The 130,268-nt window shown below is 32.2% G+C and overlaps 7 protein-coding genes and 1 long non-coding RNA gene across 34 annotated transcripts; 2 read left to right on the top strand and 6 right to left on the bottom strand.

Moving 5' to 3' along the window:
* The first annotated feature begins 8,106 nt into the window (after positions 1–8,106).
* On the top strand, positions 8,107–11,714 carry LOC112284934 (uncharacterized). 3 transcript variants are annotated; one of them, XM_090251971.1, is made up of 5 exons: positions 8,107–8,700; positions 8,842–10,165; positions 10,291–10,381; positions 10,507–11,076; positions 11,237–11,714. In XM_090251971.1, the coding sequence occupies exons 2-5, from the start codon at positions 9,288–9,290 to the stop codon at positions 11,339–11,341; spliced, it is 1,644 nt and encodes a 547-aa protein (XP_090108097.1). In that variant the 5' UTR covers positions 8,107–8,700; positions 8,842–9,287; the 3' UTR covers positions 11,342–11,714. The 3 variants fall into 3 exon arrangements, with proteins under 3 accessions (XP_090108097.1, XP_024381095.1, XP_090108098.1); XM_024525327.3 differs by having other exon boundaries at positions 8,124–8,726; XM_090251972.1 differs by having other exon boundaries at positions 8,133–8,331.
* An 11,084-nt stretch (positions 11,715–22,798) lies between these two features.
* On the top strand, positions 22,799–33,158 carry LOC112285076 (uncharacterized). Of its 10 annotated transcripts, none has more exons than XM_090251968.1 (29): positions 22,924–23,155; positions 23,770–23,796; positions 24,078–25,135; positions 25,235–25,300; positions 25,410–25,527; positions 25,679–25,738; positions 25,859–25,889; positions 26,140–26,182; positions 26,443–26,497; positions 26,666–26,719; positions 27,096–27,179; positions 27,355–27,447; positions 27,681–27,827; positions 27,945–28,046; positions 28,227–28,304; positions 28,441–28,503; positions 28,837–28,902; positions 29,218–29,313; positions 29,495–29,594; positions 29,723–29,898; positions 29,982–30,086; positions 30,720–30,786; positions 30,924–31,006; positions 31,190–31,303; positions 31,527–31,635; positions 31,881–31,942; positions 32,255–32,302; positions 32,460–32,549; positions 32,664–33,158. In XM_090251968.1, the coding sequence occupies exons 1-29, from the start codon at positions 23,075–23,077 to the stop codon at positions 32,991–32,993; spliced, it is 3,606 nt and encodes a 1,201-aa protein (XP_090108094.1). In that variant the 5' UTR covers positions 22,924–23,074; the 3' UTR covers positions 32,994–33,158. The 10 variants fall into 10 exon arrangements, 9 of the variants coding, with proteins under 9 accessions (XP_090108095.1, XP_090108094.1, XP_024381372.1 ...); XM_024525604.3 differs by having other exon boundaries at positions 28,185–28,304; XM_024525606.3 differs by having other exon boundaries at positions 27,678–27,827.
* A 15,073-nt stretch (positions 33,159–48,231) lies between these two features.
* On the bottom strand, positions 48,232–51,411 carry LOC112284311 (uncharacterized). 2 transcript variants are annotated; one of them, XM_024524011.3, is made up of 8 exons: positions 50,878–51,411; positions 50,605–50,659; positions 50,193–50,348; positions 49,745–49,899; positions 49,368–49,520; positions 49,156–49,261; positions 48,729–48,934; positions 48,232–48,549 (listed from the first exon to the last, which is right to left on the bottom strand). In XM_024524011.3, exons 1-8 carry the CDS (start codon positions 51,232–51,234, stop codon positions 48,475–48,477), a joined length of 1,263 nt encoding a protein of 420 aa, XP_024379779.1. In that variant the 5' UTR covers positions 51,235–51,411; the 3' UTR covers positions 48,232–48,474. The 2 variants fall into 2 exon arrangements, with proteins under 2 accessions (XP_024379779.1, XP_024379780.1); XM_024524012.3 differs by having other exon boundaries at positions 49,778–49,899.
* Positions 51,412–52,208: 797 nt separating this feature from the next.
* On the bottom strand, positions 52,209–55,475 carry LOC112285178 (uncharacterized). 8 transcript variants are annotated; one of them, XM_024525803.3, is made up of 7 exons: positions 54,855–55,475; positions 54,560–54,641; positions 54,169–54,324; positions 53,699–53,866; positions 53,246–53,482; positions 52,780–52,936; positions 52,209–52,559 (listed from the first exon to the last, which is right to left on the bottom strand). In XM_024525803.3, the coding sequence occupies exons 1-6, from the start codon at positions 55,257–55,259 to the stop codon at positions 52,821–52,823; spliced, it is 1,164 nt and encodes a 387-aa protein (XP_024381571.1). In that variant the 5' UTR covers positions 55,260–55,475; the 3' UTR covers positions 52,209–52,559; positions 52,780–52,820. The 8 variants fall into 8 exon arrangements, with proteins under 8 accessions (XP_024381571.1, XP_090108089.1, XP_024381575.1 ...); XM_090251963.1 differs by having other exon boundaries at positions 52,209–52,555; XM_024525807.3 differs by having other exon boundaries at positions 53,699–53,854.
* A 19,915-nt stretch (positions 55,476–75,390) lies between these two features.
* On the bottom strand, positions 75,391–78,937 carry LOC112285163 (uncharacterized). 8 transcript variants are annotated; one of them, XR_016504184.1, is made up of 7 exons: positions 78,308–78,937; positions 78,013–78,094; positions 77,622–77,777; positions 77,152–77,319; positions 76,646–76,810; positions 76,280–76,369; positions 75,391–76,103 (listed from the first exon to the last, which is right to left on the bottom strand). XR_016504184.1 is itself a non-coding variant. In XM_024525764.3 (7 exons), the coding sequence occupies exons 1-7, from the start codon at positions 78,710–78,712 to the stop codon at positions 76,017–76,019; spliced, it is 1,149 nt and encodes a 382-aa protein (XP_024381532.1). In that variant the 5' UTR covers positions 78,713–78,897; the 3' UTR covers positions 75,391–76,016. The 8 variants fall into 8 exon arrangements, 6 of the variants coding, with proteins under 6 accessions (XP_024381532.1, XP_090108087.1, XP_024381531.1 ...); XR_016504185.1 differs by having other exon boundaries at positions 78,013–78,088; positions 78,308–78,898; XM_024525764.3 differs by having other exon boundaries at positions 76,280–76,365; positions 78,308–78,897.
* Positions 78,938–82,061: 3,124 nt separating this feature from the next.
* Positions 82,062–86,033, bottom strand: LOC112284401 (uncharacterized). The gene is made up of 10 exons (XM_090252245.1): positions 85,629–86,033; positions 85,299–85,380; positions 84,908–85,063; positions 84,438–84,605; positions 83,932–84,096; positions 83,653–83,747; positions 83,275–83,399; positions 83,065–83,170; positions 82,689–82,847; positions 82,062–82,509 (listed from the first exon to the last, which is right to left on the bottom strand). Exons 1-10 carry the CDS (start codon positions 86,031–86,033, stop codon positions 82,447–82,449), a joined length of 1,524 nt encoding a protein of 507 aa, XP_090108371.1. The 3' UTR covers positions 82,062–82,446.
* A 5,823-nt stretch (positions 86,034–91,856) lies between these two features.
* LOC112284527 (uncharacterized) lies at positions 91,857–93,758 on the bottom strand. The gene is made up of 3 exons (XR_002970440.3): positions 93,425–93,758; positions 92,495–93,318; positions 91,857–92,245 (listed from the first exon to the last, which is right to left on the bottom strand). It is a non-coding gene; the product is annotated as an uncharacterized LOC112284527 (long non-coding RNA).
* A 5,397-nt stretch (positions 93,759–99,155) lies between these two features.
* LOC112284858 (lycopene epsilon cyclase, chloroplastic) lies at positions 99,156–104,214 on the bottom strand. Its single transcript, XM_024525175.3, has 11 exons — positions 103,666–104,214; positions 103,204–103,369; positions 102,566–102,701; positions 102,317–102,427; positions 101,822–101,924; positions 101,464–101,610; positions 101,233–101,340; positions 100,973–101,069; positions 100,695–100,814; positions 100,071–100,203; positions 99,156–99,970 (listed from the first exon to the last, which is right to left on the bottom strand). The coding sequence occupies exons 1-11, from the start codon at positions 104,077–104,079 to the stop codon at positions 99,763–99,765; spliced, it is 1,743 nt and encodes a 580-aa protein (XP_024380943.1). The 5' UTR covers positions 104,080–104,214; the 3' UTR covers positions 99,156–99,762.
* Between the last annotated feature and the right edge of the window lie 26,054 nt (positions 104,215–130,268).

Below are 130,268 nucleotides of genomic sequence, written 5' to 3'. Positions count from 1 at the left end.
GTGGGTGGATTTTTTTTATGGGGCCTTAGTTGTGATGGCTATGGCTATGGCTATGGGTCACAACCCCCTTTTACAGTGATGCCACCAGCAAGATGTTCATGGATAGAGAGGGAAGAGGGCATCAATTTCATGTGGTCTTTGTATTTGCATGTAGAGGTGAGGGGGATGTTGATGAGAAGCTACCCCCCTTTTCACTCCATGCATGAGACAAACATTCAGACCCATAAGTCAGTGCAATCTGTATATTTATTTTAGTTCTATTTCTTTTCTTTGGGATGAGGTGGACATGTATGTGTTACTCTTAGAATCATTTGTGAAGGTTATGGCACACAACTGTAGCAGAATTAGATATTAATCCAGCTTTGGATATAAGCACAAAGAGGACTCTGTAACAATCACAGTTATCAAGGCCCATTGTTTCAGCAAACACATTCTTTTGGGATGGCAAAGCCAACCCTAATTCCCAGTTTGATGGGACTCATTCAAGGGCAGGCACAAGCCCCAAGACTAGGGGAAAAAAATGGAGAAGAAGACAAAGAAGAAGGCTGACAAGAAGGCTGGTTAGGGGTTTGAATCAATGCCTGCTAATACTCTGGCACCAAATCAGGTCGTCCTCGAGTATTATTTCCAGAACAGGGGGTGGGGTGGGGTGCTTGTCAATGCTCTGACCACTCTTCTTCTCCTGGGAATGCAAGCCATCCATCCATCCACCCATATGGTCACATTATCATCCATCACGAGTGGACAGATTGTTGTTGACACAGTGGGAGCCTCCACTTGCCAGATTCCACGTGTCTCCATCTCCTGCTCTGATACAGGTGACAGTATGTAAGACAGACAGGCTCACACCACCCACTTTGCTGTATTAGATGTTGCTGCTCCTATGAGGCCATGTGGGGGGGCTGCACTCTCATCAAGCCCACCCCCACCCACTCTCAGCCCCAAGCACATGTGCAATTACACTCCGCAGCCTCCTATCATTCCCATGAAGGAGTCAATTCCTGAGTGAAGGGGGAGGGGCACTCATTGATTTGCCACCACAGTAACTCTTTCATTCCACCCCCCACCCTGGCTGACTGGCTGCTGCATGGCTGGAAGACTGTGCGTGAGAGAGAGCTTTTAGGTCATTTGCAGACAATATCCAACAAAAGATGCATAATGAGGAGGAGTGAGGGTTCAAAGGCCTGGACCCAGCTCAGATCTTGTGAAAATCATGAGCCAGGTGATGGCAACATTATGCAATGGAGGCTACAAAATTACTTTCTGGGAGTAACTACTGTTATTATTATTATTATTATTATTATCATTGGAGTGGTAAATGTCAGCAGAAGTATTGGCAATGGAGGCCTTGATGCTGTGTTTGAGGAAAGTCAAGGCTTCATTTGGGGCCCATGTGTTGTTTTGGTCCCAGTCTTTGGGTTTGACACCTTACCAATGGAGGACCCCCCCCATTTTATTTTATTTTTAATAATTTGATATACTCTTACTCTTAGTTCTTCTACCAATCCATCATTCAGCGGATTATATGTAATGATGGAACTGCTTATTTTTTATGGTCCAAATACCATCAAATTTGGCCTTAGATTGGATACACAATGGTTGAGATTTCATTTGCTTTAGTAAGATTGGGAATGTGGGGGCCAAATTTGTCACTTGATGTACATAAAACTGCTTGTATGCAAATGAAAGCATCATTTTAATGCTATTCAAATTTATGGTGGGCTACTGATAGGAAAAATTAAAAATTAAAAATTAATAGCTTATTTTTATAAAAATCATGTATTGTGTGCTCTGAAAAAAATTCCAGCCCAAAAAATTCCATTTCTAACAACTTTATTGGTTGTTGATGGATATGCACCACAATTATTTGGATGATTTTATAAGTCAAATCCTGGATCCTCACTGTTCAAGGTATTTGAAGGGAGCCCCCACAAAAACTTTGAAGGACGATGTTTTTATTGAATTGTAGATTAGATAGATACAAAATGCAAATAAGAAAATAAAAACAGTTACTCGTATTCCTTTGAAACGTGTCTAAATCTACAAAGGTAACATATAAAAACTCCATTAGATATACGAATATGGTTTATATTTGAAGATTACTAAAGATTGATTTTTTTTAAAATAAATAAATTTGTAGAAATGTCAGGTTAACATTTTATTTTTTACGAATGGTGTAGTAATATTCAAAATAATACTAATCTACAAGAGTGGATAGAGAAATCTATACATGTTTTCTATTTTAAAAGTAAAAAGACACAATTCAAGCATGGGTCATACAAAACCGTACAATTTATTAATTTTTAAATGACTTTTTGAGAAATTTCCACAATTGATTCATTTTGATGTACACTTGGTATGGTCTCTTAAAATTGATGGTATTTGATGAATGCTGATTGATATAAATGTAAGAATAACAAATTAATGAAATTACATAATTACTATCTTGATTTTCCTGTTGCGAAATTCAGGAGTAAATGCGTATAAGAAGGAATGAAGACGATCACAATCCATTGTTACTACACTTATTTAGTTTTTTATTTTTCTAAGTAAAAATAATTACACATGCGCTTTCTTCTTTATTTTTTAGAAGCAAGACAGATCACCATCCCTCATTGTGGAAAATGGATTTACAAGCAAATATTGGAACACATCACACAATGTTGTTAAAGATTAAAAACTTTGACCAGTAATTTCTCATTGTAGTCAATTGAATAAATTTTCCTCCAGATCCCATCCAATTATTGTTTATTTTCTCTTTTTATCACCTCCCCTTCTTTACTCTCTCTCTCTCTCTTTATACATATATATATATATATATATATATGTACATATATATATATATATATGTATTATATACGTATCTGTTTATGGTAATAGAAAGTGATTTTCAGTTACAAAACACTTAAGATGAAATTGACTTCAAACCCTAACCGTGGTGATTTGATGAATCGTCTTGTCATCAACAAATCACAATATATATATATATATATATATATATAGAAAAGGTAAAAAAGCATAGTAGGTAAAGATTGGATTTTAATATTGAGAATGAGGCTAATTCAAGAAGTACAAGAAGAAAGGATAGGAAAACAACGGAGAAGGGGATGACAAGGGTTTTTAGTTTTCCTACAGTGAATTGTTTGTGTGTAAAAACTATATTACTACTATTCAAAATATTTGTTTGGTAAAAGGAATTTTATGCAATCTTAGGAAGATACCACACAGTGCAAACCAAGGGAAATAAAATAAACATAATCGTATGGCAGTATTATGCAACAATAGAAGTTAGAAGATTGTCTCTTCTTTGTATACCTGAATAATTTTTAATAAGATGAAACACAGAACCAATATAATTAATTATTCGATGGACATGTGATTCACTTAGGAAGAGGGTTTGATTTAACCCAGAATTGAATGAGAGTAACAGCTTAAAAACTAACAAATAAATGTAGATACTGTATCATGTTATTGAGTTTTTTGAAAAGACAAAAAGTAAAAAGAAAAAATCTGTGTGATTGATAAAGGTGTTTGTGATATTTATTTTATATTCATATAAATGTGTTATCATCTTGTCTAAGAATTAAACAATGTGCATTGCATGTATTGTGAATTGAAAGAATTTGGAACATCATAAACGGTTAAATTCACACAAATCTATAATTGAAAATTATTCTGTGTGCAGTTTGAGGAATAACAATAAGGATAGCAATAAAGTATATCAAACAGAATATCTCCTTTTTTTTCAAACTAAAACACAGTGTAAGAGTTCAATACATTTTAGCTGAAATCTGGAAATTAACCAACTCACAACACTAACGAATTAACTTATTGTGGGAAAATATAAATGTTCAGAGTTGAACCCGCCAACATATAGCGCCGTGTGAACAGGGGCAAAATTAAACCCATAATGAGGTCATTTGGGGAGTGACTAGTAAAAAGTTGAATGAATGAGGACGAATGAAAAATACTTATAACGACTGGATCCGAGCATTCATCCGCGGTGTAGCAGGGCAGTGGCGCAGAAGTGAGGAATATCGGGAGGTCACCACGTGGCTGAGCTTCTTTTACTCTTTATCTCTTTCTATCTCCACCCACTGAGTGTGGGCGGTAATGGGGACCACCTCGGGTTTTGTGCTGATGTGGCTAAATCACGTAGTCTACGTGGCTAATGCATAATTAGAGCAAATGATGGTGTTAATTTTGGAAATCACTCTAAATATGGTGTTAGTTATCTGTTCATGTCCATTCTCGAAGTTAATAGCCAATAGCATATCCTGATGATGATGGATTATTTGTCTGTTTTGCAAGGGGGTATAAAGTGAGAGGAATATTCTTGGTTTAATAATAATACTGATAAATCCTCTCAGTTCAGTATAAAAAAGGTAAGAATAAATAATTTGCAAACCTGTCTCTCAACAAAATAATAGAAATATTGATTTTCACTTTCGAGCAAACAAGGTTCATGGTTTCTGAAAAAGATTAAAATTAAATGTATGAATGGTGATGTTTATTTATTTTATTTGATTTTATTGTTGAATATAATGGAGTACATACAGTGAAAATTCCCTTCAAATTTATTACATTGAGATTTTAAAGTTAAATTGCATACTACATTCAAATTGGGATTTGCAATTATTATCCTATCTACAACAATACTAACAGTGTGTTATGTTTATTTATTATATGTATATATATATATATATATATATATGTTTTTTTATAGAATCCAAGTGTATCAGGAGAGTATTTCTATACCGAATTATTAATAATCCTTTGTAAATAATTGTCTTATTTTGAGGCTCTTTTATCTTTGGAATATTTATCATTTTTAATACATTGGCAAAAAATTTAATTACTGAGAAATTTTTATACAAAGAGTGTTTAAATTATACTTAGTGCAACCATAAGATCATTGCTATTTTTATAAATGGAAAAAATCAGTAAATTCACATTACAATTTTGTTTAAACTTAGAGAGCTTTTAAAATAAATATTATTAATTTATACTGATCTAGCAAGGTATATATACATATATATATATATATATTGGATAAACATGCTTAGCTTTACTTTTAAATTCTCTTTTCTTGCCAATCTTTAATCACTACTTTCATGCAAACAACTGCAAGGCATGAACAAGAGCATTTCTTACTTTTTTTTAATTATGTATTTATTATCATTGTTATTAATTGGTGACTTTTTTTTTGTATTATCTTTTGACAACTAATTTTTTTTTTGTAATAACCTATTTCTTGGATGCTACCAACTTGATACTTGGATATTTACCATAGAAAAAGTATAATTTTATTTTGGTAATAAAGACAATCTATTATTGGTAATGTAAATACTTTAAATTACCTTAACATGACATGATTTAAAATGATGATTCTAAAAATAGAATATATTTTATGCCATGTCCTTACTACATTAAATCCAGTTCTTTTGCCTCACAATTTTAAAGCTTTTATGGTAGAAATAATTCAACACATTTTGTTGATTCCTATTCTTTTAATTTCGTCTAGATACATAAATATATGATTATATTATATATATATATATATATATATATATATATGCTTTTGATTATTTTCTTGCTAAATGTTACAACTTAACACTAAAAATAAACAGTATTTTCAAAATGTTTTTATCTATATTTTCAATTATTTTGTTGATGAAAAATATTTAGATTTCATTTTAAAAATATATAAATATTATTGACCATTATTTTATAAAAAATTCTCTACATTTTCTTTTATTAGTTTTATAGTACTTAAAATTTTTATTTTTCAAAAACTTGGTCATTGTACAATGCATGGTCTTGCTTTTGTTACAATATAAATTTGCATGTTCACATCTAGCAATTAATATTTTCTTGATATTATAAATATATATATTCTTGATAAAAATTTGGATGTATGTTTCACAAAGATGATAAATACTTATTTATCCTTAATTTTATGAATTAAGAAGTTGATAATATAACTATATATTAAATAAATTAGAATTAAAGTTATATTTCTTGTAATATCTTAAATTGAAAATGAATAGTAATATTAATACATTAATATAATATTAGTGTATTTAAATAGTTGTTGATGCCTTGTATATATAGTATAATAAGAATATTATTAATCATATTGCTTGACATTTAAAAATACAGAATAATAAAACGGTGATAGTGAAATACTTTAAATATAAACATCTTGATAATAAAAAATTGGAACTATTTGTTTAATCATTTAAATTAATAGTTTGTAGAACATCATTTCTTGATTGTAGTTGGATAATACATAGTTCAATTTTTTTATTTTTTTATTTCTTTATTTTAAGGATGTGATTAACTGTAAAGAGCATAATCTGACTCAAATAAATAATCTTATATAGTTTAATAAAAATAAAATTCTGTAGAACCAAATTTTAAATAAAGTACACCATGCTACTAGAATAATTATGATTAATTTTTTTAAAATAATAAAATATTGGTTTCTATGTTCAATAAATGTATTTGTACAGAAGTATAGATATTAATGTTGTTGCGATAGTTCTTGTTTCAATTTCCTATTACAATTTTTTTTGAAGATAATAAAATAAAATCAGGTACCAAATATATGTATATATATATATATATATATATATATATATAGTTTAATATAAAGTAAATAGTCAAATTGAGACTATTGATTAAATATAACCCATTCAATTCTTTTATATCGTTTAATAAATAGTAATCTTTCTGCATATTACAATAATATGATTTTAACTGTCTTATGTATAATTCCATGAACTATGGTTTTACAGATTGAAAAAAATATATATATTCAAATTACATAATATAAGCATTCTTACAATAATTAATTTAAATTTAAATTTAGTTATAATTTTACTGACAAAAAACAAAAGTATGATTTGATAAATACCAACAATGAAATCTAATGACAAATACTTTATTTATTATAGAAAAGGAGAATGATTCTGCATCATTTAGTTTCATCATTTAAGATATTTTGAACACTATCATTCTTTGTTATATACATATTTCTGAATAAAAATGTAAATTTTAAGATTGAATCAATTTTTAAAATCATAATTTCAAAGTAAAAGTGGAAATTACCAAATTTTCAAATCATATCCTTGATATTATTGAAATTCAAATAATTTACATGATAGTTAATATAACTTTACACAATAATGGATTAAGTGTGTATAATTTTATATAAAAAATAATTGCCTAATATTTGCAAAAAGTAATAATCAGTGTATCAGAACAATTAGTCAATACTTTGATCATTATTAAATAACCGTGCAAGTTTTGCAAAGTAATACAGACAATGTAGTGCACTTGTGAAGTTCAAAAGTTCAGAAACATCATGAATATGAAGTTTTTCTCATTACAAACAGACAAGGACCACAGGACACAACACTGCAATGCATGCTTTGCAGAAAGGGAACCACCCATTTCCACACTTCTGCTCAATTGTACTCATGTCTCACATTTTCAAGAGAAACTCTGCTCTCTACATTTAATACCAAAATCCATACGAAACAAAGAAGCATGCATCATTCCAGGTGGGGTGCTGTACTTTGCTATGAGGTTCGAAGCAAAATAATTTAGATCCAACATCTAGTCAGCGTGGGGTTGTCGTTGGTTTAGTTATTTTTGTTTCTCGACCAGAATCTCTCTTTCACAGTGTCAAAGGCTCCAATCTAAGCCACAGTTGCAATCACCTGAGGGAAATCTGCACCCTTGCAAAAATAGTGTAAGATTCAACCAGATGGGGGAGGTGAATAAGAACTGGCACTGGAGCTCAGCTGAACGGTGAGAGTTGCAGTGGTTTTTGCCAAGGCCCCACCTCATGTCACCGCAGGAAAAATTGAAGCTTTCTCGTCACGGGAGGCAACGCCATGCCTTGGACACAAGTGGTGGAGATGAGAGTGCTCTAAGGGTGATGTGAGGCAAGTGGGAGAGCAGTTTCGCGTGAATGGCTCGATCCCTTACGGAGCAATGCACCGAGTTAAGCTTTCGTAATGAACAGAAAAATATTTCTGCCTTTCACCACCATCTCTATCTGCCCCGCTAATTCAATGCCCTTGCATGTGGCTCCTCCGCCGTCTTTGTCGTCCCGTCTCTTCTCTTCTCTTCCCTACTCTGCCGCCGCTGCTGCTGCTGCTGAGCGAGTTCCTCCAGAACCCATCATCATGCGTCTTGCCCAAGCTCTCTGTCCTTAACCCTCTGTGTTCACACAACCGCATCCTGCTTCTGTGCCGGTTGGGAGTCTGCGCGTAGCCGCCAGCCTCACGGTTCGGTCTCTCGGGCTGTGATCGTGGAATGGTAACAGTCGGCCGCAGAGATGTGGTTGCTGTGGCTTTAGTTATGGTCGTTGTTGTTGCGACGGGATATGTGAGAACGCAGTTGTAGATTTCCTGTTTCTTCGCATTCTTCTGCTTTCTTTCGAGAGAAATAGAGAGAGACAGAGAGGTCAGTGAAGCTGTTCTCTCTCTCTCTCTCTCTCTATTTCTCTGCCCCCCCCCCCCTCGCGTCTTTTCTTCCGCTTGAGTACTCAAGTTGACCGGTGTAATCTTGTGGGGGACGTTAGATCCTTTGGCACTGGTGCCGGCTTGGCGACCGACGTTGTGCAGGAATGCAGATGCTCTTCCAGTGTTGGTTGCATTCTCTGTTCCTGTGAAGTCCCAGTGTTAGGTGCTGGCTCTCATGAGTGACTCAAAGTAGTGGCTTTTTTCCTTGTTCTCAATCTTTCCTGCCCTGCGTCCTTTCTCTTCTTATTTTGCAATGCTGTCCAGCGAGTTGGAGCTGAGAACTCGCTGCTTGTGTTGCTTGCAGAACCACCGTTCCGCTTCCTATGAAACATCTAATGGGAGCTTGTTATTCAGCGGTTGCAGTCCTTCAGGGCGTTGGCGATAATGCCTCGTAATCTCCAGTGATTACCTCCTCCAGCAATCTGTAATCAAGTTTTCTTTCCCTTCAACGATTATGCATTGTAACTGATCGTAATCAGATACCTCTTTCTCTTCAGATTGTTTCTCAATCACACCCCTAAATTGGTAGTCGACTCGACTTCGTGGCGTTAATTAGTGTCCAGGTACTCGAACTTCTCAGATTTGAAAACTCTTGAAGTGAAAGAGCTACTGGGAACGAACCGATGTAACATCGGTGATCTGTCGTACACCTTCAATCTAAATCCCTTCTGGCTCTGCTTTCTAGTATAGGAGACAACTTTAGCTGTAGGTGTTTCTTTAGCACTGTTGTGTTCGGAAATTGTGGACACAATGGCAGTCGGATCCGGTAATGGGAAGCAGTGGCTATCAGAGCCGCACTTGGGGCAGATGGGGTACACCAAGGTTCGTTTCGTGGTAGCCATGGCATGTGCTTGTGCTCTCGTATATATCTTGTCGTTTGCGGTTATGAGCGCGCGACCATGCTGGAACACTTGTATACCGACCTCCTGCAGTCCGGTTGGTTCCCCTCTAGCTTCAAATAGTCTCTCCCAGCCAGCTGCATCCGTCGAGGAGTCCGATATGGTGCCCAAAAGGCTACACGACCAGGTGTTTCATCCCCAGAAGCAATCCGAGTCTGCCCTGATGGCTGTGGGGGAACCCGAGCAGTTGGCTTTAAACACCCGGGCTGAGACTCACCGAAGAGGCACGGATATCTCCAGGATTGTTTTTGGCATTGCTGCAGCTGCTGATGTGTGGAAGGGCAGAAAGGAGTATATAAAATTGTGGTGGAAGCCTGAAATGAGAGGGTTCGTGTGGCTGGACAAAACTCCAGATGGCGAAGAATGGGACGACAGGTATCCTCCATTTAAAGTTTCCGAAAAAACCACAAATTTCGAGTATACCAATAAGAAAGGGTGGAGGTTCGCGATTCGAATATCACGCATTGTTTCCGAGACTTTCCGGCTTGGCTTGCCGGATGTAGACTGGTTTGTGTTAGGAGATGACGACACGCTGTTCTTCTCAGAAAATCTGGTGCAAGTGCTTTCAAAGTATGATCACAGAAAGATGTACTACATCGGAAGCAACTCGGAGAGTCATCTTCAAAATATTCTGTTTTCCTACAACATGGCCTTCGGCGGAGGCGGGTTTGCTATCAGCCACCCGGCAGCGAAAATTCTATCTAAAATGCAAGACAGTTGCCTCGCAAGGTCCTACTTCTCACCGACTCCTTTAACTTGTGATCGACTGTCTGGGGTGCCCATTCGCTTTGTGCTTGGGGTTGGGGAACTGCGATAGATTTGTTCACTTTTCTGAATGTTCTTTGGAATGACAGGTATCCACATTTATTCGGGAGTGATGATCGAATGCATGCGTGCATGGCGGAACTTGGAGTTCCTCTTACAAAAGAGCCAGGTTTCCATCAGGTTTGTGGTACTCTATTATTATATTCTATTCTGAACATGCGTGCAGAATTCTGGCATTCCCATAAATAATGGGTTAGTGACTTTACAAGAGGAGTTCTGATGGAACTTGTCCCTGAAACATGTAGTTCGACATCCATGGCGATGCTTCTGGAATACTAGCATCTCACCCTGTGGTGCCCCTTGTATCCATCCACCACCTCGACCTCATCGACCCCATCTTCCCCAACACAAAAGATAAGAACTACACTCGCGTTGGTGCATTGAAGCATCTGCTGGAGGCTTCCACTCTCGAGTCCGCGAGCACAATGCAACAGTCAATTTGCTATGACAAAAGCCGGCGGTGGTCCTTCACAGTCTCCTGGGGCTACGTCGTTCAAGTGTACAAAGGCTTCATTACCCCTCGTGAACTCGAGGTTCCACAGAAGACCTTCCTCTCTTGGCACAAGGAGACGAGCAAAGTTGAATTCCCGTTTAACACTCGGTCGAACCCTGACGATGTCTGCAAGAGGCCTACTCGTTTTTTCATGGAGTCTGTCAAAGGTCCAACCGAGTCAGGGTCCAAAAACTCCATGACCGGCTATTTTGTTCGTGAGTTTAGTGAAGAAAAGATGGCTTGCTCTGAGAAGTTGCAGCCCCTGAATGGCGTTCAGCGAATCAAGGTTGTACGAGAGCTAACCGATAGTTCTTGGTATCAGGTACTCTCTTTTTGCTCTATATCCAAGAGCCTTAAATCCCCAAAATCGCCATCTTCTTTCCATAGTTTGAAGCAAAGCATCATGCATTTTTAACAACGGGATGACTCGTGTGCATTTAGCACCTTTCGTTGACGATAGTTGCTTGCTGCTGTGTTCGTAGATCCCAAGGCGATCGTGCTGTCGGGTGAAGAGATGGAAGAATGAGGATATCGACATCCACGTTGGTGGATGCAAGGACGGCGAAACTCTAATCAGCAGCTATTGAGCGATCCACCACCCATCTTTCCGATTCAATCGTCCCCCATTTTTGACGCAAAAACTTCTATAAAAGTTGCTTGCGCAGGCGTAGGTCCAACTTTAGACCAGGTGCAGAGAAAGTCTTACAGAAACATCACTCATGAAGACACACTTGTATTACCACCTTTTGTACAGAGGAGGGTGGCGAATCTCCTACTTGTGACTCCGTCACACTAGTGCATCCAACAGATGCGGTACATTCATAGCTTCAATGCAGTCATGGCAGATTTCCCACAATTACAATTTATCTTAAAACGATCATTTCCTCATAAAAATTGTAAGCCAGGAAATGAGAGCTGAGTTCTGCCATTGAAACCCTAAACCCACATGACAATTCTTAACCCGTCTTCGTGATTGAGTAATGACGCGCTCCGGAATTGGCTGCAATCTCTGCACGTTATTGAATGTGGTATGTAACGACATTGAATGTGCGACAATCCATTCGTGGTGAAGGTCGTTGAGGATGGCGATGTCGTAAAGTGCGGTGTCGCTTCACGAATATTCTGTTCCTAATTCGGAGGAAGATAGGACAATTCAGGTGGGGTGTTGAGGATCTCCTGGCCAGATGAGCAATCCTGAGACTTACTCGAAGGGTCACGGTTGCGAATCTCGACTTATGGCAGATTTTGGAATATAATCCTTGTGTGTAGATCGTTCCTTCACCGAATGGATGGCCGCACTGTCAGCACTGTCAATGAAATCATTCTCTTCCACGTCAGCGTGTGTGTTCGAGTTGTGTGGGAATTCTCTCATGAGCAGGGAACTCGCTTCGTGCAAAATCATGTCATTCCATGGATGATTGAGATCCCAGAATTAGACTCAATTTTACTTCAAGTCCAGTTAGTGAGCTTTGTTGTGCTTGGAATGATTCATGTTCAAAACTTGAGACGATTAAATGCACTGTAAAAGAAAACGCTGGAGTTATGAGTTAGTTCTCCTTCTGTCACTATGATGTGTGAATTTTGACCTAAATTTGGTGGTGGTATTTTGTCTGATTTTGTATCTTGTTCTTTGACTTGATGAAAATGTATTTTGATTAATAATTATTATTTGAATGTTATTATGCATATTTCAAGTAATGATCTACTACAAATTTGGAACTTATTAAAGAAAAGGATACATGTCAGATGAAATGGAATTTTGCATTTTTAAGAATTGGTGTCCATCTTCAAAATTCCCTGATTTGTTGAATCCCGATTGGTTACTTTAGTCAACTCCCTGATATATTGAATTTCAACTCGTATTAGAAGTAGTTGAAATTTTTATTTAGCTATAATTTTTTTGAATATTTGACATATACCGTAAAATAAAAATATTTAATTTTTTTCAACCAATTATGCAACAAAGTTTTACAATATATGATGATAATATGATATTATAGTCTATTCATAATAGAAAATTCTAATAAGGCCATTGCTGTGGCAATAAACATTATTACTACAGTCACAAATGTTATTACTCAAACCATAAACAGACAATGTCTCTTATAGTCATGTCCATTGAAGCAAATTTCAATACCTAGCTACTTCCAAGTATTGATTGCCTGCATAACTCATCTACTTTGGGAGGAAATACTTAATAATCAATTTTTAGTACAAACATTGTTTAACCTCCATTGTTTTACCACCATAACATTGTTTTTAAAATTAATAACTATAAAAATATGAAGTTCTTTTTATTTGTTTCTTCTATTTATTAATCAAAATTTATAATTTTTTTAAAAAAAAATAATACATATAGATAGAAGATCAATATATACATTAGTTTGAATAATTAAATTATAATATTTATTAAAAATATACTAAACTAACTAAAATAATTGCTTCTTAGACTTGCTAAGATTCTTTTTTTATAGATGTTTTCTTAATAAGGGTTTTTAAATCTTTTTAAAATTTAATAAATATTTAAATATTCAATTAGGTTCATTAATATCAATATTTATATATTTTTAATCTAAAAACTTAAAAATTTACTATTAATAATTCTATAAATTAAAATTTATTGATAGAACTCTCTTAAAATTAGAATATTTATAGAAGGGAAAGAGTTTAAAAGGTCCTAGTTAACAATGCTTATTAGAGAATTTTTTTTTATAATTATTAGATAATACTTTGAGTTTTGACAATATCCAATGTATTTGCAAGTACTAAAAATCTTTTATTTCTTTTTATTTTGTACTAGTCCTACAAATTCAAATACAAATAAATTATGATAAGATGAAAACTTTACACATTTTAAATTTCTTACTTAAGTTCTTTCTTTTATTCTTCTAAATTTGAACTCTAATAACTTTTGAGATGTATATTGAGACATATGATGTTGTATTACACATTATCTTGCTTAAGCATGTACCAAGCACTTTATTGTGGAAAGTAAATTAGAAATTACAAAAAATAAAGATCTTCACAACTCTATTAGAATCTCAAATAAATTCCAATTAAGTCTTAATAATCTTAATCAAACCTTAATCAATTCTAAAAAAATCTTAAATAAATTCTACAATATTGAAGAATTTATAAATAATTTCTAAAAAAATTCATAAAGAACTTTAAAGTAACCTTAAAAAGTCATGATTAAAGCTTAAATAAATAGTTAAAAAATCCTAAAAGAAAACATAAAGAAACCCTGCAATGATATTAAAAAAATCAAAAATAAAAAAACACTTAGTTAAACTTACGTAAATCCTAACAAAATTCTAATGAAATACTAAAGAAATTTAAATTAAATTTTAATTAAATCCTAATCAAAACCTAAATAAATATGAACAAAATTGTGATAGCAATCTTAAAATCTTAATAACTATTAATTAAAATATTTATTTTAATTAAAAAATATTACACATTTTAATCTTTAAGCAAACAATAAGTATACAAACTTTGAAAAAAAATTAAACTTATCAATTGACAAAAATAGCTCCCAATTTGCTTACGAGATTGCCATCTTTCTTATCCGACCTTAATATTGATCTTTTAGTAGTAATAACTTCTTATTAATTTGTCACTTACTCTCTAAATTGATGTTTTTTTTTAAAAAAAATTAAAATATCTAAGATTCTAAATTAATCAAATTTCAATAATTTTAAATCTAATTGTTCTAATGATTTTAAATTTACAAAATATATTAAAGACAAGCATATTCACAACCCTATAAAAATTTTACTTATTCATCTATTATAATACTTTTTAATTTTTTAAAAATGTAAGCTTCATTTTATTTTTCAAAACTATCAAGGACAAGAATTTAAAGGAAATATATAAAAAAGTGGAATATTTATCAAAGAGAGATGATAAAAAAAGAAGTAAGAAAATATGTTTATTTAAGAATAAATTGGAATGATTATTTTCAAAGATTAAAAAACTAAAGATTCTTGAAATTAGAATAGAAGTACAAAAAGGATTTTTAAGAATAAAGAAGGTTTTACTCTTGACTCCATATATATTATTTAAATTGTGTCTATATGACAACGTTTTATAGGACCTTTGAAATATGTTTAATTACAATACAAGCTTTTTACATGTATGCCACTTGGCTAATTTTGTATCACAAGCCACCAACATCTATTATATGTGGCCAACTTATGGGCCAAAGTTTTTAATCTACGAATCAACTACAAATATGTCTAAAGAAAATTTTTCATTTATGAAGCTTCTAAAAAACTTTATTACAAAATATTAACAAATCCACCTTCATTTGTCTTCTATCTAGTACTTTTTATTTAGATAGAAATATATGTTTGTAATATTAAACCCCTCTTCTAAGAATAAGTTCCAAAAAGAATATAATCATATGTTGAAGAAATCCTAGATGCAATAAATTGTGTTTGCCACATACTTTGATTTGATTTTTAAAAAATATAATTGATAGGTCTTTCCAATCATTGATAATGTTATATACCAAGGTATAAAGATCATGATGATATTTGATCATTATTGAGGCCTTCATAATTTCTTTCAAACCAAAAATTTGAAACTTCATAAAAGGTGGTTATTTCCTCTAATAATATCATCAAACATCAGGAGTCTTTTCCAAGTTTGTGATAAAAAACACGTTGAAACTTGCCATGAATTCAAGAAAAAAACATGTCAATCTTGAAAGTCTTTTTTTATTATATTTTTAATTTTTGAAAGATTAAAATTATTAAAATTTGAATAATAAATATAATTAGTAAAAAAGATATTTAATAAAAAAGAATATATTTTATTTTTATATTTATTTTTGCTAATAAATAAAATATTTTCCAATGACTTTGATGGTAGTTAATGAAATATTTTAGGTATTTTTCTAAAACATAATTCATTCATTTTATTTGTCTATCAATTTGAAGAAAAAAAATAAAAGATAATTTTATATCAACTTTTAATATCTTAAAAAAATGTTCCAAAACCTTGATGCAAATTGAGTTCTTTTATTGGATATAATATCCTTTAACAATCGATAATAGTGATAAATGATTCTTCATTTGTAATAAATTTTGTATATCATATAAAATATGCTATCTTAGTAACACAATATACTATCACAAATATAGAATCATATGAACTTAAAATTGGAAGGTTCATAATAAAATCTATAGAAATAAAAGACTATGGTTTTTTTTCTTAAAATATAAATAGTAATTGAAAAAGACTATAAAGTTAATAATGAAGAGTTTTTAATCTTGAAGAAATTTTACATGATTGTACAATTTCTTTAATTGCTTACCATATTTGAAGCCACTAAAAATCTCTTGATTCTAATTCCAAAATCTTGTTGTATCTAAAATATATTGTAATTAGAAAGTTATGACAAACTTAGAGAGTATATAATTGTTCTTTACTTTTTAGAATATATGAATGTTCTTCAAAATACAATAATTTTTTTATATATTCAAAATTGGAAGTATCTTGAGATTTAAAATAAATATTTTTAATATCACAAACAAGTAGATTAAAAGACATTTTTGACTAAACTTGCTTAAAAACAGTTGAATCAATATTTAGTATTAATTTTATTGCTTAATGATGAAATTTTTTTTGCCTTCAAAAAATTATTTGTTGTTGATTAAAAGCTACATCTTTTTCTTTTGGCAAAAGATAAGAACATCTAAAAATGACATTTGACATACTTTGTAATGTTTTAAATTTATATATAATCTTAAATTTGAATCTTGACAAAAACATGCTTTATTAGATTTAGCAATGATTTAGAACACATATTGACATCTAATATTTAAGGTTCTTGTGATTTGTGTAAAAAATGACTAGACTTAAAACACCTTCTAGATAATGGCGCTATTCTTAAAATCAATCCACAATTGTAAGATGTTCTTTGTTGTGGACCTCATAATTAATCTTTGTTCTTAACATTTTTTTTGAATAAAAAGGAATAAAATAAATTTTATATTTTATTTTCATTTTTTATAATATTATATTTAGGATAAAGTTTGATGCATCTATTTCTATAAAAAATTCCTTGGAATAGTTGACATAATATATGATTGGTGCAAAAATGAAAGTTGTCTTAAATCTTCAATTGATTGTTGAATTTCTTTATTTTGCTTAATGTTATCTTTATACGTCAAACATATAAGTAGAATTTTAATTTAAAAGATATTTTAATAAAAATCAAAGAATAATTAGAAAATTTTAAAATATATTAAATATCTTATATTATTCTTTAAAGCTTTCAATCTATGATAGTTTGAATTTTCTTAAGATCCGTTATTAGAGCGTTATTTGAAATAATGTATTCTAAAAAATCAACTTAAGTAGTATAAAATACATATTTTTTTTACCTTAACATGTAGTCTTATATTTCTTATTTTTTGGAATACACAACAAACATGAAGTTTATAATATTTTATATTAAAGAAAAGAGTAAAATGTCACTGAAATGATAAAATAAAAAATCATCTAAAAACTCTCAAAAGATATTATTTGCTAGATGTTGAAAAGCTGTTAGCATATTTGTAAATTCAAATTGCATGAAATTATATTCAAAATATTTATATGTAATTTAAAAAGCTGTCAGCATATTTGTAAATTCAAATTGCATGAAATTATATTCAAAATATTTATATGTGATTTAAAAAGCTGTCCTGATGTAACATGATTAATGAATAATAGAGAAAAGAAAGCATTATATTATAAAAGATCTTATGTTAAAATATTATAAAATATTATCTTAGAAATATAAATAATAGTCGAAAAGATAGTAAAACTAAAGGATACAAATGCTATTTTTTTGCAAAATAAACTTCTACTTATTTTGTAGAACCACAAATAAGACAAAACAAAGTAGATTGAAAAATTAAATGATATAGGCATATTTAGGAAGAAATTTAAAGTAGACTAAAATAAATTATTTTTTCATGAAGCCAAGAATTGATATCTAGAGAGGATTGATTGTCAATTTGGATCAAAATCAGACCACAAGGCACAAAATCATGCATCTATGGTATTTTTGGATTTGTTTTGTAGAAAAAAGAGTGGGATTTGAGAGCAAATTTAAAGAAAGATTTTTAAAAATTATTTTTATGTCAATTGAGTGAGTATTAAGTTTTTGAGAGATTTCCAAAGTTAGTAATATTTTTGGTTGGTTTAGATTTTGAGAAATAAAAATATGTTTACAAATTTGAGGATTTCTTGAATTTTATGGTGTGTATACAAATGAATTTTTGGTAGTGTGTTGGTGTGCTAATTAAAAATGTGTATACAAATTTTGATGTCAATTGAATAATTAGATCAAAGCATGTGAAGATTTTTGTAGGTTGAGGTCTTAGAAATTGGAGTTTGAAAGTCAATGAGTATTTCTAAGATCTTCAATAATCTGTGAGTTAGATTAAAGTGATTTTTTTTGTGTAGATAATAAATTTGATTTCCAGTACTTTAGGTGAAATTTGAGAGTAATTCAATAGTCCAAAAAAGAGATATTAGAGCTAGCAGTTTAGCATTTAGATTGAAATAGGATGCTGTCTAATATCCAATTGGATTATCTTACATTTCTCTCAAATGGTAAGTGCAATTGATTTCTTCTTTCTTATGTTTGTTTTTAATTAAGGCATTAAAAAGATTATAAATTTTGACTTAATATGAATGGTTTGATTATTAATTATTGAGTTTCTATTTTGTTATAGGATTTGCTAAATTTTTTTTAAGATTTAAGATTTGATTAAGATTTAATTTAGGATTTATCTAGGATTTAGAGATTCATTAAGATTTCATTAGGATTTGAACTAAGATTTGATTAAGATCTAATTAGGGCTTTAATTAAGATTTGGCTTAAGATTTGACTTAAGATTTGATTAAAGTTTAATTGAGATTTCAATTAGGATTTGACATAGAATTTAACTTAGGATTTGGTGAAGATTTAATTTTAATTTTAATTAAGATTATATTAAGATTTCTATTTTAAATATTTTTTTAGGATTCTTTGTATATTTTTTGAGACTTCTTTTAAATTAATTTTAATAAATTAAAGATTGATTGGATTATTAAGAATTACTTTAAGTTTATTCAAGGCTTTATTAGACTTGGTTGAATTGTTGTTGCATTATTATCTATCTTCCACAATTAGGTGCCTAGTGCATTCTTAAGTAAGAATACACATAATTCGACAATGTAGTCTTTTATTCATTCATTTTTTTGGTGCATACTAGATTATATACTCCTCATTTAGCTATTTTTCTATAGATCTTGGCTTGGTTTAATTGATTAAGAAGACTCAATTTCAAAGATAGAGGATACCTATTTCTTACGATGATTTTTTGAGTCTTTTATAATTATCTTATGTTTGTAATGTTCCATCTTTTTTCTTGAAAAATAAGATAAGAGTTCTTGCTAGAGATATTGAATGGCATATAAATTTTTTAGGAAGCTTGTCATTGATATATTCCTTGAGTTAATTAATTTATATTAATGTTCTTAACTTATACTTGTAGCTTTTAACTTTATTTTTTTATTCTTTAATGATACATAAATATATTTTATATTGATTTTTATTTAGTATTATGGCTTTGATAATCTATCTATTGAATGAAATCAAATCATTATTCAATTAACTTAAAATGGTATTACAATTTTTACTTATTTGTCTTAATTTAAGTATATAGATTGCAACTACAAAAATGGATTTTTATTATAGTAGTATTACTATTACATACTTTTATATTTAAAAAATCAATTAGAATCACTTTGTACCTATAACTATTTTAACTTGGTAATCTTCATCTTTGTTTTTTTTTTTATATAATGTAAATATTGCAATCAATACTACCAACACAAAATACAATTATACTTCATTTTTTGCAACTATTTCTTTTTTTCAATTAATTGGTCGTGTGTGTGTATATATATATATATATATATATATATATATAGATATGCACCTTTGTATGTTTCTTTAGATATTGTAGTGCTATCATATTTTGGTTTGGATTTTGATGACTACTCTTATTTATTTGTTTACTTGTTCAATTTACAAAAGAATCTACATTTAAGAATAAACCTTACCAAAAACCTTCCACAAATATACATAATCCTATATTTACTTATAATTTATAATATTTACTTAAGAATTTATTTATTTTTCAAAAATAATCTTATTTGTATGAAAATTTTGTATTTTTTGAAAGATCTCTCAATCATTTCAAGTAAAGTATTTGTTTAGATGTAGCCATTGTCTTTAATATGGTTTTTGCCTCTTATTTTTTTTAAACCTTATTGTTATTATAAAAAATATTTTAGAATTTTTAGAATTTGATACCTTATTATTTTAAATTAATACCTTTTTAATACGTATAAGTTTTAATACAACTTTTGAAGTGTTTTATTTTATTTATATATATTTCTTCTATATTTAAAAGTATTTTAATAAAAATCCTTTTAAAGTTTTAAACTAATAATTTTTTATTTTATTTATTTTATTTATTTTTAACTTTATCATGTTGCAAATAAATTCTAATAATATTTTTGATGTTTCTTTTACACAATACTATTTATTAGCTTAAATTAATTACTATCTTTTTAAATTTTGTATAATTAGTAATTTGTACTATAACAGCATTTTAAATAGTATTTGCTAGATTTGTAAACTTTTAATAAGTATAAAGTGACTAATGGCTCTATTATATATTAATATTTTTTATTTTTTAATACTTGCTATCTTATTATTTGATTATTATTAAAGTTTACATTTTTACTTGGAAATACAATAATTAATATGTTATTTAATATACTGTCAAGCTCTAAAAACACTTTCAAATACCTAAAAGCATAAATCATATTCTTGACAAATCTATTATGTTCTTTTAAAAAAGGTAAAAAACATAATGAAATGTTATTGACTTTGACAATTGAAATAAATTTTTAATTAGATAACCTCATATTTGAAATATACTTACTAAGAATATTTAATAATTCAACTCGTAACAAATTAATTAGTCTTAATATTAACACATTGTGTCCACATTTTATCATTACTTTAGAGTAGAAGTTTTGATTTGTTTATTTTAACTTAAACTTCTATTAATCGTATCTCTATATACAAATCATTGTATATAATTTTATAAAACTATAGAGTATTAAGAACTAATAAACTAAAATTACAAATAATTATTATAATTATTATAATTATTTTATTAAAATGAAAAAGTGTCTTGTTATTATAATAAATTCATAATAATATATATTTTTTGAAAATATACATTTTTATGATTATTACATATATTTGATCGTTTTTTAAAATACAAAATTTATTAATTAAACTCTTTTTATCACTTGAAGAATAAGCAGTAAAAATTAATCAAACATTAATTTTAAATTGGATAGAATGTCCTTTAGAAGTACAACAAAAACTGATTTCTTAGTAAAAATACGATATCAATGGAAAGCAAACAATAACAGCAGAAATTTTGGAATGTTGATTTTTTTGTTTCCCTACATTAATTTATTATCTAGAAAGTGAATTTTTTTCCATTTATTCATAAAATAATTCATTGAAATAGAAACTAAATTATAAAAACATCGAAGTTGAATTATTTGCATTGAAGTCGATCGAAGCAGATCATCGAAAATAAATCTTTACTTAAGGTTAAAGAATACAAGATACTAAATTTGCTTTGACCAATAGTAACTTATAAAACTATCGATTGCTTTTGTGGAATCTAAACTATCCCATTATTATAAAATCGTGTAGCATATGAGATAAGGATAATCTTATTTCATATTCTAAAACATATAAATTATTTCAATGTTGAGTTTTATTTTATTTTATTTTATTTTTATACTGATGATTTTTTTTATTTTTTATTTTTTATGAATGGTATCTACAAAGCATTTTATTTTACTTGTATATTATATAACATGAGATTCAAATTTATAAAAAGAAGAAGTTATAATAAACTTGAAAAGAATTCAAAATACATGTAGAATAAGAAAAAAACCTATGATTTATACTAACACTAAGAACTGTAATTGTGTTAAATTAGTTTTTTTTAGATAATAATGTTAGTTTTAAAATATTTTTTTAATTGCAAAGATTTCTAAACGCTGATCAGTTTATAAATTTTCATAATTTTATTATTCTTAATTTTCCTACAATGTATAGTTGGTTTGCAATTATAAGCATTATTCAATTAAAAATAATAATAAACATATAAATCTACATTTTGTATTATTTAAAATTATAATAATTTGTTTTCTTTTAATTTTCTCAATAAAATGGCTCATAAAAATCATGAAAAATATCTATAAATATTGATGGATAACATGAAATGAGATATTTTTAGATATATGATTCTGTATGCTATTAGAAAAAACATGTCTCATTGAACATAATTGTGTCTTGGTCATTCATTTAAGCTCCGGTTAATTTCTAGTGTTAGAGACATTTTTTGCTTCTAAACCATCTCATGCCACCCTAATGTGAACTCCAAATGATACTCTCTTTTTGAAGAGCCACATCATGTGAATAGAAAATAGAAAATTATAAATTAATACGTCTGAGTGACAAAATAACAGCAAAATTTTGAGTTAGAAAAGAATTCATTTATGGCTTTTATTCATCTATTCATATTTTGTCTCTCACATTAAATCTCTCTCTCTCTCTCTCTCTCTCTCTTTAGCATTCATACATGACACATTCCTGTTACATTGAAAACACAATCTAAATTTAATGCAACTAACTTGAATGTTCGTTCATCTTGATATGAAATTCTTTAATTTCACCCATTATCAAAACTCTGACAGATGAATGTGTTTGGTTGTTAGCACATCATATACTGAACTACCATAATAGATTACGGGTTCGAATCCCTACTCTTCACCAGTAAGGGGATAACAATGTTTACACACTGAACTACTACGAGGAGGGGAGCCATCGAAGAAATTTCGACAATATTTTCAACATATGGTCGAGGTCTGTGGCGAAATTCTTGAATCTTTAGTGCTCCTGTCCGTTAGGGTTCAAATTATTTGGTGGGTTCAGTCGAATACAGAAGAGGTTTGTTGTGCGTCGTGTTTTGATTGCAAAGGAGGTGGTTATTTGGATTTCAGTGAGCCCTGACTTGCGAAATGCTGTGAAGTTTAGAAATCTGGACAGGGTTTTTGGGTTTAGGGTTTACCATCGGTAGTGAGCTGCAAAATGTGAGAAGTTTTTGTTGGGGAGGGGGGGGGGGGTTGTTGGTGATTTTTAGTTTTTGGTGGAAAGTAGGGCAGCTGTGATCATGTTGAAGGGAGGTGGAGTTGTGGAGGTTTCTGACGATGACGATGGGGACTTCGAACCGCTTCCTCTACGATTGTCTCAGGTTAGTGTCACACATACAATGTATAATGTGGATCAAATTCATGAAATTTCTGGTTCCCGCTACTTTTATTAAGGAAGCCAACGAGTCTCTGGGCTTTGATCCGAATGCAATTGACACGCAATTTTTATGAAAATTAACGAGTTGGTCTCAAATTATGGTTACCAATTTCTGCCTTTTCCAAGTGAACAAAGTGCCTGTTCGCCTGTTATGTGTGTCGCAAGAGAGAATGTGCGCAGTAGGCGTTGGTGTATTATACTTTCGGATCAAGGGGCTAGGCATTGCTGATTATTTTGATTTGCGTAGCGAATCACTGATTGTGTTTAGTATTTTCTGATATAATCTCGAGCTGCAATTGTAAAGGTTCTTTAGGGTTGATTTGTTCGATTCAAACAAGAGATAATCCATGTAAGTCGATTGAAATGCCAATCACTTGAGTTTTGCCTGTTAGACCGCTTAAATGCAAAGTAGAGAATGTTGTTTGCTATCAAGTGTAGTTTGCCATTGTCTCTTGCATTCGCTTCAGTCCAAATGTGGGTACTCTTTGATGGCTGAGGACATTGCAATGTCTTTAGTTGGGATTATTTCTTGTTTCCTCATCAGATCTAATACTGCAGTTTTGCAGTTGGATCAAGGTGGCTAAGGTCTATTCCCACACCTGGTGTTGTTACTGCCAACCTTGTACCGGACTTCATTTATTGCATTCTAAGGAATTCCACGTCATCTCAAACCATGCAGAATATATGCGTTACACACGCAGTTCTAATCTGTCCTTACTCCTCAACGATTCAGTTACAATTCCGTGCTTAGTTTAAAGTAGTCCTAGGCCGTTTCAAGATAGGACGTAGAATTTGATCATCTGACTTAGACAAGTTGCGTGGAAGGCCCGAAATGAAAAGCATCTAATTACTTCTCCGTCCAGCAGGTCAGACCTGGAAAGCGAAAAGCAGTGCAAGCAAGTAATATTCCTAACAAAACTACTCCAGTAGTCAAGGCATCCCCTTATTTTGTTGGTACTCAGAGTACCCCTTCCAAGTCGGCTCCATCTCTCAGGTTGCAGAGGGCGACATTTGAATCTACACGGAAGAAGTCCAACGACAATCTTGCCTCTTCATCTCTTCCCTCACAGTGCGATGATGCGGTACCAAATCCAATTAGTTCTGCCAGATCTGGGAAAGGTGCTCATGAACTTTCAAGTTTTAAAAGGAATGGAGGGTCGGCTGTTCAGATTGCTCAGAGCGATAACTTGCATGCACAAGCAGTTCCAGACGGGGTTGCATTATCAGGGAAGTTTCATGTTTCTGGACCATTTCCAGCTCACTCTGTGCACGCTGGTTCGCGTCTTCATAACGATAATAATACCATAGTAAAGTTAACAGCCAGATTTGAATTTGAGAAGCCATCAAGTGCAGAAGAAAAGACAGGTGATACATTTTCAGGTAATGATACTATTGAGGGTTCAGTAGGGATCTTAGGAGGGCCCTCTAAAAGCAGCCGAAAGCGGCAGCTTTGTAAAGCAGTGGACAGAGTCCTCGATGATAGCGGAACAGGTCAGATTGCCACAGTTAGAATTGAATCTTCCAATTCGGGGATGGGAGTCAATGGTGGACTCAAACGTGAAGGCTGCCATAATACTTTGGATGTGGATTCATCTATTCAAGGGATCAGGGGGGCATTGAATGGTAATACAAGTTCGAAAACACTCTTTGAGAAGACCGGAGGTTCTCGAGTGAAGAAGACTGGGAAGGTTGCTGTAAGGGAGGTAATAAACAGCACAGAGACAAGTGAGATCAAGAGTGCAACATATGATCATGATGATATTTGTAAGGAGGAAATGTGGGAAGAAGAGTTTGCATCGTTTGCAAGTAGGCAGTCTACCCAGTCATCATCTGCAGTGCAGTCTAATGTTACTAGTGCTTTGCATGCACTCGAAGAGGTTGCCTCCAAGGGACAAATATTGCACATCGAGAAAATCCCAGCGAGGTAGTGCAGATTCTTGTTTTGAGGATCTTCCATTCGTCTTTTCAGTATTGGCTCGTTGTCAGTGTGGAAAAGCAAATTCTGATTGGCGGCATTGTGCAGACCTGCTGCTTATACCAACCAGGACTTCAAGCTTCCAAAGAAGCTACAGAAGGCTCTTCAAGAAAGGTATTACTAAAACCACCGTGTATGACATCAACACATTATGACCCTGTTTTAAGCAAATTGGTAATTGGGCATGTAATACTAACTTGCAAGTACGTATATTTGACGACAGAGGAGTGAAGAAGTTTTATTCGCATCAGGCTGCGGCAATGGATGCAGTATTCAATGGGTCAAGCATAGTTGCAGCGACGCCAACAGCTTCTGGCAAAAGCATGACGTATATCATTCCAGTACGTTGTATCGATGAAGTAGTTCCGACCTGAAAAACGTTTCCTCATTTGACACTAATCTCTTTAAGGAGCAGAGCTGGCGCTGGATTTTCTGAAGGCTATATTGTCGTGATAGAAGGAAAGAGTTAACGTTCCGGTGTTTGCTTGTTAGGTGCTAGATTCTTTGTTGAAGGTGCCTAAATCAAGAGCTCTCTTCATTTTCCCAGTGAAGGTACTCAATTGTTCCACATCTTAGAAACCTGCATTCTTGCAACGCCTTTGTCAAAAAGTCCAGAGTTGCGCGTTGTCTTTATGAAGGTAGTGCAACTGAAGTGTTGTTCTCTGCATGCAGGCCCTGGCACGGGACCAATTGAAAATCTTATGTGAGTTGCTATTATATCAACCTCTGTTACGTTCACTTGTTCGTTCAGAAAAGCTTGATGTGTCCAATTATTTCTAATAGAAGAGCGATTCATTTCAGGTGGTGGTTGTTGGATTTCCAAGCACGATCGTTTTTGAATAATGTGGATTCTTTGTGATACTGTATTTAATTAGAGAGTGTAGATTTTTTTTGTTTGTCTTTTGCGATGAGGGTTCTGGTTTTAAATCGATTTGAGCTTTCTTTTTGTGCAGCTGACTTGGTGGCGGAAGTAAAAAAAGGCTCTCGTTGTTATTGGTACGACTTTTCAAATTACAAGCTCAGATCTATGATTGAATTTTTTCACCTATATAACAATAGAATAAGTATTGACTCATGTGAGGGTAGCCGTTATTAAATTTGTGAAGCATGTTACAGCGATCACATAGAATTTTTTGATAGGCTATTAAATGTGCTGAATGAACAGTTTGAACGACTTGAAGTGGCCAAATGGATTGTCCGTTTCGTTTCAACGAACTGCATTGTAATTTTAGAATATCCTGTCGGAATTCTGGCAGCTATGATGGAGATACTGACATGGATCAAAAGGCACACATACGGAAGACTGGAAAGGTTGGTTTTTGGGCTATTTTCAGTTTTCATTCAATTTCTATTATGCGAGTGTTGGACATCCAGTTGTGGTCGCTCTGAAATTTTTCGATTTGAGCTCCATCGTTGCAGGTAATTAGGGATCTGGGCTTGTGTATCAGGAAATTCTTGACTATTCTTGTTTTCTTGCAGATAGTCTTGACTAACCCGGATATGCTACATTTTGGGATTCTTCCCCATCACAAGGTAAAGTCTAGACTTATGAAGACACCTCTGACGAGAGTTCTATCTCAGTCAGATTTAGACTCATTACATTATCTGGTATTTTTGAATTGATATTTGGTGGAGGCATCTTTTGGTTCCTTTCTGTATTAATCATGCATTCTCAGTGTTGACTTTTTGTGGATGTCACAAAGATTCAGGTACACTGCTAATGTTGTCTCATTTTTAACGTATAAATCTATAGATTTCGTAATGTCTTGTTATTTCCACTACTTATGGATCTTTAGTTATTAGTTTTTTATGCATTATTTTACATTTTTTTTCAACTTAGAATCTAATCCTTTGATTATTGAGGGATGTAGTTTGATTCAATTTTACCATTATGTGGTGACTCTTGCAGTTATGGGAGCAGTTCTTCTCGAACTTGAAGTTTGTAGTTGTCGATGAAGCTCATACGTATCGAGGCATATTTGGGAGTCATGTTGTAAGCTGCCATCCTGCATTTATTTACTGAATCGGAAATTTATTCAATTGGAAGTGATGTATCTATTTTCTCTTGTCTGTTCCACGGTTGCTCCCTGCTGAAGTTATTAAATTCTGTCGAAGCATTCTTCAGCTTTGACGTCTAATATATATATGTATTTTGTGTGAGCTGTCAGGGCTGCATATTGCGCCGGCTCTTGAGAATTGCTCGTCATTATGGTTCGGAGCCCATGTTTATATGCTGTTCCGCCACAATTGCCAACCCAGAGGTATTTCACAAGTCCGATTACATGTGCACACATCTTAGCATCTGAATTTCGGGCCTGTAACAGTAGACGTCGGTGTATCTTTTTAAAATTTTAATAATAATAATAGTAATAATAATAATAATAAATAAAAGTAAAAATAAAAAATAAAACATAATTATTTTTTAAAAATGATGTTCCTAAGATTTTGATGGGTGCACAATTTTGATGCGATTTATTTTTCATATCTGCAGCAGCACGTGAAGAAGCTGACAACAATCGATATGGAAGTGATCCATGGGTCTGGTGCCCCAGCTGGCGAAAAATACGTCTTATGTTGGTTGCCACCAGAAACGAAGTATGGGGTTCGTCGCAGTGTATACAAAGAAGCTGTTAAAATTGTGGTATGTGAAAAGGAAAATTTAAGCAGCATATTGTAGACAAAGTAGAATAGCTCGATCTTTTGTACCACACTAATCAACTTATAACGTTGAGAGATTATGTGTCTTTGCTTTGAGCAGGTAGCATTGATCAAAGCAGACCTTCAGATTTTGGTCTTTGTGGAAGCTCGCAAATCCTCTGAGATTGTTTGCAAGCTAGTCCGTGAGAAACTTACTAAACAGGTATTTTAATTCTATCTGCTCTAAAATCCTAGTTTGGGACTTTGTTTTTGTTTTTGTTTTTTTTTTGTTTTGTTTTGTTTTGTTTTTTTTTTTTTTGTTTTTTAAATTCTTACTTGTGCAGAAGTTTCTTGTACACAGGAACCAACCATTGCTTACGAAAACATGATTCTGATCTTGCAGAGACGCATTGATCTTGTGGAAAAAGTGGACAGTTACAGAGCAGGTTATACACAAGAGGAAAGAATAGCACTGGAAAAGGTTCGACTTTATCGATGTTTGCATCGTTTCCTTCCTGGCTGGTTACATCAGTGTGTCGGCTGGTTTTAATTTCGATTCTCCAGGGTTGCACTTTTACCATTGTACCTTGATGATTAGGGTTGATTTTATGGTGCAGCGTTTACAGGATGGTGAGTTACGAGCGCTTGTAACCACTCGAGCCTTGGAACTTGGGATCGATGTGAGCCACATACGTTGTCTCATGCGTAGATTTGAGAGAAATTGCAAATCGAAAAGCTAAATAGAAACAAGTCACTTTATATCTACTTGGCTTATGAGAAGTTCAGGAAATATTTGACTTTCAGATTTTAGAAGTTGTACATTATTTCAAATCTTGCTGCATCATGAACTCCTAAATCAAGATATATACAGTAGAACCTGTCTAATTGCATTCAGAGAGGTTATGCATTTACACAGTATGCAATTGGACAGTTTCTACTGTATATTGCAGCTTGGCTCATACCTTGATAAAAATGCGCATAAAGGCCTGAAAAGGTACAATTTGTATGTGAAGGTGGGCAAATTGGATGCAACTGTCCATGTAGGACTACCAGATACTATGTGCAGCCTGTGGCAACAGGTAAAAACCTATTACAACAATTTGATTTCCTGAGCTCAGTACCCGAATGCTATGTATTTGATAGGAAGTACCCGGGTTTCTGAATTATCTGGACTTCGTGATCACTGAAGGATCTGTATTTGACATTCTAGTGTCAGTTCTACTCAGATCCCAATCCTCTGAAGCTGTAAAAAGCAGTGAGGGCCACGTATCTTCTTCATCTTCTTCTTCTTCTCTCTCTTTTTTGTTTTTTTTTTCCACAAAAAGCTAGTGTTCACCGTGTTTTGGTAGGCCTGAAATGAGGATCAGGTTTTAGTGAACGTGTTTTTGTTTCAGGCAGGTCGTGCCGGTAGAAGGCAGGGAGCATCCTTGGCAGTGATACTAGGACGAGAGAGATCACTTGATGTTTTCTACATGAAGAACCCTCAAAAGGCCCGTGTCCTTGCTCTTTTACCTGTCACCGAGAGAGTTGCTCTTCATTTTTGTATTGGAATTATTGAAATGGGCATCACTAATGGAATACTTGAGCTTCTGTTTTGCAATTCAAAACAATTTATGCTTACACCAGCTTGAGCTGTAGGTTAACATTTTTGAGTTGTGACGTGGTTTACAGCTCTTCAGTAGAGATGTGGAGCAGGCGGTTTGCAATCCCACCAATCCTCACGTACTGCGCTTGCAGCTTCCTTGTGCCGCCCAAGAACTTCCGCTGAGTGGTACGTGAAGCGCAGGGACAATAATCACCTGGATGTATTTACCATGAAAATGCGGTTTGATTAACTGAATTCTATACAACGTGCTGCATTATTATGTTCAAAGAGTTCTGGATCTCTTGGATATACAGGTAATGATGTGGAATACTTTGGAGAGAACTACAAGAAGACGAGGGACGAGCTTGTGTCTGAGGGAATTCTGCAATACAAGACAGGGCCAAGAGGGGAGAGTGTGTATGGATATCGGTATGATGACCACCCGGGGAGTGAAATATCTATACGGGGGCTATCCAGTAATCGGTTTCAGGTAATGTTAAGCATTCTTAAGATGAGGAGCTTGTTTTCTATTTTGGTGACCACACGTGAATCTGAATTTCGTAGAATGAATAGTTGCTGGCAGGGGATAACGAAGTTATAGAAGAAGTGGATGAAAAGATGGCCTTGAGGATGCTGTATGACGGAGCAATATATCCTCATGCAAGAGATACCTACAGAGTGAGTTATCATTGTTCCTTACTCCATTATTTGAGACGAGGCTGTAATGGGATTTCAGCACTTGAGTTGTCCAGAGTATGTGTGATGAATTACTGCACCTGTATATTTCCTTTGAAAGATGCACACACTTATAGTTTAGGTAGAGATGGTTTCCAAACAGATTGCTGCTTGTTTTTGTGTAGCACAGCATAGTTATCTAGATTTCAAATTGTTCGTAATATTTCATCTTATTTCACATGTTATGGCATGTTCACCACGTTCTATCATGAGTTCTGCGACCATTTGAGTTTTACAACTTCCCTTAATTGCTCTTGACGTACAACATCATCCTTGCAATTTGTGGTTGAGGGTTATTATAAGAGGGTGCAAAATCCACATGAGAGAAATGCCCATCTATTTACGGATTCATCAGTATGGGATTACAGATGAGTTGCAGGACAACAATTCCTATTATGTGAAACTTAACAGGCTTGCAACAATAGATTCTTCTCGACCAATTTCTCAAAGTTGTCAAGAAGAAATGATTGTATCTGCACATTTTATGCGGGGGTTTACACATGGGCACTTATGTCTGGTATTGATTTGACCTATTGAATTAACAGACGTACTTTTACTTGACTGCTATGCTCTCAGATAAAGCACTTGGATATCAAGAACAAGAAAGCTTTCGGGGAGTTGTGCGTAAAACCTCACATGACTGGTATGCCGTAACCGTTTCCTTTATTTCATTGTGAATATTAAATGCTAAAATTTTCGGATGCTAATTACCTGAAAGTAGTTACTCAATTCAATTTAGAATCTGGCTCTTTCCAACGCCGTCATGTGTTGTCAATTTAGAGGTGAGCGTGAAAACGAAAGTACAAATATTGGATAAGATGGCCTCTCGAGTGACTCTGGGAACACGCATACATCTGGGAAAGGTACTTACTGTTTCCGTTCTAATCACTTAGCCGTATATTTCACGAACGCAGTGCTTCTTTGTTCAAGAGTTATGTTTCCGGTTCAGGCAATATAGGTATTTGTATCTGATGACCGAGGGTGTTGTTGATAGCATTACAATACTCTCAAAGACCTTAAGGGTTTCTGTGATCGCGTGTGTGCAGCTTGAAGTCATTGAGCAAGTGATGGGATATAGTGAATATGATTTAACGCAAAACAAACACGTTGACACTGTCATGTTGAAGTACCCTCCCACCATTTTTAAAACTGTTGGACTGGTAGGTTTTAACAATGCTTCATCAACTTGAAGTCATAGAAACTGTAATCGTAGAAAACACATCTTTGTCGTTCACGATTATATCTGTGACGAGAGATTTGGAATCCCGCCTATGCGATCTCAGTGATCGTTTTGCATGAGCTTGATCCACTTACGATCTTTATTTGCATTGTTCGGATGTATCCGAGTTCGTGTACTTATAATGCAGAAACCATATACTGCAGTGGTGGGACCTGCCTGCAGAGGTCATGCAAAAGCTGAAGCACATGGCGTATGAGACTCTACTCGTTGTGAGGCGTGTAATCCTTCCTCTTCTTGCTTCTATGACCATGAGTACGTAAAACTAATCCAGATGTGGGCTCGTGAATGGGAATTTCCGATATAGTTTTGATCTTGGAATAAGAGATCGTGACTTTTCTAGTTTGTTTGCACCTCAGGATATCTCTATTCAAGAGTTTATGAGCTTCCGTAGTTCTTTCAAAACCTTGTTTTTAATAGTGAAGCATTTTGGGTCTCTGTTGTACTTGAGCTGCAAATAGAAACGATTGGGGGGTAATTCTAAACGTTCTCCATTCCAGGTGACCCGACTGACATGCTTGGGCTAGAAACTCTGGGTCACGAGCAAACTGAACAACCTCAGGTATTGTTTCTGTGCTTACGGTCAGAATGTAATGCATGTGCGTCATGTCAGTCGCGCCAACTTATTGGGTTGCTGAAGATCCTGATTATGTTTGATAGACATCTCATTACAAAAGAACCTAGACGAAGATTGGTATGCAACGATGCATTCATAAAGGAAGGGGATCGATCGTATGTGATGTGCCTAGTACTGTGACCACATATTTGTTTCTTTAATGTATCCCTCGAATTTCTAGAAAGAGATATTTCAATATTTGCATGGCCATATTTTACTACCCATGCCTACTTTCTGAGTACCAGTTTTACTGTGCAGATTTTTGTGTATGATGCATTTGCTGGGGGTATTGGCATAGCTGAACAGGTATAATCAGGTTATTCACTTTAGTTTTAGCTAAACTTCTCGAATTCGTCAATTCATTCTGACAATTCGTGAATCGTCCGTGTGACGTTTAATATGGCTCTGATCAACCTGACATTTTCTTGTGTTGTTATGTTTGGTTCATCGACATTTTGTGCAGGCGTACAAAGTTGTCGAACAGGCTTGGAGACATGCCTTGAGTGTGCTAAAAACATGTGACTGCAAATTCGGCTGTCCTGCCTGCACTATGGTAATCTTCCCTCCAAGTGCATCGCTTCTTTAGTGAACGGAATCAGGACGGTTTCGTTGTAATTGAATGTTTACGAACTTATCATTCTGAAAGTTGCTGCAATTCCCTTGACAGAGCGCAAACGAGACTGTTAACAACGAAGCGAACAGCAGCAAGCATGCAGCAATTGTGTTGCTGGAATACTTGCTGTGCGCGAGGCATTCAGCGTCCACGTCTGGTGTGAAAGAATACACCCTTGCAGTACCTAAGACATCAAAGGATCAAGTAGGAAAGTCCAGTTTTGAGGATCAGCTTCTTGTTAATGCGCCAGAGCAATGCTCCAAGCCAATGATGCTTAATTACGGCTCCAAACAAGGCCCGTATGTCTCAGCATTGAGAGCAGCTAGCAAAAGCCAAATTCTGTCAATGCAGTTCGGCGGTTCAAAAGGGAACAATTTGAGCTAATGGTGTCAGATCATGTGAAGGGAGGAGAGAATATCCGTGATAGTTTTTCAAAAAACATTCGTGGGAGGAGACCATAATGAAATCGTGGTTTTTATACCTTCCAATTCATTTTCTTCCTATTCTTTAAGTTCGACACTCATTAATTGACGCGTACTATTTCCTGGATTCTGACATTTTACTTCGCAATGTGGAATAAGTTTGTTACCACTCATTTGCTCCATTACCATCTCACTTTGACAAGATTTGTTTTCCAAGATTTCTCTTGGTTTCTTTGGAATTGGTGTCAATCCTTTCCATGCTTAGTGTTGTTCACTGGTGCTCAAATCTTTGGCTGTTGTTGCTGATACGCCATCGTCGTCTAGTCAATTCATTTCACTTGGTCTTGTTGGTTTTGTCTTTGAGTTTGAAGGTGTGAGGTTATTTGTTTGCGAGCAAGTTCTTGGATGCTGATAAATTGCAAGGTCCAGAATATGGAAATTGGAAGAGTTCAACCACCAAAGATGGAAATGAATTTTTCAGTGTCTTTGTGTTGGCAGGTTGGTGCAAGAGTAGATGACGTCAGTGGGAAAACTTAGAAGTAGTGGTCTTCCACATGTTCAACTTGAATGAAAACTTGTTTGGTTTTTGTTATTTGATACTTGGAAATACGAGAACACAAGATTTCTGTTTCAATGAAGCTTTTATGAAACATGGTTTTGTACAACAGCATCATTGTGTGCAAGAAATGTTTTTTTTTTGGAAATCTCTTTTAAGTTCAAAAAAATTGAATCATTTCAAAAAAAGTGATGGGTACAGGAACTGGGGATGAGGGACTTGGGATGTATTTCAAAAACATTGATGTATATATCCATGAATTTATTTATATGCACATTGGTGGTAGAATATTTAAATATAATTATATACAGGTTTCTATAATTGACATATTTATAAGTAAGCATCACTTCTCAGAGCTCCTATTGCATTTCAATTGTATATTCTCTCTTTTTTAACATTCTCATTATGTTACTCCTCCTAATAATAATAAAAATAAAATAATAACTAGATACAACTTAGCAACTCAAATTTAAAACTAGTGTTATATTGCCAATGCATATAGTTCCAAGCATCTTGGTATAACTTTTTGGCATCAATGGATTTGGAGTAGAATGTAGTCAGTTCTCATGGACCATTGCAATTTGTTCAATCCTAATTTAATCCAATATATATAGAGATAGACTTGTTAAAGTTACATTCCAACTTTGTTAAATCTACATCCCTTCTTCCCACTAAATGATTCATTTTGTATCCCATTCCATGTCTCCAAACTAGTTTCCATTCCAAGTTCCTTATTCTCTATTCCCATACCATATTCATGGCTACCATCCTTGTAATTGGAATGCATCATTTGCTATCATATTTTTGTAAGAAGGCAATTGTTGTTGTGTAAAGTGCATGTATGAAGATTGATGTGGCAGTGGAGGATTTTAAAAGCAAAGATGTAATTGAGGTTGCACTTAAAGCATGCAAGTTTGCAAATGTGTAGTTGTTGTACAAAACAAGTTAAAATTTGTCTATGTCTACTCTAAAGTATGTAATGATATTGGATAAAAAAATTACAACCAACAAGTGGCACTTTATGTAGGTATTTGATATAAATTTTTAGAAGTAAATATTTGAAATGAGAGTGTATTGTGATATTGTCATTGTTGGTGGAAATATTGTTTGTAGTGATAATCTAAATTTGATAATAAAAGAAGTAGAAGGACATTAATCAGACCACGTTATGATGCTTCATACTTTGAATTTGCCAAAAGATGCTAACTTATGAAATACTTTGAATGCTCATACAATAGTTATAACAAAAAAATGTGTTAATTTGGACTTTCAAAAGTACTTGGTATTGCAACACATGGAAAAGGTATAATTTGACTTTATTAGTCTTGGAGTAGTAATAGAGTGCTTCTATTCACTAGGATATCTTTTTATTTTGTAGAAGTGCAAGAACATGTTTTTAGCTTCTATCATTTAAGGGTGTGTAATTTTTAAGGTTTTGATATTGCCAATTTTGGAGACTAATATTGTCTTGGATATATAGATCTATGTTAAATCTAAGTAAATAATTCAAATCTTTAAAATAAAATAAAATATTTTTTCTAATATTATTTTTGGTCCTAACATTGTTTTTTATCTTGAATCTTTGAAATTCACATCTACAACCAAATTTGAATCATTCACTTAGATCTAATATAGATCTATATATGCAATTACTTAATCTACAATATCTACAAATTAGATTGACCAAAAATTGCCCATTCAACCTTAGATGTAATAAATAAGATACAATTTTATTCTTTTATCATTATAGGCTTTAATATTGGTTGTCTATTGTAAATATATATATATATATATCTATGTATATATATATTGATCCTAAAATAGCCTTTTAAGTCCTCTTCTTGGTCCTTGTCTTATTTCTGACTTCTTACATCCTCCTACTACTCTTCAACAACAACAATACACAAACAATACATAAGAAAGTGAATACAAAGAGGGTTGAAAGCCCTCATTATCCTTCAAATCCTAGCTGCTATCTTTTGCTCTAAAAGAAACTTTATCCATTTTGGTCTTCAACTATTCTACTTTTCATCTACTGGTTCTAAGTCTTTATCCATCATAATAGTCATTCAATCAATTAAATACAAATACTACAAACCAAACAATAATTGTACATGGTTTACCTAACAATCATGGAATTTACTAGCCTAAACTATTGATTCACTAAATATTTGGTTAACAATATGGTTTAAAAATAATTTCTTTTAAAAAATTTTATGTTCAAAGATGCCACAAAGGTGGTGCTTCTTGATCTTGTACATTTAATCAATCAATAAGACTACAAAAAGGAGGTACTATGCCATCTTATATCATGGATATATATTTTTATATAGATTTCAGGGATTAAATAGAAGTAAATAGAAGTAAATAGATTTGATAATATCTTTTAGAAAAGCTTCTTAGAAGTTTCATAGATGTATTTTTGATTAATTACGTATTTGTAGATATTTGGTAGGTTTAAATCTTAACCAACAAATTGGCTACATGTTTACATATTGGAGACATGTGATATATGTTGGCCATGCAATACACATGTAAGAAATTTACCTTACAAGTTAGACATATATCTTACAAGTTGAAGATGTATTATAGGTCCTTTGAAATATTGCCATATAACTTCTAATTAAATAGTATATATGGAGGTAAGAGTAAGACCATCTTCACTCTTGTCAACTCTATTCTTATTTTTAGTCTTATCTAAAGAGTCTTTAGTCTTCTTATCTTTAACAATAGCTATTCTAGTCTTAATATTATACTATCTTTAAGTGTGATTATTTACTCTCTTCTTGTGATATAAGAATACATTGGAATTTTTTTTGTTTCTGATTTGTATCTTTGACAGTTTGAAAAGAGTGCTAATTTACTATTTTTGTTTTGTTTAGAAGTGAATAGATTACACCAATTATTTTATTGTGCTTTAAAGATTGCAGACTATTTACCTTGAAACTAATTTTTTTTGTTTTCTAACATTGATTTTTTTCTTTAAAAAAATAGATGATTTTTTTTTTTTTTAGAATTTTTTTTATTTGGTATTAGAGGTTGTGGATTATCTTCTTTTTATTTAACTTGTCGATTTATGAAAGTCGTTTATTATAAAAATAATAGAAAGAATTATAGATGTTGCACTCAAAAAAAGTGACAATATATTTGCAAATATTGTAGATATTCATAAGATTTTCAATACTCTTAGGATAGAAATTTTACATATTACAAATGTCAACTATGGAGATATTATTCTTATGCTTATGGAAGTAATCAACAATAAAATTTAATGTATACACTAAGAAATTGTGTAATAGAGGAAAATAAGTAGATAAAATTTATAATTAATTTTTAGAAGTTTTACTATTATAAGTATGATTTTAAAATTATTATATCAAAGATTTAGAAAAAAATAATTAAAAAAAATAGTAGAGATCAAATTCCTATCTTTACAATAATGATCACATTCATCTATCAATTATATTGTAAAATTTTAAAACCTTACTTACAAAATGGATTAGAATGATAAAGCCCTTAAGAATCAATTTTGAAATAGAGTAAAAAATAATGTTAAAGTTTTAGTATTAACAATGTCAAAAAAAAAAAATTCATTAGAGAAAATTATTGCTTGAGCCATTACTTACTTTAATCAATTTTTAAAAAGATGCTAAGAGTAAAGATTTAGCTAAAAAAGAATAAATTACATTATGATAATAAGTATTAAGTTTTTAGAAACATATTTATCAAGCCCAAAGCCTATACAAATTAATACAATATATTTTATATTTTTTAGTGAGCAAAAAAAAGACTTAACATTGTTAAGAATGATTGTGCTTATATTGTATAAAATCTAAGAACATTGCTCAATATTATTCAAAGAAGCAACACAATCATAAAATAAAGTGCATAGTCGCCAAAAATGATAGTTTTTTAAAAAATATGTTTGTTCAATCGTAATAATAATTGTGCAGTTGAAATCTTATGCAATACCAATAATAAATCCTATTCTCTCTTTAGATCCTTTTGTTTTTTTTACAATAGATGTTTATTTAGGACCAAAAAATTATAAAGTCTCTACTTTATTAATTTTACAAGCCTCAACTTGTTTTATTGGCAAAGACTCTGTTAAAAAATAAAAATATTCTTAGAAAAAAAAAACTAAATTTCAAAATATAGAAGTCATAGATGGTTGTTTAAAATCTTCTAAAATTCTTATAAATGAAGTTATTTTTGAAAAAATAATAACTAATAGTTATACAAACTTTATAATATTTAATATTATTAGATCTCTTTTCAATCTAATTATTTTAGATTTTTTGTGACTAAAAAAGTATAATCCTTGAATAGACTAAGTATCTTGTAATCTTGATTTTTTTATAACATAATATATATATATATATATATATAGTAGAAAGTTAGAAGTCTATTAAGTAGAAAGTTATAAGTCTATTATTTCTAAATTTTTATATGTAGATGTAAGTAATTTTATGCATACTCTATAAGAAGAATTATCTTTTATTATTTATGCCATATCTATTTTTAATATTGAAAAAAATTTAAGTAGTATTTTTTACTAGTATACAAAAAATTAAGACATTTATAAGAAGAAAAATGTAAATATTCTTTTAAAGCATTTTTTTTATGATTGCTCAATTAATCTTCAAGAAAAAGCTCAACTACCGTTTAGACAAATTTATAGCTTATTATAAAGTCAATTGATTATATTTAATGAATATATTGGTAAGAATCATGTCAACAACTTCATACGCTATTAAAAATTTCTAAACTGAGCTTTAATCTTGTTTGTGAAGAAAAAAGATAGTTCAATGCATGTGTGTTGAGATTATTAAGGGCTTAAGAAGATCTTTATTAAGAATAGGTATCCTTTATTTTTGATATTCAAACTTCTTGATCAATTGAAAGAAATAAAGATCTATACAAAATAGATCTACAATGAGCATATGATCTAATACACAATAAATAAGGATATAAATAGAAGATTTTGTTTTAAACTTGAAGTTTATATTTGAATAAAATATCGTATCTTTTAGACTTACAAATGCACAAAAACTTATTTTTAATATGTAATGAACGTTATATGAGAATTTTTAGACAATTTTTTCATTTATTATCTAAAGAACATTTTGATCTTCTTTAAGAATATATAAAAGCATGAACTTGTCAAGGACATACACTAAAAAGTTGTAGAAGATTCGAGAAGGTTCTAGAGAAGCTTTGTAGTTTGTAGAAGCTACTTGAGAAGTTTTCAAGCTCATGGAAGCTGCTTGAGAAGCTTCCTAGCTTGTAGAAGTTGCTTTAGAAGCTTCGTAGTTTGAAGAAGTTGCTTAAGAAGCTTCCTAACTCGTAGAAGCTGCTTGAGAAGCTTTCTAGTTTATGGAAGCTACTTGAGAAGCTTCCTAGCTTGTAGTATATATAGGAGCCAAGACTAAGGAGATCCTTAGTCTCGACAACACATCTTGGAGCTCTAGCTCATCTCTCAAGTATTGTTCTTGTACTCATCTGATTAATCTACTTCTTGTCGATACTTCTTAAGCTTTTTATTTAGATTTCTAGTCAGTATTCTAAATTTGTGACAATTTGTCAAGACTACACTCATCTTTCATATCAGAGCTAGTTCGTTCTTGTTAGAGTGTGGATTATCCCTTTGCTTGAAGGTGCTAGTATTTTAGAGGTTGCAGATTACCCTCCTCTAAACTCATATTTCTTCTATTATAATATTGAAGTCTTATCTTTCTTGGAGAGAGTGGATTATCCCTCTTATTGAAGGTTTTAAGGCATTTTAGAGGTTGCAGAGTACCCTCTTCTAAACCAATACTGCCTTCTTGTAGAATCATTTCTTTTCTTCTCTTAGAATGGCCAGAGGTCAAGATATTAGTATGACTGAAAGTTTGGAGTCCAAGTTGGATGCCATTATGAATGCTCTTGCTATATCATTACAGAGAATTGCAGAGATTGAAGGAATCATTGCAAGACTTCATAATGATAGAGCATCTAGGATGGTACAATCAAGGATTCACCAGCCTCAAGCTTCAACACCAAAAGAAGCAGCTTTGCCTCTAGTTCAATAAGGACCATTGGTCTTACAACAAAAAGAGCCCCGAATTACCCTTCCAAATAAGTTCGATGGTACGCGTTCCAAGTTTCAAGGTTTTATTAATCAAATTAGATTGATAACAGCTTTACAACCCAAGCGCTATCCGACGGAGGAGTCATGTGTTGGACTGGTTGAAACTTTGTTTACGGGACAAGCTCTATCATAGTTTGCTCCTTTGTTTGAGAAATGATCGTCAATTTTGAATAACTTTGAAACTTTTTTGGAAGCGTTTGGCAAACATGACAAGGTGCGATGGACTACAACAAAGATTCGGTCACTACGACAAAAGGCATGCTCCGCATCAGTCTACGTATCAGATTTCAGATAATTATTGTGCAACATCAATTGGGACGATGAAGCATTTATGAGTCAATTTTATGAGGGCTTGAGGGACGACGTGAAGGATTTGTTATTATCTCTTTCCGATCCGTGAACGCTCAACAAAGCCATTAGCCAAGCTGTGAAGTACAATAATTACCTATTTCAACATCGCCAAGACCAATGCTCAAAACAACATACAGCTCACCATGCTCCAACTATATCAGCAAGCAGCCTGAATTCACATTTAGAGGTGGATGACATGCAAATTCACAAGGTACGTATCAAATTCCTAACTCTAGAAGAAAAAAAACAGTGTATAGAAGAAGGTCTATGCTTGTATTGTGGTGAAGAAGGCCACAGAGCTGAAAACTGCTCCAAGAAGCAAAATTGATGCATTTTCAAGACTAGAGGCACGTTTGTATAGGAAAACAAGGATGCCCAACCACAATAGGGACTGTGCGGTTGGACAATTCAATACCACAACAACAATCAAGTTCCTCTCTTTCTGCTCAGATTATCCATTGCTTTACTATTTGTATATCTTTTGGCCCTCAAAAACTAAAAACCTTAGTGTTATTAGATTCATGAACATCTGCTTATTTTTAAGATGAAGAATTTGCTAAGTGTCACGAGATTCTTCTAGTAAAAAAATCTAAACCCGTTCATGTAGAAGTAATAGATGCACGACCTTTATTATTTGGTAGTGTCACCCATGAATTAGAACCTATAGAGGTGACGTTTAAAGACCATAGTAATTATATTATTTTTAATATTATTAAAATCCCGTTAAACCCTGTTATTCTTGATCTTTCTTGGTTAAAAATGCATAACCCATCTATAGATTGGAGGTTACGAAGGATGACATTTCCTATAAAACATTCCAAGAGTAAGCTTATTAGAAGATCCCGAATCAATAAATCCTTATTTATTAGAGAAAGAGCGTTTGTAACATCATCAAAGGTAGGTACACCGTTTTTCATTTATGCGACTCCAACTAGCAGAGAAAAAATTTTGATAGTAAATATATTAGAGCAGTATAAGGATTTTGAAGACATGTTTTAAAAGAAGAATGCTGACATGCTAACAGAGCATCGACCGTACGATTGTGCCATAGACTTGTAGGAAAGAGTATAAGCACCTTTTGGCCAAATCTACAATTTATTGTAGACGGAGTTAGCGGAGTTGCAAAAGTACATTGACGAGAATTTAGCCAAGAACTTCATTCATCATTCAAAGTTGCCAGCTGGGGCACCAATCTTATTTGTGAAAAAGAAAGATAGCTTGCTGCGGATGTGCGGTGATTATCAAAGTCTCAATAAGGTGACAAAGAAGAATCGTTATCCATTATCCTTGATATCAGGTCTTTTAGAGCGACTTAGGTGTACAAGGATCTTTAGAAAGATTGATTTAAGGAGAGCTTACAACCTCGTGCCAATCAAGGAAGGAGAAAAATGGAAGACAGCTTTTCATACAAGGTATGACCATTTTGAATATAATATCATGCCTTTCGGTCTTATCAATACTTTGGCGATCTTTCAACATATTATGAATGACATCTTTCGAGAGCATCTTGACAATTTTGTTGTTATCTATATAGATGATATTTTGATATTTTCCAAGAATATAGAAGAACATGAGAAACATGTTCTTCTGGTCTTTGAAAAATTCTACGAGCGAGAACTTTATGCCAAATTAGAGAAGTGCTTGTTTAACCAAAGTGAGATGGAATTTTTGGGATTTATTACAACTACGGAAGGTTTGAAGATGGACCCTAAGAAGGTGGAAGCAATTGTATCATGAGAAGTTCCAAAGACGATTAGAGTTGTACAATGTTTTCTTGGCTTTACTAACTTCTATCCAATCTCATCAAAAATTATTCTCAAGTTGCTGCTCCGCTCACTCGATTGATATGTAAAGACAAGCTCGAATGAGGACCTCTAGTAAAAAAACATTTCAAGATCTTAAGATGGCATTTACTATGGCTATAATCTTGGTACATCTGAATTTTACAAAGGCCTTCTATTTGGAAATCAATTCTTCACATTTTGCTATGGAAGCTATACTTTTGCAGATAGGCGTAGACGAGAAGCTTCATCTGGTTGCGTTTTACTCTCAAAAGTTTTTTGCTGCCGAGATCAACTATGAAATCCATGATAAAGAACTTCTTACGATAGTGGATTCTTTCTAAGAGAGGCGTCACTTTCTCAAAGGAGCTGCGCATTCGGTGACCATATACACGGATCACAAGAATTTAGAGTATTTCATGTTGCCTCGAGTTTTGAATCGTCGTCAAGCTCGATGGAATATGTTAATATCCAAGGTTGACTTTGTTATTACTTATTGATGTGGAAAGTAATAATGACTATCCGATGCATTATCAAAGAGATCATATCTAGCGCCAAAGGCTAGAGAAGTAGTATTTGATCAACAATGTACAACATTATTGAAGTCAAAATAATTCAGGTTTTGCTCTACTAAAGTGCCAATTGATGCTGGCTTCCTCAATCAGGTATGTACTACAACTATTGGAGATTTTATAGCCCTTGATATTATACAATGTGTCAATAATGACAAGTTTAAGGTAGAAGAAGTTCTTTTATACTTTGACGAGCGATTGTATATTCCAAAGGAACCAGCACGACTCCAAGTTCTCCAATCTTGACACGACTTTCTAGTTGCGGGACATTTTGGATTCAATAAGACCTTGGAACTTATTTCTCGAGATTTTTGGTGGTGCCAAATGTCAAAAGGATGTCAAGGATTTTGTCCTCTCCTATGACATTTATTCAAGATCCAAGAACCCTTGGCATCGTCCTTATGGTCTTCTTCAACCATTGCCTATTCCATGTTGGCCATGGTCTTCAATTTCCATAGACTTCATTACAGACCTACTGCCATCAAATTCATTTGACAGCATCTTTGTTGTGGTAGATCGGTTTACAAAGATGGCACACTTTGCCATTTGGAAGAAAACATCATCAAGCAAAGACACATCAAGGCTCTTCCTTCATAGTGTGTATCGATATCATGGTTTATCAGATGATATCATGTCGGATCGAGCAACCCAATTTGTATCAAAGTTCTGGAGATCTCTCTTTGAGATATCGAAGGTGGATATTAAGCTTTCTTCGACTTTCTATCCTCAAACTGACGACCAAATGGAATAGATGAATCAAACTTTGGAGTAGTATTTACGATGCAATATCAACTATTAGTAAGATGATTGGACTGCATATCTATGCTTAGCCAAGTTTGCATATAATAACTCTGTTTATGCATTGACTCAACAAACACCATTCTTTTTTAATTATGGGTATCATCCGAAGTTTGATTTCTTGAGTCCATCAACTAATAATAACCTGACAATTGAAGGATTTGTGAAACAACTATCGAAGCTTCAATTACAAACCGCCTAAGAAGCTTACAAGGCGTCCGTAGATAAATTTTGAAATCAGGCACCTAGTTTCAAAATTGGAGATAAAGTATGGCTGCTTTGATGGAATATCAAAACCAAGCGACCATGTGATAAGTTGGACTACTAGAGATTGGAACCATTTGTCATCTAGAAGTAAAACAATTTAGTGGCGGTTATCGGTTGAGATTACCGGTTGCTATGAAGGTACACCCAATCTTTCATGTTTCTTTGTTGGAGCCTTATTGAGAGTCGTCTTTTCCTAGAAAAGTGGAATATCTACCACCTACTATTGTAATTGAGAACCATGAGGAATACGAGGTAAAAAAGGTACTAGATTTGCAATGTAAGTGGAAGAATTTGGAGTACCTAGTATATTGGAGCGGCTATGATATCAATGAATGCACATGGGAACCAGCGAAAAATCTTATGAATGCATTGCAAAAGATACAAGAGTTTCATCGATGCTATCCTCAGAAACCTAAGCCCTTTTGATGAAAGTTTTTCAGTGAAGTTCCTTCTCCTTGAAGTCTCTTAATCCTTGGCCTTACAAAGAAGGGAGAGAAAGAACCTCTAAAAAATATAGTTAGAGACTATAAATCTGTAACTTGAGCCCATTCTTCCATGTTTAGTACTTGTATTTTTCGGTCTGATATAGATAGCTAAGAGATAGATACCATATCTATCATTTCTTTTCAACTAAGTATCTCACAAAGACGACCCCGAGATGAAGAACTACATGTACCACAAAGATGACAAAGGATATCTAGTAACAAGTCCCTAGTGATTGTGTTTGAGGTAGAACCTACCTACGGTGAACTTCCCGAAAGAATGTTTGTAGGGCATTTTTACAATGAAGACACAGAAGTTCATGCTTAGTCAAAAATCGAAGGCGTAGGATACTATTGTTGGTTACAAGGACCAATGAACTACTTATCGCGTGAACAATAATTGGAGTATATTGTAGACACTATGCAACACATTTTCAGCTACTTACGTTGGTATTGACTCGCAATAGGAGTGCTTCTCAGAGATGTTGAAGCTAAAGGGGAGGTGATGTCAAGGACATACACTAGGAAGTTGTAGAAGATTCTAGAAGATTCTAGAGAAGCTTTGTAGTTTATAGAAGCTACTTGAGAAGTTTTCAAGCTCTTGGAAGCTGCTTGAGAAGCTTCCTAGCTTGTGGAAGTTGTTTGAGAAGCTTCATAACTCATAGAAGCTGCTTGAGAAGCTTCTTAGTTTTTGGAAGCTACTTGAGAAGCTTCCTAGCTTGTAGTATATATAGGAGCCGAGATTAAGGGGATCCTTTGTCTCGACAAGACACCTCTTGGAGCTCTAACTCACTTCTCTAGTATTGTTCTTGTACTCATTTGATTAATCTAGTTCTTGTCGATTCTTCTTGAACTTCTTGTTTAGATTTCTAGTCAATATTCTAAATTCGTGATAGAACTTCATGTTTGTTGTATATTACAAAAATTTAAAGATGTAGAATTATATGCTAAAATAGAAAAAATTATACTTCATACAATTAAAAATAAATTTTTAGAATATATCATTCAAATGATGGCCTCATAATGGATCCTAAAAAATTTAGATTATCATGGATGAAAAGATTTTAAGAATAATAAGAGATATTGAATACTTTTTGAAAATTTTCAATTACTATCATATCTTTATTAAGTAATTTTTTGAAATTGTATCTCCACTTATATATTTAACTTGAAATGACAACTTGAGTGGAATAAAGAAGTTGAGGCATCATTTGAAGTTTTGAAGATAATTTTTATAATACTTTCAATCTTACATTATATTGATTTTTTTAAGTATGTTTTAATAAAAAAGTATATCAAATTTTTTTTTTAGTGAAAAATTATCACAAATGAAAGTATATAACAAATTTCACCATGTAGCTTTTTATTTAAGAATTTTTTTAGTAATCGAGATGAATTACAAGATCCACAATAAAAAAAAAAATTGTAATTGTAGATTTATTTTAAAAATGGCACCCTTATCTAAAATGTGCTTCAAGTCCAATAATTATTTATACAAATTACAAGAATCTTAAATATTTTATATCAATCCATCTTTTAAATTGTCAAAAAATCCATTGGAGCATGTTTTTATTAAGATTTGAATTCAAAGTTACTTATTGATCAGAAAAATAACATGGTTTATTAGACATCTTTTCTAAACTTTCTTATCTTGCACCAAAAAAATGAAATCTAAATTTTAATCAATAAAAAAATAATTTTTATGAAGCCATAGAAATTTTATATTCAAGCAATGATATCAACATTGAGTATAAATTCAAACTTTTTTAATCATGTTCAATGAAGTATGTCTTCAATTTTTTTTGTTTAAGTATTAAAAAAAATCCTTTTAAATTACATAATATTTTTAAATTTGAATTCAAAAATAATTTATTCTATTTCAAAGGATGTTTATATGGTTTTGAAGATTAAGTTTAATTACATATTTTTTTAATTTATTAAAAAATTTTAGCTACAAAATATTTTAGATATTTAATAAAACTTTGGAATTAATAATTTTTAGTAGCTTTAAATGAGGAAGGAAATTAAGAAATTTATAAAATCTTTTGATATTTATCTAAGATCAAAAATTCCTTTTCATTGATCTTATGGACTTGTCTAGCCACTACTAGTATTAAAAAAAACCATGGTTTTTTTTTTTTTTTTTAATGTATTTTATAATAGATCTTCTAATCTTAAGTTTTTATGTATTTATAATTATGATAGTAGATAGTTTTATTAAGATAGAAAATTTTATATCATGTATAAAAACTATATCAAGTGAAGAAACAACTAATTTTCTTTTTGTCAGTATTTTTTGATATTATAGATTGCCAAGAAAAAATGATATCAAATAAAAAAACTCAATTTGTATAAAAATTTTGAAGAATCTTTTTTAAAATATTGAAGGTAGATGTAAAATTATCTTTAAATTTTTATTTTGGAACTAATAGATAAAAAATATAAATAAATCAAGTTTTAAAGTAATATTTGAGATGCATTATCAATTACCATTAAAATAATTAGACAACTCTTTTTCCATTAGTAGAGTTTGATTATAATAACACAATACATAATTCTATTCAATAAACACCTTTCTATGCTAATTATAATTATCTTGTATAATTTAATATTTTTAACTTTTTAAAAGTTGATAATTACGTGGTAAAAGATTTGGCAAATTATTTATCAATGCTACATGCAACAATGAATGCATGATTAAAAGAAACTCAAGAATGTCAAAAGATTAATACAAATACTTATTGCATGATAATTAGTTGAAATATCTCATATATTAATGCAAATATGATGTTATTAAATGCACATGGAAGCCAACCAAAAATCTTGCAAATACAATAAAGAATGTTCATACTTTTTATCAACAACATCTATCAAAACCAAAATGAAGAATTAAGCAATTTCTTGCTTTAAAAAAATAAGGTTTAGTAATGATTATATCCTATTATCTATTATTTGTTGTGGTTTTTGTATATTTGTAGTGCTAAAGCGATAGAAAATCAATAACTAGCAAATTCAACTCAAGAGCTATCGTTTACTATTTATAAGAAAATGCATTGAAATTATTACAACTTTCAAGATAATATAACAGAGGTGAAGATCCTCAAGGATAATATGTTCTTCATTGTATAGATAGTGATGTAGAATGTATTTGATATCATGACATTAGAAGAAACTTTTAATATTTGATAATATTATTGGAATTAAGAACTATCTCTAATGGTATTTTAAATGTTTTATTTGAAAAGATTTACAAAAGCCTCAACAATAATCAAATAACAAGGTGACCTTTTTACATTGGAGTAGGATACTATCAAGGTTAGAGAGGACCTATCTACTATCTTCAAAGAGAACAAAGATCAGAGTGTGTGACAAATATAATTTCACATCTTAGACTTCTTCAACATGTGATCACTATTCATTGTAGAGCTTATTTCTAGAAAAAAGAGAGGAGGGAGGAAGAAGGGAGGGGAGAAGAAGGGAAGAGGGAATAATACAATATATATATATATATATATATATATATATATATATATATCTTTACTTAGATTTAAAGAGTTAGATAGAAATAAGTAAAAGTAAATTTAATAATATCTTATAGAGAAGCTTCTTAAAAGCTTCATAGATGTATATTTGATTAAATACATATTTATAGGTGATTGATAGGTTGAAATCTTAATCAATAAGTTGGCCAAGTATCATACATGTTGATAGCTTGTAGTACAAGTTGGCTATCCATGTACATGTAAGAAAATTATCTTACAAGTCAGATATATGTTCTGCAAATTAGACATATGTTGGAGGTCCTATAAAAATCTTGTTAATACATTTCTTATTATTGGTCTTATTTTAAGAATCTATATCAATTAAGAATATAGTTTTAACAATTTTTTATATTTAATATATTGATGCTACTACAATTGTTGCTATTGCCTCGACTACTTATTGTTATAAAAATTTTTCTTATACTATTTATTAAAATTAAATTCATTTTATATGTAATTCTTTTAAAAGTCTAAAATACAAAATTTTAATTAAAATAATAATAACAACTAAAAAAAAATGTAAAGTGAGTAATAAGTTGTGATTACAATAGCAACTATGTGAAGTGGATGGCATGTGGTAGGTGGCAACAACAACACAATGCAACAATTATGTGAAGTGGATGTGGTGGGTGTCAACAACAACACAGTGCAACAATTATGATGACATTAGCAATATGCTAAACTTATACATATTGGATTCAAAATATTAAGTGCTGCACAATTCAACAACTGCATAATAGTTTCTTGTCCATATTAATTGTCGTTACATTTAAAATGATTTTTACAATCATCAAAATCATTTTGAAGTCAAACAAGCATCCATCTCCTCCACATTCAAAACTTATTCATTTTAAATTGTTCTACATACAGTTGGTGTCAGATAACTAATTACATATACACACATTTCAAGCACTAAAACACTGTATGCAGTTTACATGCTTTGTATCAATGTTCTCTCACACATCTACTCCACATCAGAATATATGAAAGTGCTCAAAAATTGTACCCAATAATCGCTTATGTGGTCATCTGGTAGACCCTGCACACGCAAAGGCCAACGTTAGCATCACCTCATCCATGGGAGACCAAAACTGGTGATTGTGTATTCCTTATGCTCATGCAAAGCATTGGCACAGCCCACTTACCACACTTTTCTCACAACAAACTCTTTGAAATCCAGGCCAACATGCCGGCAACTCATCACCGATGCTCACTCACCATTACTTTCTCCGTGCTTTGTCTAGTTTGCATTAATGCATCTCGGGTATTGTCGACGTTCATGGGATCTCCGAAACAAAGCATGTTTTGAAATGAGTCGTTAGCTTGGATGAAAGCACCATTACTCGTGATCCATGCTTGACAACCTCCAGCAGAACTCTCCTGTGACACTACTCCACTGTCCAATTCCTCACCGGAAGGGCCATCTGTTGAATAATAATCAACCGACGCATCTTTACAAACGCAAGAACTCCATGCTTCAACATTGCATCAACGAACAATTACCAGCCTTTCCATTCTAATTCAAAATCTTTCACTTGAATACCAACTAAGCCAACTGCAAGTCACTATCACTTCTTAATCACCTCTCCACTTTATCCCACTACCACAACTACATCATTCATAAAAGCACCCAACAAAGTCATACCTTGAAATTGGTCTTCAGTTTGCATGAGAGTATTAGGACTGGGATAGCACTCGGGTACCTCTGCCAGAACTTTGGGGGATTGGGAGTTCAAGCAACCTTCTGCAGGCTGCACATATCAAGGACAAAGATGGCATCAATTCGTGCATAGATGTCCATATATGGTTATTTTGTATTCCAAATGCTCATACAAAGCATAAACACAGCCCGCTTACCACACTGTCTTCCATGGCACCAAAGTCCGAGGAACGCGGCTGACAGGACCGCCTGTTGTTCCACGAATCATCCTCCGGGCCATTGCTAGCAGAAGGCTTCGGTAAAGGAGCAGGTGGTATCTCGTCTGCACAAGTCCCTCCCAAAAATCCTGCCTGGGCATTGACAACATGCAAAAGCTCTCAAAAACTGATTTCATCAAGCTCAATTTCATCTTTTATTCACAACTGAGCTCTCTATGAAAAATCTTTGCATACTCCACACATCACGCAAAGAAGCACATGTTTTACAAGTACAGGTCATTCCACACTTTTTACACTAAAAACTATTCAAATAGCCACGCACTGAAACCAGAAACAAATCACCAATGACCACTCACTATCGTAAGATTCCCGCTTGGTTCAGTTCGAACCTCTTCACCCGAATGTGGGTCCTGCAGTTGTGGGAAAATTAACTGCGCATCGAGTGTTCGTGTTCCGGTGTTCTTAGGAGCTGACTGCAAACCCTCAGTAACGCTTTGCATCTTCTTCAAATCTAAAACCAGCACCACAGCTGAGTCAAGCACCCTCAATTCCGCAGATCGGCACAAAATATTTGCTGTATAAATTGGCAACTCTCACAAACACTACCCTTCTTTTATGATCCCTACCTGATCGCCCCAACCTTCAAGTTTCCCAACGTGCTTCACAAGGCCTACACCTCCCAGCAAGCGCTGCGACTACAGATGTTGGATCGCGACCTCTCAAATCCACCACAACTAAGAAACACCGCCACACCTGCTAATGTAAAACTTTCTATGCTGAATCAAGTGCATCACTACTGTGTACCTTCCAGCTCGTGTGCTATTGCTTTGTGCTCTTCTTCCAATACCGCAAGTAGGTCGCAATGGGCGCATGCACCCAGCAACTTCTTCAGTTCATTCATGGTTTGTTGGAACTTATCAGGACCCTGACGAAGGCTTGGGGCTGGCATCGAGGAACATTCTGCAAGGATGACATAACATTACAATGTTAGGACGACACAGTTTCCGACATCACCTCGGAATGAATTCACCTAATAATCTCGCCGGATTAGAAACCACACAACACCAAGTCGTCTTCCAATAGAATTCTAGGTTCCTGATACAATCCGGGTTGCAGAGTGGCATCAACAGCCGTTTATGCGGCAGAAGCTGAGTTGTCGTCAAGCCACACACAGCGACTCCACTGAAAATAGACGCACGATGAGACGATGACTTACCAGCGGGACTCTTCGTGAGCGCCGAACCTTGGTGCGCGGCATCACCCTCCACAACCTGGTTAAAAGAAGCGACAGGAAATGTTATGCTTCAACTAGACAGTTGGGTAGCAACAGATGTGATGCACATCACTTGAATGAATTGAGAAATTCAAATCCCCAAGCAAGCAATCTACACGACATGGCATTCTGCCGATTATCCTGCGCAAGTATCTTGGCGTAATTCTACAATCGAAACAGAAACGCGACGAATTTGTAGAGCATCTTCAAACTCACGTGATATTTTCGATGGGACTCGGACACCCTTTCCACTTCTTTGTGTATATAATCCTTCAAAACCTGTCGTTTACCTGGTAGAAATTCCAGCTTCCCGTTCGATTTCGTGAAAAGACCAGGAGGCAATTCGATTGAGCTAGTGCAACGTTTACATATCGCAAGGCACTTGCCTTGAATTCCTACCATTTCTCTACACTTAGACTCGCACGCCTTGACGATATCATAGTGAACGCCTAACTCGTTTCCTGCATATCTTGGTGGCGCATAGCACTTAAACTCTGGGCCACCACGAACAGTGAATCGCACACACCCGAAATCACGTCCCCCCGAGCGCTTACTCCGTCCAGGAGTCTTCATATCTTGGTCTCAGCAACACCTAGCGACCTTGCCACCTCCGAAGAACCGCACACCCTAAACGCCCTGACCTCAGCAATTACCCTTCCAAACAGCATGTGGGTTGGTATTTCACCAACCCCTCGAAAACCATCCAAAAACTCATCTGTGCGACACGAGTTAAGTACATATGCGGAGTGGGTTTAAAGAACGCTCAAGTGCTTGCGCTCGGTAGGTTATATGGAGCCATTTGTCTGCATGTCTGCAGAAATTAGGCAGCTACAACACATCCATGTCTGCAGATATGCATGGATGACAGACAGATGAAGTTACAAAGTCCAAGTACGAGCAGGTCGGTGCTCAGCCTCACCGCAGTTTCTAAGTTGTTCGATACAAAAATATCAAAAATTGATTTGATCTTCATGATTTATGAGCTTGTGCAGTATCACTATTTCCCAATGATGCTCCAATGATTGTTTTACGTAATGGTTTGTTCCGAGTGTGAAGCAAGGCCAGTGCTCTAATACTGCCCCCTGATGTAGAGTCGGGACTCATTTTTTTGTCTCTGTTAAGACATTCTACTCCATATTTGTTTGCATGATATTCAGCCAAAATGTAAGGAACGTAAAAAGTTATCAAAACTCTCGATTGAGGTAAAAGTGTCTATTTGCAGCAGGATTAATTGTATTTGCAATTTTAAGTTTACATGAATTCATGGAGTTGCGAGTAGTTCATACTTCCAATCAGAAATTGTGACTACGTGTATTTGTAGGCGTCATTTTTATCTTTTCTAAAGCACACTGTGCACATCATGAGAGATAGACTAATTTCACAATTTTAAAATGTCTGATTTCATAAAAACAAGAATAAAAATTTTTTAGTTTCTTTGACTTGTTAAAACTTATGTTATAAATACTATTGAAATAATGATGACATTCTACATATAGATCGAACTACAATTTGGTAACTTCAAAAAATCATTAAAGATAACATGGAGATGAGAAAAAAGAAATGCTCTTCCTGATAAAGTAGATAAGAGCAGAGAAATTACATATAAGTCTTTTAAAGTTAAAAAGAAACTGTTTTCTGATAGTCTTTATGTTTTTCTCTATTTGTCATTCAACATAAATACTAGAAGTACAAAAGAACTCTGATCAGTGCATATTTTCGTGTCATAGTTTTGATAACACCTCTAATTATAATGCTTCATAACCGGGGTCATAAAAGACACATCCACAGATGACGTCTCGTAAGAACCAATCTCCAGCGGATATCTGTTAACATGTGACGTTGCTCGAAGTTTGGTACTTGAAAGCTTCGCTCGGCGTACGATTCACAGAAGATTCTGCCTGAGAATTCACATGTAAAAGCTCTTGAAAACTAATTTCAGTAGATTCCATACTTTTTTTTGTATACAACAAAGTTCTGAACGAGAAATCTTTGCATCCTCCACATATCAGGCAATGAAGCACATTCATTACGTGTACAAGTTATTCAATGACATTGTCACTGGAAATCATTCAAAAAGCGGTCAATTAAATCAAAACCAATTTAGGAACGATCACTCACCATCATATTAATCGTTCGTGTTGTGTCCAGCTTGCATCACTTCATCCGAGATTGACATGGACTTTTGGAAGAATTGACCCCTGATCCGTTTTTCGTTTTCCAAGAAGATTCGAAGCATTCATCAATACCGCCAGTACATGACGTTTGTTATAGTCATCTGGAATCAACACAATAACAGAATCAAGGACCCTCGATTCCGAGCACCGCCACAAAACATTGATGGGCAGACCGGCGAATCTCACAAAAACGAAATTTGAGAATAAAATTTGAGAATCATTTTCTAATGTTTGTTGCATGCCCCACACTTCAAGCTTACGAGTGTGACTCACAAGACCAGCGCCTCCCAGCACGCACAGGGACTAAAGACACTCAATCGCAAACAAAAAATCCATCACGCCTAAGGTACAACGCCAGCCCTTACAACATGAAATTAATTTGCTGAAACAAGTGCGTCAAAACTTCGTACCTTTCGCATGAAGTACAAATTTATCAAAGTGAGCTTCTATTGCAGCAAGTTCTCGAGCAATTTCAGGCGCATCCTCAGACGCCTTCAATGCATTCAGGGCCTTCTTAAATTTCTCAACATCATTGCGACTATCCGGTGATGGTGACGGAGCCGTCACCATTTTCTTCGGATCATGTACACTTCCTAACATCTTGTCACAATCCCCACAGGCGATAGAAGGCGATACCACGGAAGAATCTGCCATACTGAAAGAACATTAATATGCATTCACGACACAGTTCCCGACATCACCATGCACTGATTCTACACCAAAATCTCGCCGGATTAGAAAACACACAACCCCTAGCCGTCTACGCATCGAACTCCAGAGTTCTCATACTATTCGCCTTGCAGAGTGAAATTAACAAATGGAAATGGGTAATTTTCTGAAGCAAGTGCGTAACAACTGCGCACCTTCCATCTCGCGTGCTTTTGCATAATACACTTCTTCGCATTTATCGAGTACATAGCGATATACATTTCCACCAACCATATCCTTCAGTTCATTCATAGCTCCTCGAAACTTGTGATGATCCTGACTACAGCTTGGAGGCGGCTTCTCAAAACGCTCTGCAAGAATGACTGAACATCATAATGAAAGGACGAAATAGTTTCTTACATCACCTCTGAATGCTTTTAACATAAAAATCTCGCCAACTTAGACAAGATACAACCCCAAGACGTCTTCGAATATAATATTGTGTCTCTGATACAACTCGCACTGCAGAGTGGCGTCCCCTGATGTTTATACGGCAGAGGCTGAATCGTCGTCAAAAGCGGCGTCTATGCAGCGAAAGCGCTGCGACTACACACGTTGGATTGCTCTCAATCCCACCACAACCAAGAAATACCGCCACATCCCCAAATGTGTAATAAATGTGTACCTTCCAGCTTGCGTTCCATTGCATTGTACTCTTCTTCGCATACCGCAAGTTTGTTGCGAAATGCAGGTTCATCCGAATACTCCTTCAGATAAACCACAGCCTTTCGAAAATCGTCAGCACCCTTACCACGGCTAGGAGGCGACACCTCGGAACATTCTGCAAGGACGGCACAGTTATTGACATCACTTCGGAATGATTCCACCTAAAACTTTCACCGGGTTATAAAAAACACACAACCCCACATCGTCTCCGAGTAGATTTTTTGTTTTCTGACGCAACTCGCGTTGCAGAGTCGCATCGAGAGACGTTTTATGCGACACAACCCGATTTCTCGTCAAACAACAAACCACGATTCCACTAGAACAAGACGCACAATGAGATGATGACTTACCAGCGACCGGGCCCTTCTGCGAGGCATCATTCCTTGACGGAGTGGCGTCATGTGACGAACGCTTAGGCTCCGCAACCTGGTCCTAAGAAGCGACAAGACATGGTATGTTGTAGCTGAACAGTTGGGTAAGAATAGAAGTGATGAACATGACTTACTTTGATTGAGAAATTGGATTTTCTAAATGACCAACGTACGCAGCACTTCATTCCGCCGATCATCCTGAACGAGTAGCTAGGTCTGATTCCACGATTGAAACAGAAAACTCAACGTATTGAGAGAGCGTCCTGAAGCTCACCGGATGTTGTCGGTGGAATTCCAATGGCCGTTTCGATGCTGTGCGCACACATTTATTCCCCGGAAGTTGTCGGTGGGGTTCCATTGCCTTTTTCGTTTCTCGGTGTATATGTTCCAGCAACACTGATTCATCGAGTCCTATCTCCCCGTTGTTCTCCGCAAACAAAGTATCAGGTAATTCGCATTCAAGATAGCAACACGGATGATTCAGAGAGTAGTTCCTCCGACCTCCTACGAGTCGTCTGCACTGGTCTTCAACAATCTTCACATTGTCTTTAAACAACTCCAGGTCGACGTCTGTCTTACAGACTTTTCTGGAATACAACTTAGTCTCTATGAAATCAGGAACCTTGAAGCGCACACAACAGCGTTTGAGCGCACGCACATTCTGTTCAGGGTCATTCATATCTCAGACTCAACTGCACCTGGCCGCTCTGCACCTCGACACCGTCACCGCAACCTCCGAACAGCAGCACAGCTCGACGCCACTGAACTCTTGAAAGCATACGCTTCGAAATTGACGTGAGTTGGCGTTTGCACCTACCTTGAGGACCACAAATCGAACCTTGCGAGTGGCGTCGAAAAACCGCATGAACAAAGAGAAATGCAACCCTAGACACATGCCGACAAAAGTGAGGCTACGCCTTGTGCATGGGGTAATATTGGGATCTCCAGAACCCAGTCTCACTGGGAAATTCTTGTAAGGGAAATGTCTGCGGCCCCAGCCTTTACCCGATCCTGACAGCCAGCGCTACGCTACTTTTGCAGAGGTCCGTGATCCGTTAGGCCAAATTTTATTGCTCAAAGATTTTGATTTAATTAAACTTATACTTATTGAATTTTATTTAAATTTTAATTAAATAGCAAGAAAATGTTAACATGTTTAGATAGAATTTTGCAATGAAAAATTTATATGATGTCTTAAAATTATATAAAGATACTTTGGAACAGTGAAGAAGATATTTTAGATTTAAGAAACAAACATTTGAAATTTAAAATAAATAGTTAAAGTAGTTATATTTAAAAAAATATCAAAGTAATATTATAATCTAAGTTGGGATAAGATAAAAGATTAATATATAAGAATCAAATGGCAATGTGGTACGTCAATGTTTCTAATATAAAAATTATAACTATTTTTTTATTACATAAAGTAGTCAAGAATATAAGAAATAAACTTTGTAATTAAATTTTATTTTTAGAAAATAATTTATTACTATATATAAAAATTATTTTAAGTGAATCTTTTATTTTTGATTTTTTTAGAATAAAAGTTTATATAATTAATATTATAATTGAATGAAATATTTTTTTGAGTATATTGAAGTAAATAATAGATAAAATATAAATAAATAAATAGTACTATAAAGCCGAAAATACTTTATACTTTAACTAATTGTCACAAATGTGTTATAATATTTATTAAAAACTTAAAAATATATATTTTTAAAGATTTATTAAGCATATATAATATGCTAAGATATTACTTGCCTAAAATTTAATTTATAATCAAGTAGGTAAAATATTTAAAAGAAAAAGAAAAAGAAAAAGAAAAAGAAATTTATTAAATTATAAATATCTAAATTTAAAACTATAATAAACTAAAATTAAAGAAATTTATATTTTAGATTTTAAAAAATTATAATTTTTTTCTTGAAATATCATTTTTTGAAAGTTTTCATAAAAATCATACTATTAGGTGTATTAATAGTAATTCTTGTAAAAACAAGAATAATATTTTACATAGTTAAATTATTATTTTAAAATAAAAGACTTTTCAAAGATTTTGTGATCTAAATCAGGGTTTTTTTTTTCTTTGTAACCATTATTTTCAATAAATATTTGTATAAAAGAATAAAACCAAAGATGTTCCAAAAATAATCTTAAATCCATATATAAAGAGTTTTTAAAATAAGCATGTTATCCTTTTGGATCAATTTGGTTTGAATATACTTACTTTATTAGCATTGTTATAATGTGAACTTATTTATACTGGTGTCATAATATGTGTTGTTTTGTTTGGAAATGCATAAGGCACTTGGCTGTGGAAGGTGAAGTTGTGTTTTATAAATATCCAAGAAATCCTAATAGGTTTCAACCATCTAAATACAAAGTAATTTGAATTTTAATTCAAAAGTGCTTAAAGCTAATACAAGGTGCTCAAAAACACTCTTTTTAGTAACCTCAATCATACACAAATTCCAATGGCCTTATTATTTTTATAATTGGATAATTTTGATTTCTCATTGTAAGCCCTAATCTTAGTTAATAAATTTTAGCAAATTATAACTCCTAATCTAATTGTCTACTTGGTGCAAAATTTTGCAAAGAAATGCCATTAAAAATCTTCTACATAATCACAAAAATTTAGCCCAATCCAACTTACAAATTGTGAGAAAAAGCCCAAAAAACCAAACTATTGTCAATGAGCCACCAACTTGAAAGTTGATGCAGATGTTCTAGTAGTGATTTCTCCTTCTCTAATTATTAACTTTAATTCAAAATCAATATCTAGCTTGATCTTGAAGTCTTCTACTACCATGCCAAATTTCACCTTGATCTAATAAGTAAATCTTTAGATATCATAGAAATCTTATCCAACTCCAAACTACCAATTTCTAATACCCTCTTGTATTAAAACCCAAATATCTCTCAATTTTACCATTAGATTAATACAAAATTTTACACACACTTAGAAAACTTAATTAAACAAATACTATCAAATTTTGAATCATAGATGTGATACTAATTGCACAAATTAGCCAAGAGTACTAGCCCTAATTGTAATGCATAAATCCCAAATCACCAATACAAACCTTGACTTTGAACAATAATTTCAAAGTCAATCCAAATCCTTTGAAAAAAGCCTTACATCTTTGGAATCAACTTAAAGTTAGCTCACTAATTCTAATTACCAATCTTCAAATTTTTCCTATTTTATCCTAAGCCGTTGTTTCAGTGGCTGGAAATTTGATTTCAACCCTATCTTATAAATAGTCGACCTTTGGTTATCAATCTATAAAATTATATAAATGGTCCACCTTTGGTTATCAATCTATAAAATTATATAAATGGTCGACTTTTGATTATCAATTATATATTAAGCTATATGGCAATGTTCTATAGGATCTCCAAATATATGTTGACTTTGTAAGATATATAATTTAATTTATAAAGCAAGTTTTTTATATGTAGGCCATATAGTTAGCTTTTTCTATAAGCTACCAATACAAGTAATACGTGGTTAATTTGTTAGCTAAGTTTTTCACCTATCAATCAATTTTAAACATATATAAAGTCAAAGTCATATCTATAAAGCTTCTCTAAAAGATATTATAAAATTAATATTTTTTTATTTACTTCTATCTAATCATATAGGTTATTATTGAAGTAAATATGTATGTTCGTGACATAATCTTTTCTTTTAGGATTGAATTCCATAAGGAGCAATCATCATCTTTTATAGATCTTATAGTTCTTCATCTTAATTTTGATGGATGTCATCAATGAAAAGTTTCAACCTTCTTTGCTACATTTGCAAGGTTTTTTGTTGGCTCTTATATGTGTTCACTAATATCATATCCATTGTTATGATGTAATATAGCTAATAAGTAAAAGCGTGAAGAAAATATTATATTATAGAAGTTTCTATTTCAAAATATTACAATAAATTATCTTAGAAATATAGATAATAGTCAAAAGGTAGTAACACTAATAGTGCAAATGTTGCTTTTTTGCAACGTGGACTTCTTCTTACTTTGTAGGGCCATATATAAGGCAAAATAAGATAGATTAGAAAAATAAAGAATATACACATATGTATAAAGAAGTTAGAAGTTTATTTTTATAAAAATTAACTCAAGAAAACAAGAATTGATACTCGAAAAGGACCAATTGCCAATTAAGATTGAAATTAGACCCTCATGTACAAAACTACACACCTATGGCGACTTTGAGGTTTTTTTTACAAATTAAAGAGTGGAATTTGAAAAAAGACTTTATAGGATTTCTTTGAGTATTAAATTTGGAAAATTTGAGTTTATAATGACTTTATAAGAGCTTTGTAAATTCAAGTTTATTTTCAATGAATTTAATTTTGTGAAATAAAAAAAGAATTTATATTTGGAAGAATTTTGTGAATTTGGTAGTTGATCTACAAGTAATAATTTGTGGATTTATGATTAAAATTCTAATTGCATGTTGTAAATCTAAACATGATCAAACAGTTAGATTGAAGGTTATTGAAGTATAAGTAGGTTGGAATGTCAAAAATGAGATTTGACAGTTAATCAAGGTTTTTACGATCTTTAACAATCTACAAGCTAGATTGAGATAAAATTTGTGTAGGTATATAGTAGACTTAATTTTTAACATATGTATGAATATTGAAAGATATTTAATAGTAGAATTAAGAAATTTTGGCTTAAAAAAATTGGCATCAAGATTGAAGAAGGAAGCACTTGAGCGGATTATAAGATTTATCTTCTATTTGATAAATTTGATCTTCTTAAAATTATTTTTGCTTCTTGCTAACTTAAATGTTGAAAGATGTGCAAAATTTGTGTTGAAATCAATCATTTGGTTGTTAGTTACAGAAGTTTTAATCTACTATAGAATTTTCTAAGAATTTATTTAAGATTTAAGATTGGTTTAAAGTCTAAAATTTGATTAGGATTTGTTAAGAATTTACCTAAGATTTTATTAGGATTTTTCTAGAATTCTTTTAGAATTTGATTTGGATTTTTTTAGGATTTGATTAGGATTTGTTTAAGATTTGATTAAAAATTGTGTAGGATTTGTTTAGGATTTGTCTAGAGTTTGATTAGAATTCAATTAGGACTTATTTGGAATTTTTTCTGTATTTCTTTTATAATTTAATTGGACTTCATCAATCTTTGATTATATTTGTTAAGCTTTAATTGCAATTTATATATGATTCTATTAGAATTGTTAAGAAATGTTATTGTAATTTTGTTTTATCTTCCACAACCAAGTACCCAATTTTATATAGTAACACAACTATATGATAAAAAATAAAAAAATGGATGTTATTATAGAAGATTTTAGTGTGAAAATAAGATAGAAAAATAAGGATAAATAATAGGAAGATAATAAAAAGTTTAGTCTTAATGCTGCTTTTTAAAGAAGAGGCTTCTATTTGCTTTGTAGGAGCATAAATGCCTCAAATCAAAGTAAATGAGATAAATAATTGATATAGACATATTTACAAGAAAGTTAATAATAGGTTCAAGCAAAAATTACCTCAAATTACTTAATATTGATACCTAGAATGGGCGAATTGTCAACCTAGGTCGAAATCAGATCCCAATGCACAAAATTACATACCTTTGGCGATTTTAGGATTCTTTGATACATCAAAGAGTATAATTTGAGAGTAAATTAGCAATGAGATTTTTGAGCATTGGTTTTATGCTAATAAATTTAATATTCAAATTTTGGAAGATTTTCAAATTTAGTAATGTTCTTGGTTGGATTAGATTTTAAAAAATAAAATTATATTTACAAAATTAAAGGTTTCTTGAGTTTTGTGGTGTATATATAAGTGAATTTTGGACAATGTGTTGGAGTTTTAGTTATTAATGTGTGTGCAAATTTTGAGATCAATTAAACTATTAGATCAAAGTGTGTAAAGGTTTTTGTGGGTTGAGATTTCAAAAATTGGAATTTAAGGGTTAGTGAGTATTTTTAAGATCTTTAATAATCTATTAATTAGATTTAATTGATTTTTTTTTTTATTTTATTTATGGAGACTAGACTTAATTTTTCATAATTTAAGTATATTTTTGAGGCAATTCAATAGTTCAAGAAGGAGATATTGGCATTAGAAGTTTGACATTCACATTGAAATAGGAGGCCGGCCAATAATTGAGCAAAATTTAGGATTGATCTTCTATTTGGTGAGTTGATCTTCTTCAAATTTTGTATGCTTGTTGCCAACTTAATTGTGGAAAGACATGTAAAATCTCAAATAAGATCAATGGTATAATTGATAGATATTGAAGTGCTAAAATACCAAGGATTACGTTAATTTGATTAGGGTTTGGTTTAGGATTTAGAAATTGATTAATATTTAGTATTTAATTAGGATTTGACTAAAGATTTAAGTAAGAAATATTAGGATTTTAACTAGGATTAAGGTAAGGTTTGGTTGGAATTTATTTAAGATACATTTTGGATTTTATTTTAATGCTTCTATTGAATTTCTTTAGGATTTCTTCATACTTCTTTTGTAATTTTTTTGAGGTTCTTTGGATTTGATTAAAGCTTGATTAATATTTTTAAGGTCTAATTGGAGTTATTTAGGATTCTATTAAAATTAGAATCTTCTTGTTGCAATACTTCTTCTACCTTCCACAACTATGTGCCTAGTGTATTCTCAAATAAGGCTTCACGTAATATGATACCATTGTATTTTCAAGCAAGACTTTACATAATGCAACGCCATGCCAATAAATAAGGTATTCTAACCTATTTCAGTATTACTTCATATCTTATATTTTTTTGACCTTAAACTCTTGGTTATTATCCACTTTATAGAAAAAGTGGCATTTATCTTTTTTTTGAGATATTCATTGTTTTAAATGACTTAAGAAGAGACATGTGGAATCCAACATAGATCTTTAAAGACTTGTGTAGATATAATCAATAAGTAAGAAGATTGACTTGTTCACAAATAAGAAATAATTTAATATAACAATAATCACACTTGTTGTAAGAGCGGCTAGTGAAAATGACATATGAAATATATGGTGGAATTTCATAGATTTTGATAGATATAATTGATAAGCAATAAAATTGATTTGTTCACAAATAAGAAAAGGTCCCAGCCTACAATAGTCCAACTTATCACAAAGACAAGTAGTCTTTATATTGCGATGAAGTAACCATACTTTGTCATCCACATTGAATTTTGGTTGCTCCTTGCTATAGGCATCCACATTGATTTTTTGTCATTCTTAAGCTTCCTTTAATTGTGTCTTCATTTTTTGTATGTAGATTTGACAAAAAAATTGCTAAATCTTTTGTCACAATATTATCAACTTTTGAAAAGTCAAAAGTATCAAGTCATGGATGATAACCATAACTGGTAAAAAATGGTGTTTGTTGAATAGAAGAATGTACCAAATTATTGTATATAAACTCTTCCAATGGCAAAAGAATTATGCAAGCATCTTGATGGTGGTTGATAGTACACCTCAAATATTACTCTAGAACTTGATTCATCCGTTTTGCCTGCTAATCAATTTGAAGATGAAAATTTGAAAAAACATTTATATCTACCTTTAAAATCTTGAATAGGATTTTTCAAAATCTTGATATAAATTGAGTTCTTCTATCCAATATAATATCCTTTGGCAATCCATGATAGCAATAAATATTGTCAATAAAAAGCTTAGCTATTTTTTTACTTGAAATAGATTTTTTACATGATATAAAATATGCCATTTTAGTGAAGCGATCTATGATTATCAATATAAAGTCATATAAACTTGAAATTAGAAGATCTATAATAAAATCCATAGAAATAGAAGATCATGATTGTTCGGATATAAGCTATGGTTGAAGAAGTCCATAGGATTGATGATGAGGAGTTTTTGAACTTGAACTAATGTTGTCATAATATGTGAAGTCTTGCTTGAGAATGCTCTGAGCACTTGGCTGTGGAAGGTAGAATAGAAATTGCAACAAAAAAATCCTAACTCTAATAGAATATTAACTAAATTTTAATTAGACCATAATAATTCTAAGCAAGCTTTAATCAAATTCAAAGAAACCTCAAGAAATTTCAAAGAAATAATAAGAAATCTTAAAGAAATATTAGAATGATCACAAATACATCTCCAATACATCTCAATTCAATCTTAATTTAATCTTAGTTAAAATCCTATTGGACTTGATTCAAACTTTAGGCCAAAACTAATTAAATCTTAAACTTTAAATAAATCCTAGTAAAATCCTAAATCCTAAATCAAATCCTAAATCCTAAATCAAACCTTAACTAAATCTTAAACCCTAAATCAAATCCTAAACCTTAAATCAAACCCTAAATTCTAAACCAAATCCTAACCAAACCCAAAATCAAACCCTAACCAAATCCTAACCCTAAATCAAATTCTAACCGAACTCTAAACGCTAAACCAAACCCTAATAATTTCTAAAACAGATTTAAACTTCAATAATTAATGAATGAACCGTTGATTTTAACTCAAGTTTTATACACTTTTTTAAAATTAAGTTAAAAAAGCACAAAAAATTTGAAAAAGATCGGAATTACAAAATAGACGATAATCTCAATAATGTGCTCGAATATTAGTCAGCTTCCTTCTTCAACCTTGATGCCAATCTCCTAGAGTCAATATCTCTCCTTTTCACCATTCAATTGATTTCAAAATTCTCATAAACATAGAAAAATAAGTTTAATATCCTCTCACATAATTTTTTTCCAATCCAACTGGTAGATTGCAAGAAATCTTAAAAACCCTCATTAGACCTAAAATTCTACTTTCTGAGACCTTGACTCACTTAAACCTCAATAATCCTCAATTCAACTGTTAGATCAAGTTCAAATTCACAACACATATTGAACACAACTATAACCATTAATTCACAAAATTTCACCCATAGATCTATTATAAAACTCTTGAAATCATCCAAAACATAAATCCTATTTTATTTCACAAAATCCAAGTCATCCAAAACAAACCTTGACTTTGCAAAGCTCTTATAAAGTCAATACAAGTCCAAATCACCCAAAATAAATATTCATAGAAATCCTACCCAATCTTCTATCAAACCCTATTGTTCGATCTGTGGAAGAGTCCTAGAGTTGTCGTCGAAATTTGGTTTTAAGCCTCAGGGTTTGATTTCGACCGTGGTTCATAATAATCCCTCTTTGGGTATCAATATCTTATTTTTTAAAGTAAATTTTGTTAGAATTTACTCTTAACTTCCTTCTAAAGATGCTTATATTATTTATTTTTCTAATCTACTTTTTTTGCCTCATTTATGGTCCTATAAAGTAAATAGAAGTCACTTTTTTAAAAAGGCTGTATTACTACTAAAAGTTTTACTACCTCCCTATCTTTTATTCATATTTTTCTACTTTATCTTTTAAACTTGGCTCTTCTATAATAAGATCTATATTATCATCTTTCACCATATAGTCATGTTACAACACGACAACGTCACATAATTGAACAAAGTCTTTTAGTATCTTCTACATTTGCAACCACCAAAAATCTTAGGATATAAGCTCTAAAGTCTTGTTGTATCTAAAATGTCTTCCTTCTAAAAAGTAGTAATGTGCTTAAAAAATACATAAAAAATCTTTTCTTTCTAAAATATATAGGCGTCTTTTGAAATAGAGAAGATTGTTCTTGAGCTCAAACTTTGAAACATCATGAGACTTAGAAGAAAAATTCTTGATAACATGAACAAGAAAATCAGAGGACATACTTGATTGAATTTTTTTGAAAAAGAATAAATCAACAATCAATGTTAATTTTATTGGTCAAAGATGAAAATACTTTGGCTTTAAGATGATTGTTCTTTGTTGATCAAAAGATATATTCTCCTTCTTTTGGTACAAGATAAGAGCATCTAGAAAAAGCATCTGATAAACCTTGTTTTTTTCTAAGTTGATATGTAATCTTGAAATCAAATCTTGATAAAGACATGCTTCAACGGGCTTTGTGATGATTCAAAATACGTGCCAACATCAAATATTATAGGTTCTTGTGATCTATATATACTATGATTGGACTTGAAGTGCCTTCTAGATAATGATGCCATTCTTAAAATGAATCCACAATTGCAAGAAGTTTTTTGTCGTAGATCTCATAGTTAATCTCTACTCCTGAAAATTTTTTGGAATAAAAAGCTACTGGATGGATTTTATCATCTATTCTCATTTGTGACGATACTGCATATAAAGCAAAGTCTAATGCATATGTTTCAATAAAGAATAAGAAAAGTTGACATGATATAAAGTTGGTACAAAATTATTTTTTTCTTCAAAGCAATAAATGATGCTTTGGCTTATTTATTCCAATCAAGTTTGTCTTTACAAGTCAAACGTATAAGTGGAGTTAAAACTTTAAAAAAATCTTGATAAAGATTTGATAATAATTAGAAAAGCCCAAAAAACATTGCACATCTCTTATTGTTCTTGAGAACTTTCAATCTATAATAGTTTGGACTTTCATTGGATCTATCATAAGGCCTTCATTAAAAATAATATACTCTAAAAAATCAACTTGAGTAGTGTGGAATACACACTTTTTCATCTTTGCATATAATCCTCTATCTTTTAGTTTTTGTAACATATGAAAAATATGAACTTCATGTTCTTTTGTATTCTTAGAAAAGATTAAAATATCATCCAAATAATAGACAATAAAATCATCAAGAAACTCACAAAAGACATTATTCATTAGATGTTGAAAAATAACTGGTACACTTATGAGTCTAAAAGATATGATATTATATTCAAAATATCTATATGTAGTTCAAAAAACTTTTTTTTATTCATCTTTTTTTTTGATGTAGACTAGGTTATATGCTCTTTATAGATCTATTTTTGTATAGATCTTTACTTGATTTAGTTGATCAAAAAGTTCTGAAATCAAAGGTAGATGATACCTATTTTTAATGGTGATCTTGTTAAGTCCTCAATAATCCACACACATCCGTAGAGATCCATCTTTTTTTATCACAAATAAGATAGGAGTCCCGGCTAGAGATTTAGAATAGTGCATAAAGTTCTTAGTAAAGTTTTCATCAATGTACTCTTTGAATGCAACCCATTCATTTTGTGATAGGCTATAGATTGATCCAAATAGTGGTTGAGTTCCTTCTTGAAGATCGATGGAACAATCATAAGGACAATACTTTGAAAGAATATTTATATTTTTTTTTCAAAAATATCTTAGAAATCTAGGAATACTACTTGGTATCTTCTCACCATCAGCAATGGGTGTGTCATATATAGCAAAAGATGGCCCTTCATTTGCGACATGCATGAAAGCTCTTGTACTTACTAATAATGGTTTGAATGTACTACACTTATGAATTTTTACTTGCCTAATAGGACCTTGGGCTAAACTATGGAAAAAATTAAGATTTTAAGAAACATAGTCTATCTAAGGATATATCTTTTTAGCCACAATAATCCTAAAATAATTGAATTAGAAGGACATTTAATTACATTAAATATTACTAAACAATTGTGACTACTAATTGCTACTTCTACAGGAATAATTTTATATATAACATCCCTAGAAGATAATGAACATCCATCTATTACTTCTACTTGAATAGGTTTGATTTTCTTAAGTAAAAATATAACTTATTTTTTGACAAAGTTTACATCTATAAAAGAGGCTAAGGCTCCTAAATCTAATAAGGCTAAGACTTTGTGATTTTTTGATCCTAAACAGACTTCTATTGTAAAACAAGGTAGAAGATCTAAGGAGAGAATATGACCTTTACTAAATGTTGTACATGATTTCAGTGGCATGATTCTTATTGAAGCTGGAGCAACTCATTTTTGTGCTCATTGCCTTCTTTGGCAATCATGCTTTTCATTTTATAATTATGTTGTTTCTTTGGATAATGTTGAGAAGTATATTTAGCTTCTATACAATATAAGAACCTCTTAACATTGTCAATTCTTTTCTTACTCTGTGAGGAATTTAAAATATAACATATCAATTTGCATTAGTTCTGGCCTTGAGAAATAAGTTTTTGAAAATTTAGGAGCTGCCGTCATTATTTGATTTATTCTTGTCTAGCCAAATCTTTGTTTTTGATATCTTTCAAATAATTGATTGTCACATGCAATGGCTTGAGCAATAAATTATTCCCAAGATTTTGTTTATGGCATTATCAGTAACAATTCTTTGACACTATCCTTTCACCCATATCAAAATTGAGTGATAAAGGCTTTGTCATTCGAGCTCACGTTGTGAGCGTGGCTTTGGAATTCAGGAGCATATGTGGTGGCTGATCGTTGTCATGATGTAAAATGGCTAATAAGTGAAAGGGTGAAGAAAATATCATATTTTTGAAGATCTTATTTCAATTGTATTGTAACAAATTATCTTGAAAAAATAGATAATAATCAAGGGATAGAAAAATTAAAGGTGTTAATACTGCCTTTTTGCAAAATAGGCTTCTATTCATTTTGTAGGACCACAAATAGAGCAAAATAAGATAGATTAGAAAAATAAACAATATAAATATCTTTGGAAAGAAGTTAAAAGTAGTTTTCAACAAAAATTATCTAGAAAAATTAGATATTGGTACCTAAAGAGGGCTAGTTATGAACCAGGGTTGAAATCAGACCTTGAGGCACAAAATTGAGCTCTGATGATAATTTAGGAATTCTTTGGTAGATCAAAGAGTAGGATTAGAGAGAAAACTTGATAAGGTTTTAATGAGCATTGTTTTGGAGTGATTTGGATTTGGATTAACTTTTTAAGAGCTTTACAAAGTTAGGATTTATTTTGAGTGACTTTCGATTTGTGAAATAAAAAGGAAGATACTTTTTGGAGAATTTTGTAAGTTTGATAGTAGATCTAGAAGTGAAATTTTAGAAATTTGTGGATTTATATGTATTCAATATATGCTATGAGTTTGATCTTGATCTAAGGGTTGGATTGAGGATTATTGAGGTTTAAGTGGGTCCAGGTCTTGAGAAGTAGAGTTTTAGGTCTAGAAAGGATTTCTTAGATTTCTTGCAATCTATTTACTGGATTGGAGTAAAAATTATGTGTGTAGATAGTAGACTTATTTTTCTATATATTTGAGGAATTTCAAATCAATTGAATGGTTTGATAAGGAGATATTGACATTACAAATTCATAATTTAGATTGAAGAAAGAGGCCAGCCAATATCCGAGCAAATATTAGGATTGATCTTCTTTTTGATGACTTTGATCTTCTTCAAAAAATTTGTGCTTATTGTGAACTTAATTATTAAGAGGTGTGCAAATTTTAAGTTAAAATCAACCATTCATTCATTAATTATTGATGTTTAAATTTGCTATAGGAATTACTTGAGATTATTTAGGATTTGTTAGGGTTTGATTAGGATTTGATTAGGGTTTATTTTTGGATTTGGTTAGGATTTGATTAGGATTTGTTTAGAATTTATTTAGGATTTATTTAGGATTTGCTTAGGATATGGTAAGAAGTTGTTTAGGATTTGGTTAGGATTTGTTTAAGATTTGATTAGGATTTGATTAAGATTTGATTAGGATTTGTTTAAGATTTGATTAGGATTTGTTTTGAATTTGTTTAGGATTTGATTAGGATTTGATTAGGATTTGATTAAGATTTGTTTAGGATTTGGTTAAGATTTGTTTAGGATTTGTTTAAGATTTATTTAGGATTTGATTAAGATTTGATTAGGATTTGATTAGGATTTGTTTAGGATTTGGTTACGGTTTGTTTAGGATTTGTTTAGGATTTATTTAGGATTTGGTTATGGTTTGTTTAGGATTTGGTTAGGATTTATTTAGAATTTTTTAAAGATTTTTTAAAGATTTTTTGATGATTTGACTAGGGTTTGATTAAGATTTATCTAGGATTTCATTAAGATTTGGTTAAGGTTTGTTAAGATTTGACTAGGATTTATTTAGGATTTGATTAGGATTTGACTAGAATTTGATTAAATATTGATTGGGATTTAATTAAGATTTCTATTCTAATATTTTATTAAGATTTTATTTTAGAATATATATTTTTTGAATTTCTATGTTATTTCTTTATGATTCTTTAAAATGTCTCTATAAATACTATGAGTTTCTTACATAATTCCTTTAAAATTTTTGATTAAATTTGATTGATGTTTGATTATATTTGTTAATATTTAATTATAATTTATTTAAGAATCTATTAAAGTTGTTAAGGCTTGTTGCATTTTTTCTTTTATCTTCCACAACCAGATGCCTAGTGCATTCTCAAGCCAAATGCCATGCAATACAATACCGTGATCTTTGCCGTAAAGATAAGAACTTGGTCTCTGCTACTATTTCACGATCAATTTCTCCAGATGTGGCCGTAAATACTTCTAAGAATAAATTCAAATCATAAAAGAGTTGCAAATCTTTTTCAATTAAAGATGCAAACGAAGAGAAAACAATTCCTGATAGAAGTATGCTTATGAATGTGACTTGAGTAAATCCATCAAGGTATTAGAAAGAATGCAACTTTAGATAGAGCTTGACTTATTGCAAAAATCCTCAAAATTTTGATCTTATTCCATCAAAATTCTTAGGAATACTAATCCTTGTCCTTGCCATACTTGTAGAAGCAAAAATCTTTGGATTTGGTTATGAGTTCAATCTACTTGCTTCCTTCAACTGCATAACTTCTTGCCGCAAATTCTAAACTTCTTCTATAGGCATAGACATGGTACCTCTATGATTCATGTTAGAAATATGTGAGGTTTTCACTCTTAGAGTATTGACAAGCTCATGAAGATTTGTAATAGTTGTAATTCTATTCCCACTTCTGTTGAGAGTAGTATCCATAATCTTTCCTTTTATAGAAAATCCAAATAAATTCAAAAAATTAAATTAAAAGAGGGTAATGCACAACCTTTAATAAAAATTTCTACAAATGGGGATAATCCACTCTCTTTAAGAAAAAGATTAGTGTTAGAAAATAAGATTTTTTGTTTAAAGGTGGATAGTCTGCAATCTTCAAAATATAATAATAAAAGTAGAATAATCTATTCACTTCTAAAAAAAGCTTAAAATAATAAGTTAGTACTCTTATCAAATTTTCAAAAATATGAATCTTGAAGAAAGAAAATCCTCAATATACTTTTGTATCACTAAAAGGAATTAGAAAGTTCTTCAAAGATGATATAATATTGAATTAGAATGGCTATTGCCAAAACAAGAAGACTTGAAAGTCTTGAAATAAGACTAAGGACTAGAAAGGCATTGACAAGAGTGAAGAAGCCTTCACTTTTGTCTCTATATATACTCTCTAACTAAGAACTATGTGGCAATATTCTATAGGACCTCCAACATGTGTTGACTTTGTTAGCCACATGTCTTAATTTACAAGACAAGTTATCTATGTATGTGCCACATATTTAGCTTGTTTCACAAGCTACTATTTGGAGTTAACTTGTTCCACAAGCTACCAAGATATAGTTAACTTATTGACTAAGTTTCTAACCTACAAATACATCTAAAGTCAAGTTCATATCTATGAAGCTTCTAGAAAGCTTTTCTAGAAGACTTTATGAAATTAATCTATATTTACCTACTTCTACCTAATCATATAAGTAACTATTGGAGTAAATATATATGTTTGTGATAAAGTGTTGCTTATGACTACAATTGTACAGTCCTAATTTTAATCAATTTTTTTTTTTTTTTGATATATTATCTTTTCTAGCAATCGTGCTCTTCATTTTGTAATTATGTTGCTTCTTAAGAGAATATTGAGTAGTATGCTTAGCTTCTTTATAATATAAATACAAACCCTCTTACTGACGTCAAGTCTTTTCTTGCTTAGTAAAATGTTTAAAATGTATCATATTAATTTACATTGGTATGAGCTCTCAATTAAGCTCTAAAATTTAAATTTTTGTTATTTTATTATTTTATTATAATTGAGCATGTTAGATTAGGATTTATACAAGTAGAATTTAGTTTTATAGAATTTTTAGGATTGCAACCTTTGATGGTATAAATTATAATCTAATTTCTTCAGTTAGATTAATTAAGACCAAAGTGATAAGAGTTAGAAAATTAAAATAGCAACTTAGTTAATCTTAATAATTTAGAGGTTGTTAGTCACTACTATAAAGGTTGACTAAAAGCCCATGATTTCTCCTATAATAATTTCACATGATTTAGAGTGAATTAGAATTATAATTTTCTAAAAGTTTTAAAAAAGTTTAGCAATGACAGTTTTGAAATTTCCTCCAAATTCAACAAATTCAAGTGGCGTGGTGGTTCTTCTAATTAATGGAAGCCTTTTTAATGCAATGGTGGTACTAGATTCACTCCATGGAGTGAAGAAAATAAGATCAGCTCCCTCTCCTTTAAATAAACTAAAAATCATTCAATTTGGAGTTAATCACAAATTTTGGAAAATTTTGGAGTAGAAAAGGATTTGTTGCCTTTAATTCTAGGGCATTATCAAGGTATTTTTGCTTCTATTTTTCTTTAGTCCCACTTTTACTTTTATTTTAAAAATAATTCTTAAAGTTCATATTTCAAATTTTAAATTTTAATTTTTGACTTTTAACCTTTAATCTTTTTTAACTTTGACTTTTGACTTTTAACTTTTATTTTTTAATTTAACTTTTAAATTTAACTTTTAAATTTTATTTTAAATTTTAAATTTTAATTAAACCTTCAAGGTTTTTACTTTTTCCATGGATTAATGATAATAATTTGATCAATTAATTTCACCATTAGTTATTTGAGGAATAATAATTTATAAGTTTTTATTAATTAATTATTTATTTATTCTAATTAATTATACTTTTATAATCATATAAAAATTAGTGATTAAAGGTTATATAAATGCTCTTAAACAACCTATTGAGATTGAAGTAGGGATCATGCAAATAGCCTTCAAGATCATAGTAATCTTATTAAATCTTTTTTTTTTTTACTTATATTGGTAACCATTGCTTGGAAGGCTTAAAGTTAAGTGAATTATTAACACTAAGATTTAAATCAACTTAGCAATTACATAATTGAGAGTTCTTCTATGCTACCTCTTGAACTTGTTGTATAGCATCAATTTCAATGAGTGGTGAAATTTGGGCTCACAATTGGTTATGACCTTAGCAAATAAATGTCTGAAAACTTAGAAATTGCTGTCATTAGTTAACTTGTCCTACTTCAATCAAAACTTTATTCTTGATGCCCTTCAAATAATTGATTGTTACATGCAATGGCTTTAGCAATAAATTATTCTAAAGAATTTAATTTTGAGATTATAAATAATAAATCTTTGATATTATCTTTTAATCCATATCAAAATTAATTCATAATGGCTTTCTCATTCCAGCTTGTGTTGTAAGTGAGGTTTTGAAATTTAGTAGCATATAAGGTGGATGACCATATTCTTTGTCATAAAAATAAGAGCTTGAACTCTCTTATTCTTTTTTAATTACTTTCTTCAAATGTGACCTTAACACTCCTAGGAATGAATTCAAATAATAAAAGAATTGTAAATCCTTTTTTTTCAAAGGTGCAAATTAAGAAAGAGTGCTTCAAAATAAAAAAGTGCCTATAAATTCAATTTGAGTAAATCCATCAAAGTATTGGATAGGATATAACCTTAGATATATTGAACTTATTATATAAATCCTTGAAATTTTGATCTTGTTCCATTAATCTTCTAAGATATATTAATCTTTGTACCTATTATACTTGTAGAAACAAGACCTCTTAGATTTAGTTAAAATATTGATCTACTTTCTTTGCTCAACTAAACAAATTCTTGATACAAACTCTAGACTTCTTTCATAGGCATAGAAATAGTATTTCTGGAATTAGTATTGGTAACGCATAAAATTTCCAACCTAAAAATATTAACAAGTTTGTGAAGATTTGCAATAGTTATAAATCTATTCTCATATCTGCTAAATATAGTATTTATGATTTTTCCTTCTATTTCAAGTAACTTAAAAAACTCATAAGGTAAATTAAAAGAAGATAATCAACAACCTCTAATATCAAATAAAAATTTATTTAAATAAAGATAGTTTACTTTCTTTAAAGAAAAAAATAGTGTTAAAAAATTAAATTATTTGTTTAAAGGTGAATAGCCTACAATCCTCAAAACTCAACAATAGAAGTGAAATAATGCAATCATTTCTAAAATAATATAAAAATAATGAATTAATATTCTTTTCAAACTATCAAGGATATGAATCTTGAAGAAAGAAAATTTTAATACACTCTTGTATCATTTAAAAATACTAAAAAAATACTCAAAGATGGTGTTATGTTAAACTAGAATGGCTATTACCAAAGACAAAAAGACTAGAAAGTCTTGGAACAAGACTAAGGACTAGAAAGGCTTTGATAAGAATAAAGAAGCCTTGATTCTTCCCTCCATATATACTATCTGTTTAAAAGCTACATAATAATGTTCTATAGAACTTCCAAACATATGTTGACTTCATAAGATACATGATTTAACTTGCAAGGTAAGTTTTCTATATGTGGGCCATATAGTTAGCTTGTTCTATAAGCTACTAACACGTGTGACATGTGGCTAACTTATTGACCAAGTTTCTCACCTATTAATCAGCTCCAAATATTTATAAAGTCAAAGTTGTATCTATAAAGCTCTCTAGAGGATATTATAAAATTAATCTATTTTTATTTACCTTTATCTAATCATATAGGTAATTATTCAAGTAAAAAAGTGTGTTAATAATAGTTACTTTTGTAAGAAGATAGAAGGGTGGAGATATTTTTTAGTTGAAGTGGATTGAAGAGTTCTAGATGTATTATATGTAATTGAAGTAATAAGTCAGTTTTTGCTACATAAACATTAGTGAATTTTATTCTACAAGGCAAATAATATGAGAAATCTAAAATTTGATATTTAGACGATTAATGATTATATGTTTTCTAATCCAGAAAGATTTTGGTGTAGAATTAGTACATTGTGATATCAGGAACCGTATTATAAATGCATATTAATGTTCTTTAAGTATGACAAATTCTTCCATGGTATCACCTTCTATCACATGTGCGGATCATAGTAAGATCTTGAGATGCACACATGATTTGAAGAAAATGGTGATGGCTCCAACACCAACACCAAAAAATTGCGATAATGTTGAAATATTGAAGAAGGCCCTGAATACTTGAGTAGATATGCCTTCTATTCCTTGTAAAGATTGTTGCAAGATGTTGAGAAGTTTACATGATGTGAAGAAAATGGCAATGGCTCTAACATTGGATAGTTGCATAACAGTAGACATACTTGTCAAAGCATGCAATATAATAGTGAAAGGTGAGTAGTCATCAAGAACTTGCCTCAGCAAATATATTGGACAATTATAGATGTGGTGTCAAGGACAAGAACTCGATGAAAAAACAATTCAAACAAGTGAGCATTCACTCAAAGAAAGGTAACAAAATATATATAAACAAGTATATATATTGAAAGAGAAACTGGAATGGCTATTGCCAAAAGACAAGAAAACTAGAGACCCTTGAAACTAGACTAGAAGCAAGAAAGGAGTTGACAAGAATGAAGAAGCCTTCACTCTTGTCTCTATATATACTATCTAACTAAGAGCTACGTGGCGACATTCTATAGGACCTCCAATAGGTGTTGACTTTGTAAGGCACATGCCTTGACTTACAAGGCAAGTTTTTCTACGTGTCGGCCACATAGTTAGCTTGATCTTCAAGCTAACAACATGTGTCGCACATGGCCAACTTGTTGACCACGTTTTTAATCCAAAAAGTCAATTAAAGACACCTATGAAGTCAAAGCAGCATCTAGGAAGTTTCTAGGAAGCTTCCATATTAAATATTATAGAATTAATTTACTTTTACCTACTTTTACTTACTTCTACCTATTTCTATATATAATTATTAGCTTACATGATTATGTCCGAGACATGTGGTAGTATTTTTATTTTGTATTTTCTTTTATTATGGATTTGAAAATATGCCATCAAATGTTTGCACTTGGCCATAGGCTATAGAACCATTCAAATGATACATACAATATTCTAAATCATTGAATTGGTTGTTCTTCATTCAAAAATTCATGATGATTCATCTTTGTCTTAAGAAGATTCAAATGTGCATTGCTTCTAATTTTCATATAGGTATTTGAAACCAAGATTTATAATTTGCTCGATTATATACATGTAAGAATCATGTCTAATTTTTCATAATGTTTGTGATTATCATATATTCATCACTTAATTTCTATTTTGATATAAGTTCTTTTTATAAAAAATATAAAATTTGATATATACTTATCAATAGGAATTCTTTTTTATATAATGTTATACCTAATTATGATTCATGATAGCTTTCTTGACGAATAAATCATTCTTTTTCATGTTCTTAAGAAAAAAAATCAAATACAAAAAAATTAAATAATTCTTTTTAAATTTATTACTAAGTAATACAAGCTAAAACTATTTATAACTCCTTGCTTCAATATAACCTAGTTTTATACCAAGAATTGACAAACAAATTTAAAGATTCTAAGAACTTTTTTCTACTATTTTGCTAAATTTTGCAAAGTTATGTATTACAATGTTGAATTAAGACACCATCCAAAACCTAGTGGACAAAAAAATAATCTTCTAATTTTGCAATCAAATCTAAAATAAACTTGATGAAATAAAATGAAATGAAAAATTTATGAGGACATCTCATCAATAAGTACAGATATGAGCAAGAGTAAAAACTCAAATAAATAAATAAATGATTAATTCTAATTTTGCAAGAAACAAGAAAACCTTGAAGATTTTTTTAGTCACATTGAAATGGTCATGAAGCAATTGTAAAACTCTATTCCAAATTTGATATAAGAAACAATATATATCAATTAAAGTAGAACAATAAATAGAAAATAGAGTAAAAGGATATGCAAACCTTGTTTGGAGCTAAATTTAAGTATAACTGGTTTAAAGCAGTCTTATCATGTTAACCACAGGCTCTTTGTAAATATTAGGGTTTAGCACTTCATCCTTAAATGTCCTTGGTGTTGCACAGTTGTAGTTTATTTCCCTCCGTTCGTGTCTTTAATCTTCCACGACAGCACACTTGTTGCCAGCATCTTGTATCTCCTTTTAGTGAACATTCATCCGTGATCGCCGCTTCAATCTCACACCTTGCTTGCACATCTGATTCTTCCAGCGATAATGTTCCAGTTGATTTACAACTTATTCATTGATCTAAATCCAAGATTTGATCCCATGCAGACAATTACCCAGTGTCAACAGGAATAGCCCTTTTGACATTTTCCACAGTGAATGGGCAATGCATTTGTTTGCCCACATTCCACATCGTTCGCTTTTGCTTTGTTGTCTTCATCGCATACAACAAGTGGATATAGGAGTACAGTCTCAGCCAGCAAATAATCCAATTCATCCATGGCCTCTTTAACCTTGTCAGGATCCTGACCACGGCTTGGAGGCGGCTTCTCGGAACACTCCGCAAGAATGACAGGACATTACCGTCAAAGAACGACGCAGTTTCTGACATCACCACTAAATAATTCTACTTAAAAGTCTCGCCGGATCGGAAAACGTTACATGCAAAAACAAAATTTGAAACCCAATCATAACTCCAGTGCAGCAAATTTTGGTGACGCGTGCGTGTAAACATCTACTTGATGCAAGTTTGGACAGATCCGCGATTCGGATAAACTTACACTTGTTGCCGAGAAATGTCCAGATGCGTTGATTAGTTGATTATGTACAAATGCTTCCAAAATCCTAAAACCGTACCTCTTTATTCCTTTCTTCAACAGATTTGCAAAAGAAAAAAGTCAGCATGGAATGGGCAAAAGCTTTTCGATATCCTCAAGTTCATCATAAAATGAATCGTCGTCATCTGGTGAATGAAAAACAACCAACTCAACATTTCGGGTAGTAAAAGTATGAGTTGGATTTCAACAATGCGTCAGCGAATGCAGACATCTGATCGCGAACTTCCAAATCCATCACACCTAAGATATACCGCCACACCCGCACTCGTACATAACATTTGCTGAAGCAAGTTGGTAACAACTGCTCACCTTTCACCTTGCGTGATATTCCACTCACCGCTTCTTCCATTCTCTCAACATTTTCGCGACTTCCAGGTGTTATCGTCGGCGCCAATTCCTTCACTTTCTGTACTCCGCTTCCTAGTGACTTGAGAGCATCCTCAGTGTCGCTAGAAGGCGGCACCTTGAAACGATCTGCAGGAATGACACATCATTACAATGGAAGAACGGCACAGATTCCAACATCAACACGAAATGATTCTACACAAAATTCTTCCCAGATTAGAAACACACTACCCCTAGTCGTCATCACATTGAATTTTGGTTTTCTGATTCAACTCCCATAGCAGAGTGGCACCCCCAGACGTTTATGCGGCAGAAGCTGAATTTTCGTCAAAGGCGGTGTTTGCGCAGCGAAAGCGCTGCGACTACATACACTGGATCGCGAACTCTCAAGCCAACACAACTTAGAAATACCGCCACACCTCCACATGTATAACTTTATTTTCTAAAGCAAGTTCGTAACAACTGCTCACCTTCCACCTCGCGTGCTTTTGCATAATACGCTTTTTCGCATGCATCGAGTACATATCGATATACATTTCCACCAACCATATCCTTCAGTTCATTCATAGCTCCTCGAAACTTGTGATGATCCTGACTACAGCTTGGAGGCGGCTTCTCAAAACGCTCCGCAGGAATGACTGAACATCATAATGAAAGGACGAAATAGTTTCTTACATCACCTCTGAATGCTTTTAACATAAAAATCTCGCCAACTTAGACAAGATACAACCCCAAGACGTCTTCGAATATAATATTGTGTCTCTGATACAACTCGCACTGCAGAGTGGCGTCCCCTGATGTTTATACGGCAGAGGCTGAATCGTCGTCAAAAGCGGCGTCTATGCAGCGAAAGCGCTGCGACTACACACGTTGGATTGCTCTCAATCCCACCACAACCAAGAAATACCGCCACATCCCCAAATGCGTAATAAATGTGTACCTTCCAGCTTGCGTTCCATTGCATTGTACTCTTCTTCGCATACCGCAAGTTTGTTGCGAAATGCAGGTTCATCCGAATACTCCTTCAGATAAACCACAGCCTTTCGAAAATCGTCAGCACCCTTACCACGGCTAGGAGGCGACACCTCGGAACATTCTGCAAGGACGGCACAGTTATTGACATCACTTCGGAATGATTCCACCTAAAACTTTCACCGGGTTATAAAAAACACACAACCCCACATCGTCTCCGAGTAGATTTTTTGTTTTCTGACGCAACTCGCGTTGCAGAGTCGCATCGAGAGACGTTTTATGCGACACAACCCGATTTCTCGTCAAACAACAAACCACGATTCCACTAGAACAAGACGCACAATGAGATGATGACTTACCAGCGACCGGGCCCTTCTGCGAGGCATCATTCCTTGACGGAGTGGCGTCATGTGACGAACGCTTAGGCTCCGCAACCTGGTCCTAAGAAGCGACAAGACATGGTATGTTGTAGCTGAACAGTTGGGTAAGAATAGAAGTGATGAACATGACTTGCTCGGATTGAGAAATTGGATTATCTAAATGACCAACGTACGCAGCACTTCATTCCGCCGATCATCCTGAACGAGTAGCTAGGTCTGATTCCACGATTGAAACAGAAAACTCAACGTATTGAGAGAGCGTCCTGAAGCTCACCGGATGTTGTCGGTGGAATTCCAATGGCCGTGTCGATGCTGTGCGCACACATTTATTCCCCGGAAGTTTTCGGTGGGATTTTATTGCCTTTTTCGTTTCTCGGTGTATATGTTCCAGCAACACTGATTCATCGAGTCCTATCTCCCCGTTGTTCTCCGCAAACAAAGTATCAGGTAATTCGCATTCAAGATAGCAACACGGATGATTCAGAGAGTAGTTCCTCCGACCTCCTACGAGTCGTCTGCACTGGTCTTCAACAATCTTCACATTGTCTTTAAACAACTCCAGGTCGACGTCTGTCTTACAGACTTTTCTGGAATACAACTTAGTCTCTATGAAATCAGGAACCTTGAAGCGCACACAACAGCGTTTGAGCGCACGCACATTCTGTTCAGGGTTATTCATATCTCAGTCTCAACATTACCTAGCGACTCTGCACCTCGACACAGTCACCGCAACCTCCGAACAGCAGCACAGCTCGACGCTACTGAACTCTTGAAAGCATACGCTTCAAAATTGACATGAGTTGGCGTTAGCATCGACACGGAGCACCAAAAATCGAACCTTGCGAGTGTCGTCGAAAAATTGCAAAAACAAAGAGAAATGCAAACCTAGACACATGCCGACAAAAGTGAGGCTCCGCATTGTGCTTGGGGGAATATTGGAATCACCAATACTGAATCCACACTCACAGTAAAATTCTTGTAGGTTAATATCTGCTGCCCGAATGAAGACCCGTTCCTGGTCTGCAATGCTATCCTTCACTGCTGGGGCATAGAGCCAAGGATGGGTGGGGGTTCCTTGAGTATCTTTTCCTGAATTTTAAATAGACTGCATGTGCAAGAGAGTTTGGTATATTAGTTTTGTTTTGCATCAGGTCTCTGGTATATACCCAAAGTTTCAAAATGTGCTACTAAATTAATTTTGAATTTAATCAAATAAGGTAGCATGTGAAATGATATTAAACACTTACATTGTTTTGGTAATCAAGAATGTAAAATTGGATTGCGTGCAATAAATTGCTTTGAAAGTACCACAAAAAGGTCACAGAATTTGGAACTGTAAATAAAAATTGATAAGTATATGTTGAAATAGCAAGAAAATGTTAACATTTTTCGATTTTTTTTATAGAATGAATGATAAAAATTAACTCAATATTCGTAAATATTAAATATAAAAATAAATATTTAATTAGATGTAGTTAAAATTCAGTACATTATTTGGATGATTTAGAGCAATTTTTTCGGACATGCTGGACAGCTATTATAAAAATAGATGTTTTTGTAAATATTTATATAAAGGCTAAGGATTTGGATGCCTACTAAGCACTATGAAGAACTATTAAGAAAATTTGTATGACTACTATAATAAGGAAAAAGTATTTAATTTTTAGAAAGTTAAACAAATAAATAGAAAATATAAATAATAGAATCAAACGAATTAAAAATACTTTTAAGATTGTATCACAAACCCTATTGTATTATGGTAATAAACAATGATATTTCCTTTTATTTCTATAAAGTAATATCAAAAAATTCTAATTCTACTAAATGTTTCCAATAGCTAATCCTCAAAACACTTTAAATGTGCAAAATTTTCTTGGTTTATTATTGTGTATTCCTAAAATTTCATCTTCTTAGGATATATTAATCAAAGGATATTCTTGTTAGATTTGTAATATAATTTTGTACTATTCTACTATGTAATTAAAACACAATCTCAATATAAACTTGCAATGAAAATTTTCCATGATGTCTTAAAAGTATATAAAGATTCTTTGGAACACTATAGAAGATGTTTTAGATTTAAGAAACAAACATTTGAAGTTTAAAATAAATAATTAAAGTAGTTATTTTTTAAAAAATATCAAAAAAAAATATTAAAATCTAAGTTGGCATAAGATAAAAGATTAAAATATAAGAATCAAATATCAATGTGATAACTCAATGTCTCTAACATGCAAATAAGAATTAGTTTAATTTTATATAAACTAGTTAAGAATGTAAGTAAATGAATAGATTTCATAGTTAAATTTTGTTGTTAGTAAAAAAAAAATTGGTACTATATATAATATTTTTTTAGAAGAATCTTATAGTTTGAATTTTTTTTAGAATAAGAGTTTTATAAATAGCATTATAATCTAATTAAATATTTTTATGAGTATGTTAAATTAAATAATAGATAAAATAAAAATAAATAAATTAATTAATATCATTAAAGAGAAAAAAATACTTTAAATTTTGACAAATTTTCATTAATACCTTATAATAATTTTTAAAACACTTACAAATAATATTTTTTAAAGATTTCTTAAGAATTTATTTTAAAATAAGATACTACTTGACTAAAATATAATTTACATTCAGGTATGTAAAAAATCCAAAAGAAATGAAGAAAAAACTATTCAATTATAAATATCTAAATCTATAAACATAATAAGTTTAATTTTTGATTTAAATATTTTCGAAAAATGATTTTCTTAAAATATCATTTTAATTATTTTTTCATAAGAATCATACTATTATGTGTATTAATGATTATTGCAAAAGAAGAATAATTTTTTACACAGTTTAATTACTATTTTTAGATAAAAGACTTATCAAAGTTCTTGTGATCTAAATCAGGGTTTTGTTTTTTTTTTATAACCATGAATTTTAATAAATGTTTGTATAAAAAGATAAAACCAAAGATGGTGCAAAAATAATCTTAGACTCATATATGAAGAATTTTTAAAATAAGCCTACATTCAATTAGGAGAAGAAGATAAAATATATATATATATATATATATATATATATTAACAAACAAACAAACAAAAAATAAATATAAAAAAATAAATTATACATGATTATTTCACTTGAATTTGAGAGGTGTACAAATGCCGGTCTCTTCTACTGGCAAGACATGGATAGATGCTGATTGCATGGCCTGAGTCCCAGTGCCTCGAATTAAGGTAGCAAACACCTCGCGACTACGAGAAACATGCTTAGCAGCACCACTATCAACTATGCACTTGTCTGCTTGTTCTAGATCCATGCTACAAAGATCGACGTCAAATAAATTTGATTCAATCTGATTGTGTCGTTGGGGTAGAGTCACTGTATTTCTTGATCATCAGATTCAAGTCGAATTTCGATCAGTGATTTTGGAACCCCCTGCCACCTCATCTACCACGGTTACGATGATCCCGAGCACTTTTGGCTATTTCGCAGGCCAGCTCAGAACAGGTGCGCATGAGGTGGTTGCCTTCTTTGCAGAAGTTACATTGAAGATTTTTGTGACGTCTGCCTCCTGGATTGTTGGAACGTCGGTGGTTGGTGTTGGCATGGTGTTCTGCGTGATGTCCGTCGGCAGGAAGAGATAGATTTTGCATGTGGACGGCGAGTGCATCCTCCTTGGTGGTGGTCGTGCCACGAAGTTGTGCGCGGGTTTCAGCTTGCAGAAGATGAGCAACCAGATTAGCGAAGGATGGCATGGTATGCAGTCCAAGGATGTTTTGGTACACGCTATCCATATTGGGGGGGAGCGTATTGACAATACGATCTACTAGCTCAACATCAAGAACTGGGTCACCGAGTCCTCTGAGCTCAAACTGGATTTCTTGAATATGGCGAACAAACTCTCAAACTCATGCTCCCTCTGGTAAAAGCATGAAGCAAAGCTTATCTTTGAGTATCAATTTGCTTGCATTGCTATGCTGCTAGTTAAGCTGAGCAAGCAGAGTCCAGGCTACGATGGGATCAATGCACTTGGGAACACTAGAAAACACGTTTTCTTTTACTGAAATAAAGATGGAATGAAGACCCTTGACTCGTTCAACAGCTACATTAGGAGCTTCTCCAAGCTGGGGAGGATTCCCTCGGTGAGGATCCACATATCTCCATGTTTCCTCTTTCATTAAAAGTAATTTTATTCAGACCTTCCAAGTCTGATAGTTTGTTCCATCAAGCTTAAAAGTCTCTAAAAGAGAACCAGTTGCCATGGAAGATCACACTAACTATCGTTCAAAATAGACGTAAAGACTCAACTTGTCAGACGAACTGTGTCTCTTTCTGACTCTCCAATTTATGACGCACAGACGACTATCGCTAAAAGGTAATAGAAGACAGGACTGGATCCTATTCCCGCTTCCAACATAATCAGGTAAGCCAAGTGCTAAAATAATTCTCCCAAAGAGCGCTTAATTGGTCATCTTGTGGATGCTGCACACACCAAGGCCAACGTTGGCAACATCTCGTGCATAGGAGACCAAAACTGGTGATTATGTAATTCTTATGCTCATGCAAGGTATAAGCACAGCCCACTTGCCACACTTTTCTCACCACAAACTCTTTGAAATCCAGGCAAACAAGCAGGCAATTAATCGCCAATGACCATTTACCATCAGAGGATCTCCGAAACCAGGAATGTCTTGAAATGGGTCGTCCGCTTGAATAAAGGTACAAGTACTCGTGTTCCACGCCTGACAACCTCCAGCAGGGTTCTCCTGTGACACTACTATATTGTCCAATTCCTCACCGGACGGGCCACCTGTTGAATACTAACCAACCGACGCAATATTTCAAGTACCAAACGCATAAATTCCATGCTCAACAATGCATCAACGATCAAACACCAGCCTATCCATTCTAATTCAGAATCCTTCCCTTGAATACCAACTAAGCCATCTGCAAGTCACTATCACTTCATAATCACACCTCCACTTTATCCCACTACCACAACTGCATCATTCATAAAAGCACCAAACAAAGACATACCTTGAAATTGGTCTTCAGTTTGCATGAGAGTATTAGGACTGGGATAGCACTCGGGTACCTCTGCCAGATCTTTGGGGTATTGGGAGTCAAAGCAATCTTCTGCACGCTGCACATGTCAAGGACAAAGATGGCATCAATTCGTGCTTAGATGTCCATATGACTATTTTGTATTCAAAATCCTCATACAAAGCATAAACACAGCCCGCTTACCACACTGTATTCCATGGCACCAAAGTCCGAGGAACGCGGCTGACAGGACCGCCTGTTCTTCCACGAATCATCCTCTGGACCATTGCTTGCAGAGAGCTTCGGTAAAGGAGCAGGTGGTATCTCGTCTGCACATGTGCCATCCCGAAAATCCTGTCAGGGCATTGACAACGTGCAAAAGCTCTCAAAAACTGATTTCATCAAGCTCAATTTTATCTTTTATTCACAACTGAGCTCTCTATGAAAAATCATTGCATACTCCACACAGCACGATAAGAAGCACATGTTTTACGAGAACAGGTCATTCCACATTTTTTACACTAAAAACTATTCAAATAGCCACGCATTGAAACCAGAAACAAATCACCAATGACCACTCACTATCGTAAGATTCTCGCTGGGTTCAGTTCGAACCACTTCACCCGGCTTAAGAGTTTCCATATCCCCAACCTCATCATAAAATGAATCGTCGTCATCTGGTGAATGAAAAACAACCAACTCAACATTTCGGGTAGTAAAAGTATGAGTTGGATTTCAACAATGCGTCAGCGAATGCAGACATCTGATCGCGAACTTCCAAATCCATCACACCTAAGATATACCGCCACACCCGCACTCGTACATAACATTTGCTGAAGCAAGTTGGTAACAACTGCTCACCTTTCACCTTGCGTGATATTCCACTCACCGCTTCTTCCATTCTCTCAACATTTTCGCGACTTCCAGGTGTTATCGTCGGCGCCAATTCCTTCACTTTCTGTACTCCGCTTCCTAGTGACTTGAGAGCATCCTCAGTGTCGCTAGAAGGCGGCACCTTGAAACGATCTGCAGGAATGACACATCATTACAATGGAAGAACGGCACAGATTCCAACATCAACACGAAATGATTCTACACAAAATTCTTCCCAGATTAGAAACACACTACCCCTAGTCGTCATCACATTGAATTTTGGTTTTCTGATTCAACTCCCATAGCAGAGTGGCACCCCCAGACGTTTATGCGGCAGAAGCTGAATTTTCGTCAAAGGCGGTGTTTGCGCAGCGAAAGCGCTGCGACTACATACACTGGATCGCGAACTCTCAAGCCAACACAACTTAGAAATACCGCCACACCTCCACATGTATAACTTTATTTTCTAAAGCAAGTTCGTAACAACTGCTCACCTTCCACCTCGCGTGCTTTTGCATAATACGCTTTTTCGCATGCATCGAGTACATATCGATATACATTTCCACCAACCATATCCTTCAGTTCATTCATAGCTCCTCGAAACTTGTGATGATCCTGACTACAGCTTGGAGGCGGCTTCTCAAAACGCTCCGCAGGAATGACTGAACATCATAATGAAAGGACGAAATAGTTTCTTACATCACCTCTGAATGCTTTTAACATAAAAATCTCGCCAACTTAGACAAGATACAACCCCAAGACGTCTTCGAATATAATATTGTGTCTCTGATACAACTCGCACTGCAGAGTGGCGTCCCCTGATGTTTATACGGCAGAGGCTGAATCGTCGTCAAAAGCGGCGTCTATGCAGCGAAAGCGCTGCGACTACACACGTTGGATTGCTCTCAATCCCACCACAACCAAGAAATACCGCCACATCCCCAAATGCGTAATAAATGTGTACCTTCCAGCTTGCGTTCCATTGCATTGTACTCTTCTTCGCATACCGCAAGTTTGTTGCGAAATGCAGGTTCATCCGAATACTCCTTCAGATAAACCACAGCCTTTCGAAAATCGTCAGCACCCTTACCACGGCTAGGAGGCGACACCTCGGAACATTCTGCAAGGACGGCACAGTTATTGACATCACTTCGGAATGATTCCACCTAAAACTTTCACCGGGTTATAAAAAACACACAACCCCACATCGTCTCCGAGTAGATTTTTTGTTTTCTGACGCAACTCGCGTTGCAGAGTCGCATCGAGAGACGTTTTATGCGACACAACCCGATTTCTCGTCAAACAACAAACCACGATTCCACTAGAACAAGACGCACAATGAGATGATGACTTACCAGCGACCGGGCCCTTCTGCGAGGCATCATTCCTTGACGGAGTGGCGTCATGTGACGAACGCTTAGGCTCCGCAACCTGGTCCTAAGAAGCGACAAGACATGGTATGTTGTAGCTGAACAGTTGGGTAAGAATAGAAGTGATGAACATGACTTGCTCGGATTGAGAAATTGGATTATCTAAATGACCAACGTACGCAGCACTTCATTCCGCCGATCATCCTGAGCAGGTAGCTATGTCTAATGCGACCATCGAAACAGAAATGCATCGAATTCGTAGAGCATCATCTAACTTACGTGAATTTTTCGGTGGGTCTCGGATATTCTTTACACGTCATTGCGTAAGTAATCCTTCAAAATCTTTTGTTTATCAGGCAGAATTTCCAGCTTCCCGTTCGAATCCGTGAAAAGACCAGAAGGAAATTCGACTAATCTAGAGCATTCTTCACATCTCGCAATGCGCTTGCTCTGCATTCTTGCCATTTCTCTACACTTACACTCTATCGTCTTGACGACATCATAATGAACGCTTAGCTTGATTCCTGAATACGTTGCTGGCGCATAGGACTTGAACTGTAGGCCATCATCAACAGCAAAACGGACACACCCGAAATGACGTTCAGGAGCCTTCGAGCGCTTACTCCATCGAACAGTCTTCAATCGCTTTATTTGATCAGGAGTCTTCGTCTCAGTTACACTTAACGACCTTGACACCTCCGAGGAATCGCACACCACCATAATTGTAGTTTAATTCAAAATTCCTTTAACTTAGTTATTTCAGTAGTTGTAGTAAATAAAAATTATGTTTTTCAATTACATTACAGAAACATAAATGGTTCTATTGTAATGCACTAATTATTTTTTTTCTTCTTTTCTTTTCTTTTCTTTCTTTCTTGTCTTTTCTTAATCAACATTTCTTTAAGAATGATCAATTTTTGACTTAGCAACTACAAATTATACTTTTACAACTTTTTCATGGCCGATGGCACAAGTTTTCACTAGTTTTATATAAGCTAATTAAGAATATAAGTAAATGAATAGATTTTAAAGCTAAATTTAGTTTCTAGTAAAAATATTGGTCTTACATACAAAAATTGGATTGATTCAAGTAAAAATTTTATTTTAAACATTTTTAGAGCAAGAATTTTTCTAATTGGTATCATAGTACAATTAAAAAATTTTATGAGTGTGTCAAATGAAAAATAGACAAAATAAAATGAAAATAAATAGCATAGTACAGGAAAGACATTTTTAACTTTTAAAAATTTTGCATTAAAATTTTACAATTGTATTAAATCTTATTAAAAAAATATTTTAAAATAAGATATTTCTAAAATAATAATTATTTAATTTAAATATATATATATAAACATAATATACTCAAATTGGGAAAACAAATACTTTTGAGTGGAAAATTTTCAATTTATTTTCTTTTAATATCAATTTCTGAAAAAATATATATATATTACAAGACATATATTATGATGTATTTTAATGATTCTTGCAAAAATTAGAATAATATGTGTTTACACAGTTGAATTACTATTTTTAGACAAATGACTTAACAAAGATATATACATCTAAATCATGATTTTTATTTTTATTTTTACTTTTTTTTAATAACCATGGAATTCAAAAAGTGTGTAAAAAAGATAAAACCATAGATAGTGGAAAAACAGTCTCAGACTCATTGTAAGAAGAATTTTTAAAATAAGCATATATATAATTATTAGAAAGAAAAAAGAGATATATAGATATATATATATATATATATACATGTGAAAAAATAAAATAATAATTTTTTTGAATTAAATTACACATGCTTATTTTAACTTTGTATTAAAGGTTTTGATATTATTTAGTTAATTTTTATCTCTCATATAAATGTTGTTTCATTTTACCATACTTCATATCAACTTTAATTTTTTCATATAATTAATATTTTTATGTTTTTGTTTCTCTATCTTTTTGTGATACAAAGTGTTTTTGCATATCGCAATAGGATTTGTATGTTGTGGATGTTTTAAAGCATTACAAACAACAATTTTTAGGATAGCCATGTGTGATAAACATCTGAAATTGGAAAGCAGATAGTGTCGTACAATTTCATGGATTATTTAACACATCAGAAGGCAAATCATCACACCAAGCCCATCACACCAAGCCCTGATCACTCAAGGACTACCCATAAAAAATAAATTAATTAATAAATTAATAATCATCCCGCCCAAGGATTGGACCATCATGGGGCTCCAATAGCATGCTGCTATTTTGAGCGCATGCAATTGGGCCACCGCACCAAAATGACCATGCATCCCTAGCGTTGACATTGATTTTGAACAAGCTTCCTAAATGTGTACCATATGTTTAACTTGTGCCACAAGTGGTCAATATGTGCAATACATGGCCAACTTGTTAACTAAGTTTTCAACCTATCAATCACTTATAGACACGTATAAAGACAAAGTTGAGTCTATTATGCTTCTAAATAGCTTTTCCTCAAGATATTATTAAGTTATTTATTTTTACTTACTCTTCATACTATACAAGTAATTATTAGAATAAATATGTATATTTGTGACATTTTATAGTAAATTTTAACTTTACAATTCAAAATAATTCACATGTTGTTTAAAAATATCTTTTCAAAAATTTTGAATAATATTAGTAAGCTTATAATTATATTAAGTATTCCCTGTTGCTCTTAAAAAATCCTAAAAATATCATGCTATACTCTAATCAATTCTAAATAAATCTTAAATATCCTATTTAAATCCTAATAAAATCTTGACTAATATCAAATAAATCATAAAGAGATCCTAACTAAATCTTAGCTTTTTTTAATTAAATGTTAACTAAATTCTAATAAAATTTTGAGTAAATTGTAGCTAATCTTCATCAAATCTCAAGTATATTGTAACCAATATTAAATAAATATAAATAAAACCTTAAAAATATTAATAAATCCAAATTCAATTATATATAAATTCTATAAAAAATTTAAAACCTTAATAGTTATTAATTATATTATTTAATATTATTTATAAAATTATAATTTTTAATCTATTAATTGAAAAGTATCACACAAATTTTTTAAACAACTATATTTACAAATTTAAAGAAAATACTTCTAATTTACTTAAATATAGGCCATCTTCTTTTCCTAATCTTTATGTCAATCTTCTATTGTTAAAAATTATCTTTTGTACTATTTTCTTACTCTTAAAATTTGCATAAATATAAAAATTAAATCAACTATTACCACTAAAAAATTAATTTTAATCCAACTAACAATTTTTTTAAATTTGTAGAAACCTTCACTAACCTTTAAAAACTAATTTTTTACATTTTAACCTACTTGAATTTTTAATGATAAATTATATAATTTTCCAATTAAATTTAATTTTATAAAACCTATTTGAGACAATCATACTGATAATTCTATAAGTTTTTATCTATAGTTCTACTCTAAAATTAATATAGTATACAAAAAGATAAACTTTATTTCATTCTCTATAAAATGAAGTTATCCAAAACAACCTTGACTTTCAAAGCTCTCACAAAACTCATTACTAATTCAAACACTTTGAAACCAATACTCAAAAAATTTCTATCATGTTTTTTATTTTTTATTTTTATTTTATTTTTTCTTACTTCTCTTTCTAATCAATAAATAAAATCTCAAATTTTTCATGGATGCAAATTTTTTGTGCCTTAAAGTTTGGTTTCAACTCTTGTTAAAAATTAGTCTTCTTCAAGTATCAATCTAAGGTTTTTTGAGATAGTTTTTGTTATTAGATAATTTTTATTTTCACCTAAATATATCTATAATTTTTTTAATCTACTTTTTTTAATCTTATTTATAGTATTAAAAATTAAATAAAATCTATTTTACCAAAAATAGTACTATTTTCTTACCTTTACATATACTTTTAAAGTGATTTTCTACTATATTTTTTAAAAATCTCTTCTATAATATAATCCTTATATTTGTCTTTTATTAATTCTATTATTGAATATTATTTTATTTTCAATTTTCATTGCCAATGTATATAATATATACATATATTAGTTATATTACTATCCAAAAATGTTATATACAAAAGTATAAAATTATTTTTTTTCTAATCAAATATAAATTTTATCTATTAAATTTTTCATTCTTATCTACACTACTTTCATTCTCAATTGTCATTGTCAATATCATCTACTAGTGCTAGAATTTGGACACTAATATTATCAAATTTTTCATTCTTATCTACACTACTTTCATTCTCAATTGTCATTGTCAATATCATCTACTAGTGCTAGAATTTGGACACTAATATTATCAACTTGTTACAATCTCTATAGTTTTTGCACTTTAAGTTTCTATCGTTTTTGTCTAATTTGAATCTAAAAAGGTATTAACTTCTAGAAGATTGTTTGTAATTATAAATTTGTATTAAATCAATGCTTTTGTACATATTTTAGATATTATTATTAGTAAAAAAAGAAATTCTTTTGATTTCTTTATTTTTAATAAAAAAAAAAAAAAAATTGTGATTATGTTTATAATTATAATAAAAGGCTTGTAATGATAAAAAATATTATTTAAATGTTACAACCAATGTAAGAATAGATTATTTCTTTTCAGTTATTCTTTAGAGAAATTAAACCATATATTCTAGTTAGATTGATAATATTGTGAATGCTTATTAGTCTTGTAATTTAATTTGGCATATTGTAATCTATTTTTTAAAAAAAGAATGGATGCTAATCAAAAGCAGTTTACAACTATATTATTGAATGCTAGTGTTGCTTCCAATGTCATTGCATAACAATGTATTGAGACGTTTACAACTTAAGGCACAAATTAAAGGTGGAAACACTTGCAAATAGGTAATTGATTAAATTTGTTGTACATTATCATTAAGAAAGAGATAAACCATAATATTAAAATTGATGTTGATTGCAAGCTTTCATAATTCTTTTTTATATTAAAAATTGCTAAAGAGATTATTAAATAACATTCATCAAACTTTGCTGATCTTCTTAATTACACTTAGAAGACAAAAAAATATTCATCTTGACTCTAAAAGATAATAATATGCTACTTGTATCTATTATATTATTACTCACTTTTGATTATTATTATATTGAACAAGTATTAAATGTGATTGTTGTATGAGATTGGATTTTCTTTTATTAACTACTCATTTTTATTTTTTTATTGTTTTATTGGTGATTAGGATGAATTGTATTATAGAGGGGTCTTAGAGAAAATAAAGAAATAATATAGAAACCACATTCTTTGGAATTGCATGATTTTTTTTATAGAAGAGGAAGTAGCCTAAATAATTATTATTCCAAACATGTTTCTAAATGCCAAAGTTTATTTATTTATATTTTTTTTGGAAAATATAAATAAACATCCTTGAAAATATAAAATCTACCATGACAAAAAATGTACAATTTGTCAAGTCTAAAAAGATGTAGTAAGCATTATATTATAGTAGAAAAAAAGAAAAATATACAAATACTTGGACTAATATTAAAAAATTGGTGGTATTACTTCTACATGTATACCTCAAAAATATGTAGTTAATTTACAAGAAAAAATATGTAAGAAATTATATCAAGAACATTCTTTATTTGAGTGTGATTATAATATCTTTTGCCAAAAAAAAGCATGTAATAATCAAATTGTGGATGAAGGTCTTGACAAGGAATCATTTTGTTGTATCTAGAAAATTAGAACTTGCAAAGTCTCAAGATGAATATGCCATCACTATACATGTTTTTAGTGCTTTTTTAGCAAGAGAGCAAAATCTAGCAAACAATATTGGTATGCAAAATTGAGTATCAACAAATGATATTGGCAATATTAATATGTGAAATAAAAAAAAAAAAAAAAAAAAAAAAAAAAAAGTGATGTAGGTAGAAATGATGGATTTAGTATATAAAATTTTTAGTTCTAACTTCTTTTTCTTTTCTTTTTTTTTTTATTATCTTTTCTTACTTTTAGCATTTAGTTAATCCAATTGTGGCAACAATGATGCCATAAGTAATTTATAAGCAACTTAGTATAGTAATTTAGAAGTGATTTTATTTTATTCAAAATTTTTATACTTATGATATTCATAAATGTTACCATTTTAAATAGACCAAGTTAAATGAATAGTCAATTTTTATTGGAAAATGTGTGTTTAGAAGCATTTTTATATTGTCCTAAAAAGCATTTTTATGGCTCATTTGATGGTCATTAGCTTTGATCTTGGATTTTGATTCTTAAATATTTTAGAACAATTGAGTTAGGTTTAGGCTCTTTGGAATTTAATGGTGGAGATTAAGCTGCTACCTTCAAGTCTTAAAACACTAATATAAGAAGGTTCATGTGCTCGTAACCAGAAGGCCAAGGCGAGTCAGAGGCTCATATTTTATAAAAATATGTCATCATAAGTTAGATTTCTATCAAGCTCAAGATCATTAAGTGGAAATCAAGGACAATATTGTGGCGCATATTTTTGTAAAAGGGGGTCTGCTGTCTTGCCAAACTGTTAGAAAGTATGCAACCCGAAGTTGTCCCCGAATAAGATTTTTAGTTTTCATGTCCAATTCGCATTGCAGGATGGCATCTACAGCTGTTTATGTCGCAGGAGCTGAATCGTCGTCAAAAGCGGCGTCTTCGCGGCGGAAGCGCTGCGACTAGTCACTGGATCCAGAAATCTAGAATCCACCACAACAAAAAAATACTGCCACACCTGCACATGCATCACTTTATTTGCTGAAGCAAGTGCATGACAACTGTATACCTTCCACCTCGCGTGCTTTTGCTTTGCACTCTTCTTCGCTTGTCGCAAGTGGAGAACGCCGTCGCGATCCAGCCAGCACATGCTTCAGTTCATTCATGGCCTGTTCAAACTTTTTAGAATCCTTATTGAGGCCTCGAGGTCATCTCTTCGAAAAATCTGCAAGAATTGACAGAGCATTGCCATAAGAGCGACTGAGTTTTCGACATCACCATAGAATGATCCCACATGAAATTCTTGCCGGCTTAAAAAACACACAACCCCAAGTCGTCTTCGAATAAAATTTTAGTTTTCTGATACAAATCGCCTAATAGAGTTGCATCGACACACGTTTATGAGGCTAAGTTGTGGTCAAACCACAAACTACGATTCCACTACAACTAGACACACAATGAGATGATGACTTACCAGCAAACATCAAAACATCCAGCAAGCGTCGAAACAAAGTACAATCTATTGACCGATTGCCGTCATGAGATGGAGATTGAGCCTCAGCCTGGTTGAAAAAAGCGACAGGACATGACGTAATCTAGCTAAAAAGATGGATAGCAACAGCAACAATAAACATGACTTGCTATGCTAAAGAAATTTGACTTCTCAAGCGACCAATCTACACGCCACGTCATTCCGCCGATCATCCTGAACAAGTAGCTAAGACTAATTCTACAATTGAAGCACAAAACTCAACTAATTCGTAGAGCGACATGAAGCATACTTCATGATGTCGGTAAGTTGCGAATGCTAATTCCGGCACTTCCAGTATGATAGGCAGCCAATTTGGTTTTTCAATATCATTAAAATATTTGAATACCATTATGCTGTTAGAAAGACTAAAATGCAATTCGTGTTCACGAGCCCGAATCCCAGAGCAGATGCTCCCAATTCCGACCTGTTGGCTACAAGTCGCCCCAACAGGCTCTACAAGAGCATCATGTGACCAAACTGGATCTCTGCCCATTTTGACACCAACCAATTATCTATATCTATGACGAGAAAGCTCGAAAAACACACAGCTGTCACGACGTGACTTCTTGCTCTTGCTATGTCCAGGTTTGTCCATGTCTCCTCGCCTACTGACCTTGCACCTCGATAGCGTCACCGCCACCTCCGAATAACCGCAGAGCACAAGCGCACGGACCTCGAAAGTTAATCTACACAAACTAGGTTTGAGTTGGCGTTCGCACCAATCTTCTTGCAGCCCTCAACAAGCTCGCCTTGGTTAAGCGCCTCGGCTTCAACAGCATAACACAACAATTAGAATAAGAGCGGATGAGGCGCTTGTTTAACCTGCAAAGAACACACAACAACTAAAACGGGTGCAACCTCAATATCACTTACAGAATCGGACGACGAGAGATTGCGCCTCAAGCTGTATTAGCGCTGACAACACGGACTGGAATGCAACCATGGGCTGGGGAGGGAACCATGGTGCTCTGGATACATCTCAGATGCAAACAGGCGCTGGGAATTCAACCATTGCTGACGGCCGCAAAACACTGTGTTTTATCCGCTTGCGTGAATCAGGACCTACACTGGGTTTACTGGGTTCATTCGGCAGATGAACACCTTGTTCCACTCCTTGTCGAGACTCCTTGCTCCACTTTTAGGACAACTTGTAGTTGCTTTGCGACCCGACCTCGTGCCATGCTCCCTGGGCAACTCCAAGTAAAGGTGCGACACCTTGCTGCTCTTCTCAGCTCCTTGGCCAATCCTGCGCACAACAAAAAAAATAAAAAATAAAATCAAAATTCTTAATGTGAATGGAATTAATTTTGGACTCATCCATGTAAGACACGCATTGATGTGGCACCCCACTTCATTATAACGCATCCATACAATCATTCTGCTAACGCTCATCTCCTAATTCAATCTTGTTGTGATGGAAGTTTTTCAGCTCATTATCAATTTTACATACACTTGATTGATATGGCCTCATTTTTATTGATGTCCAAAATCATGCATCGAAGATTTGTGATGAAGTATTGGGTTAAGTTGTTGAGAATGTTGTGTCATGGAGATGCATGGTACACTACAAGACTTATTTGTATATAAAAATACATGCTCATAACTATTTAAAAGCATTCAAAGTTTGTTCATACAAGGTTTGTATAACCAAGGGCAAAAGATAATTGATGGATAATGGAAAGGTTGAGAATAGCTTAAAGTGAAATTTTGATTATATTTAATACATTGATGTAATAAGGAAATAAAGGATATAAAGGCAGGTATTAATTCTTATGCCCTCCTAAGCATATGATAAATTTTCTAATCAATACTTTCTTTGTAAATTTCAAAGTCTCTTGTTTAGTATATTCTACATAGTAGAAGGCATGATAAAACCTTGAATTAAGTAATGTTTCATGATATCTTTTTTTAAGACATTACTAACATATTGAATACATACTATACAAAATCAACTTATTTTAAGACATTACAAACATGTTAAATATATACTATACAAAATCACCTTAAATAAGAAGTGATATTTTTAGAAGGTCCTTATATTATATTTATAAAAGTAATAAGAGCTTGTTGCATAAATATGGACTTCAATTAACAATAAAAGTTTGTAAGGAGTTGCTCTCATGTAATAAATGTTTTCTTAATATTAGACCTATACCACATATATATGAATTTTGTTAAAATAATTAAAAATCATTTTATTCTTGATTAGTCACTAAATCATAGATAAATACTTTTACAAACTATTCTACATAAGTATTTGGGTCTTTATTAAAATATTTATAAAATCTAAGGAGATTATGAAGATTTGATGCTCCTTACAATCTCAATGATACAAAAATCATGAGATTGATTTGAATATCTATAAAGTAAGTTTGATTACTTGTATTAGTTGCATTAGGTGTAAAACTTTAAAGAAAGCATAGATTCTTCTTGAGGTCTTCAATGATAATCTTTACAATGCACAATTCCATTGAAAGCTTGTGGCATATTGTCACCAACTTCTTCTAACTGATTTGTTTTAAAAACTTTATTTTTTAGCCATATTAAAAAATTAAAAAATGTATCTAGAGCTTAAAATATAGTCTATAAAAAACAAAGCTTCGTAAAACTTAAGTTTAAGTGACTAACAACTAAATATGCAATCAATTTAAGTATAAAGATTTATAAGTTAATCATTTAAGACCAAAACAAAACTTGTAAGATGGTACAAACAAAAACATATATACTTATAATTTATTTTTATTTTTATTTTATGAAATAATATAAAAATTATTTTATTTTATTTTTATAATTAAGTAAGATAAAATATTGTATTAATTTTAATATAGTAGAATCCTCTAGTAGTTAAAATCTTTCTTATAATATTAATATATGTGAATTCCATCAATACATTTAAAATCGTGGATTTATTTAAAATGTGATCTTTATTTTATTAGATATAATTTTTTCAAGATTAAAGAGTTTATTTGATAATCCAAATATTTATTAGAATTGGATCTTATAAGTTAAAAGAAACTTATTAGAAAAAGATTCAAAGTAAACAAAGACTTGATAAGTCTCAAAAGTAATCATTTCACTTGGTTCATATTTTTTCTTAATTGTAATAATCAATAATTATTTTATAAACATAATCTCTTAATTGGTCTACCACTCACATATGATCCTTTTTAGAAACTTAAAAATGTTAATTAGTAGGTAGAAGAAGCATCAAAATAAAACTTTACAACTTTTTAGTTAATTATGTAAAAAATAAGATATTTTAGTTGATTTTAATTTGATTTATTTTTATAAAAAATAAGATATTTTAGTTGATTTTAATTTGATTTATTTTTATAAAAAATAAGATATTTTAGTTGATTTTAATTTGATTTATTTTTATAAAAAATAATCCATAGATTTCATTTGATATAAGGAACTTAGATATCTTATAAAAAAAATTAGATATTATTTTGATTTTAATTGGAATATTTTAAGAATTTTCATAATATTTTTTTACGACTTTCGTAAAAAATATTTTTCAACTTTAGAAGGCCAATATGAAGGATTGAAAAAAAAATTAAAATTAAAATTAAAATTAAAAAATTAAAAATTATGATAACCAGTAGCTGGATTAATACCAGTAAGAAGGAATGTGCATATGTTCTATATGGATTTTATCACAAAAAATATAGATAGTTGGATAAGACTTAGGTCTTTTGGCCTCTTTAAGATACCTTATAGACAAGTTTTGACAGTTAGTGAGACTTAAACTCTTAAATATTTAAACATGTTATTTTTTAAGTATTATAATTATCAAATTATTTTTATTTTTTATGCACTAACTTATACTATCATAACTTAATCATAATAATATAAATTTACATATTTTTGTATAATTACAAAGAAAAAACTATGTACATAAGGATTTATGTTTTACTTGTATCTTTTTTTTATCAAGTAAAATTTAATAAACAGATTATAATAAGTATTAGAATATGTACATGTTTGATTTTTTTTTCTTATATATATATATATATATATATATTTATATTTATTGCTTAATCTTTTCTTCTTACTTTGTACCACCAATTAAAAATAATTCTTAGTTGAAGCTATCTTATACTTTATGTTGAAATATAAATTATACTTTCATATTTATTTATTTCTATTTATATATATAATATATGCATATATTATACCAAATCAACTTTATTTATGGACTCACTAAAAATAATATATTCATATAGCTATTTTTATTTTTATTTTTTAATAAAATCTTATATATACTATTTAGAAAATCAAATTTAAAATATAACTATTTAATAATTGATATAGTTATTACGACTTTGGTTAATTTAAAATAATTTTATGCTATAAAAGATTACAAAAGTGTGATTAAATAGACTTCTATTTATATTATAATCTAAAAATTATTAAAATGGTTTAAATTTTTTATTAAAACATAATGAGATTTATTAAAATATATTTTAAATATTTTTATAAAAATAAATTTTAAACTTTTACAAGTTATTAAATATTTATTAAAAAATAATTTATTATCAAAAAGATTTTATTCTATTTGGATGTTTTTATTATAAGCATATATAATTATCTAAATAAGAAGTATTAAGTAGAAGATAAATTTTGGTTAATTTTGATAATATCTCATAGAAGACCTTCCTAAAAGCTTTATAGATGCATATTTGACTTTATATGTATTTGTAGGTGATTTGGTAAGTTAAAGGCCAACAAGTTGGCCATGTGTCATACATGTTGTTGACTTGTGGTACAAGTTGGCCATTTGGCACACATACAAGAAACTTGTCTTGCAAGTTAGACATCTATCTTGCAAGTTGAACACATTTTAGAGGTCCCATAAAGCATTACTACATAGTTCATAGTTAAATAGTATATATAGAGACAAGAGTTAAGCCTTCTTCACTCTTGTCAACACCTTTCTTGTCCTTAATATTATTTTAAGAGTCTCTAGTTTTCTTTGGCAATAACCATTCTAATCTAATATTATATTATATTTGAATAATTTTCAACTCTTTTCTTGTAAGAAAGGAATGTATTAATGTTTTGGTTCTTTCTAATTCATGTCTTTGATGGCTTTTAGATATTAAAATCAATCAAATCTACCAAAAAGTAACAGTTGTATTAGGAGAAACTAATGTAACTATTAACTAGTAAAAACTCAGATGAAATAGTTTCATCTAGGTCGTAATACTTTAGAAGAAGGTAGAAGGAGGAGACTAAGGCTTCAAAGTTTCTTTAGAATAATCTTTATACCATTCATGATACTAAATAGAGCTCAAAAATTTGACTTCATAATCAAACTATATTTGAAATAAAAACTTAAGTATTTGATATTTTTTAATATTTTTTATTTCTTACTTATCATATTTTTTAAAAAATAACTAAAAATTATTTTTTTTATCAATATAATTATAAAAAATTTACTAATATAAATTTCTTTTTAATCTTTTAATATTTATTAAATGAAAACCTAATAAATAGAATTTTTTCTAATTTGATATATATATAGTAATTTTATTTTTTATTTTATTTTTTACTATACTTCTAAACTACACCATTAATTATAAGCAACTTTTAAGTAAGACTAACTAATAATTTGAATTGAAGGATGAATTCTATACTTCTACAAAGTCTTTTTGGTAGCTGGTATGTACAAAATTAGAATAGAAGCCCTTTGTCATCTATCTTATCACTTTTTATATTAAGATCTTAATTTAAGAATTTTGAAGTTTTTTTTGTGTATTAAAAATAACATTCTAGTTATTTTTTGCAATATGTATGTATTTCTTTTTTATATAATAACATGCATATAAATCATCTTTATTCAGTCATTTTAGAATATATGTTTCTAATAATTTTTTAATACTAATATATAAAATATTCAACTTTGATCTTTTATCATAACAAGTAGATTTTTTTTTTTAATTTGAAAACATGAAAGTACTTTAGAAGTGGGAAATCATCCATATCTAAATAAATATGGTTTTTGCATATATATCCAAACATGTCTATAAAAAAAATTATATATATATATATATATATATATATATATGTGTGTGTGTGTGTGTGTATCATTTATATAAATTCTTAAGCAAATAGTAGTTATAAAATTTGTAAAATTAAAAAACATCATAACTGAGATATATTTCAAATTATAAAAAGAAATCAAACAAAGAAATAATGTATATTATGCTTAATATACATCATCTTTGCTTATTAATTTAATTCTTACTAATTGTGACAATTCAACACATTATGGTAAATTCTTTAATAATTTAAGCATTTAAGAGACTTATGCAAATACAATTACACCATTCATCAAAACCAAAAGTTTGCATTCACAAATTATATATATATATATATATATATATATATAATCCAAGTTTGAAAAATTCATCAACCATGGTCAACTCTTCATTAAGCTCTAACATGCTAATCATCTAATCTAAGCATAATAATAAACTAACTATGTTGAGGATTTACTCAATATATATAAATACATTTATTTTTATTCACAAATTTCTGAACAACGTGTGCACGTACTTCACAAATTTGATGCATTTTCAGAAAAACATAACAACAAAAGTGGAGAGCGGCAAATCACAACTTCATTTCTCACTGGTGCGACACAAATTATCCAAAGTTATTTAGACCTTCGCACATATACTTGCAGTAATTCTGTGCTGAACGATTCCCCAGGATAATAATTAAACAAGAGAATACTGTCATAATTACAGTGGCTCAGTGCTTGTAAGATTGAGGACAGAATTACTATAATCAATGCTAATACTAAAAGATTATATCCAACAAACTGCTGAAAGATTGAAAAGTGTACATGCCTTCGGTGGCTGAAGATAACAGTGGCACCAAGTAGGAGCCAGTCGTGAGGATACACCTGAGGGTTCCTGGTTAGCCTCGTGAAGTACTTCTACTATTCGTCACCAAGGGTAAGAGGGGTAGCTTATGATGGGAAACAACAGGTATCACGTTTCATCTCCGATATATGTCTAAGTGAAGGGTTGAAATCCATGCATTTTGTTTGGGTGGGACCTGCTTCTACGCAAGCGAACAGGATATAGTGCATCGAAATAAGCTCCGCCGGTACTACTTTGGCAAAGGTGAAAACAGTAACAACTGTGTAAACTCGAGCAGCTAGCTGAAAATAGAGATGCCTATTGAAGTTGTTTCCATATTCAGTTGACTGGCTTCAAGTCAGTGGATTGAGAACTCGAATTTAGGAGACCAATATACGCCTGCATTAATTTTGCTCCGCTAGGATGTACTATTAAGTGCCTCACAAGCTGGAACCGCAACGTATTAGGAGCGATCACGAAAGTAGCAAGAGCGAACCAAATAAGGTCTACTGATGAGAGCTTGGAGCCAAGAAATCCTTTCCACAACCTGTCATAGAGAAAAGCAACATTCAGTCTCGTGACACGGTACTTGGAAACCACGATTCTCTAGTGCACGAATTTGTCGTCAACCCAAAACATGGACGTACCATTCAGGAAGCTGAAAAAATGTCACGAAAAAATCCTTGATACCAGGAGTGTCGAGTTGAAGTATAAGCTCTAATCCAAACAGGAAAAAAGCTCGCTGTCTCTTCCTTTCGCCAGACCATAAAACATTCCATGCTGCCAATGTAAATAGAACTATTCAGAACGACAAGATGATACTGCATAGACTCCTCAATGCACAAGGATCAGTGTTCTATTCGTGTATTCGCATGCACAAAGAGTTGCACCTTCATTGTCAGGTTCAAAATGAAGTACTTTAATGAAATGATATAATTTGCTGAACTATTTGTGGGTCTATTACCCACAAGCGACACACATGTACCATGAACCCCAACCTTACTTCCCCGCTCTACTCTTAGGTTCTTCGGATTGAGATAATGTTTTGACCGAGTTGTTAATTCGGACTCGTTCTGGTGACATATCAACAGGGTTAAATGGCTACTGTCGACCACCTGAATAAGTTGATCCATTGGAGTGTATGCAATGGATTAAGTCGCGCTTGAACACTCACGCAGTAACTCGACTATCACCTCCCGAAAGACTCAGTAGATTAGGAGGTACATACTGTTCGAAATATGATAGGTGCACATGGTAAAAGCGCATCATACCTTCTAGAGCAGCTTGCTGAGAATTGAAGGTGCCAGACCTGCCGCCTGAGAGTCTAAGTGCCCTAGCAATGGCTGCGGCATAGGATGGAGCCTCTGACAGAGAGCGGACTACTGAGTAACCTGCGTTCTTCCGCAGAATTGAAGATTAGTGACTTCACAAGATATTTGGATTTTTCAATATTAACCCCAAACACAAGATGTCCACAAGTACATAAATTGAGACCTTGGAGAGTGGTATAGGACCTCTTGTAGACAAGGTACAGAGACGTACCACTTACCAGTGGCCGGGTGAACCATACTTGCGGCTGCACCAAAACCCAATTGTCTTTGCGATGTCACCGGTAAGGTACTTCCCACTGGAATATATGACCATTCCTGCACGGCAAGACATCAATAAAAACCACTGCCTCGTCAAAAAAGGGTCCAGCTTGCATGTAATCTGTAACATGATCGTCCCCAAGACTCTTTTCGGAGTAAAGAGCTCAAATTTAAGGTCATACTGATTGTGACGATGTGTTGTGTTGAGGCTAATATTTACCTCTTCGTATATGTGTAGCACTTTTATGCCCATTTTCTTAAAACGCTCTTGTAGCCTTTCCCTAAGAACACTGAAGGGCATGGTTGGTCTTGCCGCAAGACATGTTTCCTGGTGAATTCATTTCAACAGATTCCGTTCAGATGCATACAAATAAATCCGAAAGTAAGCATATTTTTCATTTCAGGCAGAGGAGGTCGAGTGGATTCATGGTCTCGAGCAGGTCTAGGATACCTCGAAGAAGACACGGGTACATGAAATGGGCATTGCGTACAAGAATGTTGGAACTTCTTCTGCACTGACACTTCCTTTCTCTCGACCTTTATAATCTCGATAGTCCATAAAAAGCATGAAATCAGGATCGTACGGATAATGTTCAACCTGCACATAGTACAACATTGAGCATATTATAAGTTCATCGGAGCAATAATACAGAACGTAGACCTTGTAGATGTAAACCTCAAAGTCAACAATGAAGCACACCTTGAAAAACAAAGAAGGGTACTGAAGCCAATCGATGCTGCTAACCACGTAATTCTAATATGTAAACTAGGCAGAGGGTACATCATACTCCATAAGTGAGTCTTCATACCTCCACCTCAACTCCGTAAGCAGTTTGCACAACGACTCCTAAACCGCCCGTTTCATACCTCAAGAACCTGCCAGCAGCTGCTCCAGACGCGACTGTAACAAGTCTGACCAACATAAACCACTTCAGATAGAAAACGACCATACAGGACCGATGTACAATTGCAGAAACCAAAGTTGGAAACTCAACACAATCAAGAACAAATGGGGTCATGCTCAAATACAAAGAACATCTTCGCGATCGACAAAGACTTCGGTGAAACCGCTAGAAAATATTGTTCATGCTATCTTCGATCTTTCACCATATACTTAACTTATTGTAAAGAATAGAAATGCTGCATTTGACGTGCACATTTCCATAGTTAGGACATCTAAAAAACTGAAGAGTCAACATCTCTACAATTGCGACTAGAATATGAGTAATACGTATGAAGTAGAGACGATCATACACCAACAAGAAACAGCAATGTCTGACTCCACTAAACATCATAAATAATACCTGCTCTTGATATTTTTTCCATTGGTGCATAGAACGGTACTCAAATCCTCATCGACTTCAAGTATCCTGTCAACTTTAGAATCAACGTATCTAACCCCTCCCTCAGCGCACCTGCAACATTCCAAATCATTGCTTCTTAGTAGTACCGCTGCAAAATTGTCAAAAATGAAATAAATGAGGAGAATGACGATAAACGTCTCAACGCAGAACAATTTCAGACCATCCAAGTAAAATCAAGGAAAAACAAACCTCCTCAGAAGCTCTTCTCTCAGAAGAGTCCGACTCACACGACCATATGCACGCCCTATCATTATAGGCGAGTCCTCTTCAATATACATAGCTGAGTCTTTCCAGGTTTGCTCTATGCAGTCCTCGAGGCCCAATGCTACACAATGAAATGATAATTGTCACAAATAAAATCCAATCAGGACCACAAACCTGAGATGAAGAAAAATTAAATTTAAATGAAAGGAAGAAGTAGAAGAAGAAGAAAAGAAATATAATAGAATGGAACAGCAGCTAGATCAAACTACATTTCGGCGTCATGGACGAAATACCTACGTAACCTTCTCCTGATTCTCTACATTAGCTTACTTAGTCATGGAAATAGGCCATGAGGGAGACTGAAATACAAGTTCTCAGTTTCGAGATTTGTAGCATGCGAGCTCTGATGTTTTCAAACATAACATAGTACGTCATGAAAATATAGAAGGTAATAGCTGTTCACAAGTGTAAAGGGTTCGGTGTGCTCTATGTGCTTTGGAATTGCAGAAGTCTTTATCCTCCAGTTAATTAACTACAGAAGGCATCTAAACAAAGTATGATCGAACCAATTCATAAACTGAACATGAAGATGTAACTTCCAGTTGATGAGAACACTATCATACCAGCAAATTCGTCAGTCCAAACACCATAATTGTTGACGAACGGTAGGTCAGGGCCTACGAGGCCCACATTAAGGCCCTGTTTCGCTGCTTCAGCTGCCAAGCACATTCCAGCAGGACCGCAGCCTACAACTACCAAATCTAACGTTTCGTCTCCCAGAAGTTGTAACTGCGACAATCAACGGTGAATCTTAGCTCCCACACGAAAGCGATTGACGTATAGTACTCGCTGCACATATTCACTAAATAGTTCACTCCAATTGTGCACAAATGATACAGTGGAAGTTGTCCGACACCAGGAAGCACAAGTCAGAAGCAGGAAGCGACGAAGGCATCATTTCCTTCGACTATTTACCAACCAAACACACAGAAAGCAAATGAGGCCAGAATCCCCGCATTTACTACGAAACGGTGACGTGAGACCAACACATTAACTAACACGCGCAAGCGCGTGCGGGAACGCACCTTCTCCCCAATCTTGGACTGATCAAAGGACTTGGAGGCCTGCAGCTGCACGAGATCCAACTCTTCTCCACCAGCCTTGATGTAATCCTCTTGGTCCTCCGCCACTCCATCATAAATCCTCGTAGGGACTGTGGTGGAGGCGCACACGGACGGATACCGTTTCCCCCCTCGACGCGTCGGAACCGTCCAGCTGAGGCCATGACACGAGGCTACATCGCTACCCCTGCGCAGCGGCAAACGCAACCAATTGCAACCCGGACGCTCAAAACCGCGCACTGAAAATTCCCGCCCGACGGCAGAAGATGAACAACGAGAAGAAGAACCACAACAAAGATGTGATACAGCGCCTGCACCCGCGCGCCCCATCACGTGCATACTGCAGTTGTGTGCACCATAACCAAGCCCCGCATTCATTCAACGCTGCACATAACCAAAGTGCACAGGCTCCTCTTCCACGCTTTCAATCTCGCCCGAGTTTACCGAATCGCGCTACGGCGTGGCGATTGCGAACCTTGAGGACTCAAAGGCACAGCGAGGCGCGAGAAGGCAGAGGGCGAAGTGGAGGTTCGAGAGGAAGAGCGACATAGCACAAGAAAACAAACATAGCCAAGAGTGTCCACGATAATCCTCTTTAGCCAGTGAAAGATGAGAAGCTGGATCACGGTGGGCCCATGGCCGTAACTCGGCTCTCGTGGCACTAGGCCCGCTTTGAACACGGTGACCGAGGGATGAACCCATCGACGAGGCCGCCTTTTGGATGAACACCCCTAAGACATTCGTACCGCGAAGTCGTTTCTTATTAAATCTCTTGATTCGATTTCGTTTATCGGGTATCTTATGCCCTTTACCATAATATGCTTCCCATTTATGATATGGTGTCTCCAATGTCTTCGATGCTGCATGGATTACAAAAAAATAAGAAAAATGAAGTACAATAAAAATAAAAATAAAAATGCTTCAGCATTTGAAATCCCATTCTCATGAGCCAGCGTTCTGTACAGAATCTTCTTTCATCCGTTGTGAGAACTGATAAATCTCAAGTCAATCTTGGCTGCATGTGAATTTCAATCGAAATATGTTCCGGGAGTAAACTTTAGCTATGGTGGCGGCGTGTGTCGAAAGTGGTATTCTATTTTATGTAGGGCACTATAGCTGTGGTAGTGGCGTGTATAATAGAAATGTTTTGCATCAATGATGGAAGATATATTTTTCAACTGAAAATATAACAAAAATATCATACTTGTATTTCATTTCTACAGTTAATGTATAAATTTTTAAGAACACTATGTTTTCCATTTGTGCTGAGTATTTGAATTTATTAGTTTTTAAGATTTTTTTTTTTTTTGAATGAATGAATGAATGAATGAATGAATGAATGTCAAGATTACAATAATAGTTGTCAAGTGTTTGGTGGTTTGCTTATCCATTCCAATTAAACCAATACAATGTAATATGTGCATGAGAAAACGAAACAAAAAAGAAACAAAAAAAACAAAAAAAAAAACAAAAAAACAAAAAAAACAAAACACAACAAACAAACAAACAAACAAACAAACAAACAATGTCACACTAGCTAATGATACTACCAAATTTTTAGAAATTTTTATTTGCAATTATTCTATACATGTCACACACTCATATTAAGTTGAAATGCTTTACTCAATACAATGTATTTTTTATGTTTATGATTGAAAATTTTAAAAACTAAAAATCTTACCAATATGGATTTTAAAAAGTTTTCAGTAGAAAAGAAAGATAAGGTAAATTTTTATTTCTACGGTGTTAGAAAATACCTGTAGAACAGATCATTTATTTGAGACCCCTTTTTAATTACAATTCCCTTACTAAAAGTAAAATACATGAATTTTTAAGTGGATTTTTTAATAGGTTAAAATATGTCTAAGTAAAATACATAAAATACATTTCATTATTTTTATTTCATGTATTTTTATTTTCATGTAAATTTGTGTAAGTGGAGTTTTTTTTATTAGGTTAAAATATGTCTAAGTGGAGTTTGTTATCACTTAGAAATATTTTAAGGAAAATTTTCAAGATACTTACAAATATGTGTCAAGTACTTTAATAGGAAATAAAACTTTTCTAAGAGTTGTGCAATTTTTATTGTTCTGTATAAATGGGTTATAAATGTAAGTTGAACATTTTAATAATCTGGGGGGGGGGACATTGTAGAGGACAGAAAGAGTTTGAAAGCAAAGCATCAGAAAGGGAAGTCTTAAAAATCTTTACCACTTCACTACATATGTTTTTCAAAGAACTGCTGAGACTTAAGCCAAGTTAGTTAAATGACAAAATTCACAAGAAAAAATGCTAAAAAATAATTTTGGAATAAATAAAATAAAGTGGCCACAGCAAATTTTAAGGTAAAAATTCTGATAGATCAAATTAAAAATTACAATAGATTTAGATATTTTTTTTAATCATATAAGTAAAAAAGCAAAAATATAGATATATTCTAAGACTCAAAAAACTTGATTTAAAAAAATACATAATTATAAGAAGGATATATATATATATATATATATATATATTGCAATGACTATAATTTAGTTTTAAAAGAAATGATCTTAAACATCTCAAAAAAAAAAAAAAAAACAAAACAAAACAAAACAAAAACAAATTTTTTTATTGTTAAAATTTGAGGAATCTGACTAAGTTAGATTGATATTTAGATAAATCAATTCAAAGGCTCAAAGAGGAATGAATAAGGTGGAATGTGTTCACTAAATTATTAATTGGATCCATTTCAGAAGGTAGTTTTTAAAAACAAATTTATAAGTTAATTCAAAAATTGCTTAAAAATCAAATATTTAAGCCGGATCTTATTAGAATTCTTACAAAAGTTAGAAATTTGACCAAAAGAGTCTAACATACATTGGAAACATCCAACCTATTTAAAAATTGGATCTCTAGTTTAGATCAAATTAGAACAAGGTAATAAAATAGTCTCTTAGAAAAAGACAACTAGTTGCCATAACTATTTAGGAGTACTATAATTGTACAACAAGATGGTGTTGAAACAATCATTTTTTATCATTTTTATTGCTTTGCTCTTGAATCTAAAAGTCTATTTGGACTATTTGTACAATACAATGTTTCTATATGTGTTTTGAACTATCTCAGTCTATTATATTTTTTGGTTGAAGATGTGTTATACGCAATCAACTCAAATTGTAGTTGGTGTGGAAATCTTCTTGACATAGATTTTACTTATGATTCACAAACATAGACATAAGAAATTGTGTTGAGTTTACTATTTGCATAATAACATGTAACAAGAATTATAATAATCTAGCCACATTTAAATGTAGTTTATAAGTCTCTCAAACTTAGAGTGGAATTTGACTAAATTTTTGAATTGAAGGACTATGAGTTGATTTATGTCCAAAGTGCCAAAATCCAAATAATAAGGTTTTTTTTTAAAAGAGGCATTGAAATTTAAACTATGGAATGTAAGTTTTTGTACTGACTTTTCCTCTGCTTTGTGAATTTCCAACCTTAGCTATTTTATTAATAATAATTTTCTTAAGTCAAGACAATATCCAACATCAAAATAATCTTTTTTGGTTTTAACCTATATTTAAAAACCAAGACTTTTAAAAGAGGACTTTTCTTTAACAAGCAATGGACCTTGGTAAAGCTTTTGAACCATGGCCTTTCAAAATAGATTTCCACGTATAAAGACATCCTATGATTATATTTTTTATAAGGTTTGAAGGGTACTCAACAAAATAACTAGATTTTAATACCCTAATAAATTATGTATCTATATATATATATATATATCTATACACATATAATTGAATGGGCCATTGCGTGCAACTGAGGGCTTTTTGTGGTTTAGAAGACAAGCCATAAAAGCCAATCGCATTGCCGAGCAGAAAAAGGAGGCAGTCTTATCCCGAAAGCTCGCTACAGACGATGGATTTCTACAGTAGATCAGCACACGAGGTCCAACGACCTCGAATGCTCTTCAACCTCGACAAGTGTGTGAGTGTGTCTCTCTCTTTATATATATATATATATATACACACACTTGCGTTTGTTCAATTGGGAAGGGAAAACGCCCTCGACGAAAACCACACAATGGATCATCAACAGACTGGACTGGACGATGAAGATTCGCAATCCACGAGGAGCCTGCGGATACGCCGCGGCCCTCTGCCGGATCCCACATCATCGCACATACGGCGCTGTCTATTGTGGCCCTGGAAGCACAAAATTTTCCACCCCTACCCTACCCACCTGTTTTTTTTTTATTCACCCCTACACCGCCCACCTGTTTATTTATCCACCCCTACCTCACCCACCTGTTCATTTATTCAGTTTCTAAGGGTGCTGTATACGGTGGGAATGGGAGGTGAAGAGAAAATGAGGAACTTGACTGGGACCAATCCAAATTCAGTGACTTTTGACCTTCTCACCCATTTCTTTGTTAAGTTCATGAAGTGGGTGACGCTGTGGAAATGGTTATGAAAAGAATATGTGAATACTGTTACGGACGAATCCAAGTTCAGTGAATTTAGACCTTCTTCAATTAGACAAGTATGGTAAAAATTAGAAGACTGCTAAAAATATTATGTTGAGAGAGAATGGGTATTATTTAGGTCCAATCGTCGTGCTCTTATTAAAATTCTCCGTATGAAACAGCAATTTCCTCTTTTTCCCACGGAATGTGGCGTTTTTCATGAAGAAAATCAGATTTTTGAAAATTCCTACAAAAGTATATGTCAAATTGATTCCACAAACCTTTATCATTTGATTTTGTATTTTTTTTCCTTTTTCTGGATACCATAAAGTAAAAAATCAAAACAAAAAATATTAAGCACGTACTATATAAATTCATATTTGAAAGACAAAAGGAACAAAAAAATCATGTCATGTATGCATATTTAGCTATATTGGTTTGAAAAGGTTTATTAGTAAATTGAATTAGATATTTCATAGTTCAACACAAATGACTGCAAAAAAGAAAGGCTTTGACAGTAAAATAATTCATAAAAATTGACATATTCTTTTGAAATAATAAAAACATACATTAAAAAAAAAATTTTAAAGCTATCTTTTCGTAAAAATCAATAATTTTTATAAAAAATAAATATTGAAATGTTAAAAAACAACAATCAAACTACAAATTTTATACATATTTCTTAAAAAATAAAATTACTATTATAAAAATTTGATCAAAGAAGTAGGAATCTATTAAATCTTACATCAAATAAAAAATTATTTGTATTATATTAATTACTTCTCTATTTTTTTTTAAAATATTTAATCATTCAATTCGGTAATTTAAATGCTAAAATTTAATCTGCAATCAAAAAATTTATCAAATTTATCATTAATTTGAATATATTTAGACGTATATATATATATATATATATATATATGCACACATATTAATTTCTATATACTTGCAAAAACTATAGAATCTTTAATCATGTCAATTCTTGCAAAAATACTTCCATCATCTCAACTCCATTCTCCTCAACATTCTTGTTCTTATTTTTAGTCCTAGTCCTTGTTCCCAACCTCCATTCCTAATGTTGTGTAAAAATTAACTTAAAAATATATTATACATGTAATTATTGAAGGATTTGTTCTCATCTTGAAGTTTGATTTGCAATTCACTTAAATTTCAAAATCTTTAATTTAATCATCAAACAAAGTTCAAACTTATGATATACACTTTGTACAACTATGTTCATATATTGACAAATTTTTATCTATAAATTTGGTACAAATTTTATAAAATTTTTAAAAATGTAAATCCTTTTTATTTCTCAAAAACTAGAAAAACTTCAAGACAATCATAATTTTTTTTCAAAAAAAGATGAAAAAAGTAAAAAAGAAAAAAAAAATATTCTAAAAGAAACTAAAGTTGCTATTGCCAAAAGATAAAGAAATTAGAGATTTTTAAAACCAGATTAAAAATAATAAAAGAATTGATAAAAATAAGAAAGGCCTTATTTTTGCTTCTATATATAATATCTAATTAGAAGCTATATGACAATATTCTATAAGACCTCCAACATGTATCCAATTTATACAACATATGTTTAACTTATAGTGCAAGCTTCTCATAAATGTGTTATATATCTAACTTGTTGGCTAAGTTTTCAACCTATGAATCAATTATAAATACATATAAAAACAAAGTCATATCTATAAAACTCATATGAAGCTTATAAGAAGCTTCGCTACAAGATATTATCAAATTTAATCATTTTTATTTATTTCTATCTATTCAAATTATTTATGTAATTATTAAAGTAAATATGGATGTCTATGACAATACTCCCTCTTTTTAAAGATAAGTTCTATAAGTAATAAGCATCACATATTGAAAAAGTCAAAAATACAATAAACTATATTTATCACATATTTTGATCTTTGTTTCTTTTAAAGATAGTAAATAGGTTCTTATAGCTATTGATAGTATTTTATACTAGGGCATAAAAATCAAGTTGGTATTTGATTATTGTTGAGGTTTTCATAATTTTCTTCAAATAAAACATTGAAAATACTATCAAGTGTGATTTCTATCTTTAATAATATTTTTATTTATTGAAAATTTCTTTCAAGATTGTAATATCAAATGCTTTATATATTACTATTTATTTGTAGAAGAACATATTATTTTTGAAAGTCTTTATCTCTATTATGTCATCTTAAAAATTATAACAATCATAATATCTTGTTTGATAATTCAACAAATGATGGTATTTGAGTTGAATTTGTGTCACGAGTTTAGAATACTGATTGGAAATCTAAACAAGAAGCTCAAGAAGAATTGATAAGAACTACATTAATCAGATGAGTACAAGAACAACTCTAGAGAGGTGAGCTAGAGCTCCAAGAGGTGTGTTGTCAAGACTGAGGATCCCCTCATTCTTGGCTCCTATATATACTATAAGCTAGGATGCTTTTCAAGTAGCTTCTATAAACTAGGAAGCTTCTCAAGCAACTTCTACGAGCTTGAAAACTTTTCAAGTAGCTTCTACAAACTACAAAGCTTCTCTAGAACCTTCTAAAATCTTCTACAACTTCCTAGTGTATATCCTTGACATCACTCCTGTTACGAGTCAATACGAACGTAAGAAGTTGAAAATTTGTCGCATAGTGTCTGCAATATATTCCAATTGTTGTTTGCACGGTAAGTAGTTCATTGGTCCTTGTAATCAACAATAGTATCCTATGCCTTTGATTTTCGACCAAGCATGAACTTCCATATCTTCATTGTGAAAATGCCCTGCAAACACTCCTTTAAGAAGATCACTATAGTCAAGTTCTACCTCAAACACAATCATTAGAGACATGTTACTAGATATCCTCTGTCAACTTCGTAGTATAAGCGGTTCTTCATCTCGGGGTCGTCTTTATGAGATACTAGGTTGAGAGGATATGACTGGTATGGTATCTATCTCTTGGCTATCCATATCAGATTGAAAAAATAAGCACTAAACATGGAAGAATGGACTCAGGTTACAAATATATAGTCTCTAACTGTGTCTTTTAGAGGTTCTTTCTCCTCCTTCTTTGTAAAGGCGAGGATTAAGAGGCTTCAAGGAGAAGAGACTTCACGGAAAATTTTTCATCGAAAGGGCTTAGGATTCTGAAGATAGCGTCGATGAAACTCATGTATCTTTTGTAATGTATTGATAAGATTTTTTACTGATTCCCATATGTGCTTATTGATATCATAGTCGCTCCAATGCACTAAGTACTCCAATTTCTCCTACTTATGCTGTAAATCTAGTACCTTTTCCACCTCGTATTCCTCATGGTTTTCAATTTCAATACTAGGTGGCAGACATTGCACTCTTCCAAGAAAAGATGACTCTTGATAAGGCTCCAACAAAAAAACATGAAAGACTGGGTATAACTTCATAACAGCCGGTAATCCCAGACAATATGCCACTGGATTGATTCGCTTCTTGATGACAAATGGTCTCAATCTCTGGTAGTCCAACTTATCACATGGCCGCTTGATTTTGATATTCCGTCGAAGCAGCCATACTTTATCTCCAATTTTGAAAGTAAGTGCCTGCTTTTGAAATTTATCTGCGGATGCCTTGAAAGCTTCTTAGGCAGTTTGCAAGTGAAGCTTCAATGTAGTTTGAAGCTCCGATAGTTGTTTCACAAATCCTTCAGCTGTCGGATTGTTATTGGTTGACGGACTCAACAAATCAACCTTTGGATGATACCCATAGTTGAAAAAGAATGGTGCTTGTTGAGTGGATGCATGAAGGTTGTTGTTATATGTAAACTCGGCTAAGAATAGATATGTAGTCCAATCATCTTGCTTATAGTTGATGCTGCATAGTAAATACTGCTCCAAGATTTGATTCACGCATTCCGTTTGGCTGTCAGTTTGAGGATAGAAAGCCGAAGAAAGCTTGATATCTATCTTTAATATCTCAAAGAGAGATCTCCAAAACTTTGATACAAATTGGTTTCCTCAATCCGACATGATATCATCTGATAAACCATGATATCGATACACTCTATCAAAGAAGAGCCTTGCTGTGTCTTTGCTTGACGATGTTTTCTTCCAAGGGACAAAGTGTGCCATCTTTGTAAGCTGATCTACCACAATAAAGATGTTGTCAAATGAATTTGATGGCGACAGGTTTGTAATGAAGTCCATAGAAACTAAAGACCATGGCCGATATGAAATAGGCAATTGCTGAAAAAGACCATAAGGACAATGCTGAGGGTTTTTGGATCTTGAATAAATGTTATAGGAGAGGACAAAATCCTTGATATCCTTCTACATTTGGAGCCACTAGAAATCTCAGAAAATAAGTTTCAAGATCTTATTGAATCCAAAATGTCCTGCAGCTGAAAAGTCATGTCGAGTTGGAGAACTCGGAGTCATGTTGGTCCCTTTGGAATATACAACCGCTCTTCAAAGTATAAAAGATCTCCTTCTACCTTGAACTTGTTATTATTAACATGTTGCATGATATTGAGGACTACAAAATCTCTAATAGTTGCAATACATACCAGGTTGAAGAAGTCAGCATTAATTGGCATTGTAGCAGAGCAAAGCCTGAATTATTTCAACTTCAACAATGTTGTATACTGTTGATCAAATGTTGCTTCTCTAGCCTTTGGCGCTAGATATGATCTCCTTGATAATGCATCGGATAGTCGTTGTTACTTCCTAGGCCAATAAGTAATAACAAAATCAAACTTGAATAGCAACATATTCTATTGAGCTTGATGACGATTCAGAACCCAAGCCGACATGAAGTACTCCAAATTCTTGTGATCTGTATATATAGTCACCGGATGCGCAGCTCCTTCGAGAAAGTGGCGCCACTCTTGGAAAGAATCTATTATTGCAAGAAGTTCTTTATTGTAGATCTCAAAGTTGATCCTAGCAACAGAAAACTTTCGAGAATAGAACACAATTGAATGAAGCTTCTCGTCTGCGTCTATCTACAAAAGTATAACTTTTAGAGCAAAATCTAAAGCATTGGTCTGTAAATAGAAGGCCTTTACAAAGTCCGAATGTACCAAGATTGGAGCCATAGTAAATATCATCTTAAGATCTTGGAATGCTTTTTTCGCTAGAGGTCTCTATTCGAGCTTGTCTTTATATGTCAACCGAGTGAGCGGAGCAGCAACTTGAGAATAATTCTTGATGAAGGTCCAATCGAAGTTAGCAAAGCCGAGAAAGCATTGTACATCCCTAATCGTCTTTGGAACTTTCTATGATACGATTGCTTCCACCTTCTTAGGATCCATCTTCAAGCCTTCTGTAGTTGCAATGAATCCCAAAAATTCCATCTCAGTTTGGTTAAACAAGTATTTCTCCAACTTGGCATAAAGTCCTCACTCACGAAGTTTTTCAAGGACTAGACGAATTTATTTCTCATGCTCTTCTACGTTCTTAGAAAATATCAAAATATCATCTAGATAGATGCCAACAAAATTGTCAAGGTGCTCCCAAAAGTTATCATTCATCATGTGTTGAAAGATCACTGGAACATTGGTAAGATCGAAAGACATGATATTATATTCAAAATGGCCATATCTTGTATGGAAAGTTATCTTCCATTCATCTCCTTCCTTGATTCACATGAGGTTATAAGCTCCCCTTAGATCAATCTTTATAAAGATCCTTGTACACCCAAGTTGCTCTAGAAGACCTCATATCAAGGGTAATGGATAACAATTTTTCTTTTTCACCTTCTTCAAACCTCAATAATCTATGCACATCCACAGCGAGCCATCTTTCTTCTTCACAAATAAGATTGGTGGCCCAGTTGGCAACGTTGAATGATGAATGGAGTTCTTGGCTAGATTCTCATCAATGTACTTCTACAACTTTGCTTACTTCGTCTGCGACAAATTATAGATTGGGACAAAAGGTGGTTCTGCTCCTTCCTACAAGTCTATGGCTTAATCGTATGGTCAATGCTTTGATAGCATGTCGGCATTCTTCTTTTGAAACACGTCTTCAAAATCCTTATATTGCTTCAATATATTTGCTGTCGAAATCTTCTCTCTGCTAGTTGGAGTCACATAAATGACAAACGGTGTACCTTCTTTAGATGATGTTACAAATGCTCTTGCTTGAATAAATAAGAATTTCTTGATTTGAGATCTTCTAATAGGCTTACTCTCAGCATGTTCTATAAGAAATGTCATCCTTTATAACCTCCAATCTATGGATGGGTTATGCATTTCTAACGAAGAAAGATTAAAAATAACAGGGTTTGATATAGTTCTAATAATATTGAAAATAATATAACTACTATAGTCTTTAAACGTCATTTCTATAGGTTTTGATTCATAGGTGACACTACCAACAAAATTGTAATATTACTTCTACGTGAACGGATTTAGGTATTTGTACTAGAAGAATCTTATGACGTTTAGCAAATTCTTCATCTAAAAAGTAAGTAGATGCTCCTGAATCTATTAACGCTAAGGTTTTTAGTTTCTGAGGGCCAAAAGTTAGAGGAATGGTAAAGCAATCGGCAGGTTGAGCAGAAAGAGAGGAATCTGATTGTTATTATGGTATTGAATCGTCCAGTTGCATGGTCCCTATTGTTGCTAGGCATCTTCATTTTTCTAAACAAACGCGCCTCTGGTCCTGATAATGCATCGATTTTGCTTCTTGGGATAGTTTCTAGCTCTATAGCCTTCTTCATCGCAATACAAGTATAGTCCTTCCTCCATGCGTCACTTTTTTTCTTATAGAGTTAGAGATTTGACATGTACCGCATCAATTTACATGTCTTCTATCTTTGAATGTGAATTCAGGCTGCTTGTTGACATAATTTGAGCGTGACGAGCTGTGTGTTGTCTTGAACATTGGTCTTGGCAATGTTGGAACAGGCGATTATTATACTTCATAGCTTAGCTAATGGGTTTATTGAGCATTCACGGATCAAGAAGAGATAATAACAAATCCTTCATGTCATCTCTCAAGCCCCAATAAAATTAACTCATCAATACTTCCTTGTCCCAGTTGATGTCGCTCGCTAATTGTTCTAAATTGGATATGTAGACTGACACGGAGTGTACCCTTTGTTGTAGCGATCACATCTTTATTGTAGCCCATCACGCCTTATCATATTTGCCAAATGCTTTCGCAAATGCCTCCAAAAAAGTTTTGAAGTTGTTCAAAATTGACAATATTTTCTCAAACAAATGAGCAAACCATGATAGAGCTTGTCCCATAAGCAAAGTTCTAACCAGTCCAACACGTGATTCCTCTGTCTGATAGCGTTCGGGTTGTAAAGTTGTTATCAATCTAATTTGATTGACAAAACCTCAAAACTTGGAATGCGTACTATTGAACTTGTCTGAAAGGCTAATTCGGGGCTCCTTTTGTTGTAAAACCAACGATCTTTGTTGAACTAGAAGCAAAGTTGCTTCTGTTGGTGCTAAAGCTTGAGGTTGGTGAATCTTTGATTTTGCCATCCTGAATACTCTATCATTATGAAGTCTTGCAATGATTCCTTCAATCTCTACAGTTCTCTATGATAAAGTAGCAAGAACATTCATAATGGCGTCCAACTTGGACTCCAAAATTTCACTCATACTAATATCTTGACCTTGGGCCATTGTAAGAGAAAGAAAGAAATGACTCTAAATACGACAGTATTGGTTTAGAGGAGGATACTATGCAACCTCTAAAATGCCTTAAAACCTTCAAGAAGAGCAGTAATGCACTCTCTCTAAGAAAGATTAGACTCCAATATTATAATAGAAGAAATATCAATTTAGAGGAGGGTAATCCACAACCTCTAAAATGCCAACACCTTCCAGTAGAGGGATAATCCACACTCTAACAAGAAGGAACTAGCTCTGATATGAGAGATGGGTGTAGTCTCGACAAACTGTCATGAATTTAGAATACTGACTGGAAATCTAAACAAGAAGCTCATGAAGAATCGACAAGAACTAGATTAATCAAATGAGTACAAGAATACTAGAGAGGTAAGCTAGAGCTTCAAGAGGTGTGTTGTTGAGACTGAGGATTCTCTCAATCTCGGCTCTTATATATACTACAAGCTAGGAAGCTTCTCAAGCAACTTCCACGAGCTTGAAAACTTCTCAAGTAGCTTCTACAAACTACAAAGCTTTTCTAGAACCTTCTAGAATCTTCTACAACTTCATAGTGTATGTCCTTGACAATTTGCTAGTTGTTCATTATCCATCCTCTTAATATCGCAAATACAAAGAAATTATAATAAAAAATATATGATGAAATAAAATATTCATTGAACTTCATTGTTTTATAGTAAGTCTTTGTTTGACTATATATCTTGGTCTTGATGGATGTGGTTGATGAAAAGCTTTGACCTTATTTGTTGTATTTGCAAGGAATTTAAATAATTTTTCTTTACATTCTTTAATATCATATTTATACCAATGAGCAAGATATTCTATCTTAAGTCAATGTTGCCTTAAATCTAAGACTTCTCTAACTTTAAATTCTTTATTACTATTGATTTTTATAAAAAAATATGATATTTATCTTTTTTGTAATATATTTATTATCTAATATGGCTTAAAAAGAGACACAAAGAATATAAGTTAGATTTTTATAAATTTCTAAAGATTTAATTAATAAACAATGAAGTTTATTTATTCACAAATATTAATTAATTCAAATCTATAATAATCTAAGTTGACACAAGATTGATTAGTTTTGATATTTTGACAAAATAACTATATTTTATTATTAACATTAAATTAAAGTTATTCTTTGTAATAAGCATATGTAATGATTTTTTTGTTGTTCTTAAATTTCTTTTAATTGAATCTTTATTTTCCTATGTAGCTCTAATAAATAATTTTCTAAATCTTTTTTTAAAAATTATCAAGTTTTGAAAAGTAAAAAATATCAAGTTATGGATGAAAAACATAATTAGCATAGAATGGTATTTATTGAATAGAAAAATATATTATATTATCTAATATTATATCTTTTGGCAATCCATACTAATAATAAATATTAAGAAAAAATTTAGTTGTTTCTTCATTTGTCATAGATTTTTTATATAGTAGAAAATGTACCAACTTGGTGAAACAATCTAATATTACAAATATAATATCATGTAAATTTAAGAATGGAAGATTTGTGATAAAATCCATAAAAAAATAAAAAAAATAAAAAATAATGGATTTTTTAATATTAATAATGGTTGGAGAAGTCTATAAGATCAATGTCAAGGAATTTTTAGTTATGAACAAATATCACATGATTGTATAAAGTTTCTAACTGCCTTCTCTATTTGAAGTTACTAAAATTTCTTAATATTAATTTTAAAGTCATATTGTATCTAAAATAATCTAAAATAAAAAAAGTTATAAAGAGCTTAAAGAATACTTAATTATACTCTACCTTTTGAAATATATAAGATGTCTTGAAATAGAATAGATTGTTTTTGAATCCTAAGTTAGAAGTATCATGAAATTAAGGTAGATTTTTCTTTATTCTATAAAAGAGAGGATTGAAAGACATACTTGATTGAACTTGCTTAAAAAAAGTTGAATTAATAATTAATTTTGATTTCATTACATATAAATAAAATTGCTCTGGATTTAAAAGAATAGTTTATAGTTAATCAAAAGTTCTTCTTTTTTTTACAAAATAAGAATATTTGAAAAGAATATAAGATAATATTATTATTTTTAGAATTGATACATGATCTTGAATTCAAATCTTCAAAAAAAGATGTTTTAATAAACTTTGTAATGATTTCAAATATGTATTAATAAAAATATTTAAGATTCTTATGTTATATATAAATAATAATTAGAATTAAAGTACTTTTGGAATAATGGTGTCATTTTTAAAAAGAATTCATAATTGCAAGAATTTTATTGGTATAGATTTTGTAGTTCATTTTGATTACTAAATTTTTTTTATAATTTTTTTTAATAAATATTAACATTTCTTTATATTTACAAAAATATTATATTATATTAAATTCTTTAAAACATCCAAAGAAAAGTTCATTACATTTATTTCTATAATAAATGGTTTAAAAAATTTAATATAATATAAGATTTGTTTAAAAGTAAAAATTATCTTTAAGGCTTCTATTGATACTTCAACTTCTTTATTTCACTCAAGTATAACTTTACAAGTTCAACATGTAAATAAAGCTATAACTTGAGTATAATTCTTGATAAAAATTTGATACTAATTGAAAAATCCAAAAAAACATTACACATCTTTTATTATTTTGGAATCTTTCAATTTATGATAGTTTAGATTTTTTTTAGATGCATTCTGAGGCCATCATTTAAAATAATTTATTATAAAAAGTAAACTTAAGTAGTATAAAATACATACTTTTTTATCTTGATAGATAGTCTTATATTTCTTAGTTTTTGTAACGCATGAAAAATATGAAGTTCATATTTTATTTTATTTTTAAAATAGATTAAAACATAATCTAGATAAGAGACAATAAATTCATATAATATTTTTTAAAGATGTCATTCATTAAGTGTTAAAAAGAAGTGGTGCATTTATATATCCTAGAAACATGATATTTTATTCAAAATCTCTTTACCTAATTCAAAATAAAGTCTTCTATTCATCTTTATTTTATGCAAACAAGATTCTATGTTTATTTTAGATCTATTTTATATAGATCTTAGCTTAATTCTATTGATTAAAAAGTCAAAGTATTAGAGGTAGAAGTTACATATTTTTCATGGTAATCTTATTGTATCCTTGACAATCCATATAAATTTGTAATTTTTTTTTTTTTTTTTTTTTTTTTTTTTTTACAAATAAAATATGAGCTCTTAATGGAGATTTAAAATTGCATATAAAATCTCTAGCCAAGTTCTTATTGAATACATCAATTAGAACCTGACTATTCTTATAATTTCTAATTTATCTTTAGTTGTAAAGATTTTCTAAAAAAAATCATGTATATTTGCAACAAGAAGCTTCATCAAATCAACTTATTAATTATTTCAGGACAAAAAGATGCATTTAAAGTGCTTAAAATCACAAAATATAATAAATAGTAAAGAAATCCTGAGACAAATAGAGAAATTAGAATATTAATTGTAAATTTGGAGTCTTAATTAGTTTTAGAGGAAATTATCGTAGTTACTTTAGTATTTTTATTTATTATTGGTATTAAAGATTATTTATTAAGATCAATATTTATATTGGATTTTCATTTATATATATATATATATATATTTATATATATTACTTATAAAAAATATAAATATTAATTAATTGTTAAAAAAAGCATGACAAAGAATATCATATCTTTTTAGTTATTTATGTAAAAAGTAGAATTTATAGTAGATTTAAATTGATTTTATTATTATAAAAAAATATCAAGATAATAAATTATAGCTTTAAATTGATATTATAATTATAAAATTATTTAAAGAAATTTTAGAATTTATTTAGGATTTATTTAGAAATTTTAAAGTAATTTTTAAGACTTTGGTAAAAATGAGTTTTATTACTTTGGGAGTCATTTTGAAAAAATGGAGCAAGTTTTGAAGGCTACACAAGGTTCTTAGGCTAATTGGGTGTTTTCAAATACTATAATGAAGTCAAAAATGCAAAAATATTGGTTTTATTAGTAGAAAATAGAAGGACCAACAACTAATGCAGTCCTTGTAAGAAGAGAAGTTGTCACGAATATATACATTTATCTCAATAGTTACTTATATGATTAAGTAAAAGTAGGTAAATATAGAATAATTTCATAAAGTCTTCTAGATAAGCTTTTTAGAAGCTTTATAGATGCGGTTTTGACTTTAGATGTGTTTGTAGGTTAGAAACTTGGCCAAAATGCTAACCATGTATTGGTAGCTTGAGGAACAAGTTATCTCCATGTAATAGCTTGTGGAATAAGCCAACTTCATGACGCATACTTAGATAACTTGCCTTGTAAGATAAGACATGTGGTTAGCAAAGTCAACATATGTTGGAGGTTCTATAGGACATCATCACGTAGCTCTTAGTTAGATAGTATATATGGAGGCAAGATTGAAGCCTTCTTCACTCTTGTCAATGCCTTTCTAGTCTTAGTCTTGTTTCAAGACTTTCTAGTCTTCTTATTTTTGACAATAGTCATTCTAATTAATATTACCTCACCTTTTGAGTGACTTTTTAATTCTCTTCAGTGATGTAAGAGTGTATTGAGGATTCTCTTTCTTCAAGATGCATGTCCTTGACAGTTTGACAAGAGTGCTAACATATTATTTGTGTTTTGTTTAAGAAGTGAGTAGACTACTCCACTTCTATTGTTATATTTTGAAGGTTGTAAACTATCCACTTTTGAACAAAAAATCTTATTTTTTAACATTAATCTTTTTCTTAAAGAGAGTGAATTATCCCTCTTTATAAGATTTATTTTTAGAGGTGGTAGACTATCTTCCTCTAATTTAATTTTTGAATTCGTTTGAGTTGTCTATGGAAGGAAATATTATGGATGCTACTGTCAATGGAAATGAGAATAGATTTGTAACTATGGTAGATCTTCATGAGCTTGCCAACATTCTAAGAATAGAAATATTACGTATTTTCAATGTGAATCATAGAAGTACTATGCCTATGCCTATGTAAGAAGTTTAGAGTCTACAGCAACAAGTTGTGCACTTGAAAAAAGCAAATAGATCAATGTCACAACCAAATCTAGGGAGTTTTACCTCTATAAGTATGACAGGGACAAGGATTAGTATGCCTGAGAAGTTTGATGGAACATGATCAAAATTTTGAGGATTTTTGTAATAATCTAAGGCTACACCCTTTCCAATATCATGGTGGATTTATCCAAGTCGTATTCATAGATACACTATTATTAGGAAGTGCTCTATCTTGGTTTACACCTTTAATGAAAAAAGATTCACGACTCTTTTATGATTTGAATTCATTCCTAGAAGTATTTACAGCCACATTCGGAGAAAGTGATCAAGAATGAGCAGCACAGAGCAAGCTTTTATCTTCATGTAAGGATCACGATCAGCCACTATATATGCTGTTGAATTCCAAAACCTTGCTTTTGATGTGGACTGGAACGACAAAGCATTCATCAACCAATTTTGATATGAGTTGAAGGATAGCATCAAAGATTTATTATTAACAATGCTGAAAGTAGAAACTTTGAAATAATTTATTACTCAAGCTATTGGATGCGATAATTGTTTACTTGAAAGGCATCAAGAACAAAGATTTGATTGGAGAGGAACAAGTCAAGTAATAGTAGCCGCTCATAAGTTTTCTGAAATATATTCGTCAAAGCCAAAACCAATGCAAATTGATATGATATGTTTTAAACTTCTCTCAAAGCAGAAAAAGACTCGGTGTTGCCAAGAGGGGTTATGTTTATATTGTAAAGAAGCTAAGCACACTGCTGAATATTATCTAAAAAAGTAATGTAATTACATAATGAGGAACACAATTACCAAAGAAGATAATGTGTCGGAAAATGAGTTTCTCCAACTACAATAGGGACCGTGCGGCTGAAATCATGTGCAACACCTAGTAAAGGTCCTATCCTTTCTTCAGACCCCTGACCTTGTTTTATAATAGAAGTATATTTAGGACCTAATAATCACAAAGTCTTTGCCTTTTTAGATTCAAAAGTCTCTTCATGTTTTATAAACGAAGATTTTGCCAAAAACCAAAAAATATCTTTAGTGAAGAAAGTTAAATTTGCACATGTAGAAGTCATTGATGGTCATTTGTTGTCTTTTGGAAATGTTATCTATGAAACTATTCCTTTAGATGTAGTAATTAAAGATCATAATAGTGTAGTAGTATTTAATGTAATAAAATTTCCTTCTAATCTAATTATTTTAGGATTATCATGGCTAGAAAAAGATAATGCTCAAATAGATTGGATTTCTCATAACCTTAACTTTTTTAATAATATAATCTAAGATCACGTTAATAAAGTTGAAGTACATAAGTCCAGTATATCCAAACCTTTACTAGTAGGTGCAAAAGCTTTCATGCATGCTGCAAAAGAAGAATCATCTTTTGTTATATATGCTACATCTATTTCTAATGGTGAAATAATGCCGAGTGGTATTCCTTACCAATATCAAGAATTCCAAGACATTTTTGAAAACAAGAATGCAGATATTCTTCTTGAGCATCAACCTTATGATTGTTCAATTGATCTGCAAGAAAGAGCTCAACCACCATTTGGACCAATCTATAGCTTATCGCAGAATGAGTTGGCTGCATTAAAGGAGTACATTGATGAAAATTTGGCAAAGAACTTCATACACTATTCTAAGTCTCTAGATGAGGCTCCTATCTTATTTGTGAAGAGAAAAGACGGATCTCTGCGAGTGTGTATGGATTATTAAGGACTCAATAAGATCACCATCAAAAATAGGTATCCTTTGTCTTTGATTTTAGGACTTCTTGACCAATTCAATCAAGTAAAGATCTATACCAAAATAGATCTATGAGGAGCATACAACTTAGTTTGTATCAAAAAAAGAGATGAATGGAAGACTGCTTTTCGAACTAGGTATGGACATTTTGAATATAATATCATACCTTTTGGACTCACGAATGCATCAACTGCTTTTCAACATCTTATGAATGATATTTTATGTGAATTTTTAGATGATTTTGTTATTTGCTATTTAGACGACATTCTAATCTACTCTAAGAATATAGCAAAACATGAGCTTCATATTCATCGCGTATAACAGAAACTTAGAGATACAAGATTATATGCCAATTTAAAAAAGTGTGTATCCCATACTACTAAAGTTGACTTTTTAGGATACATCATTTCTAACAAAGGCCTTATGATGGATCCCAAGAAGGTTCAAATTATCATAGATTAGAAGATTCCAAGAACAATACAAGATGTGCAATGCTTTTTGGACTTTGCTAATTACTATCGAATCTTCATTAAGAATTTTTCTCAAGTTGCAAGTCCACTTACAAGTTTGACTTGTAAAGACAAACTTGAGTGGAATAAAGAAGTACAAGCATCATTTGATGCTTTAAAGAAGGAGTTTATTTTTGCACCAATCTTATATTGCATTGACTTTTCCAAGGCATTTTTTATGGAAATACATATGTCACATTTTACTATAGGTGTCGTGTTGTCATAAATAGGAACAGATGATAAACTCCACCTAATAGCTTTCTATTCGAAGAAATTTTCAGCAGTCGAGATTAATTATAAGTTTCATGACAAAAAACTCCTTGCAATCGTAGATTCATTTCAAGAATGGCATCATTATCTAGAAGGCACCTCAAGTCTAGTTATCGTGTATACAGACCATAAGAACTTCAAGTATTTCATGTTAACACATATCTTGAATTGTCATCAAGTCCATTGAAACATGTCTTTATCTAAATTCAATTTCAAGATCATTTATTGATCCAGAAAATAACAAGGTCTATTAGTTGCTCTTTCTAGACATTCTTATCTTGCACTAAAAGTAGCAGATGCATCTTTTGATCAATAAAGATCAATTCTCCTGAAGCCTGAGTATTTTCATCTTTGAGCTATAAAATCAACATAGAGTGTTGATTCAACATTTTTTAAAGTTAATTCAATCAAGCATGTCCTCTGATCCTCTTGTTCAAGATATCAAGGATAATTCTTCTAAGTCCCATGATACTTCCAAGTTTGAATTCAAGAATAATCTATTATATTTTGAAGGATGCCTATATATTCCAGAAGGTGAAACTTGATTACATGTTTTTCAAGCTCGTCATGACTTTCCAACAGCAAGACATTTTGAGTACAATAAAACTTTCGAACCAATATCCAGAGATTTTTGGTGGTCGCTAATATGGAAGGCAGTCATAGATTTTGTATAATCTTGTGATGTTTGCTCAAGATCAAAAACTCCTTGTCTTCGACCTTACACACTTCTTCAGCCATAATCCATTCCAGAACAACCATAGTCTTTTATTTCTATGGATTTCATCATGGATCTTCATATCTCACGTTTTTATGATTTTATATTCATGATAATAGATCGTTTTACCAAGATGGCACATTTTGTATTATGTACAAAATCTATCATAGGTATAGAAACAACTAAGCTTTTCATTGACAATATCTATCGCTATCTTGGATTACAAAAGGATATTATATCAGATAAAAAGACTCAATTTGTATCAAGATTTTGGAAAACCCTATTCAAGATTCTAAAGGTGGATATAAAACTTTCTTTAGCTTTTCATCCTCAAATTAAAAGACAAATAGAATGAGTAAATCAAGTTCTGGAGTAGTATTTGAGATATACCATCAACTATCATCAAGATAATTAGACAACTCTTTTACCATTCGTAGAGTTTGCATATAATAATTTGGTACATTCTTCTACTCAATAAACACATTTCTTTTTCAATTATGGTTATCATCCATGTCTTGATACTTTTGACTTTTCAAAAGTTGATAATCTTACGGCGGAAGATTTAACAAATTGCTTGTCAAAGCTATATACAACAATGAAGATACAATTAAAAGAAGCTCAAAAATAACAAAAGACCAACATGGATGCTTATTGCAAGAAGTAAATATAATATAATATGGGTGACAAGGTATGGTTACTTTGTCATAATATCAAGACTACTTATCCTTGTAATAAATTAGATTATTATAGACTGAGACCTTTTCCTTTTGTAAACAAATCAATCCTATTGCCTATTAATTATATCTACCAGAGTCTATGAAGATCCACCGTATATTTCACGTGTGTCTTTTGGAGCCATATAAGACAGTGAATATCTTGGAAGAAGACAAATACCACCTCTTCCTATAGAAGTGGATAATAACCAAGAGTTTGAGGTGGAAGAAGTCTTAGACTCAACGTGGCACCAAAATAGGTTGGAATATCTTGTTCATTGGTACAGATATGATATTAATGAATGCACATAGGAGCCATCAAAGAATCTAGCAAATACAGCAAAGAAAGTGGAAGTCTTTCAACAATGACATCTATCAAAACTAAGATGAAGAATAGCAAATCTTTGCTATAAAAGAAACAAGATCAAAGAAAAATAACATTCTATCTTCTATCTTCCATTGTAGCTTCTATGTATTTGTAATGAGATGGAGCACCAACAACCAATAGATTCAATTCAAGAGCTTTCATTTGTGAACTTACGAGATGAGACATTGCGATTGTCATAATCTTCAAGATGACAGAATCGAAATGGAGATCTTCAAGAATGACATGTTCTTCGTTGAATAGATGGCAAGATACAACGTGTTTCATATCATGACTTTAGAAGAGACTCCTGATGTTTAGTGATTTTATTAGAAGTAGGAAGAACTTCTAACAGTGTTCCAAATATTTTATTTGAAAGAAGTTACAAAGGCCTCAACAATGATTAAATATCAAGGTGGTCTTCTCGCCTTGGTATGAGACACTATAGATGATTGAGAGGACCTATCAACCATCTTAGAAGAGAATAAAGATTGGAGTATGTAGTAAATATAATTCATTACATTTCTGACTTCTTCAACATATGAAGACCACTCCTCGTGGAACTTGTCCCTAGAAAGGGAGTAATGTCATGGACATATATATTTATCTCAATAGTTACTTATATGATTAAGTAGAAGTAGATAAATATAGAATAATTTCATAAAGTCTTCTAGAAAAGCTTACTAGAAGCTTCATAGATGCGGTTTTGACTTTAGATGTATTTGTAGGTTAGAAACTTGGCAAAAAAGCTAATCATGTATTGGTAGTTTGTAGAACAAGTTATTTTCGTGTAATAACTTGTGGAATAAGCCAACTTCGTGACGCATACATAGATAACTTGCCTTGTCAGATAAGATAAGATATGTGGCTACCAAAATCAATACATGTTGAAGGTCCTATAGGACATCGCCATGGAGCTCTTAGTTAGAGAGCATATATGAAGGCAAGAATGAAGCTTTCTTCGCTCTTGTGAATACCTTTCTAGTCTTAGTCTTGTTTCAAGACTTTCTAGTCTACTTGTTTTTGGCAATAGCTATTCTAGTTAATATTACATCACTTTTTGAGCGACTTTTTAATTCTCTTCAGTATTAGACGAGTGCATTGAGGATTTTTTTTTCTTTGAGATTCATATCCTTGATAGAAGTGCAATAGTTGTTAAAGTAAATGGAGGATAAGTTAGAAGGTAAAATATATTATCTTGGATAAGTTGCTAATGGTCAAAGGTCAGCAAAAGGATGAAAGAAAGTTACAAAGATGGTGGTTAGGGTTATAAGTAGCAGCTAGGATTATAGGTGGTGATTAGGGTTTAAAGTGGCGGCTAGGTTAAGAGGAATCTAGGATTTAGTTGAATGAAAGTAGAATGAATGCTAGCCAAAATAGATGTAACCTCTACCTATAAGTAAAGGATGTTGAAAGTAAGAGGCATCTCATTCCACAATTCTCTTGTGTCTAACCTTGCTGATTTTTACTTACTTGTGTCTTGCTTATTGTGTTTCTTCAATAGGTTATGGGCCCATACACATTTTGTTGTGCTATTCAAATAAGTTGAAGTCATTTTGTGGTTGTTGTTCTTGTGTGGAATAGATCTTGTGGTGTTTGCTGATGTTAGAGATTGTATGATCTAATCTTGTGTTTTGACTTATGGAGGTTCTGATTTGGGCCTTATAGATCTCTAACATTAGTTTGAAGGTTCTTAACTCTTAGGATTGAGTGATTAAGACCTTATACAAAGACCTTGATAGTGTCTTTGGTGTTGTGGTGAGAAAGTGAATTATATGAGTGGAAGAACTTGATAGTGAGGTTGATTGAAGTAAACATATTTGTTAGAAGCTTCAAAAGTTGATTTGGGAGTGTTTGGAGTGAAGAAACATTCATTTCTTCATAAGAGGGCATTCTGAGATTTTGCTAGTACAAAATTATTTTAGTGATTTTAAGCACAGAGAGACTCCTTTTTTTGATATTTTTTAATAGACCTCTTCCAAGACATGGCTTCAAGTGAAGGTGAAGATTTGAGAGTGATTGAAAAGTTTAGAGATGACAATTTCTACCATTGGAAGGTCAAAATGGAGCTTTTGTTGGCATCTTTGGACCTTTGGGACATTAAAGATGAAAGAAAAGAGCCTCTAAGCACGCTTGCTGATGCTAAAGAGAGGAAGGACTTCACAAGACGTGAAAAGAAGGCTTATAGCATGATTGCCACGAATTTAGATAAAGCCAAATTTTCTCACATCATCTCTTGCAAAGGACCAGCAGAAGCATGGAAGACTCTTTGCAACATATATGAGAGCAAGAACTTCTCCAATATCATCTTCACAAGGAGGAAATTCTTCACTTGCAAGATAGAAGAAGGTGAAGACCTCATGGCTCATGTCAACAAGGTAAAGGCCCTTGCTAAACAACTTACAATTGTTGACAAGCATTTAGAAGATAATAATATTGTCATGACCTTACTTATGAGCATTTCCAAGTCCTACAACTACCTCATTGTGGCATTGGAGTCCATCAGGGTAAAAGAACTCATAATGGATTATGTGACGACAAGACTTGCTCATGAAGTGACCAAGAGGAAAGAAAAAGAACTCCAAAGTGAAGATTTAGCTCTCTTTTCAAGACAAGGCAAGGAGAGTCATTCTAACCAACGTTGCAATGTGAGAACTTGCTTCACTTGTGAAAAATCAGGTCACTTTGCTCGAAATTGCTACAAGGTTAATAAAGGAGATAGAGAAAGTACAAATAATGCTCGTGATGAATATGCAGGTGATGATTATGCATTCATGGCAAGTGAAGGCACTTCCATGGCTGCCATATCCAACTAGATCATTGATTCTGGTGCCACCAAGTACATGATTCCATACAAGTGTTCATTTGGCACTTATGAAGAAATTTCAATAGCAAATATCTTCATGGGAGACAATGGCATAATAAAAGCTATTGGAATGGGCTCCATTGTTATAGAGATTGTTGTGAAAGGCCAAATCAAGAGGATCAGATTGAAGGACGTCTTACATATGCCAAAGATGAAGAAAAACCTCCTCTCGGTGAGTAAACTTGTTTCATATGGTTGTAAAGTACAATTTGATAAGAATGGATGTTTTGTGAAGACATTGGAAGGAGATCATATTACAAAGGGCTTTAGAGATGGCAACCTCTACTTCATCAAGTGTAAGAAGGTGAATGGAGTTGAAGTAGCAACATTTGCTAAATTTCGTCAAGATCAAGATAAGTTTGATATTTAGGATCAACGCCTTGGTCATTTCAATGCCAAGAGCATGAAGGAGCTCCAATCCATGGTAAGTGGCTTAGATCTTCGTCATATAAGCCACAATGCTATGACACTTACTTGTGAAGGTTGTATTCAAGGCAAACAACAAAGGGCCTCATTTCCAAGTGGAGTTGCAATACATGCAACCAAATTATTGGAGATTATCCATTCTAATATATGTGGACCTATGAAGATACCATCAATAGGAGGTGCAAGGTATTTTGTCACATTCATTGATGACTTTTCAAAGAAGGTGTGGATTTCCATCTTCAAAGAAAAGAGTGAGTGTTTCACAAGGTTTATAGAGTTTAAGGCACTTGTGGAGAAGCAATGTGAATGCAAAATCAAGGTATTGCATACAGACAATGGAGGTGAGTATTTTTCAAAGCAATTCAATAATTTCTTAAAGTTGCATGGTATTGTAAGACAAACCTCCACTCCTTACACTCTACAACAAAATGGAGTTGTTGAAAGAGTAAATCGCACCATTATAGAGATGACAAGGAGTATGCTTCATGCACAACACCTTGGACATGAGTTTTGGGTGGAAGCACTGGTGAATGCAGTGTACACAAGAAATAGGTGTCTTACAAGTGTACTTACATCAATGATGCCAGAAGAAGCTTAGAGTGGGAGAAAACCTTGTGTTTCTCACCTGAAGACCTTTAGATGCATAGCATATGCAAAGATACTAGATTGTATGAGATCAAAATTTAATGCAAAAGATACAAAATGTATGTTTGTTGGATATTGTTAAGATACAAAGGCTCATAGGCTCATGTGTTTGGAGACTAAAAAGATCATCAAAAGTCATGATGTTGAGTTTTTGGAGCACAAGAGTGCTTGTGAGTACTTAGAGATGTGTCCAAGTGGGAGTGGTGGTGTATTTGTGGACACATCTTCAAACTCAACAAAGAATGAAGAAGACAAAGACAACGATGGTTGTATAGGTGGAAATGACGATGAAGAAACAAAGAAGGTGGAGAAGAAGGCCTCTACAATTGCTAAGACTAGAAATGAAGAACATGAAGATGTTGATGATGATGCTGATGAGGATTGTGAACTTTTGAGTGAAAAAAGACTATCTTCAAAAGAAAAGAAGGTTGGAGGTGACCATGAAGTGTAAGAAGTTGAGTCTTCTTCAAATAAAAGGAGATAACCTTTGAAAGATAAAAAACAACATGGTGAATGGTGGAAGGACCACATTTTTCCTCAAGTAGAGAAAAAAACATGCCAATGTTGCACTTCTTGCTCATTTGTTGAATTTGTGTGATATAATGAAGTCCACGGATGCTATGAAGTGGGACAATGCTATAGAAGAAGAGTACAAATCACTCATGGACAATGGAATATGGGAATTGACTCAACTTCCACCAAATCGAGCTTCAATTAATTGTAAGTGGATGTTTAGAACAAAGAAGGATGCAATAGGTAATGTTATGAGGTATAAGGCAAGATTGGTAGCCAAAGACTACTCACAAGTTATTGGTGTTGATTTCATTGAGACATTTGCTCCCCCGGCCAAGTTCACCACCATTAGAACCATTGTGGCAATTGGGGCAGCAATGGACTTGGAGATGCACCAAATGGATGTCAAGACGGCTGTCTTCAATGGAGAATTGAAAAAAGACATCTACATGGATCAACCTCAAGGATTTGTTGAAGAAGGCAAATAACACCTTGTGTGTAAGTTGAAAAAATCCTTGTATGGGCTCAAGCAATCATCAAGGGCATAGTACCAACGTATTGACACCTTTTTTTGTGAATGAAGGATTTGTAAGGAGTTAGGCTGATCATTCTATGTATGTGATGCAATCAAAAGCCTTCTTGCTGATTGTTATTCTTTATGTTGATGATTTGATCATCTTGACCAATACTTTGAAAA

The sequence above is a fragment of the Physcomitrium patens genome, chromosome 7 (genome assembly GCF_059467195.1).
Source record: "Physcomitrium patens ecotype Gransden chromosome 7, ASM5946719v1, whole genome shotgun sequence".
Taxonomy (NCBI): Eukaryota; Viridiplantae; Streptophyta; class Bryopsida; order Funariales; family Funariaceae; genus Physcomitrium; species Physcomitrium patens.
This window is presented reverse-complemented; position numbering and strand designations above follow the sequence as displayed.

Coding starts and splice junctions, on each gene's coding strand:
- LOC112284934 (XM_090251971.1), top strand. CDS start 9,288: ATGGCAGTCGGATCCGGTAATGGGAAGCAGTGGCTATCAGAGCCGCAC. Junction 10,382..10,506: donor AAGAGCCAGGTTTCCATCAG/GTTTGTGGTACT, acceptor TGAAACATGTAG/TTCGACATCCATGGCGATGC. Junction 11,077..11,236: donor CCGATAGTTCTTGGTATCAG/GTACTCTCTTTT, acceptor CTGTGTTCGTAG/ATCCCAAGGCGATCGTGCTG.
- LOC112284858 (XM_024525175.3), bottom strand. CDS start 104,079: ATGAATGCGGGGCTTGGTTATGGTGCACACAACTGCAGTATGCACGTG. Junction 102,428..102,565: donor AGAGAAGAGCTTCTGAGGAG/GTTTGTTTTTCC, acceptor GGAATGTTGCAG/GTGCGCTGAGGGAGGGGTTA. Junction 101,070..101,232: donor TGCTACACATATACGAAGAG/GTAAATATTAGC, acceptor CTTGCCGTGCAG/GAATGGTCATATATTCCAGT.
- LOC112285163 (XM_024525763.3), bottom strand. CDS start 78,712: ATGAATAACCCTGAACAGAATGTGCGTGCGCTCAAACGCTGTTGTGTG. Junction 77,778..78,012: donor GCAGAAGGGCCCGGTCGCTG/GTAAGTCATCAT, acceptor CCGTCCTTGCAG/AATGTTCCGAGGTGTCGCCT. Junction 76,366..76,645: donor AATATCACGCAAGGTGAAAG/GTGAGCAGTTGT, acceptor TGTTGAAGAAAG/GAATAAAGAGGTACGGTTTT.
- LOC112284311 (XM_024524011.3), bottom strand. CDS start 51,234: ATGAAGACTCCTGGACGGAGTAAGCGCTCGGGGGGACGTGATTTCGGG. Junction 50,660..50,877: donor AGTCCCATCGAAAATATCAC/GTGAGTTTGAAG, acceptor TCTTTTAACCAG/GTTGTGGAGGGTGATGCCGC. Junction 49,521..49,744: donor CAAGCGGGAATCTTACGATA/GTGAGTGGTCAT, acceptor GTCAATGCCCAG/GCAGGATTTTTGGGAGGGAC.
- LOC112284401 (XM_090252245.1), bottom strand. CDS start 86,033: ATGGTGGTGTGCGATTCCTCGGAGGTGTCAAGGTCGTTAAGTGTAACT. Junction 84,097..84,437: donor AAAAGCACGCGAGGTGGAAG/GTGAGCAGTTGT, acceptor TCATTCCTGCAG/ATCGTTTCAAGGTGCCGCCT. Junction 83,748..83,931: donor AATATCACGCAAGGTGAAAG/GTGAGCAGTTGT, acceptor TTCATTCACCAG/ATGACGACGATTCATTTTAT.
- LOC112285076 (XM_024525603.3), top strand. CDS start 23,075: ATGTTGAAGGGAGGTGGAGTTGTGGAGGTTTCTGACGATGACGATGGG. Junction 25,739..25,858: donor TCTTCATTTTCCCAGTGAAG/GTACTCAATTGT, acceptor CTCTGCATGCAG/GCCCTGGCACGGGACCAATT. Junction 27,448..27,677: donor CCACAATTGCCAACCCAGAG/GTATTTCACAAG, acceptor TCATATCTGCAG/CAGCACGTGAAGAAGCTGAC.
- LOC112285178 (XM_024525803.3), bottom strand. CDS start 55,259: ATGAATGACCCTGAACAGAATGTGCGTGCGCTCAAACGCTGTTGTGTG. Junction 54,642..54,854: donor AATTCCACCGACAACATCCG/GTGAGCTTCAGG, acceptor GTCGCTTCTTAG/GACCAGGTTGCGGAGCCTAA. Junction 54,325..54,559: donor GCAGAAGGGCCCGGTCGCTG/GTAAGTCATCAT, acceptor CCGTCCTTGCAG/AATGTTCCGAGGTGTCGCCT.